This window comes from Oryza glaberrima, chromosome 11 (assembly GCF_000147395.1).
Source record: "Oryza glaberrima chromosome 11, OglaRS2, whole genome shotgun sequence".
Classification (NCBI taxonomy): Eukaryota; Viridiplantae; Streptophyta; class Magnoliopsida; order Poales; family Poaceae; genus Oryza; species Oryza glaberrima.
The window spans coordinates 19818188-19962366 of record NC_068336.1 but is presented as its reverse complement, the minus strand read 5'-3'; the positions used below and the strand labels follow the sequence as shown (position 1 = coordinate 19962366).

Below are 144179 nucleotides of genomic sequence, written 5' to 3'. Positions count from 1 at the left end.
CTCCAACTTTTTCGTCAGATCACTTACACCTTAATACTTATTTTGTACCCTAACTATTATAAGCTATGAAGATAGTCTGCGTATTTACGCGGATATGTATAGTAGGTTCTACTTCAGTCACTATAAAGACAAAATAGAAACCGGAGAACATTTACAACAATTCAAAAGTATGATTTCTCCACTTTTTTTCCGGGGGCATTGCAATTTAATTAATCCCTGTAAACAGCTAGTTATCATCACGATCTTCTTCATCATCATCTATAAATAACAAAATAGCCTTATTTTGTTTTTTTAAATAGCATTACCAATATAGGCTGCCATTGTTTATTATAAAATAAATCTGATGATCGAAAATAATGGGTCCATTAATTGGTCTAAATGATAAGGATGGTGAGATGTCCTTTAAATAATAGGTTTTTTTCCAAAATTTATAGGGTTTCCTCTAATTTATTATAGTGCCACGTATGAGCATTTGAGCATTTGCAAGAGTAACATGTGGTGGATTTATATAAAAAAGAATCATCATCTAAAGTCGATTAGATGGCACATAAGTGTGATTTAGAACTATTTAAAATAAAAACCTTAGTTTGAAAAAATTAGACTTTGAGTGTTATCTAGTAACGTAAGTGCCTAAGAACTCAATTAGATCCCTTCTTGCAATCTCGGAATGCGAATTCTCCAACCGAATCATTTATGTCTCCTTGTATCCAATTCAGAACCCTAAGCCAGATCTTCTTGTTTGAAATCCTTAGAATTTTTGAGTTCACCTCGTGGGCCAATGTTGGGCCGCTCACATGAGAGAAAAGGAGGAAAGGGAGTGTGTTCCTGATCGGGCCAGGAAAAGGGAAGGAAGGATGAGCGGCCCAACATTAGCCCGGCCGGGCACGTAGCAGATCCTCCTCCTCGTCATCTTCCGCGAGCTTGAAGGTAATGTGTGTATTGGAAGGGAAAGATAAGACAATGTTGTGGACGCTGAACACCACTCTCCGGCGCTCTTTCATCATCTCCTTGTTGAGTCACGTGGGCGCTCGACAATGGAGCTTGGCCCAGGCAGGAGACGGTGCACGCGGAGGAGGAGGCATACACGATAATGTCCGCCACCCACCTCCTTCGCTGCCATCGCCCTGCCACCACTAGCCATCGCCCGCCGACAAAAAGACAGGGGATCTCATCGGCCTCTTACCGCCGCAGAAAGAAAGGCTAGAAAAGAAAGAGAGAAGAGAGGAGGAGGAAGAGTAGGGGATGCTGACATCACTACTGGAGAAGTGCTCATCTCTCCCGGTTTACAACCCCCTTTACTCCCGGGTAGCGAACCGGGAGGGAGAATCCGGGACTAAAGATGGCGGTCTTTAGTCCCGGTTCAAATACCCGGGAGTAAATCTCCATCTTTAGTAACCGGGACTAAAGAATTTTCTTTTATTTTTTTTAATTTGGTTGTGCTGCCTGGTGTATATATATATATATATATATATATATATATATATATATATATATATATATATATATATATATATATGTATATATGAATATATATCATGTATATATATATATGTTTAAATACATATATAAATATGCATAATATAGAAATGTATATATTACACACATGCATATATGTGTGCACTATATGTATATCTATACATATATATAATACATTATATATATGTATAGATATACATATAGTGCACACATATATGCATGTGTGTAATATATACATTTCTATATTATGCATATATATATGTATATATGTATGTATGTATGTATATACAAATATGTGTGCACTTAAGTAATTAGAGGCCATATGCATATATATATATTAACAAAATATGAGTTTGCAAGTAAGTAAATATACACATATATTACCAAACCAAGTACACAAAAGTAAATGCATGTGTGCATATATGAATATATAGATATATATTACAATTCGTTCGGACGTTGTAATCTTTGATTCTGCTACTACGACTTGGTGGCATCGGAAGAAGAAGGACCGGCTTTATGAATAGTCGATCCATCGTAATAGAATTCTCCTGGGGGATGGAGAACATGCTCATTGATGAATCCCATTATCTGTTCTTGAACAGCTCTTATGAAATCATCGTGGGTGGTGTTCTCTATCAGGTAAATCATTTGTTATTTGGAAAAAAAAGGGATTATATATATGAAACCAGTAAGCAATAATTGACGGAAGAATAAATTTACGTACTTCAATGTCCTAGCTAGTCCTGATTTGGTGTGCTAAGCAGTGCATGTACTGGCATACGTAGTAGCCGCACAAGTTAGTCTCCTTTTCCTGCTTTGCACACTGAAAGAGAAACAACGAGAGATTTAGTATGCATATCTGATTTAGAACAAAGAAGTGATTTAATACAAAATTGGAGCTAGCATGTACTAACCGGAAAATTGAACCTCCGAGTGAGTTTTTCATTCCAAATCCCGCGGACCAATGTACGGAACCGAATCCATGCTCTATTTAGAGTTGTTAGGAAGGATTAATTTATTATCCGAGATCTAGTAGTTATACAATGATTCATAATGACAGTGCAATATATGACAATACCTATCTATCACTTCGAAAATCTTTGCGAAAGTTTTCTCCGGTTTATCCATTGAATCGTAGACATGAACTTTGGATTTCTCAAGGTCGAAAAGAAGAAGGACCCAATGGAATCTGCAATTTGCATTACATGATACATAGTATGATTGTAGGAACTTTGTAGGAACAAAATTGAAGTTAATTATGATTGTAGGAACTCACGATGTGTTGTAGGGAAGTAGTATGAACCTCTTATAATGCTGCTGCACCAGGAAATGGACGATATTGTCCTCGGTTTGTTTCTCGTATTGTTGTATCATCAGCGTGTTCACTTTGCGTGGGTCCATGAATCCAGTATTGAATTTGTTGTGTTGACGGCACAACTGAATCTCCATTCTACAACGGGGAAAAGGAATGTGTGTGAGCAACGTTCAAAAGAGGAACAAAATTGAACTATAAACAGTACTTACAAAGTCCACGCGCTGAGAATAGAGACGTCGAGGGCCTTCAGGTGGTATAAGTCGAAGACTTCTTTGTAGCGGATCCAAATAACATCTTCTCCTTGGTAATAATCTGAGTTTCGCACCCTAGCTCCGAACATCTCTCTACCCATTGCTGATTTGTCCATGTACCATTGATGGAACCGGTACATCTGTGTAGGTAGCTCTCTGATCTTATCAGGCATGACTAGCGGTTCACCGAGTTTAAACGTGTACATGACCGGAGCCGTTTCGATAGGTGCGTCCTCTAGCAACTGCTCCATACTCAGTCCCGTATCTTTCAAGAAGTTGCATATCTCTAGTTGTGCCGGTTCTACGACTAACGGTTCAACCTCTTGTCGTGGCTGTTGCCCTAGCTGAGGGACTTCCTTTCCGCACTTCACTGCTGAAGGCTTGGCTTTAAGAGCCTTCCTCAATGTTCGATCATAGTTAGAAACTTCGACCGGTTTGCCCGGTTCGGCCATCTTAATAAAGTGATCCCGAACCTCCGGGGCTATAGGGATCTTCTTTTCCGGACTACGTGGCTTCAACTGCTCCCTAACTTCCGCTCTAACGACTTCATCGAGCTCCTCCGGAGTCAAGTCGTACGCCCTTTTCTTGAGAGCGGGGAGCCGTGGCTCGTCAGATCTGGCTTTCTTCTTTGGCCTTGATGGTGCGAGTTCATATGGGCGGGACCTTGACGGTGTAGACTTGGCAGCAGGTGCACGCGGAGGAGTAGTTGCCCGCGGGCCCGACGGTGCAGACTTGGCAGCTGGTGCACGCGGAGGAGGTGGTGGTGCAGGGGAAGGAGCCGGAGGAGACTGACGAGGCGGTGATGGCGGAGGAGACTGTGCTTGCGGCGGGGAAGGAGGAGCGGGCGGCCGTTCTTGCCCGGGAAACACGATGTACTTCTTATGCCAGAGTATGATGGCGTGGGCTGTGTCCCCAAGTTTCTTCTCCCTGTCTCCTCCGGGGATGTCAAGCTCGAGATCCTCGTAGGTTCGTTCCACCAGCTCTATCTCGACCTTCGCATATCCATGTGGAATGGGCCTGCAATGGTATGTACTCGAAGGGTCCGTGGGTATGGCCATGCCCGACGCGACCTTCACAAGAAATATAGTTCATTAATTACTAATCAACATATATATGTAACAAATTTCGCATTTCACATACCTTGATAGACAAGTTCCTGAAGGGAGTATGCATATCGCAGGGTGTTCGCTGCGTGATATCATCAACGGGGAAGTGGGTTGTTTCGTGAGCTGCCACTGCCTCAATGCCCTCTAGGCCAACTTGGCCCGTTGATGCGCAGCTGCTGCGGTTGCCCGAGGGGCTCACCATGACGGGCGCTTGTGTTTCCATTCCGCGCTGCTCGGCCAGGCGTTGATCCACCTGTCTTGTCACCTCCTCTTGCATCCTTGCCTTATAGGTGGACACCCTGTACTCAAGATCGACGATCTTAGCCTCTGTATCCCTCTTGCTCCTCATCCGACTCCTATACGTGTGGATGTCCTCTTTGAATCCATATTTCCAAGGAAGGATGCCTTTTCCTCGCGTTCGTCCTGGATGCTCAGGATTCTGTAGTGCGAGGGTGAGCTCGTCCTTCTCTCTGTCGGGTCGGAAAGTCCCCTGCGTAGAGGCTTCAATTGCATCTGCAAGTCGGCATGCTGCATCTCGAATCTCATCGCCGAATATGAGGGAGCCATCACCTGGATTGAGCGATCCACCGTGTGCATAGAACCAATTCCTCGATCGCTCAGGCCTATTAGCCATGGCCGGCTCGATACCCCTTGCTATCAAGTCAGCTTCCAACTTGTCCCACCTGGGAATTGCCTTTCCATATCCGCCTGACCCAAGCCGGTGATGGTATTTCTTCTTAGCTGCATTGGCTTTGTTCTTTTCTATCTGTGCTTGCCCTTGCGCTCCAGTCTTGTATGCCACAAACGCATCCCAGTGATCCCTAAGCTTGTTATGCACGTTGAAATCAGGTGTCAAGCCCTTGAGGATGTATCTCTTGTACAGATCTGATTTGTAGCTCTGGAATAGTTCTGCCATTTTCTTCAAGGTCCATTCTTTGCATCTGGGACGATCTGCCTCAGGGATCGTGAATGTCTGCAGCATGGTGGTCCACAACATGTCCTTCTCTGTGTCAGGGAGAAAGCTATCTTCATCCCCGCGTGACCTAGTTCGACGCCAGTACACTATGCTGATGGGGACGTTGTCTCTCACGACCCAACCACAATGATTCACAAACATTCGTCCTATACCCGCCGGGGCTACTGGTTCGTCGTCTCGGGCAATCTCAGTAACGATGTGCCTTCCCTCAAGCTTCTTCGCGGGACCTCATTTCCCGCGTGGCCTTTTCTATCCGGCCGACGGTTGACTATCAGTCCCCTCCTCGGTCCCCTCCTGGTTAGCCTCCTGGTTACCCTCATTGTTGCCCTCCTCGTTCAGGTATTGGTTGGGATCCTTGTTCCCCTCATCATCCACCGAGTACTGACTGCTGCCCTCTGCGATCATGTCTAACAGGATTTGTTCGTCATCGCGGTCTACCATTTGCGCGTGCAAAGAAAAAAAGACAGTGAGGTCATGGACATCAACATGTACAGCTCATACGTCTAAACCCTACAAGTATACATGTATAATTCGCTAAGTCATCGTTCTCGTTAAGTCGCTAAGTTGCTAAGTCATCGTTCGTGAAAGTCACTAAGTCGCTAAGTCGTCGTTCTCGTTAAGTCGCTAAGTCACTAAGTCGTCCATCCATCTCATTAAGTCGCTAAGTCGCTAAGTCGTCGTTCGTGAAAGTCGCTAACTCGCTAAGTCGCTAAGTCGTTGTTCTCGTTAAGTCGCTAAGTCGCTAAGTCGTCCATCCATCTCGTTGAGTCGCTAAGTCGCTAAGTCATCGTTCGTGAAAGACGCTAAGTCGCTAAGTCGCTAAGTCGTCGTTCTCGCTAAGTCGCTAAGTCGTTGTTCTCGTTAAGTCGCTAAGTCGCTAAGTCGCTAAGTCGTTGTTCTCGTTAAGTCGTCGTTCTCGCTAAGTCGCTAAGTCACTAAGTCGTCCATCTCGTTAAGTCGCTAAGTCGCTAAGTCGTCGTTCGTCAAAGTCGCTAAGTCGCTAAGTCGTCCATCCATCTCGTTAAGTCGCTAAGTCGCTAAGTCATCCATCCATCTCGTTAAGTCGTTGTTCTCGTTAAAACGTTCTCGTTCGCTAAAACGTTCTCGTTCTCGTTCGCTAAAATGTTCTCGTTCAAACGTTCGACCGTTAATGTTTTCGCTCAAGCTGTGTCGGCGGTGGCAGTGGGCGGCGTCGGTGTCGGCGGCGGCGTGATCGGGCGGCAGCGGTGTTGTCAGCGTCGACGGCACGCGGCGGCGGCTATGCAGGCCGGCGTCGACGGCGGAAGTGGCGGCGGTGGCGGCGGCGGTGGAGTCGGCGCGAGGTGGTGGCGGTGGAGTCGGCGGTGCGAGGCGGCGGCGGAGGTGGCGGCGACGGCAATGGCCAAGGACGACGGTGCCGACGACGGCGATGGCTGCGAGGTCCGGCCGAGCTTGGCATGTGCAAGATCGAGAGAGAGAGAGAGAATGCGAGATCGGAGGCGCAAGATTTGCGCCCCTCACCTTGAGGGAGGCGACGCTGGCAGTGGCGTTGGCGACGGCGGCTGAGCGCGGCGAGCACGACGTCGACGACGGTGGTGGCGACGGCGGCGTCTCGGGCGGTGATGGCGTGCGAGGAAGAAGATCGTGGAGAAGTGGCTAAGTGTGGTGCGGGGAAGCCGATGCAGTGGCTATTTATAGCGGGCCATCTTTAGTCCTGGTTCGTGGCTCCACCGGGACTAAAGATATCCCACGAACCGGGACTAAAGATATTTTCCCGCTAATCCAAAATTTATTTTGGTCCCGGCTACTGTTAATAACCGGGACTAAAGATGTCTACACAAAATCAAGTTATGGCCTATTTAAATTGTTTACAAGTCCAAATAAATACCAATAAATCCAATGTAATTACCATATGGCCGATTTAAATGGTTTCAAAGTCCAAATAAATACCAAAAATTGTATGTAATTAACATATGGCCGAATTAAATGTTTTCAAAATTTTAATAAATTGAAATAAACATATGTAATTAACATAAGACCTATTTAAATGGTCTCAAGGTATAAATAAATAGAAATAATCATTTATAATTAACATAAGGCCAATTTAATTCTATTCAAATTGTAAATAAATAGAAATTATCATTTATAGTTAAGATATGGCCTACTTAATTGTTTTCAAAGTGTAAATAAATACCAAAATCATTTATAAATAACATATTGCCAAATTAGTTGTATTCAAAGTGTAAATAAATAGAAGTAATCATTTATAAATATCATATGACCTATTTAAATGGTTCAAAAATAGTAATACATTACAAATTAAGCAGTTGAGAATAATATATTGATCCAAATTATTCGACCTTCAATACAATACAAATAATTTACATCTTCCATCAAACAACCTAGGTCACTGTCTTCCTCACGTACTTTCTCCTCACTATTGTTCCTTCGCTATAATCGTTGTGTGAGTACGGCATGTCCTCCTTTGATAGTATGATGCTCAGGTCAACCGTCACTGCAAACGGAGGTTGCCCCTCAAACAGATCGTAATTTTCGTCAGTCTTATCCTCGACTCCAACGATTTTCCTCTTGCCTGGGAGAACAACATGGCGTCTTGGCTCATCGGGCCCTATCCCCTTCTTTGGTTTGCTATCCATGTCCTTCACGTAAAAAACTTGCGTTACATCATTGGCTAGAACGAATGGTTCATCTGAGTATCCAACCTTGTTTAGGTCAACCGTTGTCATCCCGCTGTCATCAATCATTACGCCTCCACCCGTCAGTCTAACCCATTGGCACCGAAACAGAGGGACCTTCAGGGGTCCATACTCTAGTTCCCAAATGTTGTCGATGACACCTTAATACGTGCTAGTTGGACCATCGTGTCCTATGGCATCGATACGAACTCCACTCTTCTGGTTCGTACTCTTTTTGTCTTGGGCTCTCGTGTAAAAAGTGTATCCATTGATTTCATAACCTTGGAATGTAGTTACCGAGCCGGAGGGTCCCCTAGCCAAGAAGGCTAGTTGTCGGTCAATCGTCTCGTTACCCAGGAGGTGTTCTCGCAGCCAAGCGGGGAAAGTATCAATATGATGGCGTGTAATCCAGGCATCGGACTTGCCACTGTTTTCTGAGTGAACAATCGCAAGGTGCTCATCGATGTAAGGAGCAACCAACGAAGATTGTTGCAAAACCGTGAAATGTGCTTTACGGAATAAATCGTTGTCTATAGTCATAATTGCTCTCCTACCAAGTGTGCCCTTTCCCCGTAGTCTCCCCTCATGGATTGATTCGGGTACCCCGATTGGCTCGACGTCTTCAATAAAATCTACGCAGAACTCAATGACCTCCTCTGTTCCATACCCATTCGCGATGCTTGCTTCCTGATGAGAACGGTTACGAATGTACTTCTTTAGAACGCCCATGTACCTCTCAAAAGGAAACATGTTGTGTAGGTACACAGGACCGAGAATACCGATCTCTTTTACAAGGTGGCATAGAAGATGCGTCATTATATTGAAGAATGACGGTGGAAAGATCAACTCAAAGCTGACAAGGCATTGCACCACGTCAAGCTGAAGGGAGGCTAAACTTTCTGGATCGATGACTTTCTGTGAAATTGCGTTCATGAAAGCACAAAGCTTCGTTATTGTTGCCCGCACGTTATCAGGAAGGATACCACGAATTATAACAGGAAGCAGCTGTGTCATAAGCACGTGACAGTCATGAGACTTTAGGTTTGTGAACTTCTTATCCTTCGTGCTTATTATTCTCTTTACATTCGAGGAGTATCCGGACGGTACCTTGATGCTCTCTAGGCATTGAAACATACTCTCCTTCTCTTCCTTGCTTAGGGTGTAGCTCGCCGGACTTAAGTAATGGCTTCCTTTCTCGTTCGGTTCCGGATGAAGGCCCTCGCGTTGTTCCATATGCTTGAGATCATTGCGTGCTTCGAGTGTATCTTTGGACTTCCCATATACACCTAAGAAGCCCACTAGGTTTACACAAAGGTTCTTAGTGAGGTGCATCACGTCGATTGTGTGGCGAACGTCCAAGACCTCCCAATAGGGTAGCTCCCAAAAAATAGAGTTTTTCTTCCACATCGTCGTGTGACCATCTTCGCTCTCTATAGGTTGGCTGCCAGGCCCCTTTCCAAATACTACTTTCAGATCCTTCACCATTTCGAACACTGCTTTCCCGTTGCGATGTTTAGGCTTAGTACGATGGTCTGCCTTCTGTTCGAAGTGCTTGCCTTTTTTCCGTACAGGGTGGTTTGCAGCAAGGAATCGACGATGGCCCATATACACAACCTTCCTGCAATGCTTCAGATAAGTACTTTTAGTTTCATCCAAACAGTGAGTGCAAGCGTTGTACCCCTTGTTTGATTGTCCGGATAGCTTACTAAGTGCAGGCCAATCGTTAATTGTAACGAATAGCAACGCTCGTAGGTTAAATTGCTCCTGCTTGTCCTCATCCCACACGGGGACGCCCTCTTTCCTCCACAGCACTTTCAGATCTTCAACCAATGGTCTTAGGTACACATCAATGTCGTTACCAGGTTGCTTCGGGCCTTGAATAATAATTGGCATCATGATGTACTTCCGCTTCATGCATAGCCAAGGGGGAAGATTGTAGATGCACATGGTGACTGGCCAGGTGCTATGGCCACTGCTCATCTCTCCAAACGGAATCATTCCATCCGTGCTTAAACCGAACCTCACGTTTCGTGCATCCTTGCCGAAGTCTTTAAATGTTCTGTCGATATTTCGCCACTGCGACCCGTCAGCGGGGTGTCTCAGCATCCCATCCTGTTTACGTTCTTCTGCGTGCCACCGCATCATTCTAGCATGTGATTTGTTCCTGAAAAACCGCTTCAGCCTTGGTATTATAGGGAAATACCACATCACCTTAGCAGGAATTCTCTTCTTCAAAGGCTGTCCGTCAACATCACCTGGATCATCTCGTCTTATCTTGTATCGTAGTGCTTTGCAAACAGGGCATGCTTCCAGGTTTTCGTACTCACCACGATACAGGATACAGTCGTTCGGACACGCGTGAATCTTCTGTACTTCCAGACCTAGAGGGCAGACTGTCATCTTAGCTTCGTACGTACTTTCGGGCAATTCGTTCCCCTCTGGAAGAATGTTCTTTACGAGTTTCAATAACTCGCCGAATGCCTTGTCACTCACACCATTTTTAGCCTTCCATTGCAAGAATTCTAGGATGGTACTCAACTTTTTGTAGCCCTTCTCGCAACCTGGGTACAACGCTGTTCTGTGGTCCGCTAACATGCGCTCCAGTTTCTGCACCTCCTTTTCACTTTCGCAGTCCTCCTGTAAGTCCCGCAATATTTGACCAAGTTCCTCAGCACCGTCATTCCCTTCAACATCCAGCTCCGCCTCGCCCATTGTGTTTTCTTCAAATCCGCCATACTGAGCCCAGTCCGGAATGTTCTCATCTTCTACTTCATCTTCTTCCATTGCAACCCCAACCTCTCTGTGCGAGGTCCAACAATTGTAGCTATGCATGAACCCCCACTGAAACAGGTGGGCATGAATAGTTCGTGTGGTGGAATACTCCTTCTGGTTTTTGCACTTGTCGCATGGACAGCGGACAGCTTATAAAACCGTTACGCTTGTTATCATTGGCCACACCCAAAAAATAATGCACGCCGTCAATAAACTCTTTCGACCGCCGATCCGCGTACATCCATTGCCGATCCATCTATATGAAATACATATAAATCGTAATTATACAAAATCCATGATTTACAAGGCAATTACATAATAATACAATAATTGAATATAATTATTCATACAATTAATCATTATTATTAAATTCATTGTACATATTTTTCATGTTTTAATTACATTATAAACAAATATTTAATATGTTTTTCTTATTTTAATATTAAATTAGCTTAGTTTTATAATTTCATACAAAATTATATGTAATTATTCAAACAAGTATTTATAATCTTCTTTATTCCCTACACACACTTTCTCTCTCATCATCTTCCATCACATTTTCTAGAGGGAAAAATATGTAAAAAAAATAGCTCCAAATGTAGATGCTAAGAAAAACAAAGAGTAGGATGAAGTTACTAACCTTTTGAAGACCTCAAATTTGTATATTACCACCAAAAAAATTTGCTTAAAATTTTTACAGCACCTCCCTCCCTCAAAGCTTAATTTTGAAGCAATGGCTCGGGTTGGAGGAGGAAGAAGGGGTATATAAAGCTGTGCAACTTTAGTCCCAGTTGGTAACACCAACCGGGACTAAAGATCTCAAATCACTTTAGTCCCGGTTTGTATTACCAACCGGGACTAAAGATATGATCTTTAGTCCCGGTTGGTAACACAAACCGGGACTAAAGATCCCAAGCCCCCCGACAGAGGTCTGACATGCCCTGTCAGGAGGCGAACAGGGACTAAAGGTGTTACTAACCGGGACTAAAGATCCCTTCGTCCCGTTGAAGTAATAAACCGGGACTAATAAGCCACTTTAGTCCCGGTTCGTTTTGGAACCGGGACTATTGTGGAAATCGGCCGACCCTCCAAAGACCTTTTCTCTAGTAGTGCATGTGAGGCCCACATGCCGACTCAGCTGGTTTGACTAGGCAACGAGCCTTGCCAACGAAAATCAATTAACCTCAAAATCACGGAGGAAGTGAATTTATACATGTTTTAATAGTTGGGGGAGGGGGATCAAGATATCTGGTATTGCGGTTGAGGGTTATGATTCAAATTAAATCTATATTTGAGGGAGTCGAAGTGGACTTATTCCTTTGCTTGGAAATGATGCTAATAAGCCTATAGTAAAATATTTGATAGATCGAAACCGATCATAGCAATCCAGACGTAGGTGGGCAGTGGGCTATAGTCCTTGTGGGGCTTGGTGCTTTGTCCGAGCGACTTACAGGAGCGGGCTGAATCTGGGCCACTCCAAGCGAACTAAACTGCTGTATCTCTTGAAGGGTGTTCTGTTTCACTCCATACGAACCAGACCGAGAAAGCAGCTTGAAGTGCTTGTTTCACAAATCGTTTTGTTTGATGCATATGCAGGTTAGATAATTGATCATGTTGGTTTTTTTCCATATATATTGCGGTTCATATCTTGCATCCCTGAACAACTCGGTAGATCGAAGGAAATGTTCTTAATGTCCGTTGCTTTGATTTGTTGCAAATACAAAAAAAAAAAAAAAACAAGTGTACAAGTAGAGGTGTAGGATGATACACATTTGTATGTTCATGTAGTGTTGGTCCAAATATACTCTCTTGAATAAAGGACATGTGCCCTTTTAATAATGGAATATATATCCTCTGCACTCAAGCTAGAGAGCAAGTGTCACATTGTTACAAACTTATAATGTTTTGGGATAATCTGTCTTATATTTATAAAGGAAACAATAACAAGCTAATACAAAAGAAACAAATTCAAATGATGTTATTAAAAATTCAAACGAGTATACACTACAGTAATGAAAAAAATATAGTACACACCATAATCTTATTAATAAATAACATGCAAAACTAAATAAGCATTAATCATGCAAAGAAAACATACCACCACACCGGTTTGCGGCAAATACACAAACCATGCATTCTAGTAAAGCTTTCTAATTATCTTATTATTGTGCACTCATCTTTTGGGATAAGCTTGCCCAAGCAACAACAATTAACACATATACTTTGTCGCAAACCTTGTCAAAAAGACGGAAATATGCAATCCTCCATGTCTTCTTGAAGAGTATGATGCAAAAGACCGCCCATAGACCAACAATGAATCCTGACACGAGCCCAAGATAAAAGAATATATATTGGTTCTGGCACATCTGCTGTTTCTTTGTGACCTACATAGCCTTGTTGCTTTGGTGCAATACCTCCTAAGCAGTCACTTTGAAGAGGGGGCCCACAGAGACCACTGTTGTTATTATACATATCAGGATGTTCCATGTACAAGGTGTCAAGTTGTGATCCTGATGGTATTCTTTCCTGAGATTATTGTGCGACAAATCCAAGTCGCCCAAATATGATAAATTCGACAGGCTAAGCGGAATTTCCCCAGAAAGCTTGTTCCTTGAGAGGTCAAGCCATTCTAGTGACTGTGAGGACCCAATCTTATCTGGAATTTTCCCACTCAAGTAATTCCTCGATAAATTCAGATTTTTTAGCTGTGTGAGCGAAGATATTTCTCCTGGAATTGCACCAACTAAGTAATTTGAGGAAAAATCAATGCTCGCAATGTCCTAAATTGTTGAGCCATAATAAAGTTCTTGCCTCTTTGTGACCACAGACAGACTACTATAATATTCTTAAGGTATGTAGATCTGAACAACAATGGATGATCCTTTCTTCATAGCCTCTAAATTTGACAAACCCCAAGGAATATTGCCCGATAAATTATTGCTTGCAAGGTCCAAATGACAGATTCTTATGATTTGTGAAATTGGCTGGAATAAACCCAGAGAAAGCATTGTAGCTTAGTCGCAAAAACAATAATTTCTCCTTGTCTCCAATCCACATCGGTAATTTACCGGAGAAATTGTTCCTTGATAGATCTATGACTAGTAGCTGTGTGCAGCGTTCTAGAAAAGCTGGGAAGGTGCCAGAGAAACGGTTATTACTTAAAAGAAGAACTTCTACATTTTTCAACCCAAAACATGGAAAATCTCCCCTAAAAATATTATTTGCTAAGTCCAAGGTGTTTAAGTATTCAATTCTGCAAAGAGACCTCGGAATACGGCCTGATAGTTTGTTGGAGGAAAGAATCAGCACTTCCATGTGATTTTGAGGTACTATTAGTTCAGATGGCAGAGGTCCCTGTAGAGAATTATTGGACACATCCAATAGTGTAATGTTTCTTGGCAACGGAGGTATTTGACCACTTATTTGATTTGAACCTAGCTGAAGATATTCCATTGGCATGTTTTCCATATTTGTTGGCAAGGCACCACTTATTCCGTTGTTAGAGAAATCCAAATATTTGACCTTTGAAAATGTTGTCCAAAATCGGTCCGGAAGCTTATCGGTTATACCAAAAATTGAAATATCGAAGTATGTGATATCCACTTGACCCTGGAGCCAAGAAGGAAATTGAGGACCGATCTGGCAGGATGCAAAACATGCATGCTGTAATCTAAATGGGGCTATCCATCCAGGATCTACAGCAATTCTCAAGGAATTATAGGACAAGTCCATGTATTTTAGTCTCTTTAGGCTAGCAAAATGTTCCTTTGTGATGACACCAGATAGGTTATTGTGACTCAAGTCCATGTAAGTCAAACTAGTGAGCATGCCAATCTCAGTGGACACATGCCCTGTGAGATTATTATTTCTGAAGTCGAGAATGTCCAAGTCAGCAAACTGTTGCAACATCCCAACAGGTAGGGTTCCACTAATATCGTTCATCGCCATCTTCAGTTGCCGCAATTTCTTGGAACCATGTGATGGCATCTCAAGCAACTCTGTCATGTTCGCGGACAAGTAGCACGACTCAATATTTAGTATTTCCAAGCTATATAGTCTTCTTAGCGAACCTGGTGCCACGATATCCGTGTAGTAGTTATGTGTGATGTTGAGGACTCTGAGGGACGTCATTTCTCCTAGCACGCTTGGAAGCTCGACGTTCAGATAGTTGAATGAGATGTCTAGGAACTGGAGGCTTGTCGAGTTCCAGAACCAGAGGCATACGAGTGGTTAATGTAGTTGGAGGACAGATCGAGCTCCTCAAGCTTTGTGAGGTTCAAGTGTGTGAGTGAATGGTCATCAGCACTTTGAATTTGGCAATCACATAAATAGAGGACTCTTATGGAAGGGATCATATTAATTGCATGGGCCCAATCAGATGCCATGCTGAGATCTACAGATGTCAGATCAAGGTATTCTAATGATCCTAGATGAGACAGCCATGACAAATCTGTTAGGTGCGTGCCTACCAAATAAGAGAGATCAAGATGCTCTAATCTTGAGAGGTTACCGAGCTGAGGAGGAACAACACCGGTGAATGGTATATTGGAGAGGCTCAGATATCTCAAGCTCTTCATAGAACCCAAGAACTCTGGGATACGACCACTTGGCCCTTGCAGTAAGTTAGTACCCAGATCAAGGTGTTCTATACGGTCAAGATTGAGTAGCTGAGGACTTATCTCACCAACCAAACCTTGGGTCTCTTGGCGCTCGTCCACATATGCGCCATTGAGTTGAAACTTGACGACATGGCCAGTGAGGTTGCTGCAGCTGATGCCTCTCCACCGGCAGCAGTCGTGGTCGCTGCCGTCTCGCCTCCATGACGTGAGAAGCTAGGCCTAAGGGGTCGCTCCTGATACCTCGCTTGAAGGCCAGCAGGGCATCCTGCTCCCTTGGCATGCAACCCACCACCATGTCAGTGGCACTGAAGCCGAGTTCTACCGGCGCTGCCCCATGGGTTGCGAGAGGAAAGGTGGTGGTGGCTGCTAGGAGGCTGACACTAGTACAGAACATTCCATTTCTGACGGCTTCTAACATGCTTTGGATTAGCGGACCGTCACAAGGAGGTTATCTCAATCGGACCGAAAAAGCGCCCGATTGAGATAACTACGGCCCGTCACTGATAGGTGTCATCCGTGACGGGCCTGACTTTTATGCCCACCTAACATGTCTGTGAAACCATATTTCAATCGGTAACAAGTAGACCCGTCACAGATGACTCATCCATGATAGGCTCTATACTAAAATGATCGATTGAGATGACTTAGTGTTTTTCTATTTTTCATATGAAATGTTTATATTTGTTAGTTGACCTGCAGCAAAATAATTAACTACAGTATAATAATTCATTTTATTAGTCAAAATAATTTTTCGGCTAGTAAATGATTTCAAATGAAAAAATTATCAACAACAAAGTTGTATAACTAATCAATATTTACAATTTTTATTTTAGTTATTTTTCTATATAAATTTTTTTTGAACAGTTTGAATTTGAATTTGAAAATATGACAATTTCAAAACAATATTTTTAAATACTAAATGATTTCAACTAAAAAAGTCATCAACAACAAAGTTGTATAACTCATCAAGATCAATAGCTTTTATTTTGGTCATTTTTCTATATAACTTTTTTTTGAACAATTTGAATTTGAATTTGAAAATATGACAACTTCAAACAACATTTTCAAATACTAAATGATTTCATCTAAAAAAATCATCAACAACAAAGTTGTATAAGTTATCAAGATCTATAACTTTTATTTTTATCATTTCTTCATTCGACAAAGTGTTAGTAACATTGTTCATAAAATTTACATATCTGTGTTATAGTTTATAAACCAGATGAGAGATATGTGAATTTTGTAAACAATATTACTATCACTTTATCGGATGAAGAAATGACCAAAATAAAATTTATAGATCTTGATAAGTTATACAACTTTGTTTTTGATGACTTTTTTAGTTGAAATCATTTATTATTTGAAAATATTGTTTGAAGTTATCATATTTTCAAATTTAAATTCAAACTGTTCAAAAAATGTTATATAGAAAAATGACCAAAATAAAAGTTGTAAATCTTGATAAGTTATACAACTTTGTTGTTGATAACTTTTCCATTTGAAATCATTTAGTATTTGAAAATGTTATTTGAAGTTGTCATATTTTCAAATTCAAATTCAAACTGTTCAAAAAATGTTATATATAGAAAAATGACCAAAATAAAAGTTATAGATCTTGATGAGTTATACAACTTTGTTGTTGACATTTTTCCGTTTGAAATCATTTACTACCTGAAAAATTATTTGAATTTCTTATATTTTAAAATTCAATATTTATATAGTTCAATCAAACCCGGATGGAGAGATGACCAAAATAAAATTGGTAGATCTCAATGAGTTCTATAACTTTGCTTTTGACAACTGTTTCATATGAGTTCATTTAGTATCATAAAATTCATTTCGAAATTTATTTTTTTCTAGAAGTCTGATTTACCTCCTCATCATGTTAAAACTTGCTAAATATATATTTGATCCAATTAACTTGGTTTTGCTGGTGAAATATGTGAATGGATGTGAAATAGGTGATCAAAATGGATGTTATGTGAACGTGGTTGTGTTAAATATATTGATGGTTGTATATATGAATGAATGTACAACTTCTCTTTCGGAAGTCGATCTCCAAAGAACTCTAAGGTTAAGTGTGCTTGGCCTGGGGCAATTTCGGGATGGGTGACTGACTAGAAAGAATTTCTCGGTTTCACTATCCCGACCGGGAAGAATTTCCCGGGTGCACACGAGTGAACGAGTGAGGACAAAGTGTGCAGTCCGGGTGCACACGAGTGAGCCCGCCCTGGGAGCATGGCTAGCCAAAAAACAAATTTTTTTTTGTGGATTATACTCATCCGTGGCGTGCTATAATTTAGGCCCGATTAAGATAAGAGTCGCCCGTGATGGGCTATAATTTAGGCCCGTTAGAGATGAGAGTCATTCGTGACAGGCTATAGTGTTGGCCCAATTGAGATGTGTGTCATCTGTGACGGCTGGATACCCGATTGAGATATTTTACCACATCAGTGACCTTTGCTCCGTGACGGGTGCTCTACCCGATAGAGATGAGGCTTATCGTCCGTTACAGATGACCGGGCCTGTGCTAGTGTTTGTGTGCCCACCCAACATAACTCATTTTAAATACTAGTTCTAACGATTAGTGGTCCAAGTCTCTAAGGGTCACACCGCCTATGAGGAGTAATAACAAAATGAGTAAACTTTACTTTGGACCACCTTTTACTACCGATGTTTCACTTTGGACCATCCTTTAACCGATGTTTTCACTTTGGACCGGGTAATCTTACCTTTGTTGCACTTTTGAGTTTGGACCACCCCTCTTCTGTAGCACCCGTATTTTATTTTTATTTAAAATCTTGTCATTTAAAAATTTGGAGTTAATTTGGTTCTTATTTGATTTTGTGCCAATGAGATCTCAAATCCTCTCTTATATTTGTCTTCAAATTTCTGTGAAACCCTAGGGCAAATTCAAATTCAAAAACCTCTCAAATATCTCCTCAAAAATTCAATTCTACAAATCCTTGAGAAATTGTGAAATATTACTGTTCATTTTGGGCCTCATTCCCTTCTTTTTCCTCGGCCCAACTCCCCTCCACCCCTTCCTCTCCTCTCCTCCCCGAACAGGCCGGCCCAACTCGGCCCAGTACTGTTCTTCTCCTACCTTGAGCTAGCCACGTGCACGCACACAAGGTGTTCGATGGAATGTTTCACCCGGACACCGAGTCGTGCCGAGCCGTGTGTTGCACCGAGCCGTTCTCCCGTGCGCCGCATGTCGCGCCAAGGCTGCGCCGTGCCAAACGCCTGTCACGCCGCGTCCAATCCCGCGAGAACCGCCCTCGTTCCCCTCCGGGAAACACGACGATGTCTCATCGCCGTCCATCCGTCGCCGTCCTGTCGCCCGTCGCGTCGACGCCAACGGATAACGGCCGCCACCTCGCCCTCCATCACCCCTAGCCCTAGGCCGAGTCATCCTCGGATTACCCTTATCCGTTCGCCATTGCTTCGTAAGGAAGGAGCTTATCCGATAAGCCCCGTCTCTCTCTCGCATCGATTCGCCACCGCCGCATGCGTCATCCTTAGTCCCATCGCCGTCCATCCGTTGCCGCAGGCATCACCTCGCGTCGCCTCGCCGTCCCATCCCGGACCTCCGCGGACGCGCATCACTTCGCCGTCTCCTCGCCGTCGCTTCACCATCTTGTCGCCCGTCTCCTTCCGAGAAGCCGCCGAGCTTGCGCCTCCCTCTCTCTCGCGTTCCATCGCCACGACCGTGTGACGTCGCTCGCGTCACATCGATCTGTGAACCCTACCGCCCAATTTCCGGCCGTAGCCGCCGTCAGCCGCGCGTCACCCACGTCTCGCCGCCAATGCCGCTCTCCGCGCGCGTCGCGTCGCGCCATCGCGTCGCCTCGCATCATCTCGCTCGTCCCATCGCTGTGACCCCGCTGACGCCGCGCCACCGCAGCGCCATCGTGTCGCCGTCCTCTCCGTCCGAGAATCCGGCCGAGCAAGCTAGCCAGCTACCCCGGCTTCCCCGCGTCTTAGCCGCCAGCTCGACGCCGCGTCGTCCGCCTATAAAAGGAGCTCGAGCTCTCCCGTTTTCCTCCACACCAATCACCATCTCTCTCCTCTTTCTTTCTCTCGTGCTCCTCTCTGTGCCGCCGTCTCAAGCCGCCGTACCGCGCCTCCTAGCGCTGCCGTCGCCGCCGGAGCACCGCCCGAGGTCGCCGCCGCCTCCCCGGCCGCCGGGCGCCGAGCCGGGCCTCGCCGCCGCGACGCGCCCTCAGGCCGAGCCGAGCCAAGCACGAGGAAGAGGAAGGAGGAAGACGAAGCCGAGCCGCGCCTTCTCTCCTAGTGCCGCCGGTCGCCTCGCCGCGCCCCATCGCCGCGACGCGTCGTCGTCCCGGGCCGAGCCTGGCAAGTAGCGAGAGGAGGAAGAAGAAGAAGGACCGAGCCGAGCCACTGACAGCCCGGCCCCGCACTCCTTTACTCCCTCCAGTAGCTGACAAGCCGGCCCCACGCCTTTCCCCCTCCAGTCAACCACCGACAGGTGGGCCCCAACTCTGCCGTCAACCATAGCGGAATATTCCAACAGAATATTCCCTTGCCGTTCAATAATAGATATTCCAGAAAAATCTCTCTACCTTTGAAAATTCATAGAAAATAAACCATAACTCCGATTGACCCCGTTCAAGTTCCTAAATTTTTCTAAAATTGAGATCTACACAGTGGCACTATTGTTTCTCTAGTTTGAGCTTGTTTTGTTGCCTTTTGGTTATTAGCTTTGTTTTCACGTTAAGAGCCCGAGTACGAGGAAGCTTCAGACGTCTCTTTCGAAGGAGAAGACCCGCATCCTGTGCAAGGCAAGCCTCTTTGATCACATTGCCCCTATATTTACAATGATATGTGTGTTTGAAAAATGCATTGCTTAGTTCACATGATTAACATGTTTAGGCCTCGGATTGTTTATACAACCGACGGACCAACCTAGTAGTCGCACTTATATTACATAGGTTGATGTTTCCATATCTTTGATAGCTCCACAAATATTTGCGCCGGAATCGTTATACGATTACCGAGGTAGTTTCGCTTAGCCATGCTTACGTTGTTGCCGTGTGGGAAACTTGGGTTATTCCAAATACATGTTTAAAAAACCGGTACGTTGTACCGAGGAGTTGTGAAATAAAATGTGTTGTGAAAGTGGTGATGCGGAGTCAAGCCTTTGTGGTTTGGCCACGTATTGTCGTTAAGGACCGATTCATTTGGGAAATCCATCCGAACACGTTACAGTGCGACCACACGGGTATTTATGGGATGCCTCTGGCTAAGTAAATTGTTATCACAAGGGAGTTGGTGTGCCAATGGTTGTGGAATGACGAGGATGAGGAGACGAAGTGTTACACATTTTTGCCCATCATGGGTGTCTTTTTTACTCTATTGTGTCGTGGTACCAGTAGGAGTAGGAGGTATCCTCGGTATTTCCTGAGTGGATGACGGTTGTCTTTGCCTGATACTTGGCTATGGATCTTAGCCCAACTAGGTGGCATGCGGTTTTCATGGGTTAGCTTTGGAAAGGCCTTATCACGAACTTCCGGTACCAGCCAGTACTGGTGTAAGTTTCGTGTCGTGTGGGTAAAACGTGCAACCTCTGCAGAGATTAATGAACTGTTCGAACAGCCGTGCCCACGGTCAAGGGCGAGTGTAAGGTGTTTCTCATAGCGTAGATTTATTTGACAAAGGTTTGTGGAAAAGTGTTCACTGAAAAGGGAACGTTACCAGAGTCCGCCTGTGTGGCAGACGGCTAACCTTTGTGGTTAGGAACGGGTCTGTGTGACCTGGGGTGTCGTCCGACACCGAGGTGTTGTTAGGGCCATGATGGCATTGATGTACTGGGATAACCAGGAGATTTGTGTGGATTAGTGTTGTTGTGAAAGTGAAAAGGAACTAATAGAGGAGACAAAATATTTGTTGTTCGTTAATTGTGACAAGTTGTTGCAAAGCAACTTGTGGAATGGGTCGAGGCGTGAGCCTCCTCCCTACAACTAAAACTTGACTCACTCACTAGGAGTTTTGTGAAATAAATCACTTTGCCAAAAAGGCAGCTTTCGCAAATAAAACCCTAGCCTCCTTGTTTAAACCCAACATGTCATTTTTTTCCCCGGCTTGCTGAGTACGTTAAGTACTCACCCTTTCCCCTTATAATAATCTATAGAGTTTGAAGATGAAGATGTCGACCCGACCGCCGAGGAGTATCTCCAGGAGCAAGTCGAGTATGAAGACTTCTAGATGTTTCGTGCCTAGCCCCAAGCCTCGCCTGTGGGATAAGTTAGTTGCCTAGGTTCTTTGCCTAGTGCGAGTCGCTTAGTTGCTTAGTTCTCCGCGCTGTTTGCTTCTACGCCGTCGCTTTTATGTTTTTCCTGTGCTGTTGTTGTTGCTCATCTGTGGGTCTGTCCATGATGGCAACGTTTGTAAGGACTACTACCCAGTGATGTAATAAAGCAGTTTACTTTGATTCCACATTTATTCTGTGTGTACCAGCTAGTGTATCCTGGGACTGGTACTATATCACAGGTAATGCATAACACCCCGGTATAAGTTAGCTGTGTTTACGGCTAACGAATGTCGGGGCGTTACATCTTCTCAAGCAAAAGAACGATTTCGAATATGCTTCTACTCATAAATGATCTATTATAGTTGTATGTAGACTATTTCTTCAACATATGACAAGTTGGAGATGTGTAGAAGAGTTAACGGTGGTCCAAAGTGCCATATATAAAGGTAAGATTAGCTGGTCCAAAGTGAAAACATCGGTTAAAGGTGGTCCAAAACGAAACATTGGTAATAAAAAAGATCTAAAATGAAATTTACTCTAAGAAAATTATAGGTAAAAGCGACTACTGCTAGAAAAATATTTTTTCTTCCTTTTTTCTTTCCTTTTCTGCCTATTGCATTTGGCATGTATACACATCATGCATGAACAGATGTTTTACATTTATGAGTTGATCTGCAAATGTGTAAGATTTGGACTGCATTTGAAATGTACAAGATATGTATTTGAGAATTATATATATGTTTGTGTTTGTGAGATTTTGTATAGGTATGAATGTTTAAATTTAATTTGGGTGTAGCTATGTGATTCTGCAATTTCTTTTTTTTTATTCACTACCGGTTCAAAAACCGGTTGTGATATCAGTTTTAAGCTGTCAGTGATGATTTTTTCTGAGGCAATGACCGGCCGGATCACATGTAAGGCCTGGCTAGCTTCTAGCATTAAAATTAAGTCACAAGAAGCTGGGTTGGATCTTGTTGTTTGCAATACATTAGCTCATGAGCTACAAGAAACTGGAGAGTGATCACTCTCCAGTTGGAGGGAAAAGATGATGAAAGTAAATAAATACTATCTATTTTCTTGTGGTTAACTTTAATAAGTGTTAGGTCTATGCAAGTAGATCCATTGTACATGACCTTTGAAGACACTCTATTTCTAGTTAGTACGTAGTACCATAATGCAGCAACTAATGGAGTACAATCGAAATAAGTACTATATATATATGCCAATAATGCAGCAACTAATGGACTACAATCGGAATAAGAAACACACCAACTTCGACTTGCCATTCAATTAGAAAAAAAATCCTATCAATTCTAATAAAAAAGAAAAATATCCCACCATCGATTTTCCTTTAAATATGGTGGACCCATTATTCTCTACTACTAGATTCATCTTGATAAAGAAAATAAATAAAAGAATTTCTACAGTGGACCCGGACTACATCGCGCTATACGGCGCGTTCGGTTACGAGCAGGTTTGGCCGCAGCGGCAAATTTATATACGTAGATTTGGATCGGAGGTATATACGTAGCAATGCCGATGTACAAGCTGAGATTAGATGCCATATTATAAGCTGAGATTAGATGCCATATTATGTGACTAGGAGTAAGTACTAATTCATACTCCTACACGGCAATATATATATGGAAGGAGATTAACAACAAGATTGCATAGCTAATTAAATTAGTTATACATGATTTGTCATAGAAGATTAATGACAATAAAATATAGATAATTAAATCAGTTTACATGATTTGTGGCAAGAGATTACATATATATATAGCTAATTCCAACGAATGCATTTGGCAGTCTCTAATAAAATCGTCCAGCTTAAATCTATGTATCTAAGATCTGCTTTGTAAGCGTCATGTGTCAGGTGGGCTTAAAAATTAAAAAAATGTTTTTCTTAAAAAACAAATACATGATAATCGGTTTTAACTTAAATATTTTAGAAAATTAGAAAAACAAAGTCCTCCTCGCCTCGCTCTCCACCGCCCTCCCATACACACATCACTTCCCACCCCCTTCACGCTCAGCTCGGGCTCTCTACTCTACACTTATATATCTTTTGGAGTAGCTATCATACAAGAAAAACAACCAATAATATTGAAACAAACCATAAAACTAAGTCTACCTCATTTTTAAACAATGAATAAGGCTGTAAATAATTAGATGTACGAATGAATTAAGTGTTATAAATATAAAGCTAAATAACAACTAAGAAATTTTTTAGCAATACCGATAAAGATATTTGTGAAAAAAAAAACACACTTATGAATCATGACATTGCCATCCATTTGATATTACACCTATATAAATTTCTCAAACACAGCATATAATACATACCCACGCGAATACGCGGGCTATCTTCCTAGTTATATACTAAAAGTCTATTAAACTTTATACAAACGCTCTCATACCGTCACATGGCGCTCTAAAAATGCTCTTAAGCTGCCACATGGCACTATAATAAAATAGAGAAAATCTTAGAAATTCTGAGAAAAAGAAAAAAAATCTAGCCCTCAATTTTCAATTAAGTTGGTGGACCCATTAGTTTACACCGTTAGATTAGATCTATTATAAATAGTAATATATCCCTCGTAATTTACCATGTAATACTTACCAAAAAATATTAGCCGAAATAAGCCAAGAAGGCATACGTACGTACGAGTTAACAACCACAAACAAGAAAAGAAGAAAAGATATACAGCAAAAAAGAAAGAAAAACATACTGCATATATATGTACGTACCACGTACTACTGGAAAAAAAAAGCATTGCTTTATTAACTGGATTTTTACTTCCTCTGCATTTTTTTATGACGGCCAACGTTAAATATTTAGTGAAACTACCAAAAGTAAACAACGATTTTAAACTAGATTTTCTATTATATACTTCCTCTGTTTTTTTTATTTTCTTTATGATGATCAATGTCAAATATTTAGTGAAGGTGGTAGTATAAGAAAAATATATTACTTCATAAAACATGCACACCCAAAAATAGACATGTAATATAATATAAAATATCAAATAAATGTATCATTTCACACTGGTTTCTCCTTATATGCCACTCAAAATTGGTTTCTCCATTTTATACCACTGATTTAAGTTTTCCCACCCTTTTATGCCACTCCCATCACTATACCGTTTGTTGACCGTTAGTCAAATGTTAGTTTTTCCATAAATGACCAATATGCCCTCTCAACTAAAAAATGTGTAAACTTCAAAAATTCATAACAACTTTATTTTAAATCCTTTTTGAGTGTACTTTTGTCAGAATCAGTGAAAAATGCTCTTTATATTAAAAATATTGTTGGAAAGCTGCATGTTTCATGTTTTTATTGAAAATATAAAAATTTATTTTTTGTGCTACCACCATCACAAATGAATTTTCAATAAAAGCATGAAACATGCAGCTTTCCAACAATATTTTTAATATAAAGAGCATTTTTCACTGATTCTGACAAAATTTTATTCACTCAAAGAGAATTTAAAATAAATTAGTTATGAATTTTTGAAATTTACATATTTTTTAGTTGAGAGGGCATATTGGTCATTTACGGAAAAACTAACATTTGACTAACGGTCAACAAACGGTATAGTGATGGGAGTGGCATAAAAGGATGGGAAAACTTGAACTAGTGGTATAAAAGGGAGAAGCCAATTTTGAGTGGCATATAACGGAACTGCCCAATTTCGAGTGGCATATAAGGAATTCTCCCTATAAAATATCAAATAAATGTATCATTCTGCACTAAGTTGAGTATAGATAGATTTTATTTGCATCAATGGGCCAACATTGATAGTTCAAGATGACATAATGAGTAATTAAAATATTACTCAGGACATATTGTCAGAAACACAAATAAAAAATGTATTGTTTAAAAATATATCATATTTGTTTCTCGCAAAATACAGTCAGGATTTTAGCCGTTAATGACTCAATCTACGCTATTGATTTGTACATATTTTTCAAGTACACACGTAATAAATTTAAAGTTATGTTCTAAAGTGCTTATCAGATTGGTTCTCCCTCATTTATCTTGAGCATGTTCTCCGAATTATTAAACTATGTGTTTTTTGTAAATACTTTATATTCATTTTTTTAAAAAAAATCTATTTTCATGTTTGTAATATTTAGTTCTTAATTAATCCTGCGCTGATGACCTACATTGTTTTTCATGCCCTGCATAAGCTCAACCAATGAGATCGAATGTAGCCTAAGTAGGAGATAAATTAGATTATTTACTATAAAATTTAAAATTAAAGAATCAAGTTAACTACATTATTAGAAAAAAAATCATTACTTTGGATTATATATATTCTACTAGCTATTGTTCACTAATCCATTCATTTTTAAGAAAAAGGAAAATAAGTTTTGTTGTCTCCTCGCTATTTCTTAGCTATTAAACTAAAATAGAAACAATAAATAATATAATATTGGATTTTTTTAGAAACACAGCACGCGCGCACCCTACCCCTTTGAGTACATCCAAAAGACTGAGCCGACACATTTTGAGATTGACGATGTCACCACAGTCGTCTCGCTGTCGACGGGTATATCACCTACCACTGAAGAATAATTAGCCGTTAATGCGAGCCCCCTGTGTCAAGTCTAGGACTTGAACCAGGTGGGTTTCCACCGAAAGAAACCTAACCAATTGAGCTGCGCTCACTTCGCAATAATATTGGATATTAAAACAACCAAAATGTTTAAGCTACATTACTTGAATATTTATATGCCTTTTAAACCGGTGAACTATTAGTTATCACCGTTAGATCTATCTTATATAAAAGTTAAGCATGTATATATTCATGGTACATGACATTTTCCAAAATATTACTGCACAATTATATTTCTTTATTATTGTTTTCATGTTAGGTTGCATGGAGCCCCTTACTCACCCTACATGGAATGTTCAAAGATGGATCACCTCTCAAACTACATCAATCGTATTAGACTATATAAACCCATACATTTAGTGGAGCTTCATGTGCCACCCAATCCATCCTTTAATGAACTATTATTATAATAGATATACAATTAAAAAAACACCTTACTTTACTTTCGTTGATATGTTTTCTAAAAAAAAAGTCTATTTTATTTTCAAATGATCAAGAACATTATAAATAATTGCTTACAAATATTACTTAAATATGATATAATATAAAACTAATAGGTTAGAAACTTATTAAGCAATTAATACTGATGAAAACAATTTATGGAAAAATCACGGTAGATGTTCTCCGTTTAATATTTCACTCGATACTTATCTCAAACTTAGCGTGCAACGCATGCCCGTGCGAATGCGCGGGCTACCTTCCTAGTTCTATAAAACGAATGATCAGTTCAAAGGTTAATGATGTCATATACTTTAAAAAAAAGGAGGGAGTATATTGCACCAAAAGGACACTAATACTGGGTTTGAATCAGCTTGGTTCGGCTAATGCATCGTTTTCATAAGGACGTTTTCCGAACTGCTACCGTACATTTCTTTTCAAAAAAAACTTTCAATTTAGAATTTTATTTAGAAGACCAAAATGAATCATTTTCGAAGTTTGTAATAGTTAGTACTGCTAATGATTCTTCTGGTTTTTGCATGCCGTGTGAAAAAGCCGAGCCATTCAGCTAGCTCTATCGATAGAAACCTAAAGTCCCTTTGTAATATATATCATGGCTTATATCTACAGTGTGCCTGATTTTTGGGACAGGCTTCAGGCTTCAGGCACGGGGCGGCGGTGGGGGAGGCGCCGGGCGTTGGCCGTGGCACACACCGGGCAGACCCCACCGCACCTGCACCCGTGCCGCCGCCACCGCCCGGCCCAGCCCACCCGCTCCTCCTCCTCGTGCTCCACCTCGCCGTCCTCCTGCTTCTGCTCCTCCACGACGAGCCGACGAACACGGTTGAGGGGGGTAGAAAAGTAATTTCACACAAATGGAATCTAAGGAAGCAACGTGGGCTGTTCCATGTCCACTGTGGACCGAGTAGCCCCAATCTTGTGTCTTCGGACTTTGTCACTGCAAATTTAGGTCACAATAATTGTGGATTGAGTGTCCTTTTGGTGTTCTTTAGCCAAGTTGGTAGCCCAGCACAGTATTTTTGATGGCGCACTGTGAGTGCCTTTATGAAATGACAACAACCACACATACACCCACACATACACTGTCACACGCATTGTCGAAGGGATGGAATTAAGCAAATCATTCATGCAAGTTTTCTTGAACAAAATGGTACAGAAAACCACCCACAATTTCCACAAATAATCCCTGAACCAAGTCCAAAACACAACACTAGCTAGACGGCTATCTAGTAGACCTTATTGGTACTTCCCGTGAATTTGGTAGGAGTAGCTCGTTCAGGCTGGTCGACTGCTGAGATCGATGCATGCTAGCAATTTTCTCCGGGCCTAACACTCTCGAGACTTGGAAACTGGAATACACCGCCAAATTTTTTTCCATCGAGACGACAGTGACACACACGTTTGGGACATTTCGTTCGTTGTACTGAAGTCACACACAGCTAGATATTCGTCAGAAAATGCAGCTCCTAGCAACTGGAAACTGGAATGTTGTTTCTCTTTCTAGGAGGTCGTCTCGCTACGTCAACGGCTCCTTTTTAAGCTGCTTGCTTTGTTCATCACAAACTTTGAAAATTTGTAATACCCATCGTTTACGTCAGGGCAAGTTCGATCAACAAATAGGACACAGCTGGCTACTGACTCTAAAATGTCCCACATCATCTACAGTCAACTTATAAGTATACCTTAGTAAAAAAAAATCAATTATACATATATATAAAATTACTTTGTCTCAGATTAAATCTTCAATATTCCTTATTTGCGTAAAAAAAATATTCCTTATATACGTAATTCTCTCTTCAGGTTGAAAATAATTACTGTTTAAGGTAAGACAAATGTCAAACTTTAAAAAGCTTTGACTATGAATAACCTATCTATCTATTATATTATTAAAACAACTTTGAAAGGAGGCGCCATATTCGCTGTGGGGGCTAGGAATTTCCAAATTAATTGGAGAAAAAGAAAAGGAGAGTCCAAGTAAAAATACAATTTAAAAATAGCTAAAATTCGAAATTAAAAATAAGCAATATTGAGAGAATAGTCGATATAAGAACCCAATACGAGATTAATCAAAATTCAGAATAAAAATAAAATAAAATCCAAAATTAGAAAATACAAGGAGAGTCCAAGCAGGAATACAATTTAAAAATAACTGAATTCGGAATTAAAAATAAGGAATATTGAGAGAAGAGTCTATATAAGAACCCAATACGACATTAATTATATTCAAAATAAAAATAAAAATAAAATCCTAAATTAGCAAAAAGAAAAGAACTGTTCAAGTAGGAATACAATTTAAAATTATCTGAAATTCGGAATTAAAAAGAAGCAATATTGAAAGAAGAATTATAAGCACCCAATACGAGATTAATTAAAATTCAGAATGAAAAATAAAATAATATCCAAAATTAGAAAAAATAAAAGAGAGTTCAAGTACGAATATAACTTTGAAACATCTTAAATTCAAAAATAAAAAATAAATTCTGAAATTAGAAAAATAAAAAAAGATTTCAATTAAGAATACAATTTATAAATAACTAAAATTGGTGATAAAAAAATAAAGACTATTGAAAAAAAAAGTCCATCTGAAACACATGACGAGATAAAATAAGTAACAGGCTTATAAAAGAGTAGAGTGGTGGTGGTTGATACGACATATAAAAACTGTTAATAAAACACCAAATAGAATCCTAATGATGATTAAAAGGAGGGACGACGTGCATGCCGTGAAGATAACGGGCAAAGTGGCTGATGGGACTTCTAGAAAGTAAAAAAATAAACCCCATTGATAATTATATTCGATTTTTAAAATCTCAATGACAATAAAAAGGAGAAGCAGCGGGCGGGGTGTATAGGAGTGTAGTTGCAGAGCCGCCGACGTTTGGTGGGACTTCTAGAAAATAAAAAATGAATTCTAACGATAGTTATGTTCGATTTTTAGAATCCCAATGATAATAAAGAGTAGGCGGTGGATGGGCCGTAGAGGAGTATAATGGCATCGTTTGACGGGACTTCTAAAAATAATAAAAAATGAAACCCAACAAGACAATAAACTCTAAAAATTGCAAGGACCAATTTTTAAAGGTTCGGAACTTCTAAAAGGTAAAAAAAAACCCAATGATAAATGTTTGATTTTATAATCTCAGTGGCAATAAAAAAGGGAGGCAGCGGGCGAGCCACAAAGGACTATAATGGCAAAGCTGCTGACGGTTTGGCGGGACTTCTATAAAGTAAAAAATGAACCCGAACGATAATTATGTTTGATTTTTAAAATCCCAATGAAGACAGTGGATGGGCCGTAGAGGAGTATAATAGCAGCGTTTGATAGGACTTCTAGAAATTATAAAAACGAAACTCAACGAAACAATAAACTCTAAAAACTACAAGATTCAATTTTTAAAGGTTTCAAGGAGAATGAATGGAAATAGTGGTAGATAGAGCAAGCAAATAAAGAAGGATACACAGATAAGTAAGGGGTAGCAGCTGTTGTGACTTTTAAAAACTATATAATTAGAAATATGGGGATGATAATGTTTGGTCTTTGAAAGTTTTAAGACAACAACATAGCTATTTAATAAATTTTAAGTAAAATCATACTGAAAAATATATGGTTTTGTTTGGGTGCTAGCCGCGCAATTGCACGGGCACCCAGCTAGTTTTTATAATATTTTCCTTATAACATGGAGATCATACATTTAGATATTAATCTTAGAATGTGTATATTTATAATAGTAGTAGTAATAGAAATTAGTGGTCACACTTATACTTTTAAGATGGTGATCTTGATCAAAACAATAATTATTTTTAACTCATATGGACTATATAAGTACGTATATATCACGGGATTGAACAGACATCCATCAGACATATCTCTTTTTGTCAGAAATTAAGCATCACTCATCTTTATTTCACTTTAATTAAGCATACACATCTTATCTGACAGGGACTAAGTTGTATCCATTTATTCAAAACGACAACACAAATAGTAGCAACATATATATTGTACTGTGTATTGCACCAAAAGGACTCTGGCCTCTTAATTTATAGCGATGGCTTAACGCGTGCCTGACTTTTGGCACACGTGTGCCCATGTAACAACAACAAACAAATACACTTTGTCATACACCTTGTCGAATAGGCGGAAGTAAGGCATCCTCCATGCTTTCTTGAACAAGATGGTACAGAAGACCACCCAAAGACCAGCCACAAATCCTGAACCTAGTCCAAAGTACAAGAACATTGTGTCTGAATATTTTTTGATTTCAACACCATGCTTCGATGGACAACTGTTGTCTGAGCAATTTCTCCGAAGAGGATAACCACAGAGACCATTATTGCCATCATCTGAGCAATTTCTCCGAAGAGGATAACCACAAAGACTATTATTGCCATCATCTGAGCAATTTCTCCGAAGAGGACACCCACAAAGACCATTGTTGCCATTGTACATAGATGGGTTCTCCGCATAGAGGGTGTCGAGTTGACCACCTGACGGTATTCTTCCTGTGAGATGGTTGTATGACAAGTCCAGACTACTTAGATATGTTAGGTTTGATATGCTTGATGGGATTTCTCCGGAAAGATTGTTTTCGGAGAGGTCTAGTGATTCCAATGACCACATGGCCCCGATGTTTTCTGGAATTCTTCCACTAAACTGATTCCATGATAAATTCAGATTTTTAATTCCATCAAGAGAAGCTATTTCCTCTGGAATTCCACCATTTGAAATATTACACCTTCTTGGTAGTAATGTTCATGGCTCTTGGTGTCTACAGACATATTCAAAATGGGAACATAGTGTCCAAAGGTGGTAGGATTAGAAAGACTTGTCAGACCAGTTAAATTTGACAAATGAAATGGTAAACTGCCGGATATACTATTACTTGACAAATCTAGATGAAGAAGTTTTGTAATATTGGTAATGGTTGTCGGAACACTTCCAGAGAAATTATTGTGGCCTAGTCGCAGTATTTCTAGTTTTGATAGCTCTCCAATCCACATGGGTAGCCTTCCATGGAAGTTATTGAATGTCAAATCTAGGATATATAGAGTTTGGCTACACTGCAAAAATGGTGGGAACTTTCCAGATAACATATTATTGCTGGCAAGTAGCATTCTCAACTCTTTTTGTTGAAAACACTGAGGAAATTCTCCCACCAAAAGGTTATCGGCTAAGTCTAAGATATCAAGGCTTTGTAGTTCACACATTGATTGTGGAATATGACCAGTGATACGATTGGAGAAGAGACGAAGATCAGATAAGTAACGAGCTCCAAAGTTCGATGGTAGAGATCCTGATAAGGAGTTCCTGGAGATGTCCATTATGTTGAGTCCTTCTGGCAACACTGGTATTTGACCGGTAAGCTTGTTGGAATTCAAATATAGTCTACTCAACGAAGTCATAACCTCCATGTTTGCTGGCAAACTACCATTGATTGCATTGTTGGAAATATCTAAACGACCGACGTTCGAAAATGTTGTAGAAAACCAGTCTGGAAGCTTGTCAGTAATATTTGCTGACGATATATCAAGATAAGTAATGTTAACCTGCCATTTCAGCCAACTAGGAAATGAAGGACCAATATGGCACGATTGAAACAATGCAACTTCAAGGCTAAATGGAGGTAAATATTCTGAATCCACCAAAATCCTAAAGGAATTACCAGATAAGCCCAATGTCTTCAAGTTTCTCAGACTAGCAAAGTGTTCATCTGTGATCACACCATCGAGGTTATTATTGCTAAGGTCCAAGTAAGTCAAATTACTGAACTTACCTATCTGAGAAGGCACATGGCCAGAGAGTTTGTTCTGAGAGATGTCAAGAATGACCAAGCCATTTAAGTGATCCAGACGATTTGGTAGCATTCCGGTTATATTATTATCTGACAAATAGACTTCATTCAAACCGGTGAACGAGCATTGAGGTAATCTATCCAGTAACTCTGCAATGTCCCCGTGAAGTTGACTCGATGTGAGCTGTAGGATTCTCAGGTTGCATAGATTTGTCATGTTTATTGTCCTGATGTCCATGTTACTTGGAGTAGATGACAAGTCAAGGATTTGGAGGGATCTCAAGTGTTCTAGAGCATTTGGAAATTGACCGTACAAGCCAGTGTTGAAGAAGTCAAGGTACTTTAGTCCTTTGCATTCCAGAACCAACAAGATGCAATTGAATGGTGGAAGTAATTGCCGGAGAGATCAAGCTCCTCAAGATTTGTTAGGTTAAAGTGTGGGAAAGTTTGGTTTGCATCAGCAAGTAGGCAATCAGCAAGATAAAGGGTCTTCAGGGAAGGAATGTTGTTCATCACATGAGCCCAATCATGTGCCATGCTAAGGTCCATAGAACCCAAGTTGAGATACGTCAGAGAACCTAGGCGTGCTAGCCATGAGAGATCCGTGGAGTTCATGGGTACAGAGAATTGTCTGGTTGATAGGTCGAGAAAACGCAGATTCGTGAGGTTACCAAGCTGAGGGGGCACTCTACCAGAAAACTCTATGCCTGAGAGGTTAAGATATCTCAAATTTTTCAGAGAACCCAAGAACTCCGGGACACGACCAGTCGGTCCGTGCAGTGCATTTAGGCTGAGATCGAGGTGTTTCAGACGGGGCAAATTGAGCAAAGATGGACTTATCTCGCCGACTAAGGCAGTTTCTTCGTAGTCGGTGTAGACGTCGTCCTCCTGTTGCGGAGGCGAAGCCCGACGACATGGCCTGTCCGATCGCTGCACCGGACGCCTCACCACCGGCAGCAGTCTTGGTGTTCATCGGCGTCGCCGTCGTGCCGCCATGAGGCGTGGACGCCCGCCGGATCGGCGGTGATGCCTCTCTTGAACGCCAGCAGCGCGTCCCGCTCCCGCGCCCGTCACGTTGGCACCGGCGGCCCAACGGCGTGGTGGCAGCAGGGACGCCGCACGGGTGGTCCACGATGGTGAGGAGCAGGAGCGCCACGGTGGTGGTGGTGGTGGGACGCATATGGTGGACCAATGGTTTGCTAGTCCAGCCGTTCGATCCTGATGAGTTGTGTGCAGACAGTGCAGTGCAGGTATCGAGTTGCTGTCTTAATATATATACTGTTGTCGACGCACGGGTACGTGCACTGCCATTGCCGTGGCAGGCTGGCAGCCGGGGCGAGCAAGGCAAGGCCGTGCATACTACTCCCTCCCTCCGTTTCTAAATATTTGACACCGTTAACTTTTTAGCACATGTTTGACCATTCGTCTTATTCAAAAACTTTTGTGAAATATGTAAAACTATATGTATGCATATAAGTATATTTCACAATGAATCAAATGATAGGAAAATAATTAATAATTACTTAAATTTTTTTAATAAGACAAACAGTCAAATATATTTAAAAAAATAAACAGTGTCAAATATTTAGAAACGAAGGTAGTACTATACTTGTGCTCGATGCAACGTTAAACAGCAAAGCTCTCTTGGCCCATACAGTACTATGTATGTAAAACCAAGTTTTTTTTTTTTAAACACAGTGCCCTATGAACACACGCAATACACTACTCGTATGAGCACCTCCGAAAGATTGGACCGGCATCTTGAGATTTACGAGTCTTGCTGTCGATGGGTACATCGCCTATCACTGAAAGAATAATTAGCCGTAAATGCGAGCACCCGTGTCAAGTCTAGGACTTACACCCGGGTGGACTGTTTTCACCACAAGGAACCTAACCAGTTGAGCTACACTCACTTCGTGTAAAACCAAGTTTTTGAACTGTGCAATGTGAACATGAAAAACTCACATGTAAAATTACCACCTGCTTGGCTGCCGTCCGTTAGCACCGGCTAACTGCAGTTGGCTATTTCATTAAAAACTAGCCTAGAGTCCGTGTGTTGCAATAGAAAACAAATTGAATTTCTAGCTTATTAAATTAATTAATAAGCACATAAGCGTTGTTTGGCACAGCGATGGATTTGAAGTTTGTATGTTAAATTGTATTGGTTTAAAATTTTATATTTCATCTAAAGAAAAAAAAGCAAAATGTTTAATTCAAATGCTATCAATATGATTACATATCAAAGTCCATGGATTTATGGGGCTAGAAATACCCAGCTCCAAAAAATCTTGGATGTGGAGTTGTGTCAAACACCTCCTTATTTAGTCTAAGTAATACTATATCTTTTCTTATTTTTTTGAGTGGAATTACTGTCGGGGCTTTGCCCAACAGTGTAATTTTCATTAGAAGGATATATACAGAGTTATTTACAAAGGAAACATTTAAAAGCTACAAAAGTTGTAACCAGTCGAAAATTATTTGTTTGATGGTATCTTTCATTCTACACATATGTAGAAGATTTTTTTTTTAACAAGGCTCTCCATGCTTTGAAAAGAAGGCTGCACATTCTAAAAAATTAATCCATTCCTTTGTTTCCAAATATGCCATGAAGCAATGAAGAAGATTTCTAGGAAGCCTTTCTGTCTAAAACTTAACCGAGCAAGCACAATCATTTGAAAGAAATTCAGATTAGTGTGCCAATCAATACCCAGATGCTGCCAGCACCTCCACTAAAGGGACGGGTGAAGAATAGGTGCTGTCTTGTTTCTCTATGCTCCCCTAAACAAAGAATAAGGTCATCATTCTCTCTTGCACAGTGATGTCGATCAAGCATATCCATTGTGTTAAGCCTGTCACTAATCATGAGCCAAGCAAAGACTTTAATTTTCATAAAACATTTCATTTTTCATAATCAAATGAAAGGTATTGGAGGTTGCATTGTCATGAAATTTAGTTTATAAAACCGCTAGCTTGGCAGTATAAACACTTGAATTCCAAATGAAACTCCAGTCATCGCAATTTCCCATTTGCAAATGGATGTGAGCCAACTTGTCCTCTAGCTGCACAAACTCTTCATATGTTTGTGTACCAAGTGAGAGAAGAAAAGAATCTTCCAGGAATTTTGAGCACAAACTTTTAACTGTTTCATCTTTGTCCAAAGCCAAGCTAAACATATTTGGGTATTTAGCACTTTTTATCACACCTTCCCAGGGATCTCCCCAGAAAATATGTCAAACAAAGCAATGATATCTCTCCACTAAAAAGACCCCTTATTCAGGATCATATGAGGTGCCTTCATGGTGTAATATGAATTCCAGATCAGATGCACCGGCAGATCTACGCCATTATAAAATTTCACCAAATGCTTGACCAACGGTGCAGTGTTTTGAATTCTGAGGTTAATAATACCTAGTTCCCTTTTTTCCTTTGGCCTACAAACCATTTCCTAAGAAGCAAGAGATTTCCTTGTAGAATTAGAATTATTTCCTCTTCAAAGTCTTTTCAAAGTCTAACTTTAAAAGGATGATTTCTCTTACCAATGAATATATTCAAAAAACCATGCTAAATAATCTTGGATTATACGACCTTTTCTTATTGATCAAGTAGGTGATTTTGAAGTTTGAAAAAACGAATAGTAAAAATGGGAGATGACTTGTTGAAAGATGGTGTAACAGTGTAAATAGTGGGACCTAGATATCAGTAGTAGGGGTGGTGTGGAATGGACACCACCAATAATAATATTTTTTTATCTCCCACCACTACTAACATATTAAGTAGTATAGAAAATGCTCTCTTAAACAGTGTTAAGAGTATAGATCTATACAACTCGAGGACAAAAATATAGTTATGAAAATATTTTTAAAAATAGAAATAAAAAGATTGGGACTGAATGGATAACAGGGCTGGGGGAGAGAGAGAGAGTGTGTGTTTAATTTATTCATTGACCTGGACATTGCCGATGTTGAGCTCTACTCCCTCCGTCCCGAAAAAGCGAATTTAGGATTGAATGTGACACATTCCAATACAATGAATTTGGACAAAGTTATATCCAGATTCTAGTACTAAGATGTGTCACATCCAATGCTAGGTTGGTTTTTTTGGATGGAGGGAGTAGCTCTCTTGTGCTCAATCTCCGTGCCTCCCTGTCACGCCGACGACACTGCGACATGCACCGAGCCGTACGCCGCCGGCAACTCTGCCAGCTACCGGCTGTTGACGGATGGCCAGCACTCGAATTTAGTTTCCCTGTATACACGCCGATGCATGGATGCCATCCTCTCCAGGTCAAAGACTCAAAGACTTGGAATGATTTCCATGCATCGAGGTGACACTGACAGTGAATTAACCTTTGGAAATTGGAACCTGTCGTTGATTCTCCTGGTCGCCAGAGCTATCTGTACATCAGAGATGCTCTGCTAACCTTACGTTAATTCTCACTATCAGCCATATCAGAATATATATATGCTTTGCTGAGTGGCTCTACTGTTTGTTATTCGACTAATGAGATTTGCTATTGTCCATCAGAACTCTTGGTACCTCATGGTATCTATACTTATAGCAATCCATTAAGCCAGATTTAACGTGTGACAATTCTTGGTACTATCAGGAACGAGAATCCCTCGGTAGTATCTCACCCTTCTTCTGTATGCGTAAAACAAGCAGATGGGAATAATTGGATTTTCACATGGTCCATTCTCGCTGAGTCCGTACCGGTCCCCTGATCCTCCCCGACGCCCACAAGCTGATTCTCCTAATTCCCTCCCCCTGAGACGCCTCCTCTGCAAGCCCACTGACCGGATCCAACCTACCTGGACACCTCCGCATCCCTCACTGCAACCTGTCGCCATTATTCCCGCCTTGTCCCAACATTTATCTCCCCCTTCCTGCTCCTGTGCCAGATCTAGCTGACGATGACGACCTCAAGTCTTCAACACAATGACAAAGAGGCGGCCACGGTGACGAGCTTAGTGTGGCGGTGATCTGGTGATCTTGGGGGGGGGGGGCCTGGATTGATGTGAGGATGTTGGCTCGACTACATCCCAGGATACTCCCTCCTCCACGGTGCTAGTATGACTGAGGCGGCGATAGGGCAACAGGGGTGACTTACGAGGAACCTCCTCGTCCCGTCCCCCACCCTAGCCCAAACTGTGTGGAATCTCTGGTTCCCTCCCAACGGCGCTGCTACTTCCTCCCTCCGTACCGATCGGCTCTCGACCCATCAAGAACAAAAGTTAAAAATACACTGTGCACTTTGCTCCTGTTCAAACTGGCATGCATTTATCGCCTGTTCATTTCTTATATTGCACTAAGCATTTTATTTCTAACATAGATATGCATCTTTGGGTAAACACTCAATAGTCTGGATTTACCAGAGGTACAAATTGACAGTATGGAAATAATAAAAGAAAAATATTTGTCAGACATATATCTATTTCACAGGCATTAAGTTACAACCATCTCTATTCACATTGAGCGATACTCATCTTTACTTCACAGAATTAAGCAACATTCAGCATGCTCTCTATTTCGCAGGAACTAATTAACCAACATTCTTTTTTATTCAAAGCAGCAGTACTATTAAGTAGAACCATAATTTTAATATACGAGATACCGTTGACTTTTCGAGATACGTTTAACACAACAATAATTAACCATCTAGACCTCATTGGTATTTCTCGTGAATTATTGGTAGCCTGTTCAAGCTGGTCGACCACTACGTACCGATCGATCGATGCCTAGCTTCTTCGGGCCCCGCCTAACACTCTGAGACATGGAAATTTGAATCCACCACCAAATTACCATCGAGACGATAGTGACACACACCTTTGGTACCTTCCGTTAGTTCTCCTGATAGTCACGGAGAAAAAATTTCTGTTCTTCAGCAAAGTGCTCTGGAACCTTTCGTTGTAGATCATCTTCTGAGGAGCTGATCACAAGTTCACAACAACAGGATTCCATCGCTACGTCAATTAATGGTCATGTTCCTTTTCTAGCTAGCAGGTCGTCGCTACGTCAACGATACCTTTTTAAGCTGCTTGTTTTGTTCATCCACTACTACAAAATATCAAATAGGTGTTGACATAATATATACCAAAAGTAGTAAAACCAATACCTATAGATCTTTTCCCACCTCCACGGTTTAAAAGTACAAAGAACCTGCACCTTTAAATGATTATAGGTGTCGGTTCTGTTAAAAAAACCAACACTTATGATGTAAAGAGTGGAAATGTGTAGATCTAACCGCTATAAAAAAATCACTCGAAAATTTGGAGTTCAAAATCTCCCTCCTATATTTTGCTTGTTCTCGGAGAGAGAAACCTCGGATGAAATGAATAGAGCGGGAAAGAAGAAGAGTATATACCAATATTTTTGAAGGCGGACCACATAAGGGCGCCTGCGAAAATGCATCTTCGCAAGCGGCGCACATAAGGCGCCCGCCTGCAATATTCGTAGTTAGCGCCATATGTGCGCTGCCTACGAAGATGATTTTCGCAGGCGGACGGCCAACTCCTCCCCAGTATATATTTTCGTAGGCGGTGTTTTGGCTCCGACGACCGTACCTGCCTGTAGCACCCGCAATTTTATTTTGTATTTATTTAAAACCTTGTCCTTTTAAAAATTGGAGTTAATTTGGTTCTTAATTGATTTGGTGCCAATGAGATCTCAAATCCTCTCCTAGAAATTCCCTCCAATTTCTGTGAAACCATAGTTCATATTCAAATTTAAATTCCTCTCAAATATCCTCAAAATTCAACTCTATAAATCCTTGAGAAAAGGTGAAAGTTCACTGTTCGAATTGGGCCCTCTTATCTCTTTCCTCTCCTAGGCCCAACTCCCCTTCATGCCTCTTCTTTTCTCCTCCCTGAGCAGGCCGGCCCAGCCCAGCCCACTGCTGTACATCTTCCTCCTTGAGCCAAGGCAGCATGCACGCACACAACATGTTCGACGAAATGCCGACCCGGGCGCTGCACCGATCCACCCTCGTTCCCGTGCCGCGCCGCACCACACCATCCTCCCGTGTGCCCCGCATCGTGCCAGGCCACGTCGCGCCACCCCTGCATCGAGCCAAGGCCGCGCCGCGCCAAAACCGCGACGCGCCAAGCCGCCTTCGCCCGGTTTCCCCTCCGGGAAACATGGAGGAGTCCCGTCGCTGTCCATCCATCAAGTCCCGTTGCCCGTCGCATTGACGCCGATGGATAACGGCCGCCACCTCACCCGTCGTCACCCCTAAACCACTAGGCCGAGTCATCCCCTTATCCGATTATCTCCCTTATCCGATCTTCTCTCTTATCCGTTTCCCTTTGCTTCGTGAGGAAGGTGCTTAGCCGCTAAGCCTTGCCTCTCTCTCTCTCTCTCCACCGCGTCATTCGCCTACACAAAAAGGGAGAAAAACCGAGCTCCTTCACCCCATCACCATTGCCATCTCTCTCCTCTCCCATTCTCTCTCGTTCTCCTCTATGTACTGCCGCCTAGAGCCTCTGCACCGCGCCTCCTAGCGCCACCGTCGCTGCCGGCGCACCGCCTGAGGTCGCCGCCGCCTCCCCGGCCGCCGGGCGCCGAGCTGCGCCCCGTTGCCGCGGCGCCTTGCCGCCCCGGGCCGAGCAGCGCGTGGAGGAGGAAGAAGAAGCCGAGCCGCGCCCTCTCTCCAAGCGCCGCCGCCGGCGGCGGAGCGTCGCCGGAGGTCGCCGCCGCCTCCCCTGGCCGCCGGATGCCGAGCCGCGCCGAGCCATCGCGGCGCGTCGCCGCCCTTGTCCCAGGCCGAGCGAGAGGAAGACGAAGGAGACCGCCCAGTCGTTGACGGCCGGGTCCCACGTCCCCTTCCCTCCTCAAGCCGCTGACAACCCGGGCCCGCGCCCCTTTTCCTTCTATCAGCCGCCGACAGGTGGGCCCTCCCCTTGCCGTCCGCATTAGCGGAATATTCCAACGGAATATTCCTTTCCCGTTTAATAAGTCAAATATTCCAGAAAATCATTTATTGTTTGAAAATCCGTAGAAAATCAACCGTAACTCCGATTGACCCCATTCAAGTTCCTAAATTTTTGTAAAATTGAGGTCTACACAGTGACACTGTTTTTTCTCTGATTTGAGTTAGTTTTATTGCCTTTTCTTATTTAGCTTTGTTTTCGCGTTTAGAGCCCGAGTTCGAGGAAGCTCTGGACGCCGCTTTCGAGGGAGAAGACCCCAATCCAGTGCAAGGAAAGCCTCTTTGATCACATTGCCCCTATATTTTCAATGATATGTTGTTTGCAAAGATGCATTGTTTAGTTCACACGATTAACATGTTTAGGCCTCGGATTGTTTAAACAACCGACGGACCAACCTAGTAGTCGCACTTATAATACATAGGTTGATGTTTCCATACCTTTGGTTGCCCCACAAATATTTGTGCTGGTATCATTATACGATTACCGAGGTAGTTACGCTTAGCCATGCTACGTTATTGCCGTGTGGGAAACTTGGGTCATTCCAAATTACATGTTTCAAAATCCGGTACGTTGTACCGAGGTGTTGTGAAATAAAATGTGTTGTGAAAATGGTGATGATGCGGAGTCATGCCTTTGTGGTTTGGCTATGTATTGTCGTTAAGGACCGATTCCTTTGGGAAGTCCATCCAAACACGTTACAGTATGACCACATGGGTATTTATGGGATGTCTCTGGCTAAGTAAATTGTTATCACATGGGGGTTGGTGTGCCAATGGTTGTGGAATGCCGAGGATGAGGAGACGAAGTGTTACACATTTTTGCCCATCATGGGTGTCTTTTTTTGCCTCTATTGTGGCGTGGTACCAGTAGGAGTAGGAGGCATCCTCGGTATTTCCTGAGTGGATGACGGCTGTCTTTGCCTGATACTCGGCTATGGATCTTAGCCCAACTAGGTGGCATGCGATTTTCATGGGTTAGCTTTGGAAAGGCCTTATCACGAACTTTCTTTGCCGACGGGTAAACGATGTTAGTTTCGTGTCGTGTGGGTAAAGCGTGCAACCTCTGCAGAGATTAATGAACTGTTCGAACAGCCGTGCCCACGGTTAAGGGCGAGTGTAAGGTGTTTCTCATAGCGTAGATTTGTTTGACAAATGTTTGTGAAGAAGTGATTATTGGGGAGGGTAACGTTTCCAGAGTCCGCCTGTGTGGCAGACGGCTAACCTGGGTGGTTAGGAACGGGTCTGTGTGACCTGGGGTGTCGTCCGACACCGAGATGTTGTTAGGGCCATGATGATGGCGTTGTTGTGCTGAGATAACTGTGTGGACTATGTGTTGTTGTGAAAGTGAGAAGAAGCTAACAAAGGAAACAAATTACTTGTTGTTCGTTAATCATGACAAGTTGTTGCAAAGAAACTTGTGGAATGGGTCGAGGCGTGACCCTCCTCCCGACAACTAAAACTTGATTCACTCACTAGGAGTTTTGTGAAATAAATCATTTTGCCAAAAAGGCAGCTTTCGCAAATAAAACCTTAGCCTCCTTGTTTAAGCCAAACATGTCATTCTTTCCCCTGGCTTGCTGAGTACATTAAGTACTCACCCTTGCCCCTTATAATAATATATAGAGTATGAAGATGAAGACATCGACCCGACCGACGAGGAGTATCTCCAGGAGCAAGCCGAGTATGAAGACTTCTAGATGTTTCGTGCCTAGCCCCAAGCCTCGCCTGTGGAATAAGTTAGTTGCCTAGGTTCTTTGCCTAGTGCGTAGTTGCTTTGTCACTTAGTTTCTCCGCGCTGTTCGCTTTTGCACCGTCGCTTTTATGGTTTTCTGTAATGTTGTGTTGCTCATCTATGGGCCTGTCCATGATGGCAACTTATGTAAGGACTACTACCTAGTGATGTAATAAAGCAGTTTACTTTGATTCCACATTTATTCTGTGTGTACCAGCTAGTGTATCCTGGGACTGGTACTATATCACAAGTAATGCATAACACCCCGGTGTGAGTTAGCTGAGTTTATGGCTAATGAATGTCGGGGCGTTACACTGCCTGCGAAAAAAATAGCCTTACATCTACGAACATGCTTTTTCTAGTAGTGGGTGGAATTTCTACAAGAATTTAGTGAGGCTATGAATATTTCGTTGATCTCAGTCCTTTTGAGCGTAAGTGAACTTATGGAGTGCGTGCGTAGTGTTGTGTGCGTGTGTATATCCCATATAATAAAAAAGTTATTTTTTTCCATGTATATCTATATATACAAATTAATATATATTGTAGGGCCTTTATATTTTTTTCTCGTCCTAGGCCTCCAAAATTTCAGTACCATGCCTGTGTATTTGCATCTATTTCTTGGTTCCGATGTAGTGAGTAGGCAGCAGGATACATGTTTAATTTCTCCATTCGCACTCACAGGGACCTTGAGAGCAAGGTAGTTGGCGCTATAGATGGCCCAAAGGACACACGGTACGGGGTTTTAGCCTGACCCAGGTACTGCACGGGGTTTTGGCATGGCCCAGAAATGGCACGGTCCGATTGGTGCCAGGCTCGTGTCAGCCTGGCCCAACAGTTGGGTTGTGCCTAGGCCTCTGCCTCAGCACAGTGGGCTGGCTCAGCACGGCCCGGTCCAATGATCAGAGAGGTGAACAGTAGACTTATTTCAGCTATATGGAGGCACGGCCCAAAGAGCTGAGGGATGCCAAATAGACTTATTTCAACCATCTCAGATATGGCCGAAGAGTGAGGGCCGCAAAATAAACTTATTCCAAGAAGGAGACAATGAGCTTTCGTGCCTTTGGCTAGCCTGGCACAGCTCGAGTATTATTGGGCCGTGCTTGGACAATTGGTGCAGCCTATGGGTGGGTCCGACCTGGCCCAGCGTGTAGGTCGGACCGTGTCGGCCTGACTGATCTCAAGCTCGGGCTTGGCGCTAGTGGAGCTTGAGCATGTCCAACGTCTTTGGATCCTAGCTGGCCGGAGTTTGGGGTGAAATAAGAAGGGATGGAAGAGATGAATGGTTGAGGTGGTCTAAGGTGCAATAAAAGAAAATATTGTCTGGTTTAAAGTGAAACGATCCTGTGCAGTGGAACAAATCAATCCCATGATAGTAAAACTTCGACAATAAAATGCTTGAGTAGCACAATGTTTTCCCGAAACTGATTGATGCGACACCGACCGATCTTTTGACACGATTACAGAAACAACATCAAGAAACTGATGAGATGTTTTATTACACGATTATAGAAACATAGGGGGAGTTTATTTGCTTACATACATATGAACCAACTTATTGTACATATATAGATTTGTGCCCAAGTATGTATATATGCTTGCATCTTTAATTGGACATTCAGCTACTGCTTGTGTTCTTAACGAGTGGTAACATTACAGCAGGCACGTGCCGACCTGCACTGAACAATTAACATAGAACATAAACATGCAAACGTTTCTCTGGAGGCTGGCCTTCAATGAAATTCAAATCACATCACTCACAAACACTCCGTAAAGGAGAACCCAGATCCGTGGAACTTTTCAGCAAGAAACTTGTCCATTCTCTCAGCCATATCTGGTGTGACATAGTTTGCCCAATCTCCAACGACACCTTTCCTGAAGAATGACTCACTGGGTACCTCCTTCATCAACCTCTGATAATTACCCGTGCTGTTCGTGGCCAAAGCCTTGAGGTTCTCTAAACTGCATAGCTTCACGATGCTCTCGATAATCCCTGCCTCTTTCTCGGCATCTGAGAATGGTTGCCCTATGAACTCAGCAATTTTCTCGACATTCTTTATGGGATCTCGTAGGACATCCTCATACTTTAGGAATAACACTCTGTCTGACTGTATTTTGCTCATGTTCCAGTACCCAAGAATATGCTCCCGTATTGGGCTCTCAGGGTATGCATCATTGTAGATGGAATTCCAGATATCCGAAAATGGGATGATATTAGGCTTGCAACGTTTGTTGATGAAATGCCAAAGAGAGATTAACATATCCTTTGGCTCCCTGTGATGGACAAAAAATGCAATAATTATGAATGGGCTAAGAGATTTGACATATATCGGAGGTCATAGAAACGCATCGGAACATCTACTTGTGTATTGAGGCCGGAGTTTGGAGATAATTTTTCATGCGTTAAGGGATGTCTAGGCATTTTTTCCTTTTATCCAAATACTAAAGAACAAACTTGATAAGATAGATTAATATTGCCACTATCTTCAAATATTTGCCCCTAGAGTATTCATTTTCAACGACAACTCATCTTTGTTGAAGAAATCAGGAATGTAAGAAATACTTAAAGAAGTGCTGTACATTAATGAAATATGTTGTCATGAAACATTTGCACATCATGATGGAGCCATTTAAATTTATTTATTGTCAAAGTAAGATTAGTTTGTTCTGATCAACGGTGACAGTTATTCGAAACTAGAGGGAGAACATGATACGTACATCACACAATCCTAATCAACTATAACTTTCTCATGTCTTAGTTAAAACAAGATACAAATAAATGTTGGAATATTGAGTTGCATGCAATATATATAAAGCGAATATCCGTCTTTCTCCATCAACGTAAGCTCTTTTGAGTTAAACTGGTTAGGGCATGCAACTTAATATGATATCAGAGCCCTAACTAACATGCAATTAAATAAAAAATTGCAGCCCACTTTTATTTCACGTTAGAGGCTTAAGGTGGCAACGCACGAGGGAGAGTAGTGTTGAAATATAAAGTGAATTGTTCGTGTTTTCCCGTCAGCTTATTACTGGTGCATGCAAACTCAACAAAAACATCAAACATTAAACCAAATTGTTAGTATGTTGAATTCATTACTTTACCTAGAGATGTATATGATTTTGCAGGTGGAGCTCTGGGTGATAGACGCTGGCAGGAGAGAATACGGCGCGTGCGTGCTGATGATCCTCGGCGATGGCGCCGCGTCGAGCTTCGCCTCCTCCCCGGCGTTGTAGACGACCTCCACGAACGGCACGCACTCGTGCGGGTTGAGCCGCCGCAGCGGGTGCTGTCGATCGCCGCCGCCCGACGACGACGGGTCGTACCTGTCACGCGCGGCGGTGGCGAAGGCCAGGGCCTTGAGCCACGTGGTGCCGCACTTGGGCAGGCTCGCGAGGACCACGTCGCCGGCGCGCGCCTCGAAGCGGCGGCGGAACGCCATTCTCCCTGGGAGCCAGTCGTCCAGGATCCAGGTGCCCTGGTACTCGTGCATCGACGGTCTGCACGGGAGCGTGGCGATGATGTCGTGGTACTCCTCTGCCACGGGCTGCTGCACCTGCACGCCGCCGCCGGCGGCGGCGTCGTCATCGACGACGATGTCCTTAAACGGTACGGGGCCCGGGCCTGCAGATTGTCCTGCGCCAGTGGTGCTACTCATCGGCAGCATGTCTGAGACGGGGGGAGAAGTGTACTGCTGCGCCGGCGACGATTGAAGTAATCGTTCAGACATATATAGAGAGAGATGGTGTCTTGGCATGGATGGGTGAATGGAACATGGAAGGCGACTTCTCTCACATTGTTTTCTAAAATGCTATACGCTGTTCAAAAGGAATGATATCTTTGAGGCTCTGGGCTGTCGATATCTCAGACATATCAGTTTGATCGGGGTATCATTCATATCAGTTGATATCCGAACGTTTAGATATATATTAATGTACCATATATTCTGAACAGAAACCGTCCTATAGCATTTTCTGTTTTTTTACCCTTTCATTTGGTGTGCTCAATTCTCAGTGGATTTTGTAAGCACTAATTAACTTGATTGGCTGGAGCGTCGATTTCCATTTTCTTGGTGGCAGGTGATCGCATTAGATATGCATTTCATTGCCTCTATAGAACCTCTGCTTGGACTGTAGCTCGTGTATTGATTTTATTTTATTTTATTTTACGAGGAAGCGCGTGTATTGATTAGCGTCACATATAAGCAAAAGATAATAAGGCCAGCGCGCGCTCGTCTTACACATTTGCTGTTATATTCACGTTCTTAATAGAAATTTTACTCCTCCAACTTTTTTTCGTCATAGCACTTACCCCCTTAATATATTACTCCCTCCGTTCCATAATATAAGACACAACTACTTTTTTTTAATGTACCATAACATAAGGCATGCATGCATGCATATAATTAACTAGGATCTTTTCTCTATTAAATTATTACTCTTTTAAATTCTCCATCCTCAAGATCTCTAATTCTATTGGATGCATACATTATATTTATTAGGGTGATCCAAACTAGAAGATGATAATAATTGTTTCTTGGTCTTTGGGTTAAGGGTGGTTGTGTCTTATATTTTAGAACGGAGGGAGTACTTGACTTATTTTATATCCTAACTATTAAAAACTAAAAAGATAACCCGCGTATTCACATGAACATGTATTGTAGGCTGCGCTTCAAACACTATATAAAGGCAAAATATAAACCAGAGAACATTTGCATCAATTCAAAAGTCTGATTTCTCCACATTTTCTCCGGCGACATTGCTATTAAATTAATCCCGAGGACGGCGCCGCCGGATCCGCTGCCCTTGCCGCCTGTCGCTGCTACCCATCGACGCCGTCACCGCAGTCGCCCCTAGGGTGGCGGATCCGGCCCTCCCGAGGACGGCGCCGCCGGATCCGTCTCCCTTGCCGCCTGCCGCTGCCACCCACCAACGCCGTCGCTGTCGCCGCTCCCTAGGGCGGTGGATCCGGCCCTCCCGTGGACGGCGCCGCCGGATCCGCCGCTTGCCACCATGTCACGCCCGCAAAATACCTTTCCCGAACGCTCGTGTATTAATCTCCGTCCCAGGAAAAGTTAGGGTACACCACATAAACATGATACAAAAGACACATCTTTATTAATTATCACGATAATAATTATATTATTACAAAGGCACGTAAGGCTTGACAACCAAAGAAAAACTGCAACGGACTAGCGGGCCTACGGCTCCATCTTCACAGGTGCTCAACTGGGGTATAAGCCAGGACTCCACCCAAGACTTCTTCTTCAAGACGCTTCTCTGACTGAAGGGGAAAGATTGAGCAAGAATAAGTACAGCCATCGTACTCAGCAAGCCATATTGGAAAATGCACTTAATGTAAGAAAGTACAAGGAATCCATTTATGAGGGTTATTTTGCAGTAAACAAGCATTTCAAACATTTAACTATTTAAAGGTATTTTAATAAAACCACGGCCTATCTCTAGTCAAATTACTACCAAGTCGCGCTACGACATGAACTTGCATAAGTCGCGCTTCGACGTGACCTTACCTTATCCCAACCTACAGGCTCCAACCATGTGTTCCAACCTAGCAGAAAGAAATCTCTAACTTTGGGTCATTGCTCCACTTGCCCATAACCGAGAGCACGGCTATTCGAATAGATTAAACTCTGGCCAGAGGTGTACATCTTTACCCACAAGACGCAATCTTGACTACATGTTAGCCATGTATCGCGATATCGGAAAGGTACCCGAAGAGCCAAGATCGCAACATAACCCACCGTTTAGTACTGCCCTAAACAAAAAAGACCGACATAGACTTCCACGGCCAGTAGACTCTGGGATAGGTGGACAGTCTATGCCCCCGGGCGCGACTGCCAGGAATGTCAACCCAAGAGTTGGGCCTCATCCATCCCTATCCGTGTCTTCCTTGTTTATGACCGCACTAACCGCTGCGTTAAGCCTTACTCTCTAGACATTTGGCAGTACGGAATATGCTTTGCAATCGTGCCCCGAAGACCGGTCCTTATGTCAACTGAGGTGCGACTAACAAAACCATGCACCTCGAGCCTAGCCGAAAACAAGTTTGGGAATTTTGAAAGGAGATCCAACCTGTCCAGGCTAACAAGCCTCTAATCCATCATTAATAAGATTATAAAGTCATACCCAAAGTATAGATTATTATAAAACATCTATATGTTTCTAATTAAGCAGGGCTAAGCATAATCCTAAAATGTCTAGTAAGCACCACATCTAGAGTTCTTACTAGCGGGTTTTGTTACCTAGGGTTGTCAAAGGTAAATATACAATATTCAATAAATAAGGCCATAACATGGAAATGTAGGAATGGCTAAGTAAAACAGTTAACACAGAGTAAATTTAATAAAGCGAATGCAATAATTTAAATTAAAATACTTTCTGCAAATTGGGATTCAATATGCATCAGGAAAGTGTGATTTGCCTTGCTCATAGAAAAATGAGGGCTTCGAAAGCTTCTGCGACGAACTCGAACTGCACCGCAGGAACTCCGAAACAGTAGCAACTACACGAATAACACAACAAGGCTACAACGCTAAGAAAGAAATGAGAACAATACATAAAAGCAACAACCACAAGTTCTTTAGGTTATAACAAAAATTAGACAACTTGAACGGGGTCATTTGGAGATCGTATGGCTAAAAAAAAGACCATCTGAATTTTAGGTGAAGTTAAGGTGGATATTTCCGAGTTGTTTAATTATTATTAAATCATTAAATTATGTGTAGTTCAACATCGCTTGAGGAAAGAAAGGACCGAGCGACTAGCAGCCGAGACTCACGGGTCAGACGGGCTAGCTCACCGTGGAACAGGTACACAGAGACAATCCACGAGAAGGACGGAGTGGGACCTTACGCTTCAACCGAAACAAGTGGCCGACGAGCAGGGACTCACACGAATGCCATGTGGGCTGCACACGTGCGCAAGCACGAGGCGGCCAAATGGGCACACGAACATGACTACCACCCGTCCACGCAAAGACCGCATGAACGACGGCCGATGCCGGCGCACGAGACCGGGGCCGACAACGGCACGACGGACACGGGACGACACGGGAAGGATGAGGAGGGGGCAATGAGGAAGGGGTCCTTACCACCACGCAACGAGGCGAGGGAACGACGACGAACGGGACGACGACGAACGGGGCGACGACTCAGGGATGACGACTTCAACAGGGACTTCGGCGGCGACCCTTGTGCGAGGCGAGGACGAGCTTGGCGTGGCTACGACGATGACCGGCCGGACGACCTTGATGACGCAGGTGACCTTGACGACGGCGACGGCTTCGGCTGGAACGATGGCTGGAGGAAGACGACGACACGGAACAGCGGATCGACGACGAGGTGGCGGGGTTTTGGTGAAGACAAGGCTTGGCCGGGGAAGGAGACAACGCCGTGATGCCGGGGAAGGAAACGGCAACATCTGGCAGCACACCAGCGAGGCAACAGGGGCGGCAGGAAGCGGTGCAGAGGCGGCAGCGCCACTGGAAGTCGGCATTCACGATGCTTCGGCTTGCCTCGGGCGAAACAGAGGCGAGGCCAGGGAAGAGGGGACGGTTGCGAGCCCGAGGGCGGCGGCGGCAAGGTTCGGCGCAGCTCAGGTCGATGGGGAGGTGTGGTTGGAACTGGCACGACAAGGAGGAAAGAGGAGGCGGCACGGGGAAGACGGTGGGAAGGGCTTGGCTGCGGGGTGGAGGCAAAAGGGGAGGAAGGGGAGGGGCGGCGCCATTTTATAGGCCGGGAGGAGGGAGGGGAACGACCGGAGGGAGCTCGGCTGACCATCCATCGCGGCAGTTCGACGAATAATTTCGGCGAATTAATAGTGAATTAAGAGGGGAAGAGTCGGGGGAATTGATGAGGAGGAGGAGGAGAGGAACCGATTTTCGAACTCAGAAGGAAGAGGAATGAACTGGGGAGGGAGATGAAAGGGGAGGCAGCGCTTTTGTTCTTCGGCTGGGAGAAGAACAAGCGGCGGTCACACTAGTAGGAAATCACCCATCTATGACGTTTTTCTCGTGAAGTTGTATAATTTTGTCATTGAATACAGCATATTTATGACGAAATTTCATATTTCGTCATGGATCCGTCATGCTGGGGATAGGTACCAAAACTCTGTGATGAAATTAAAAATGACGTCAAGGAACAATAGAAAATTTCGTCATAAATAATGCACACCTTTCATTTATTAATACCTATTGGTCCCACCGCGCATACGTGGATATCCAAATTTCATTTATTAATACCTGTTGATCCCACCGCGCATATGTGGCACTCATTTATTAATACCAGATGGTCCCACCGTGCATATGTGGCACTGGTCCCACCGCCCGCCCAAATTACATGTGGCACTGGTCCTATATGTGGATATCCAAACTGTCGTGAATTTTATTTTATAAAAAAATTATATGCTGCAACTGGGAATCAAACCCACCCCGCAAGCATTTTTGTAAGAAGCTTTACCACTATGCTACGAAGATCTTTGTGTGGATGCATATCTTTTTTATTAATTGTCTGTGATGCAGTGAGCCTGGCGCAGGAGCTGAGGCGGCGGCCGTGTCGCCACCACGTGGCACACACCCACTCGGCGGTGTCGTGTTTCATCATCTCCCACGTTGAGCTGTTCCCCACCGGGTGGTATGGATCTGAATCCCCTCCAATAGTTGATTTACGATTGTGCCCTCATTTTATGTGTGTTGTACCGATATGAACGAGGGGTAAGTCAGTCCAAACCACAAGAAAATTCACAAGAATAGCAGCAGGTTTTTACTTTTAATGCGTGAATAAAATTTTAAAGTAGTTTATCTCACTCATATGAACTCAAAATTAGACGATTTCCTTTTCAATATCCGTATAAAAATATTGTCGACGATTTCGAGCACGTTTAGCATGTCGTCAAGTAAACAGTGAAGACTCATAAATTCAAATTCAAAATTTTGAATTGTAGAACAAGTGTGTGGTTTATTTTTTTAATCTCTGGCTAAAACTTGTAGGTAGTCTTACCTCCTCATACTAACTTCAAATTTGATTATTCTTTTTTCTAAAATTTTCTAAATTCATAATCTATCCATTTATTGTGTTATTACAACTATTATTTTTGTCATACTTTCATCTGACTTTTTTTTATCAATTGGAGATTTAAATTTCAGAAAGTGGCAACTTCAAACGACAATTTGAAGCAGTAAATAAATTCAGCTGAAAAAGTCATAAACACAAAAGTTGTAGCACTGATCGAGATATACAAATTTTATTTTGGTCATTTGTTCATTTGATAAAGTGATAGTAACGTTGTTCACAAAATTTACACATCTCTCTTATAATTTATGAAACCATATGGGAGATGTGTAAAATTTGTGAACAATATTACTATCACTTTGTCGGATGAACAAATGACCAAAATAAAAAATTGTAGATCTAGATGGATTGTACAACTTTGTTGTTGATGACTTTTTTCAATTGAAGTCGTTCACTAATAAAAAATTATATTTGAAGTTCTTAAACTTTGAATTTCAAATTTCAATTTGTTCAAATAAAGTCAGATGGAGAAATGACCAAAATTTTTTTTTGCATCTCGATGAGTTCTACAACTTTGGTTTTGGTGACTTTTCCATTTGAAATCATTTATTAACCCCAATTTTGTTCTAAGTTGTCAAATTTTGAAAATTCAAAACTTGAATTGATCAAATGAACTTATTTGTAAAAAGGACCAATACAACCGTTGTAGATCTAGATGAGTTCTACAATTTTGTTGTTTATGATTTTTGCATTTGAAACACAAAAATCGGACTAAAATTAAATTTAATGTTCTTATAAATTAAAATAAAAAAATACCACATATATTAGTAGGCTTAAACCTGAAATCGGCCCGTTACGGTACTCGGCCCATAAATTTCTGGCGATTGATTCTTGATCGAATGGCTATCGTTGCTCCAAGGAAGTATAAAATAGGGTTGCAAACCCTAACCCTCGTCCTCTCTCATTTCTTTCCCAGACCCGCGGTGGCGGCATCTCGCTTCCACCGCCCATCCGAAATATCACTCCACCCCCGCCATGGATCTCCTCCGCGACTGCCGCCTCGGCGCGCTGCTGGTGGTGGTGGTGGGCGGTGGCGCGGCAGTGGAGGCGTCGATCCACACATACGACAGGGAACCGTTCCGAGAGGTGGGGAACGCGTTCCTCCTCTCCGGGGGGAGCGAGGGCGTTGTCGTCGACAGGGCCGACCTCGCCACCCCTGCCTCCTCCTTCATCCCATCCCATCCCATCCCCCCGCGCCACACCCTCCGCGTCTCGGTGGTACGTTCTGGAAGCGGCTGCCAAGGCTGAGAGGCATGTTCCCGCTGCTGCTGGGGAATAGGAAGCGGCGGGCGCTAGAGGGGGAGGGGGAGGAGTCGTGTCCGGGAAGCGGCGAGCCCGACGAGCCACCGCCGCCATCATGAGCTCGGGCAGCGGCGAGCCTACGCGGGGAGTCCGTGGCGGCGTCGGTGGTGGCCGGCGGAACCTGCTGCAGGAAGTCGTCGCAAATGTATGTCTCGGTCTTGACGGTCGGTATGGGAGCGGTGGGAGGAGCAGCGTCAGCGACAGCGTCGTCGCAGGTTTGCTTGCTCCTTTTATTCCTTTGATCCGTTTCTCTGCTCTTAATTGGAGTATATCCTTTAGGGAAAAAATATATTAGCTTGATTGCTATTCTTCTACAAGTAGAATAATATAGGTTGATTTCCCTTGCTCTAGAACGATCTAGCATCTGCTGTTATGCATCTTGGGGTGCTGCATTTTAATGGGTGGCTAAAAGCCTTTATCTAGCTTTGTAGTGTTATGTTTACATTTTCCTTTGTCCAATTTCAGATTTTTTTAAGGAAACAATACACGGTGTACTCAATCTCTGAATGTTGAGGTTAGTGGCAACTGACAAGGTACCATGTCTATTGTTAATTTTGTGCCACGGTTTCAGGTTTCATACCGAACTGTGTCAATAGACCTGTAAACTCCTCACTGTCAAAAAATATCTTAAAGATAAGGGACTAAAACATATGCAAAATAGTTAATATGAACTTATATTTTTCCGCTGCTTAAGATTCTCTGAGTACACCAATCATCCAACTGATTTGCACTCCATATTGTCTAGTGTGCTTGAAAGATAGACAAATTTTTGGATGGCAATTTTTGCACTGACTTCCTGTTAGCAAATGGTAAGAATGGTCACTTGAACCATAGTGTCCAGCTGATCTACTTAGTGATGTTGCTGCCACATTGTGCCACTATGTAAATTCTCTTTTGATGCGTTTTGGGTTCCTGCCTGGCATTTGCACTCCATATTGTCGTGGAACTGCTGTTGTATGCCTGTACTATGTAGAAATGAAGCATGTTTAAATGGTGTCCATAACTTTACACCACACTTTACGGTCCTACATACAAATCTGTATGTTTAAATGCTATACGCCTATAGTCCGTAGAAATGAAGCATGCATAGGAAGTTACTCGTATTATAACTTTAGTGTCTAAATTTTAGTGCTATACTCCTATGCATTCTAGTCAGTTGCTTGTTTGCTTGGCCAGTGAAATGAGGTGGGTTGGGGATGGGGACATTGAGTTCTGTTAGTGCGATATATTATGGGGACATCAGATTAGTGTTGCAAAGTAGCCCTTTCATTCAAAAACTAATATCGTATCTGTCAATTGTTTCTTGTTGTTTCTCTAGCTCATAAAAAAATAATCTAACATATGGTATTGTACTATCAGGTTGCTGGGCTCCTCCCCATCACCCTCGGGCAGGTCAGAAAAATAATTGATCTTGAATTATCATTCAGCTGTATCTGATTTGGAGAATAAGAAATTTGGTGTTGATATAATCTGAAACTTGGTTTTATTTGATTGTCAGGTGTTGATATAAGCTGTCCTAGTCTCCTTTATTATCTTGTGCACTGTGATGAACTCCATCTACTTATTTTAGTTGTGTTGATGCTTCTATGAGCTTACTGTCGTGTGGTGGACTTGGTTATGTAAAATGATGTTTGGTGCTATGGTGGACTTAATTATCATCCTATGGTAAACTTTTGTGGACTTAAATGTGAAGTTATGTGTACTAGGTTCTGTGAACTTATTTGTAATATGGTGCTCTGTGAAGTTGGTATCTGTGTTCAATGTTGACATTGGGCCTATTTGTAATGTGCTGTGAAGTTCTAATTGTTGCTCCAAATGGGCCAATGCTAAAAATTTTCTAGACCTAATAGTGGGCTGGGCGACAACTAGATGTAAAATGTGTGGCCAAATGGGTTGGGCCGGGACAAATGAGTGGGCCTTCATCCCTAATGTGTTTAACACGTGTCTGTATCGGTAAAGACACGTGTCATTAATCAGATACAGACACGTGGCGCCTCAAAATGAGAACACGTGGTGCCACCACCTTCAGCCACGTGGCGTTAGCGTGCAGCGCCACATGTACATATGAAATGCCAACACGTGGGATTAAATATGACTGCCACGTGGCTCTAGTATACTGGAGATGCTGATCCAACATGGAGTACACGTCATCTGCCACGTCACATCCAACGTGGATTCCACGTATGGCAGCCACGTGGCTTGGACAACGCATGTCACTAGCTAGCTGGAAAGCAATTCTGTGACGAGCACCTTCGTCATGGATAGAAGCATTTCTATGACGAAATCTACCGTTTCGTCATAGAGAAACTTCTGTGACGCGAGTTCTATGATGAATCCTATTTCGTCATAAGTTTGTCATAGATGTTACTTTATGACGATTATCGCATCTTCCATGACAAAAGTAGATCGTCATAGATGTGCCGATCTCTACTAGTGGCAGTTGACAACAGGGTAGCCTTCCTCCTCGAATCCGCATCCGGCGAGATCAAAGACAGCGCTATGTCTCTCCTGACAGTATCTGTAGACACCATAGGGGACTAGCCATGCTTATCTCTGAAGTCGATATCCGGCGTCTTGTCTTGGCGTATGTTGGCTTCTATGTTGATCTTGTGTCTTGATCTATTGTTCCATGTCCCCTCTCCTCCTAGGGGACCTTGTATTTATACCCATAAGTATGCCCTTGTCCAAGTAAAACTAGGGAAACCAATTTGGATACAATTCGAGTAGCCCTTATCGTTTCCATGTAGAACTCTATTTGTCTTTCCTTATCCGGAAGTCCCTCCATATCCAAGGTCAGTTTCCGTATAAGACAAAGTATGTGGTGGATCCTGCCGAGATTTAGTTAACTACTATTAGGTATGTGGTATCCATAACCCTGACACAAACCACTTAACATCGTGAGATGATCAAAACCAACATGTCCAAGTCTACGATGCCAAAACATCACATCTTTACTAAACTTAGCAACCAAACATGTTATCACAGGTGAAACATGATTATCAAAATTAGCTTTAAACACTCTTCCGTAGCGAGAAATATTCAACACAGAATCACCACAAGAATCAAAAACTTTACTTCCAGTTTTCTTAAAGTGAACCTCAAAATTTTCATCAACAATTTGTGAAACTGAAAGCAAATTATACTTTAAGTCCTCAACCAAAGCTACATTATTTAATTCAAATTTATCATTTACTTTAACCAAACCTGTAGCGAGAACGGTACTAGTAGAAGCATCACCAAAGATAATCGATTTAGTCTTGGATGCCTGTTTGAGGGAGGAGAGCCAATTTTTATCACCGGTCATGTGCCGCGAACAACCGGAATCCACGATCCACATGTTGTCCTACCTTGCCACCAAAGCCTACACACAAGAAGATGTCGAAGCCTCAGTACTGGGGTTAGATGATAATAAAAATTTAGGAATCTAGTACTGAGACACACGACCAGAAGATCCAATAGGCATATATCCACGTGCAAAAACAGTTTGAGAATTTTTCGAAAAATTCTTCCGAGGCCGGTCTGACCGCAACACAGAAGCCAGTCTGACCGGGGGCCGGCCTGATCGCCACTGTGCCGTCGGTCTGACCGGTGTCCGGTTTGACCGAGACACTGCTGCCGGTCTGACCGGTCGCCGGTCCGACCGTGGAACCCACTACGGTCTGACCGGTTTTCCTCGAGGGAAAACCAGATTTTTGCCACTTCGATTTTGCAAAAGCAATTTCTCCCTCCTTTTTCTGTTTATGAGCTAACCTGAAACAAAAACCAACAATATGTCCATCTTTACCAAAAAAGAACAAGTATACTTTTCTTTAGAAAAAGATGGTTTCGAAATATTTGTTTTTGTTTCTTTTAGTGTTGCAGAAAGAGAGGGCAAAATTCCAGCAGACTTAAAAACTGTTTTCTTTTCACTAGGTTTTGTCAAAATTTCACCACGTTCAGTTATGCTAAAAACATTGGGTTGATTTTTGGTGAAATAGTCATGAACACTAAAACCTACACCCCTATTGTAACTAGTCACTTTAGACTGATCCAAAATCATGTTAAGTTGTTTCTTACCTTCAGAAAATCTATTCAAAGAACTTTTCAAATAAGAAACCTCTTTTTCCAAATTAGTACAATTTGCACAATCTACCATGACACCTTTGTTTTTGCGACATTTGGGGCAAGAAAGCACTTCATTGGTTTTCACAATATCTTCCATGTACTCAACACGACCTAAAGCATCTTTTAGTTTCATCTTGTTTAATGTGTATGTTGAGCAATCCAAAACACCATGTGATTGTTTTAACTTTTTAGCACAAATCATGTTAAACATCAAACTAGCATAAAAAGCAATTTGATATTTTTGCAACAACTTTTTAGTTAAACTACAAGCAAAGCAAAACTACAAGCAAAAGAAGATTTATTTTTCAAATCATGTGCAACATTGACATCTCTAATTTTTGAAATCTCATTCATCAAAACCTCATAATTTTTGCAATCATCATCATTAGGAATAAGAGATTTTAATCTAGCAATTTCAGAATTAAGAGATTCAATAACAAACTAATGTTTTCTATACATCTTCTCATACTTCTTATTTTTTGCACTTAAAATAAGAATAGCTTCCTCAAAAGCACGTACCTCATTATCTTCGCACTCTGAATCCGATTCACCATGTGCCATGAAGCAAACACCGGAGATGTTCTTTCCCTTATCTTCATCTCCACTCTCACCATCTATATCGCTTAGTGGCTCAAACGCGTCGTAGACTTGATCAAAAGCCTTCTTGAGAGTCTCCCTGATCTTCTTCCCTCCTTTAACTATACTCTTCGGCTTGTTGTCACTGGTCTTCTCATCACCCTTATCTTCCCTCCTATTTCTCCCAAGCTTAGGACAATGCGAACTGAAGTGATCCGTAGCACCACATTCAAAGCAACGATTTGGTCCACCTCTTTTCCTGTACCTAACATTAGTCACAGCTCGAGAAAGTCTGTTAGTTAACAAAACCAAGTCCTCCTCCTCAAACTGTTCGAGTTGATCATCGGACATAGCATTAAACAAAGCAAATGCAGAAGACTTCGATGAAGAAGAATCAACATCCAAAGAGGTTGAGGAAGAAACCAAAGCACTCGACTTAGAATCAACTTTACGAGAAAGAATATTCATCTCATGCGTTTTCAACAAACTCCTGAATAGATGTAACTTTCATCTCCCAAATAGACATATTGAGACCATTCAAAAAGTGGCGAGAAACCTCAGATTGTGTATAATTAACATCATAAGAAGAATCAACACATCTAAGATCACTCAAAATTTTGTTAAACCTAGAAAGATAGTCATCCAAAGCTTCTCCAGGTTTCATCTCAAATTTAATATACTCCTTTTTGAAAAGATCTCGACGAGGTTCTTTAATGTTATTAGTTCCTTGATGAAAGTTACTCAAAGCAATCCAAATTAATGGGCAGTTTGAAGATGAGAAACACGATCATAATCCAAACGAGAAATCCCACTCAAAAGAATATTGCGAGCTTTGCAATTTTATTAAAATTCAGTTTTTAAAGCAGCAGTATTAATTTGTTCAGGAATCTCATAAGGATGAGAAACTTTTCTCCAAATATCATAATCCTCAGCCATAATATAAGATTGCATTCTACTACACCAATGAGAAAAATCGGTTCCATCGAAAACATGAGGCTTAGTCGTAAACCTAGCAGCCATGGCAAAAACTCTAGATCGGTTAAAATCCAAAGAAGAAAACAAGTCTTTGATACCACTTGTAGGATCGAATCACAAGAACTAAGCCAACCAGAGGGGGTGAATGGTTGGTATGCCCAAAAACCCAAACTTTTAGCAGAAATAAAAGTAACCCTCAAATTCGACTGATCGCGGTCTGACCGGAGTAGATGCGCCGGTCTGACCGCCTGATAAACGTCGGTCTGACCGATGTAGATCAATCGGTCGCACCGCCAAAAACACCTGCCAGCTTCTGTCGTCGCCGCCGGTCTGACCGCCGTTGCTGAGCCGGTCGGACCGCAGCCTTGCCGCCGGTCGGACCGCCAAACCCGATGAAACACAAATCGAAAAACTCTTAAAGTGGATGACAACTTTATTGATTATCTCTGTGTTTACAAAGTGCACCAATAGCACTCCTTATAAAAATTTTGACTAAACTCGAATCCCTAACAAAACTATCAACTCAATTGTTCTCAAAAGCGATACCGGGAAGCCTCACGCTCCCCCTCTATTTATACCCGAGGTAGGCAGCCTAAAGCCACGAACCAAACTCATACTAGAAGTCCTAATCCCCTTAGGAAACCTTCTCATACAAGAAACAAACTTTACATAACCACTCATACCAAATTTGGACTCCTTCCAAATTCGACTCCGCATCCCATACGCACACAATACCTCCATCGTATGCCATATGGAATCTTCACCTTCCACGTGCATTGAACTCTAGCCTTAGTATCCCGCATGATCTCTGACGACCCTGGACGTCATCTTATCCCTAAGCCGACTTCCGGTCCATCACCGCAAATACTCTTCCGGCATCAATTCATCTACACATGAAAAAACAAAGAAACCATATTCCGAGACCAAGCTATCCCCAACTTGACTCATTAGTACCAAACAACAGTATTACATATGCATAGTATCCATCTAGAAGTCATATTCCTGAAACAATCACAGATATCCAAACAAACAACCCGAAACCGAAACCGAGACAGTGTCGGCCGGTCAGACCGCAGGCTGCGCCGGTCTGACCGCGCAATACACGCCGGTCTGACCGGCAACCCATGTCCGGTCTGACCCGACCCAAACCAGCAGTGCCTGTAGATCACCTGTGAAATCCAATCATCTCCAAAACCACTTCGCAAATAAATTCCAAATATCAAAACCAATAATCTCCAATGCTAATTGTTCATCACAGAATAATAATCAAAAACACCTTTGATTTTACAGTATAAGCTACTCACTACATATGGTGTGTCACAATAAATACTAAGGAACAAATATTTGGGGTCACATGCTTTGTCTCAAGCTCACTGGAAAGCAGGAGTCTCACACTTTTGGGCTAGTCCAATGAAGGCTAAGCCTAATTTTCATAGGTTTGGCTCTTTCAACATCAAAGATGACTTTGAAATACGGTTTTAGAAAGATAAATGGTTGGGAATTGCATGTTTAAGAGAACAATACACTTGTCTTTATAACGTTGTTAGGAATAAACATACAACAATTTCGGATATTTTCCAAACCAGTCCTCTAAGCTTTTCTTGGCGCAGGGACTTATTGGATCTACGTTAGTGGCATGGAATCACCTTCTCTCACCCATTGCTAATATCACATCATCTCAAGACCATTACAAGTTTAAATAGAATTCTCGGTTAAACCTCTTTATCTTGCGTTGGTGCAGACCGGTATTCCCAATATAAACAAAAGAATCTGAAAGATCAAAGCCCACCTAACGATTAAGATCTTCTTATGGTACTTACAAGGATTAGTTTTAAGAAAAGATAATATGATTATAAGGAATTGGAGAGGAAACAAGACTTGTTCTTTCTATCACAAAGATGCAACTACTATTAATCATTTGTTCTTTGATTGCCGTTTTACCGTCTCGGTTTGGTCTTTAATCCAATTTGCTTCGAATATTAGTTTACCTAATAGTACAACTCATATGGTTGGACATTGAATAAGAAGACAAACACACAATTTGAGGCCTTTGGTCTTATTAGGGGCAACTACCACTATTGGGTCTCTTTGGCTTTGTAAAAATAATGTGATTTTTGAAAGGAAAAACATATCTTCTACTTTGTAGTTTATGTTTTTTACTACGCATTGGTTTCACTCATGGGGTATCCTCCAGAAGGTCAATTTACAGGATATTATCACTGCGGCTTGTGAACAATTAGAGCTATAGTGGCCAGGGAGTTCTCTACCCCAGCACATGGGGTGGCATTCCAGGCTATGGTTAGAGGGCTCCAGAAGCGTAAACTTTTTCTGCTGTCTTAGATGATAAGTTTATCTTTTATTTGTTTCTTTCTTGTTGGATATGTACACTCTTTGGGTGCAGAGGCTGGATGTGTTCTCAAAATAATTATATCTCTAGATTGATGTAATTTACTGAGATTAATTAAAGTTTGTATTATCTTGAAATAAAGTAAGTAGAGTCGTCCTTACAATACGAATGAGGTTACTAATTGTGCCGGCTGAAATAAAATTGGTACGTATTACGAAGAACCATCTCAAATGGTATTTAGAATCTCGCCGGCGAGATGCCCCGATCGTACCCACACAGCCATGCATGTTAGAGGCATTATTAATTTCCTCGGCTTTTGGAGCGCAGAAAGATCGTAGAAGAAGTATATGCATTATTATATATACCAGCTATATTATACCTTCTGTCCCATTAAAAAGTAACAGCATATCATATACAGTTTTATGATAATTTTGCACGTTATTATTGTAACAAACTGAAATAGAGCACTAATATTACAGCAAACTGTTAGTTTTGTCACTATAGTTCTATAGTTTTCTGAAATTTACTCTAAAAGAATATTTCTGGTGCGTAAGGACCCGCAGTTTGAAAGTAATGAAGATTTTGGATTGATGGATTATTTGATTTTTGATATAGCAATTCGAAGGTACAAACGACTAATATAAAATTAATATTTTTCTTTACAAAGGTTAGATGAACAAAATGTGTAGAGGAAAAGAACAGGGACTAAGGTTGTCTTCGTAAGCACAGTTGGGCTAAGAGTAACGACCGCATGCGAAACAAGACATATGTTTGGGTATGATTGATTAGATATTAACTATTATAAATTTAAAAATATTTCTTTTTTTATTTTTAAAAAACTTATATGTACAAAGCTTTTGCACAAAATATACTTTTTAGAAATATAAAAAGTGTGCCTGCAATAAGCTAGTAGCCGGTAGCTGGAAAAAAAAACCAAGGCTGTGTGTGGCAGCCATGGTTCGGAATAGGAAGCACGGAAAACGGTGCGGTCCATTAGCATATTATTAATTAAGTATTAACTAATTTTTTTTTAAAATAGATTAATTTGATTTTTTATGTAACTTTTGTATAGAATTTTTTTAAAAAAAACACACCTTTAACAGTTTAAAAAACGTACACGTGAAAAACGAGGAAGATGGGTTGGATAAAAAAGTGCCGAACAAGTAAGTCTCAGCACCTACCTGCATTACAACCTGCTCATGCTGCTCTGAAGGCTCACCCAAGGTCGAGTTTAGTTCCAAACTTTTTCTTTAAACTTTTAACTTTTTCATCACATTAAAACTTTTCTACACACATAAACTTCCAACTTTTCCCTCACATCGTTTCAATTTTAATCAAACTTCTAATTTTGGCGTGAACTAAACACACCCTTGAGGTGTGTTTAGATATCCTAATTCCTTATCATTTATCAATTATAGGCTTTGTGTTTTTGCTGATTCTAAATTTTGAATGTTTATTTGCACGTTTTCCAACCTTAGATGGTACGTTTCATGTAAAAATTTTACAATTCTTTTGGAATATGTAAAGCAAATTTTTAATTTTGTACTTAGTTAATTCATCCATTTATACCCCGGAAATAGCTATAAAAATATGAGATTCACACCGTGTTTAGATCCAAAGTTTTTCTTCAAACTTCTAACTTTTTCATCACATCAAAACTTTTCTACACACATAAATTTCAAACTTTTCCGTCACATCGTTTCAATTCCAACCAAACTTCCAATTTTGGCGTTAACTAAATATAGCCTCTGTCCAACGGGGCCTATAGCCTATAAATAATCGAAGATGAAGATGAGACCAGGGCAGTTGAGAGACACCGCAGTGTACAGAGAGAGAGAGCGCGCGCGCGACAGAGAGGGGGAATGGAGTGTGGCAAGAAGCAAGTTGCTGCTATTGTGATGGTGCTGATGATGGTGATTCTACAGCTAATTTTAGCTCCATCAACCATGGCAGATGAGGGGATATTTTCCTGTGCTACTCTTTCTTCCTATTGCGTCTTCAATGACGGTTGCTGCGACCCAGAAAATACATTTTGTAACTATGCATGTGGTTACGGTCCTTTTTATGGGATTTGCTCGACCAGAGATAATCCTTCTTGTGGATGAAGATTGGAACAGTAAACAGTCATTCTCGTCTGCTTGTTTATTTATTCAGTTCTAACGTGTATTTGTTCCCTGGGTTGAATCGACTTACTTTTTACTGTAATGTACTCCAGTATTGTTTGGTGGTTGAATAAAGGTGCGTTGGTTTTTGCTATACATCGGTGTGTTTTCTCTTTGGTAATACGTACTCAATTTTCCGTCTATCTGATTCGCTTCAAGATGCATGCGTGGTTTTCTATCGGGCCAGCAAGCTAGTTTCTTGGTTTTGGACTGTTTGATTTCTCTGTAGAAACAGTCCCGTTTCCGCTGCAAGGCACAAGCCGATCGACCGGAGAAGGCAACGCCGGCGATTCTTACCATGTACTACTCCATCTGTTTAGAAAAATGCGGCAAATGCTACTTGATTGGGTGGACATTTTTTTTTTTATCTGTGTTGCTTGGTGGTTGATTTCCTGATCTAGGATGTACTGCTACGATAGGGTGTTGTGATAGATTTCAGTTATGTTATGGGACTATCTAAAAAAAATTGTCGCAAGTTTTTTAAGGAAAAAAACTTTCAAATCTAAATATAATATAATTGTAATATAATTTGGCTATTTAATGGTATAATTTTTTCTATTTTTATCTGCAATATGTGTGTATGTATATATGTGTGAAATTTCTGAATCTGATACTATACAGTAGAGTTTAGTCCAACTCGAATCGCCGACTCTGTTCTTAATACAGCTTATGCCTACCTTTCATCAATTGTTGCATCTTGAATTTTAATAATCTACATGGACATGGTTTAATCAACCTTTCTTCTTATCTTTCCTTCCTTCCCCTTTACCATGGGGCTCGATCCGACGCCAAGGTAGCCAGTGATGGAACTCCACCATCAATCGGCATTGCCGGAGATTCCTAGTCGGTGATGACGGAATCCATCGAAGACTAAAAAAACAACATCGAGAAGATGTAAGGAATTCATATTTGCGACTCAATTTACAAAATGCAAAACGGATCTTCAAGTTTCTTACCCTTCTTCTACCTCTATCTCTGGTAGAGCTTCGTGTTGATAACTTGTCACAAAACCATCTTGCTATAATGACTAAAGTAAAAGGAGACACATGATGTTGGAAGGACAGGGATTTCTCATTCACCTGATTTCTCTTCTGTACAAAAATGTTCCCTCTTTACATAGGCAAATAACATATATGAAAACTTTGGTGGTGGGCCCAATAAATGCATTGGGCCAGGCCCAAAACTTTCTCAACATTACTTTCTGAAAAGGAATAAGTTCACCAGCCGTCCCTCAACTTTATATCGAGTTTGAAACGAAGTCCCGGAACGAGGAACACACCCAAGTTCCATGTTCCATGTGACATAGGCAGGGACGTCGGCGCTGCGTTTGCTGGCCTCCGTGAGAAAACCACCCGATTCAACCGGTTTACACCGGATTGATTACGTGAATGATCCTTGGAGTGAACCGAGCCAGTCAAGGAGCTCCCACTTGTTGAACTATCAGTTCGGTCCGGTTTTTTCTACTATGAGGGGCACGCTCTTCGCTCCCACTTGTTGCACAGCTCCGTCTTCACCGTGCCTTGACCTCCACCTCCACCTCTCTGCCGCCCTATCTTCCTCCTCATCCCCTGCTGCCGCCTCCTGCAGTGGTCAACAATTCCCCATCACAAAAAATCAAACTGATGGGTGTGAAAACTGAAAGAATTTTCTGCAGATTCAGTAATTAGAATTGTCAAAAAAAATAAAGGATTTACAGACTGACAGCTACTGCAAATGCAACATAAATTGTGCCTATTCAATTCAACATACTTTTATGCTTCCTATCATTCCTAAATCACAAATAAAGTTGCAGGTTACCAAAGCACATGTAGTTTTGCAAGTTTAAACTGAGTTTGCTGACATTGTCACTATCCAATCACATCATGAACCGATTTGCATGAATTAGAACACTGAATTATCTGTGAGGGATCATGCGCAAATATCCGACGAGATTCAGTAATTAGATTATCATAAACAAGAGATTGACTGCAAATTTAGAATTGAGCCTATCCAATTCAAAATATACTCTGATGCTTCCTGTCATTGCTGAAACACAAACAAGGCATCAAATTACCAAATCACATAATGAACCAACTCTGAATTATCTGTGAAGATTCGTGTGCAAATATCTGACGAGATTAACAAGCAAGGAATTGGGGCTCCCAGTCGAGAATGTTAATTGGCGACCAGTCGCGCGCGTCCTTCCACGCGTGACTGAACACGTGTCGCGTGCGGAGAGGGGGCGCGGGCGGCACGTAGTATTTTTTGGCGCACAGTTTTCATTTTTTTTTTGGGACGGTTTCCTTTCTTTTTGTTTTTTTTGTTTTTTTCTTTCTGTATCTTTGCAATGCGGTTCTTTTTTTTTTTGCGCACTGCTTCTTTTTTTCTGTTTTTTTCTTTCCGTATCTTTTTTTTTTAGTTTTTTCGGTTTTTTAATACGTACGTATACCAATTTTATATACACGTAACAAAGTTTATATTTGCGTCTATATTTTTTATGCATTAAAATTGTATACATATACTATATATATAGATACGTATAAACTTTGTATATATGTATACAAAATTTATACGTATGTATATATATCGTATATACATCTATATAGGAGGAGAGAGAGACTATAGGGGGGCAGCTGATCTCGCGCGCGAGGCCGCGCGGCTAGCTGCGGATCAGCGCCCCCGCTCCCAGTGAGCTGCCAACTCTCGGTGACAGTGTGTTTGTTTATTTTTATTTTTCCTGATTACGACCTCCAAGTGTTATAATCTTGTAATGTTTTCTGCTATACAAATATGAACTTCGCACTGTCTAGTACGAGTCGTTAAAAAAGAGAAATTGGGGGCTCACCTCCATTGCCTGAGAAGGCACGAACACGGAGGCGTTGTGACCGCCTGCCCCTGCGGCTGATTCTGAGAGAGGTAGCCCGTCAAACAAACGGAGATGCTCTTCGGTTCAACCCCCCTCCCTGTGTTGCTTCCTCTTCCATTGGCCTCGGCGGAGCCACCGCGGATGCCTGCTTCCGCTGCTCAGCCACCACAACCACCGGCGTCGGTGGCCCCAAACACTGTCATGGCACAAGAGGATGATACAACAATGACGGTGGGGAAGACTAGGAGGTAGAACGAGAGGCTGACAAGGGAGCTGGACGAGCTCTGGGCAGCAGGAAGGGGGAATAGAAAGGAGAGACGAGGGAGGAAGAGAAGGCTAAAGCATATTTTTTGGTTTTATTCTAATGCCACATAAGCATCACATGGGGTGAAGAGCAGGTTAATACCATCATGTAGGCGTCACGTCAGCCAAAACTGCTTTCCAAACCATCCAAGACATAATTTGCACCGGTTTTGATAGTGGAGACATAATTTGCACCAGTTTTGATGGTGGAGAAGTCGATTTAGCCGGTTCTGTGTTTGGAGGCCACGAATCTGTTAACGACCCAATTTGGTAATTTCAGTATCGGAGATGAAGATAAAACTGAAGCGGAATCCAAGAGATAGATCATTCGGAAACAGAGCAAGAATCGGCTGAAGTCCGAATCGGCTGCGACCAGAATCGGCAGAGTTCGAGTCGGACATGGTTAGCCGATTGAGCCGATTCCAACAATACAACTCAGTATACGTCATCAGGGTTGGGTTGAAATACTTCAAATGGATTGCCATGCACGGATTGAGTCCTGAGAAGGCAATTGTATCTATTAATTAGGATATTTGATATAATTTCCTTAGAGATAAACTTGGGCAAAAGTCTGCCGCAAAGACTTATGGTATCTTAGAGTTTGTTAGAGATAAGAGTCGTGTCCGACATGGACATATTTTGTAATCTCGGGTATAAATAGACCCCGAGCCTCATGTAATAATTTAACACACGTTCAATAACAATCTCAGCGCATCGCCACCCTTTTCTTTCGTTTTGTTTTCGACGAGTTCTTGCTTTCGGGTGGAACTGCATCGGTTTCGATCTTCAACTAGAGGTAAAACTTGTTATGGCGGATTGCGTTCTCGGGATTAGTGCTTCCATCTTTATGACACTCTAATCTTGTGTATGTAAGTTGTCGAGTTATCATATATCCGTGTTGACGAAAAAATCGAACACGGCGGCCTGGGAGATCTGCTTAGCTCCTGCGCAGGTCCAAAGATTGTTGAGATGCGGGCGTGCCAGTCAGTTTGATCCTGCAACTGACAAGATATGTAAACAGTAGAAGGTAGCCGATCACTAGAAGGCAATATTGTTAACAATCCTATATAATCTCTGACAATATTGTTATTTAACCTTCAGTCGGCTAACATCTATCACTAGAAGGCAGCCGATCAGGTTAAATACCAACATTGACTTAGATTATATCGGGTATCCACCACCCTATGAAACATCCAACGACTTGATTGTCTAGATATTGTCTTTCTTTTCATACTTATAGCTGCATCAGTTATAAGTCGTGATTAGAATATAAATCTCTAGCCTGTCTTTGGTTGCCGATTAGGGTAGTATCAAGGTTTCAGCCGATCTTACCTGATTTAGCCTTATATTTTATGTGCTTAATTGATATGCTAGATCCGCCCTTTATATTGAGATCTTCTTGCTTTCAGGTATATTAAGCTTCTCGTTTGATATATTTTACTTTCTTTAATATCTTAACATAGAGTGGTATCGGAGTATTAGCCGATACATGCTAAATCTATCTAATCGGCTATGCTATGAGCGCTTATAATCTCATTGTTAATATATATTTCGATCTAAGTGATTTATACTGTCTCGACATGGCGATCTATCTATCCCAATCACTTGACTTAAATATATATCGACTTAGGGATTATGTACCGTTAATATCTACAGCCGATTGAATAGATTTAGTTCTTTCTTGTTTATTCATGATTGCCAATCAATGCAAAGATGACATCGGCTCAAGGATAAATGATATGTCATCGGCGACTAGCCGATCGGCTATCGTTTATGGATTTAACTGCTATTTTCCTGTCTTTGTTTCTTGTTGATTGCAGGATCAAATCAACTGGCACGCTCACGAACCTCAAAGGCAAGATTTTTAGACCTGCACTGGAGTTAAGCAGATCTCCCAGGCCTCGTGTTTTTCGCATCAACACGCTTTTGGCACGCCCAGTGGGACCAAGTTACGACAATTTTCTCTCATGGCTGAAAAACCACCACAGTCACCATCATCAGCAACAAAGACTGTGGTCCCTCCTCAGACCAAGATTCCAAAGCATACGGGAACCAATGAGGCTGAGGTTAATACTGGGAATATTATTCCAGTCACTGTAGACAAGCTATCACCAGAGCAAAAGAAGGAATTTGCACTAATGATGCAGAACGCACAACAACAATTCATGAATTCATTCACAGAGACTCGGCAAGGGAGAGTTGTTCAAAAATACAAGTTGAAGCTAGTTGCCGATGTCCCTAGAACAGGTCCTTCTAAAGATGGTGAGGTGCAAAAAACTCAAGTCAGCACAGATGATTCAGGCAGCAAAGGTACTGCAGATGGATCGGGCGACAAAGGTGATGGGCTCCAGGATGGCTTGGTTGAGGATCTTGGTGAAGATAGCAACAGAGAACAATTGCAGTTCAACAACTTCCAAGATTGGATAGACTACACTGTGCAACATGCTTTGATCAACCAATCGGGAGTGCTGGTTAATACCTTAACAAACATGGTGAAATCTTTGGTCGATGGAACAATAGCTGAGCATCAAGCTACAGGACCAGTTTATCTTCCAGGAGGTGTCTTCCCAAATTACAGATATTTGATAACTGGTAACCAACAGCCTGCTACCAACGTAATACCAGTTCAACCGACGGCACCAGTTTCGGCTCCTGCACCAGCCGCACCATCGTCAGCACCAAGGCAAACGACCAATCCTCGATTGTTGACCAGAGAACAGCCACAGCATATTGGACAAAATATCAATCGGTTGACCCAGGAGCAGGTTGCTGCGATGTTTCTACCAAACCCACTGGTGGCCAACCCAGCACAGTCAATGCCGATTTAGCAAACACCACCAAGACAGCAGACGGTTCTGCCGATTCAACAGCAGAATTTGCAGCATACATCGGCTGGGCTAGGAACACCTGACAATCGATAGAGGCAACATGTTGTGAATCAAGTTATCCCTGAACACTTGGTCCATAATGTTCAACCGGATCAATCGGTGTTGCCCCAAGTTATTCCTGAGCATTTAGTGCGTAATATTCAGCCGAATTTCCAGAATTATTATGGAGGTAATTTGAACTATCAGTACCAGCCTCCATTGCCTCATGTTCAGTATCAGCAAAGAGGATCACCTCAGCCCCAATTTGCTCCTCAATTTAATCAGTTCGAGCCGATTCCACAGCAGATGCAAGGAGTACCCCAGCAGAGACCTTGGGCCGACATGATTGCAGATGTGATGAGGAAGCAGTTTGGGCTCAAGCCAAAGGACAATGGAAACCTGTATCGGCATCCATACCCTGAGTGGTTTGAAAGGGTTCCATTGCCTGGCTGATACAAGGTACCAGACTTCTCAAAGTTTTCAGGGCAAGACAATGTTTCAACTTATGAACATGTCAGCCGATTCTTGGCTAAATGTGGTGAGGCATCAGCTGTTGACGCCTTGAGAGTTAGGTTGTTTCCTTTATCTTTGTCCGGATCGGTGTTTACATGGTTTTCTTCTCTACCATATAACTCTGTCAATAGTTGGGCCGATTTGGAGAAATAGTTTCACAGCTATTTTTACAGTGGAATTCATGAAATGAAGCTATCGGACTTGATAGCAATTAGGCAAAGGCATGATGAGTCTGTGCAGCATTACATTCAGAGGTTCAGGGAGATGAGGAATAAGTGCTACAGTTTGGCTCTAACTGATTCTCAGTTAGCCGATCTGGCTTTTCAAAGTTTAATAGCTCCGATCAAGGAGAAATTTTCATCTCAGGAGTTTGAGAGCTTATCACATCTTGCACAGAAGGTGACTTTACATGAGCAAAGATTTGCCGAAGCCAAGAAGAATTTCAAGAAGATCAATCATGTCTATCCTTACATGTATGATTTTGATGAAGAAAATGATTCCGAAGTAGCAGCAGCCGAGTGGGTCAGGAGCAAGAAGGTTGTGCCATGCCAATGGGTGAGGAGTTCTGGAAAAGAAGAAAGAATTGACTTTGATATCACCAAGGCTGACAAGATTTTCGATCTGTTGCTTCGGGAGAAACAGATTCAACTTCCTGCTGGTCATATAATCCCATCGGCCGAAGAGCTAGGCAAAAGGAGGTATTGCAAATGGCATAACTCTGGTTCTCATTCTACTAATGACTACAAAGTTTTCAGACAACAAATCCAGGTAGCTATTGAAGGGGGAAAGATCAAATTTGATGACTCAAAGAAGCCGATGAAGGTTGATTCTAATCCTTTCTCTGTTAACATGGTACATACATCTAGAAGGACAGCCGATGGGGGGAAGAATTGAAACTTTCAGATAAATTCGGCTAGAATTATCAACAAATACTAGAGAAAGTATGACAAGTAGCAGGAAAGGTATTATGAAGAAGATGATGGTGGTTTTGATCCTCATTGGGACTGTGAGTTTTTCAAATTCTGCTGGAATGAAGGTATGAGGCTGCCATCGATCGAGAATTGTCCTGGATGCAGTGACACTGCAGGGAGTTCAAGCCGATCCTGTAATAGAGGTAATCGGCTGATTCAAAAGAGGATACCTGTTCATCAGAGATTGGGACCAGTAAATCAAGATTATCACCATGATGAAGATGAAGATAGGAAAACACAATGGTGTCCTACAAGCATTTTCACCAAGAATCAGAAGAGAAGGGTTCAAAGAATAAGGAACATGGAGCGCTTTCAAGAAGTAGAACAAGAAATCAATCATCGGCTGAGGAAAACAAAGACCAAGCAGGTGTGGCGTGTTAAGAGCTCGGTCACAACAGCCGATGAAGTTGAAGCTGATAAAGCAAAAGGGTTGCTCAAGGGCAAGGCTACTGCGTCTGCATCGGTGAATATGGTTTTTATGCTAGCAGCAGAGTTTGAAGCTAGGCAAGCCGATGTTGATGATGTTGATGAAGCCTCTGCTAGATTGGTTTTGTCACCGGAGCAGGCGATTTTTGAGAAGCCAGAGGGGACAAAAAATTGGCATCTCAAGCCCTTGTATATCAATGGATTTGTTAATGGGAAGCCGATGTCCAAGATGATAGTTGATGGAGGAGCTACTGTGAATTTGATGCCATACGCTACATTTAGAAAGCTGGGCAGAAGCGCAGATGATCTCATCAAGACGAACATGGTTCTCAAGGATTTTGGTGGCAATCCATCGGAGACCAAGGGAGTTTTGAACGTGGAACTGACAGTCGGCAACAAAACTGTGCCTACAACATTTTTTGTCATCGATGGGAAGGGTTCCTATAGCCTGTTGCTCGGAAGAGATTGGATTCATGCCAATTGTTGTATTCCTTCAACTATGTATCAATGCTTGATTCAATGGCAAGGTGACAAGATTGAGATTGTGCTAGCCGATAGGTCAGTTAATGTTGCTAGTGCCGATTTAGCTCTTTGGGAGATGGATGGTATTGATTGCCTATTTGGAAAAGTTTCAGATGGAGATTTTCTAAAAGTGTCCGATTGTGATATACAGCCAATTGAAGATGGAGAGCCCAAATTATTATTTTAAGGGCGTCGTGGAGGGTTCAAACGTCTACACCAAGGATACAGTAGATGATCTCGATGACAAGCAAGGAAAGGGTTTCATGTCGGCTGATGATTTGGAGGAAATTGACATAGGTCTAGGAGATAGACCAAGGCCGACATTCATCAGTAAGAACTTATCCCTAGAATTCAGAACCAAGTTGATAGAGCTTCTAAAAGAATACAGAGATTGCTTTGCTTAGGAGTATTATGAGATGCCAGGACTCAGCCGATCGATTGTTTAACATCGGCTTCCTATTAAACTAGGGGTTAGGCCATACTAGCAGCCACCAAGGAGATGTAAAGCCGATATGCTTGATGCTGTCAAGGCTGAGGTTGCATGTTTATATGATGCTGGTTTCATTCGTCCATACCGATATGCTGAGTGGGTTTCTAATATAGTTCCAGTTATCAAGAAAAATGGCAAAGTTAGGGTGTGCATTTATTTTCGAGATCTGAACAAGGCTACTCCGAAGGATGAGTACCCAATGCCGGTGGCCGATCAGTTGGTTGATGCTGCTTCAGGGCATAAGATATTAAGTTTTATGGATGGCAATGCGGGTTACAATCAAATCTTTATGGCAGAAGAGGATATTCATAAGACAGCTTTCAGATGTCCTGGTGCAATTGGTTTGTTTGAATGGGTTGTGATGACTTTCGGCTTGAAGAGCGCTGGAGCTACATATCAAAGGGCCATGAATTACATATTCCATGATCTGATCGGCTGGTTGGTTGAAGTTTATATTGATGATGTGATTGTTAAGTCAAAGGAAGTAGAAAACCACATAGCCGATCTCAGGAAGGTTTTTGAGAGAACTAGGAAATATGGTTTGAAGATGAACCCGACAAAATGTGCTTTTGGCGTATCGGTTGTTAGTTTTTGGGATTTCTTGTTCATGAGAGGGGGATTGAGGTGACTCAAAGGAGTATTAATGCAATTAAGAAGATCCATCCTCTAGAGGACAAGAAGAAGTTGCAGGAGTTGATCGGCAAGATAAATTTTGTTAGGAGGTTTATCTCTAATTTATCTGGAAGATTAGAACCTTTTACACCTTTGTTGAGATTGAAAGCCGATCAAGAATTCACCTGGGGGGCAGAGCAACAGAGGGCTTTGGATAATATCAAAGAATATCTTAGTTCCTCACCAGTTTTGATTCCTCCACAGAAGGGGATACCGTTCAGATTATATCTATCTGCTGGTGAGAAGTCAATTGGCTCGGTTTTGATTCAGGAGCTTGAAGGGAAAGAGAGGGTTGTATTCTATTTAAGTCGCAGGCTCTTGGATGCAGAAACAAGGTATTCTCCTGTGGAGAAGTTGTGTTTGTGTTTATATTTCTCTTGCACGAAGTTAAGGCATTATCTATTGTCCAATGAATGCACTGTGATATGTAAAGCCGATGTGGTTAAGTACATGCTATCGGCTCCAATTTTGAAAGGAAGAGTCGGGAAGTGGATATTTGCTTTAACGGAGTTTGATCTTCGGTATGAGTCACTGAAGGCGATTAAGGGGTAAGCTATAGCCGATTTTATTGTGGATCATCGTGATGATTCAATCGGCTCAGTTGACATTGTGCCTTGGACTTTATTTTTTGATGGATCAATGTGCACTCATGGTTGTAGTATCGGCTTGGTTATAATTTCTCCTCGGGGGGCAAGTTTCGAGTTTGCCTATACTATTAAGCCCTATGCAATTAACAATCAGGCTGAATATGAAGCGGTTCTCAAGGGATTGCAATTGCTTAAGGAAGTTGAAGCCGATGCTATTAAAATTATGGGTGACTCCTTGTTGGTGATAAGTCAATTGGCAAGAGAATATGAATGTAAGAATGATACATTGATGGTTTACAATGAGAAGTGCAGAGAGTTGATGGATGGATTTCGGCTGGTAACTTTGAAGCATGTATCTCGGGAGCAAAATGTCGAAGCTAATGATTTGGCTCAGGGGGCATCAGGGTACAAGCCGATGATGAGAGATATCAAGATAGAAGTTGCTACAATATCAGCCGATGATTGGAGGTATGATGTGTATCAATATTTGCAGAATCCATCTCAATCGGCTTCTCGGAAATTGCGCTATAAGGCTTTAAAATACACCTTGTTCGATGATGAGTTATATTATCGGACGATTGATGGGGTATTGCTTAAGTGTTTGAGTACTGATAAAGCTAAGGTTGCGATAAGCGAGGTACATGAGGGAATTTGTGGTACTCATCAATCGGCTCACAAGATGAAGTGGTTGCTTCGGCATGTAGGGTATTTTTGGCCGACAATATTTGAAGATTGCTTCAGATACTACAAGGGATGTCAAGATTGTCAGAAGTTTGGAGCAATTCAGAGAGCACCAGCATCGGCTATGAATCCTATTATCAAGCCATGGCCATTTAGAGGATGGGGCATGGATATGATCGGCCAAATTAATCCATCTTCCAGCAAGGGGCATAAATTCATATTGGTTGCGACTGATTATTTCACCAAGTAGGTAGAAGTTATTCCTTTGAAGAAGGTTGATTCAGGAGATGCTATACAATTTGTTCAGGAGCATATTATCTACCGCTTTGGTATTCCCCAGACCATTACAACCGATCAAGGCTCGATCTTTGTGTCCGATGAGTTTGTTCAGTTTGCTGATAGCATGGGGATCAAGTTATTAAATTCTTCCCCATACTATGCACAAGCCAACGGATAAGCCGAGGCATCTAACAAGAGTTTGATCAAGTTGGTTAAGAGAAAGATTTCTGATTATCCTCGGCAATGACATACTAGGTTGGCCTTATAAGCTTGTTTATGGGCATGAAGCAGTTTTACCATGGGAAGTTAGAATCGGCTCCAGGAGGACAAATTTACAGCCGATGAATATTATAATCTCATGGCCGACGAAAAGGAAGATTTGGTTCAATCAAGATTGCAAGCTCTTGCTAAAGTTTTCAAAGATAAGGAAAGGGTTGCACGGCATTATAACAAGAAGGTGGTGTCTAAGTCTTTTTCTGAGGGAGAGCTTGTTTGGAAGTTAATCTTGCCGATAGGAACTCGAGATAACAAATTCGGCAAGTGGTAGCTGAATTGGGAAGGACCGTTTCAAATCCATAAGGTTGTGTCCAAAGGAGCTTATATGTTGCAAGGACATGATGGAGAAGTTTATAGACGAGCACTTAATGGAAAATACTTGAAGAAATATTACCCAAGTGTTTGGGTCAATTCATGATCGGCTGAGTTTGCCGATACATGTTAAGCCGATGTATTTACATCGCCTTTAGATGGCCGATATAGTTATATCGCCCTTAGCAGTTTTATTATCATAATCGGTTGTGTTTTGCCGATGTATGACGGCCGATATGGTTATATTGCCCTTAGTGGTTTTTGTTGTTTTCTCATAATCGGTTGTGTTCTGCCGATGTATGATGGCCGATATTTAATATATCGCCGTTAGTCCAAATTATAATTTTATCAATGCCTTCATCGTTGTAAAATTAGGCAGGCACATACATATATACGAAAATTGAGAAGTTTCAAGCAAATTGAGATGTTATATTAATTGGCACGAAGGATTAGCCAATCAGAAGAAGTACAAAGGTTTCTTAGCCGATTACAAAAAAAATGTTTTTTTTCTAAGTCCTATTACAAAGATAATCATCCAGACAAGTAACGCTAGATAGCCGATACAGCCTGTTGTCTGATTTGGTCTACTTCTTCGATAGCTTGGATATCTTGGGCGTCGGTTCCAGAGATGACCTTGAGAGACTTGGTCATATCAACCACATTCCTGATGGCCGATCTCAGTCTGGACTTCTATTCTTCGACAGCCTTTGGGAGATCGGCTAACTTTTTCTGCTCAAGAGCCAATTCGGCGTTGCATTCCTCCAATTGAGCTATGAGATCAATCTTCCGAGCTTCAAGCCGATCTATGTTGGACTGAATCGGCCCAATCGAGAGTTGATCTAACTTAGCCTTCTCTTCATGAACGGTTTGCCGGTTGGTTTGAATAGTGGCTTCAATATCCCTTCGCTCTCGCCGATCGGCTATCCTTTGCTTGGCCTTTTCCAGCTTGAATTGATGTTGCTCAAGGTATACAGCTGGAGAAATGGTGTTCGCTAGATCATTCGGGATTAGGGCTTGAATCTCTGCAAATCTTGTCCGGATTGAACCGCAGTCAACCTCCAAGTTGTCTAATGATGTCTCTAGCCGATGAGAAATGTCTTCAAGAGTTCTTTTCACATCATCGGTCAGAGGGGCTAAAGCTTTATTGGTTGTTTCTTCTTCTGCCTCTTCATCAAAGTAATCCTTTATATCGAAAGAGAACAGATCGGCTAAGACCTGCAAGAGAGAAAATTGAAGACAGTTAAATATCGAAACAAATTATATAGCCAATCTAAGATTTATGACAATGAAATGCTTACTGGAATGATAGGAGCTGCTGGTTGTTCTTCTTCTTTGATGTTATGGCTGCCTGCGGCCGATGGAGTACGATCACTTGGTGTCGGCTGCACAGGAGGTGAAGGACGACGAGGAGGCTGAAAAAGATAAGTGTTAATTAACACCGGTTACGATCAGATTTAAAGGATTTTACAGAGGGAACTTTACCGGTGGAGCTAGCTTAGATGGTGCCGGTGCCGATTTCTTCTTCACGATAGTTTTCTTTTTCTGCAAATACAAGGCTAATAAGTAATCGGCTATGCAAGTTGTTTCGAGAAATGATCAAGATGAGTTGTTTACCCTTGAAAAATGAGCTGGGGCAGCAGGAGTTGGAGGAGTCTGTTTGGGTGAAGCCGATGGTGTTTTTTCTCCTAAGTCACTCAGTTCGGCTGCCGCTTGGTTGACATCTTCCTTAATTTCCTCTTCATCGAAGGATTGTTCGATGGATGGATCTAAGGCAGGCAAGTCGTCGGTTGGCTTGGATTTCTTCTTTTCGGCCTTCTTCTTCAGAGCCAGAACTGATGGATCAACAGCCGATGCCTTAGTCTTCATCTTCCTGCCAGCATCGGCTAGTTCTCCTATTTGCCCTTGGAGCAGACTTGAGGTCCTGGGGCATGATAGCCGATGACAGGGGGAGCTAGACCACCTCCGTTTGGTAAAAGGCCTGGAGCATATTTTATGTCTTTGCGAGGAGAGGATTCTGTTGTCTGCAAAATAGAAGAAGAGATTAGTCAAGATACAAGTCAGCTAACAGTTGTTTTAGCAGAATTGACAAAGTAAAATTTACCTGAGGGATGACATCCAGGAATAGATCTATCATATACATGGAAGCCGATCGATGGAACAAGTGTAGCTTCCATTCACCCCACCACCTAACAAAGGCCCTTCTCCTGAACCTTGCCAGCTCTATGTTCTCAATACTGCCAAGGGAGGTCCTGGGATGTTGAGCAGCCGATCCATCATCAAGGTCGATGAGATCTCTCCTCTACACTGAACTTTATCGGCAAAATACAAGCCGATTGGCAGCTGTCCCATCCCAAATTGCCTGGCCGAGCTCATTGGGTGATAGAACTCGTAAGACACTTGTATGTTTCTTCCTTGATGGATGCCAACAGGAAGAATGCATGGACTGATAGCAGCCGAGAAAACCTCTCTAGACTTGTCATATTTTTCAGAGTTGATCTCTTCAAATCTAAAGTCCGATGGTAGCTCAAAGTCCATTGAATCTCCGTATACAAGCCAGACTCGAGCATCTTTCCGGAAGCCATCATAAAAACTGAAGAACCAGTCCTTCAGTAGCTCAGCCGATAACTTTGCTCTAGAATCGGCTGGTGTTGAAGCAGCTTCTCCATATGACATGCATCTCCGATGGGTCTTTTCTTCCCCATCTTCATCTGTAATCGGCTCTAGTCTTGGAAACTGAGATTCTGATAGAGCCGGCCGATTCACAGCTTTCATGGCGACTAAGTTGAGCCATGTTTGTAGGAACCACTAGGGTCCACCTGCAGCTACTGTTGAGCCTGTGGCTATCCTGGCCGATGCGTTGATCAACGTCTGATATAGGTAGTCGAGAAGGATTTTGCCCAAAGGGATTTGCTTTTTGGTTTCAAGGGCTTCGGCTAGGAACTGCCAATTGGTACTAGGGCCACAACTTGATCCACAGAAGAGGAATTTCTCAAGCCACATCAGCAGAAAGGCAGTATGTTCTCGAGGGGTGACAGATCCTTTGCCCATATATGCAGCAATGTAGCCAGACCAGCCACCTATGGTTTTAGTTTTGAACTCAAACTGGTTCTTGGAATTCAAATTCATGGGGTTGGCCGATGCGGTGATATCTAGGCCAGTGATCATGGTGATGTCTAGCAGGGTAGGAGTCATCGGCCCTTGATTGAACAGGAAGGCATTGAGGGTGTTTGACCAGAAATACGTTGCAGAAGCCATTAGGGGTTCGTCCTTAGCCGAATTTGCTAAAGTAAGAGCAAGGGCTTGGCCGATTCCTAGTTCATCCCAGTGAACCTGCTTGCTAGCCGATACACGCTTGTACCATACGAGCCAACTTCTCTCAGGAGAACTTTTCTCAAGGGAAGGCCAAGACTTGAAAGTATTCTTCCAATGACCTAGATTTGGGTTGGCCAATCTAAAGGGTATCCTATTAGTTTCGGCGCTAATGAACTCAGTGGGGTTAGAATTGCCGATTGGGCCAAGAAAGTACTGATGCTCGTGTGACAAACTGGGAATTGTAATCAGATTAGAGAGATGCTATAGATGCAAAAGAGAATAAAGAAGAAGAAAACAAGATGAGATAGAGGAAAACCGATCTACTGCACAAAATAGAGATCTAGCCGATGGGTGCTCACCTCTGCATACTCTGCCGATGGCGCGGCGGACGGGCTGGCGGAAGTCGACATTGCTGCGGGCGGAAGCTTGGCCGGAGTTGGGATCGCCTTGAGGTCGCCTTTTTGCGCCAAGGAGATCGCCGGAGAGAGAGAAGACGGAGTTTGTTTAAGCGGTGAGAACGGAAGTAACGGTGTGAAATTTCTCGGGGGTGACGGTTAGTATTTAAAGCGCTGTGGTAACGGTCGGAAAAACGGCAATGAGCGATATTCTTGGAGATGCAAATATGGCAAATCCGAAACATCACCAAATATTCCAGACTTGGGGGGCATGTGTTAACGACCAAATTTGGTAATTTCAGTATCGGAGATGAAGATAAAATTGAAGCGGAATCCAAGAGATAGATCGTTCCGGAAACAGAGCAAGAATCGGCAGAAGTTCGAATCGGCTGCGACCAGAATCGGCAGAGTTCGAGTCGGACAAGGTTAGCCGATTGAGCCGATTCCGACAATACGACTCGGTATACGTCATCAGGGTTGGGTTGAAGTACTTCATATGGATTGCCATGCACGGATTGAGTTCTGAGAAGACAATTGTATCTATTAATTAGGATATTTGATGTAATTTCCTTAGAGATAAGCTTGGGCAAAAGTCTGCCGCAAAGACTTATGGTATCTTAGAGTTTGTTAGAGATAAGAGTCGTGTCCGACATGGACATATTTTGTAATCTCGGGTATAAATAGACCCCGAACCTCATGTAATAATTTAACACACATTCAATAACAATCTCAGCGCTTCGCCACCCTTTTCTTTCGTTTTGTTTTCGACGAGTTCTTGCTTTCGGGTTGAGCTGCATCGGTTTCGATCTTCAACTAGAGGTAAAACTTGTTATGGCGGCTTGCGTTCTCGGGATTAGTGCTTCCATCTTTATGACACTCTAATCTTGTGTATGTAAGTTGTCGAGTTATCATATATCCTATATAATCTCTGACAATATTGTTATTTAACCTTCAGTTGGCTAACATCTATCACTAGAAGGCAGCCTAACATCTATCACTAGAAGGCAGCCGATCAGGTTAAATACCAACGTTGACTTAGATTATATAGGGTATCCACCACCCTATGAAACATCCAACGACTTGATTGTCTAAATATTGTCTTTCTTTTCATACTTATAGCTGCATTAGTTGAGTTTGACCCTATAAGTCGTGATTAGAATATCAATCTCTAGCCTGTCTTTGGTTGCCGATTAGGGTAGTATCGGGGTTTCAGCCGATCTTACCTGATTTAGCCTTATATTTTATGTGCTTAATTGATATGCTAGGTCCGCCCTTTATATTGATATCTTCTTGCTTTCAGGTATATTAAGCTTCTCGTTTGATATATTTTGCTTGCTTTAATATCTTAACATAGAGTGGTATCGGAGCATTAGCCGATACATGCTAGATCTATGTAATCGGCTATGCTATGAGCGCTTATAATCTCATTGTTAATATATATTTCGATCTAAGTGATTTATACTGTCTCGGCATAACGATCGATCTATCCCAATCACTTGACTTAAATATATATCAACATAGGGATTATGTACCGTTAATATCTACAGCCGATTGAATAGATTTAGTTCTTTCTTATTTATTCATGACTGCCGATCGATGCAAAGATGACATCGGCTCAAGGATAAATGATATGTCATCGGCGACTGACCGATCGGCTATCGTTTATGGATTTAAGTGCTATTTTCCTGTATTTGTTTCTTGTTGATTGCAGGATCAAATCAACCGGCACGCTCACGAACCTCAAAGACAAGATTTTTGGACCTGCACTAAAGTTAAGCTAATCTCTCAGGCCTCGTGTTTTTCGCATCAACAGAATCACATGAGGGAGTCAAAGTATACTTTTTCCTACAAAACAATCTCCCCGGTTTAATTCAGCCGGATCAGGATAGCCGAGCACGTGAGGCCCATGTAGATTTGGGCCGATATTGATTTTGATTGCGGATAGTACGTACACGACCGGGCTGACTTTCGTGGTGGGCTGCGACTGCCAGAAAAGAACTGATATTGCCAACGTCGAGCTCTTGGGCAGTTGTGCCGAATGTGATGCCGAAGACTTGCACCGAGCGGTACGTCGCCGGCAACTCCTGCTAGCTACTGGTTGATCACCGATGGCCACTAGTAGCTGCTTCAGTTGGTTTCTCTATTATACACGCCTGCTTTCCTCTAGCTCCGCGTTCAGATCTACTTCAAGACTCTCGAGACTTGGGAGAGAGATCATCATTTCCTTGTATTGGAGGTGGCAGTGACACTCAGAGTGAATCCTTTGTAAATTGGAACCTCACATTAGTTATTCTTATCTTCAGTGCTACCTGTTCAGGCTTGCAAATATTTCCACGCGTTGCGGTGACACTGAGAGTGAAACCTTTGGAAATTGAAACCTCTTTTATCAGTTTGGAAATTAGAACCTCTTTATCAGTTGTACTGATCGTCAGCGCTAGTACTAGCTTCGTGTTGAATCCAGCAATGCCCTTTACTGAAGGTGCCCTCTTAGGAGTTTTTCACTTACTAGCTACTCCCCGAATTTTTTTTATCTAAACACATGCAAACCACCAATTACAAATGTGAGCACGCAATAATCACATTTAATTATTTAGACAAGATGCTCATATGCAGCGATATGTTTCCATCGAACGAGTAGCCCAACAAACTATTGGGCCGTATTGGGCTGCTGAATTGATCACGTTAGCCCAACAACCCACCTCTAAAATTGGTTAGTTGCATTATTATGGGGAGTTTTCTCCATTGTTCAAATCATTCATCCGGTAGTACATCAAAATCATAGGGTTTAGGGTTGCATACGGCGAGTTTTATTCATTGTTCAAATCACAAAGAAAATACAAACAATGTGGTATTGTACTACTAAATTCTCAATACTAGCGATTCATATTAGTGGATCAATTGTTTGCTGCATGCTAGTTGCTCAATCCCATGTGCTCAGAATTGATGAATTTTAGTTACACTATATCCACGCTAACACTGTTATTGCCAAAGGTTATCCTAGATAGTTTATATATACGCACACCATCATCGTGTTAAGGCTACCGTCATGGCACTGACGTAAGAAATGAGTTCAAATAGAATAAGAAATGAGGGAGGTGTAATAGACTACCAGGCCAACCGGATTTACGGTGGTGACATGGGCAGGTTGATTAGAAGTAGAATTCTAACTTTTGCGTGCCTCAGATTTGTAATTAGTGGTTTGTATGTGTTCAGATAAAAAAAATTCGGAGCTACCCCTCTGTTCCACTTCTAAAATTTAAATTTTATCCTAAGTATCTACTGTTATAAAAATTGAAGATGTTTTTGCCAGTATTTTGGTACGTCATCCGTATTTGAGTCGGTTTTTAAGGTCGTTCCCTTTTGCAAATACAGCTCCGTGTTTGAGTTGGATTTTAAGCTTCTTTCCTTTTAAAAGTATAAAAGGAGCTGTATAAGAAATCTTTTGAAAAAAAAAATTCGCATGCTAACATGAGATGAAAAGCTCATGATTTACTTAAAAAAAATATCCAAGCGAATTTCCACAATGACTTTTACCCTAGCTAAACCGTATAACAATAATAAAATTAAAATATTTACATGTTGCAACGCACAAACATTTTTTTCTAGCTAAACAGTATAACAATAATAAAATTAAAATAGCATAGGGCATTTTTTCTAGTAACTTGTAAAATATGACTTTAACACTACATCTTATTATTGTTTATCTTATAAATTGGCATGAACTCCATGTCCTTTGGGAAGGTTCTTCGAAAACAAAATTATCTTGATCAACAATATCAGAATTTACAAGCTTTTCGAGAGCCTGCCCTGTTATTGGACAAAATTAAAAGTCTGCACGTTTCTTCGATTCAAACTGTCATGGATTGGTCCTGTTCATATCTTATACTATGTCACTTTACATTATATTTCAAGCGCAAATATGCATGTTTGGAGAAGCATTCAATATTCTGGATTCACAACACGAACACGAGAGGCAACACCGCTGCCGACTCCCTCCTCCCCCTCCTTTCTCTGGCTCGCCGCCGCCTGAGCAGGCACTGGCAAAGCCGCGCGGCCGCAAGGACGGCGGTGGCGGGGCTTTGCCCAGCATGCACCCGGACGGCCGGGGGAGCTGCCCGGGCAGCGGCAGTGGCAACCATCTAGATCTGCGTCGTTCCGGCCGGATCTGACGGGGTGGCGGCTGACGGTGGGGCTGAGTGATGGAGGTGGCGACTGGCGGTCGGTTGCGGTGGCGACGGCGCCCGTTGGTGGCGGCGGAGCACACACCCAGATCGGCGCCGCTTCGGCTGGATCTAGAGGGGTTGGCGGCTGGCGATGGCGATGGGGTTTGAGTGGGTGGTGATGGCGACGACGGCTGCTGGTAGCGGTGGGAGCGAGGTCGGCTGGAGTTACGCCAACGTACGGGAGGAGATGGGATGTGGCCGGTGCACGGAAGAAGATGGGACGCGGTGGACCGGCGCGTCGACGACGGTGACAACTAGAGAGGAGGCGGGGAACGAGACTGGCAACGGGGAAGGAGGATAGCGGCGGCCGCGTGCGGGCGTGGCATCGGTGGTGGTGGGTTGTGGGCAACAACGACGGCGTGAGCAGTCGTTGTTGGACTGCGGCTGGAGACGTGGCTGGCCGGTCGGTATGAGATGTGGGTGGCGGCTACGAAGCGTGGTCAGAGGCCGGCACAGCTCGTTGAGGCACGACCAATAGGAACGGAGGCCAGCGCGGCGCGATGAGGCGCGGTCAGCGGGCGGCGGAGGCTAGTGTGGCATGCAGAGGCTGACCGACAGGGGGCGCTGATGCAGCAGTGCCCATGCGTCGGCGGAAGCTTGATGGTGGTGGAGCATCGAGGTGTCATCTATAGACTTGCAGGCAGCGGGCGAAAACCTAGCCCGGCCTTGGCCGTGCCGGCAACGACGGTGTTTTCGAATGTCTCTACCCCTCTTGAGGGCAATGTCGTGCCGCCCCTTCACCTCCAGTGGGGCTGCCGGGTGAAAACTCAGCCTCGACTTTATTTGAGACCTTGACGGACGACGGTGGCCGTGTATCCGCCGCTCCTCTCCTTGGAGACACCGTCTAGGTAGCCCCTTGCCGAATCCTTCCAGACAACTGGTGCAAGCTTGCTCTAGATGCATGTCCCCTTTGTCGGCGCTCTAGCTTATGCAAGGTAGCCACGTCGGAGGGCCTAGGGGGGAGAACGGTTCCATCCTTCTCTCTCACAATCCCAAAGAGGTGGCTAGAGTGGGGCCTGGTGTCGGTTATTAGGGTTAAGTTTTGAGCGTTCTCGGATATAGTTCCTTTGTTGGCCTAGCGGTGACCGGTCACGCATAGCGGCGGTCGGTTCGGTGCTAGCTTTCTCCTAGGTATGTTGAGTTGGAGCTATCGGTGCGTGGGTGGGGGTTATTTTTTATTTTTTTTCCTGGTTACGACTTCCCAGGGTTATAATCTTGGATTTTTTTTCCTGCTCAATCAAAAAAAACTTCGCACTGTCTGGTGCAAGTCATTAAAAAAAAATACTCTGGATTCACCAGTGCGGCAGTGCTACAAACTGATCAATAACATTCGTCAGACATATCTCTGTTTTACATAAATTAAGCAACATTAATCTCTGCACAACATTGAGAAACAGCCATCTTTAATTTATTTCACATAAATAGAACAACATTAACTTCTCTCTTTTTTTTTCATACATTAAGCATGCTCATCTTTATCAAGAACTAAGCTGTATCGATTTATTCAAAGCGACAGTAGTACTAGTAGTAGTAGCAACGTACAATATATTCCACCAAAAGAACGCTGCTACTACGCAATGGCCTAACGTGTGCCTGACTTCTGAGACAAGGTTGCCCATGTAACAACAACAAACACATACACTTTGTCATACACCTTGTCGAAGAGGCGGAAGTAAGCAATCCTCCATGTTTTCTTGAACAAGATGGTACAGAAAACCACCCAAAGACCAGCCACAAATCCTGAACCAAGTCCACAGTACAAGAACATTGGCTCAGAATCTCTTTCCCTTCTCTGTTCAACACCATGCTTTGATGCACTGCTGTTGTCTGAGCAATTTCTCCGAAGAGGATACCCACAAAGACCATTGTTTCCATTGTACATAGACGGGTTTTCCGCATAGAGGGTGTCGAGTTGACCCCCTGATGGTATTCTTCCTGTGAGATGGTTGTATGACAAGTCTAGCCTGCTTAGAGATGTTATGTTTGATAGGTTTGATGGGATTTCTCCAGAAAGATTGTTTTTTTGAGAGATCTAGTGATTCCAATGATTGCATGACACTAATGTTGCTTGGAATTCTTCCACTAAGCTGATTCCATGATAAATTCAAATTTTTAATGCCATCGAGAAGAGTTAGCTCCTCGGGAATTTCACCAGTTAAGTAGTTCAAAGACAAATCAATGGTCACGATATCTAATACTATGGGTAGTTTGTAGTAAAGTTTTTGGCCCTTGGTGTCCACAGACATATTTGCAATGCCAACATTGCGACCATAACGACCAGAAATTGAGTAACGATCGAAGACCATTACGATATCACAATGACCACTTTTCTTCATACATATTAAATTGGACAAATGCAAAGGTAAAACACCCGAAATAGAATTATTTGATAGATCTAGTTGAACAAGCCTTGTAAGGTTGGTAATGCTTGTTGGAATATTTCCAGAGAAATTGTTATTGCTTAGTCGTACTATTGCTAGATTCGACAGCTCTCCAATCCAGATGGGCAATCCTCCATAGAAGTCATTTGATGCCAAATCCAGCATCTCTAGATTATGTCTACTACGCAAAAATGGCGGGAACTTTCCGGACAAAATATTGTTGCTGACAAATAGCTTACTCAAAAACACTGGCTGGAAACATCGAGGAAATTCCCCCTCCAAAAGATTGTCCGCTAAATCTAAGTAAACAAGGTGATGCAAATCACACATAGAGTTTGGAATATGGCCAGTGATACGATTGGAGAAGAGATGCAGATAAGATAAGACAAGGTCATCTCCAAAGTTCGATGGCAGAGGTCCTGATAAAGAGTTCCTTGAGATGTCCATTATTTCAAGTGCTTTTGGCAACAAAGGTATTTGACCGGTAAGCTTGTTTGATCCCATATATAGTCTAGATAATGTAGTCATAACCTCCATGTTCGCTGGCAAGCTACCATTGATTTCGTTGTTGGAAACATCTAAAAGTTGAGCATTCAAAAATGTTGTAGAAAACCAGTTTGGAAGCCTGTCAGTAATACCCGCAAATGACATATTAAGATAAGTAATATTAACCTGTCGTTTCAGCCAACTGGGAAAACGAGGGCCCATATGGCAAGGTGAAAACAATGCAACCTCAAGACTAAATAGAGGTAACCATTCTGAATCCACCAAAAACTTCAAGGAATTACCGGATAAGTCCAATGTCTTCAAACTTCTCATACTAGTAAAGTGTTCATCTGTGATCACTCCGTTGAGGTTGTTACTGCTAAGGTCCAAGTAAGTTAAATTACTGAACATGCCTATCTGAGGAGGCAAGGGTCCAGAGAGTTTGTTATGAGAGATGTCAAGAATGACCAAGCTAGTTAAGTGATCCAGACGATTTGGTAGAATTCCTGATATATTATTGTCTGACAAATATAGTTCATTCAATCTGTTGTACGAGCACCGCGGTAATCTCTGTAGCAACTTTGCAATGTCCCCATGAATTCGACTCCGTTCGAGATGTATGATTCTCAAGTTGCATAGATTTGAGAGGTTTGTTGTCACGATGTCTATGTTACATGTGGATGACAAGTCAAGAAATCGTAGGGATCCAAATTGTCCTGGAACGTTTGGAAACTGGCCATAGAGTTTGGTCGACCCAAGGTTAAGGTACTTGAGTCCTTGTGCATTCCAGAACCAACAGGATGCAATTGGATGGTTGAAATAGTTGACAGAGAGATCAAGCTCCTCAAGATTGGTCAGGTTAAAGTGTGAAAAAGATTGATCCGCATAAACAAGGTTGCAGTAAGCAAGATGAAGGACCTTGAGAGAAGGAATGTTGTTCATCACATCGGCCCAATCATGTACCGTGCTGAGGCTCGTATGGCTCATGTCGAGGTGCGTTAGAGAATGCAGGCGCGCTAACCATTGGTATCCGTGAAGTTGATGCCTGTATCTGACAGGCCAAGATAGTGTAGATTTGTGAGGTTACCCAGCTGAGGAGGCACCTCACCGGAAAATGGTATGCCGGAGAGGTTAAGATATCTCAAGTTTTGCAGAGAGCCCAAGAACTCCGGAACACGGCCGGTCTGTCCCTGGAGCTGGTTCTTGCTGAGATCGATGTGCTCCAGATACGTCAAGTTGAGCAGAGAGGGACTTATCTCGCCGGCCAGGTCGTACCCGGAGGTGATGAAGTCGTAGTCGTTGCTCTGGTCGGCATACACGTTGCGGAGGTGAAGCCCGACGACATGGCCGCCGGCGCCGCACCGGACGCCTCGCCACCGGCAGCAATCGGCCTCCTCCGCCGCCTGCCCAGGCCCAGCGCCGTCGTACTTCCATGAGTCGAGAAGACCCATTATATCTTCGGTGATGCCTGCCTTGAACGTCAGCAGCGCGTCCCGCTCCCGCGGCGAGCAGCCGGCCGCCGTCGCCACGTTGCCGTGGGCGGGCGCCGGACGGCGTGTGGCGCCGCGTGGCAGCGCCGCCACCGCCGCCTCCACTTCATGGTTGGTCGTGGCCAAGGCGGCGACGGCGAGGAGGCTGAGGATCAGGAGAGCGGCGGTGGTAGTGGGACGCATGGTGGATTGGTGGACGAGTAAGAACCGGGGGGGGTCTGTATCTGAGTGTGCGAGTGTATCGTATACGTATCGTTGTTGTTTTTACTGTAGTCGACGGGTGCGTGTGTGCCGTGCCGTGGCCGCCGGGACGCGCGTGGGCGTGGCCATGTATACGCTGCAAACAACAGTAGCGACGGGCCGTACAGGGACAGCTTCCGTTGGCCCATTGTAGTGAGGGCAGAACGTCACTGCCTGGATCGTGCGGCCCATTAGTATGGCCCACCAGAATCTGGATCTCCACCAATTAGAACCAGCCACGGAAGTCGCGCATTCGCGCGACCAGTAGCTATCCGTATGACTGACACTTTTTTTTTTTTAAGAATTACACAGTACAACACAGACACTCAGAACGCACGCGCACTCATCTCTATGAATACACGCACGCAAACTTTACCCCTATGAGCATCTTCGAAGACTGAGCCAGCAAATCCTGAAGAGATTGACGGAGTCACCACAGGCGCCTCGCTGTCGACGGATACGTCGCCTACCACTGAAAGCACAACGCCGATAAATCCTGGAAAATTCGCTTCCATGGGGAGTCGAACCGAGGATCTCAGATGCTACTGAGGCTCTTATATGACTGACTTTTTTTTTCTCGTGATATAAATTGTTTCAATTTGCAAAGTTTGGAGGATTATAAAAAAATAGTAATAAACTTTAAATCTACTTTAACAATATGATATATGCAAAACTGGTTGGAAGGCTAAAACAATCTGTTATGAGTATAAACATGATAGGACTACTAACATACAATCTTCTCTTGTTTGTAACAATTTCTCATTTGACAATGCCTGTAGCTAGCTCAAGGATTCTGTCAGGGTTATGGATACCACATACCTAATAGTAGTTGACTAAATCTCGGCAGGACCCACCACATACCATGTCCTATACGGAAACAACCTGCGGATATAGGAGGAGTTCCGCATAAGGAAGGATAACTAGAGTTCTACATGGAAACGACAAGAACTACTCGGATTGTCTCCATATTGATTTCCCTAGTTCTACTTGGACAAGGGGACACCTATGGGTAAAAATACAAGGCCCCCTAGGAGGAGAGTGGATACGGACAATCGACACCCACCACAATCAACATAGACGCCACAAAGCCAATACAAGCCAACATACGCCAAGACAAGACGCCGGATATCGACTTCAGGGATAAGCACGGCTAGTCCCCTACGGTGTCTCCGGATACTGTCAGGAGAGACGAAAACGTTATCTCTGATCTCGCCGGGCACGGATTCAAGGAGGAAGACTACTCTGTCGTCGACTACGAGTCAGACCTTCAGACCGCCATGACGACAATAGTTAGATAGGCTACCCCAAGTATTGTACTGGTGTGATTATGGAGAATAAGAGCAATACCGGCTTCGGCCAACAGGATGTAGGGTTATTACCTGATAATTCAGGGGTCCGAACCTGTATAAAAATCCTTGTCTCTGTCTCTTTTACCTCAGTCTCGCGTATACCCTAGTACCAACGATCCCCATACCATGCAAATACCGGAATCGCGACATCAAACGTCGATAAATCCATTTGATAAGCTCTTGGCCTGAAGGAACATAAAATTTAATAGCTCGTCGGACAACAAACTAAAATTGAAACCTACAAAAATTAAGAACACATTGGAGCTTCTCATTTCATATGTTTTTTTTTCTACTGCACCTCCAGTTTACTATATTGACAACATACTCCTTCTGTCTCTCTTGTGTAGCAATGTGTCTACTGGGCTAGACTGTACCGAGTCAAACTGTATTGCTCATTCCCTGCCAATGGCAATATAATAAAGTTTCGGTTGTCAAGAAAAAGATGCTAAACTGGAATATGAAAAAATAAACTACTGTATATATATACAACGTTACTTCTTTGCTGTCATTATGTAACAGACAGTTGTATTTTGGCTGCAGCAACGGCATTAGTTGGTTTGCAGAACCAAATGGAAGTTACCCATTAGCTAACCTGCCCTAGGTATGAACAATAAACACTACAAAAACTCTCTAGGATTCTTTTGATTTAACGGCAGAGTGCAGGACACCACTCAGAGGCCAACCACAAACTCTTACAAAAGTCCGAAGTAGAGGATAATTAAGTCTATGAATAGTTTCCAATTCTCTGTTCACTGTATGCTCAATATTGTTTTTATTGCCTGATCAATTCTTCTGAAGCGGAGTTCCACAAAGATTGATATTTCCGTCAAACATCGATGTTTTGTGTGCGTTTCAGTTATGCTAGCCTTCAATCAGTAAACCAAAAAAAAAAAAAGGACTTGACTCAATGACTTACTCACCAGCTATAAATTTCTGGATTTGTTGATTATTCCCATCAAATTTACTAACGCAAACTTTACTATTAAGAAGTATGCATCTGGATGAGAAACAATGTAAATATATGTATTAATACGAAGGATTAGGATTCATTGTAAGCCTGATCTACAAAAGAGATATTTAGGTGCATGGCTTAAAAGTTCCTCAAAATTATATGATGGTATAATTTGAAAAGGTTTCAGAGCATGCAAATCTTCAGGACCTTAAATTTATAATTAGAAAATTTTTATGTTTATTTAATTCATAAATGTCAATTCAGGTAAAGACCAAGATGCAAAACCTTGTTGTCGGATGGTATCAGTTTTAATTATGCTATATATATATTTTTTTAATTTCTTCCTTTCTGTGTTGCTAGAAAAATCTCAATTTCTATATCCTCTATCAATATGATTTGCAATGATAAACCTTTAGTTTTTCCAATTGGCCATCTGTGCATTGCAACATCACTCATATTATCGATTATATGAGTATATTACAATCACCAAAAAAAAGGAAATTTATGCACATTGTCTTCCCTTTTCTCACACACTCATATTATCTAATTCATGAACTGTGACATGCTAAAATACAAATTTTCCTTATTATGACCTGAAATGAAATCGATTATCAATATTGATAATGGAAAGTCAAGCTGAGAAAAATAAAGGAAATGTGAAGTAAAGTGCAAAAGTTCTTTCCTAGCTTGTAGGGAATTAATTAAACATGCGAAGTAAGAAACTAGAATACTGTGAGCTGATCGCTGGATTTTCTTTTCATCCGTAATCAAGCTTAATCAGCAGTGAGATGTTAAAATGTGTGCATATTTTGGTGCTTGATTTATTAGCTACAAAAGTTGTACACGTAGAGCACACTTCCATTAGTACAATAAGAAGGGGTACCTTGCCTCATGTCCATGCAAGCAATTTATCGAGCATCTGATGGTCACGAGGGCAGTCGGGATGGGGGAGAGAGGAGTGATGCCGATGAGAGGTAGGAAGAGGTGATCGCGTCAGCTTTAAGCCTTTTAAGGCTCTGTTTCTTTCTTTTAGCTTGGGATTGTTATAATCCGGATTATTGAGAGTAAGCTGAAAGAAACAGACAACTTATTAAAGTAGCTTATTATAATCTGGAGCCCAGCTTATTATAATTTGATAAGCTTATTTAGGTGAGCTTTTTCCAGATTATTGGGTGAAAAATTACCCACTATGCCACCCACTCCCTTTTTAGACTTGCGAACCCAATAATCTAGGCTCTAATAATCTAGAAAAGAAACAACTAACCGTTTATTCTACTACTGATTATAACAATCTAGCTTATAGTAATCTGACTCAATAATCTAGGTTATAATAATCCTAAGCTGAAAGAAACAGGGCCCTAAGTCAGTGCTCGTCGATTTGGGCTTTCATACCTTGATGGAGGAGGACGAAGATGGGATTCTCCACTCCAATCGCCCCGGCAGTGAATCAGGGAAGATGGCATTGGTGGCGAAAGGGGCGTGGGCTTGTTGGTACGAAGAGGAGGCGGCACCACATGGCGCAGGTTATGCTGCCCGTGTGTATAGTGAGAGGAAGGAGACGTCTTCTCCTCATCATCCGTGTCTCCTTTCCTCAACAAGGCAGAGCCGGTGTGCTCGATGAGACAGCTGACACGTTTGGCGACTCCCCCAACACCATCCATCACGCCGGTGAGGACGAAGCGATGGCGGTGGGGAGGGTTTAGGAAGCGGTGGCCGTGGGGAAGGGGGAGGAGGCGGCGATGGATGGGGGCGGTCTACTGGGACTTGGGATGTGGGAGGACTTGTTTGCAAACAAGTTTCTAGAAGGACCGAAAAGAGCTTTCACCAATTGTAGGATCCAACCGCTCACAATGCTCGGAGGAAAAATTGGACGGCCTATGTTTTCAGCATGACGTGGCTATTGTAGTTTGAATCATGTCCTTAAACCCGCAATACTAAGATATAACGTCTCTTAACTCATAGAACCTGTATAATCAATGCTGTCCCATGACGGTTTGGATGGCGGTTTCGACTTACGTGAATGATTTGTCTTGCTTCTTGTCCCACGTAACATTGACGTGCCACTGAAAACTAAATTAAAAAAAGAAGAAGAAAGAAATGAAAACAAAACATATGGGTTCCATATGTCAGTAGTTCTTACCTTATCTCGCCTCCTTTCTTTCTCCTCCCCTACTCCTTATCTCCTCTCCCTCCCCAAACGGGTCCCTGCGTAGTACGCCGGTGTTGCCAGCGTTCACCAAGAGCCTGGCCGGACCGCTGCCCCTCGCCATGTGCGCAAAGCCGGCGCGTGCGGTTCACCAATGTCATCTGCCAGGGGAAGTTGACATACATCCATGGCATGCCGAATGGCCACTACAGACCGGTGAGGGAGACGATGGAGTTATAGTGATGCGGAGGAGATCGGAGGAGGCGAGGTGAGGCGAGGACGACGACCCCGGTGTACCGTTGGTCACCGGCGATGATCGATCATCAGTGGCAGCGGCGAGTTGAGGCGACGGCTACGCTCCGGGAAAGAGGGAGCAGAGATTGCGCGTGAGGGGATGGATGGACAGGCGATCCGTACGGGACGGGGTTTGCAGGGGAGAGAGTATGGGGGAGGTGGGAGTAACGTGAGGCGTTGGATTTGATTGGGGCGATCCTGACCGATCAATGAGGAATGAGGATGTAACATACAATTGGTGAATTATAGGGTAGATAGAAGAAGACTAGTAATATACCCGTGCTAACGCTACGATCCTTAAATATTTTTTTAATAAATGACTAAAATTTTGTGTTAGTAAAAGTAATCAGTTTAATGGTAGCTTTAATTCAAATTATGCCATATATTTAAGGCAAATTATAAAGTAGGTACTTCACTGCACCTATATTTTCAATAATTATCAATTAAACATATACCGTGGCAGTGTATAAGCAGCCGAATAACACGTGACTTAGCGTGAAGACTGGTATCTCTACTATTATAAAAATTAAAGATGTTTTTGACAGAATTTTAATACGCAGTCCGTATCCGAGATTGATTCCCATCTGCTTGCGTCATCGTGGCGTCCTACGATCTCCGCATTTTCTCTCCGCTGCGGTATGCTACATTATTGTTACGGAAACGCGTGTGTTCACAACAATTGTTTCCAAAGCATGTACATCCGTGAGAATTGATTCTTTACTTAATCCGTTTCATTTGTCGTGTCCGACCATGCTTCGTTGGAAGCTTTGATGCTAACCAGAAACATGCGATAGTTGTGCTCATCGTGAACTTGGATTGGCTGCTTGAGTGTATAGATGAGATATCAGTATTGTTCTAATGAATACGTATTAAAGATTTTGCGCTTTGTTACATGTATATGTAAATATATGTTTGCATTCGATCACCAAGGGGATCAAAGTAGGATTAATTGCATAACTAATACTTTAATTAAAACATAATATTAATAATGATTAGTTATATCAAATTATAAAAAATAATTTAGGAATATCTTCGCTATCTACCCATAGAAAAATCTTTGTGTTTTCTTTTATCATCCATCATCCTGCGGATCATAAGGATTTTTCTTATCTTGGGGTGGATTTTGATATATGAGAATCTGAACAAATTGTAAATGAGGAAAGACTGATTAAAAAATTAATTTGAAAGGTAAAAGTTGAATTCACTTTCAAATTTCTGAATTGAGTTTGAGGAATTTTCGGAAAATGTCAAAGTACAGATCTAATGTTTATTGAAATTTTAGTTTGTCCCGTTGCAATGCACGGGCACTTTTTCTAGTAAGAAGAAAAAACTGAAAAGACATGATTGTCGTTACATCCTTTTCTTTTATTAACTAAAATCACTGTGTACATTGGCTTTTGCTGTACTGATTAAAGAGACTTCAACCCATTTGAGATAAACAACAGGGCACCCAAGGTAAAAATAACGGAATAACCGAATAGCCGATTTACGAATCTCTCGGTTTCAAGAGAGAGAATCAGGAAGGATACCTAATCACACATGTCAGGAGTTTAAAGGACAGAAAATTGTTCTCATAAATGCCAGGAAGCATCAACAGAAACTGCCCAGGGAAGAGAAGAATCTACACATAAAAATGTACTTGCTCTGTAAAAAATTCTATTATCCTGTTAATATCGTGTTTGTCTATTATGCACCAAAATTTGCCAAATGTATCACCTATGTTCCCAATGTATCAGTAATACAAGAAAAAAAATGATAAGGCAAACCTCTGAATCGTGATCCATATAATCTCTTGTACACCTCTTTAATCATGGAACTGAAAAAACACATTATTCGTTTGAAATACCACCAAAATACACACAATTTCTCACCAATAGCAATTTACTTTGGGAGGTGTTTGGTTGTCACGCTCAGAAATTCGCTAACCCGAATTCCAAGCAGAATGTATATTGAATCTCTGTCCAGGACCAGCCAGAGTACACAGACGATAATTTGATATAGTTCCACAACTTACAAAAATATAAAATAAACTCAGAAAAGCAGCGGAAAAACTAAAGACCATCTAAACTTAATCTTTTTAGCAAAGCGTAGCTTCCTCCAAATCCACAGGCAAAACCTCGATGTCTGGCACAAGCCTAATCTTCATAGAACTCACCATTCAAAACATTCTCTGCCTCTTGGGAGGAGGGGTGAGAAATAAAGCAAGACTGAGTACCAACCACCGTACTCAACAAGTCATACTGAGGCAGAGATATTCAAAGGAGTGGCTCATAGGATATTTGTAGTAAAAGCAGCATTTATAAATCATAAGATGAAAGCAGTAAAACATTATATATTTAATTGAGCAATATTAAACATCACTGTACAACGCTAAATCCACGTTGAAACAGGCACAACCAAATCACCTGAACTATACCAGTTCATTAAGTCAAATTATTAATAAAGTGAGACTAATCAAGGCGAGCTAGTCGAATAATTTTACTTTGATCAGAGGTGTACAATTTTACTCACAAGACACAGCCTCAACATCGTGTCTACCATGAGTCGCGATACCGAAGTACCCGTATAGAGGTCGTGACAGAACCCATCATATAACTCTCCCTAATGAATACACCCACCTTAGGTTTCACCCCCTCTCCTATATAGGCAGCGGGCAGTCCCCTCTCGTGCCTAGGTAAATCCGGAAGCAGCAGAGACCAAAAATCCAGGTCTGTCCTGCATCATCGCCTCTACCCTTGCCATGATATGTTGACTAGTTCGAGTTATACTCTAAACTCAGCCTGGACCACACGCTGGCTTGTGATTAGTATGGGTATATCTTCCAGGGATTCCCAAGAACCGGTCCTTAATTGTTATGGGCACAACTTGCAAAACCATGCACACACAACCCACCATTATTGTGTATTTTAGTTTATTTAAATATACACCAAGGTGGCATATAATCATTAAACAATTAAGGACTAAATTAACATGAATCTCATTCTGAGCTAATTGATCTAAGAATGGCTAAACATTCCTAAACCAATCATTTAGTCAAATTATAACCCAAGTTATCAAAGGTACAGGGTAATCAAAAGGCTGAGTACGGTTTATCCAATCCCACATGATATTCGAAAACAATGCAATTTAATAGAAAAGCAGGGATTTTGCAAAATAGGCTCAATATGATCAATGATATATGTGTGACTTGGCTTACTCTTCAACTGATGGAACCTCGGCGACCACTTCGAAATAAACAAGGGCTTCGAAACTGCCTAATTCTAATCGACAAACAAAGCACACAATAAATACAAGCTATAAACCTACTGAAACAAATAAAGAAACCAATTTTGTTGGATTCTTGACATTTTAACGAATTTACTGCAATTTGAATGGATTAAAACGGAGCTCGGATTATTTAGATATGAATTTTACAATATGAGCTACGTAATTACTATTAACGGGAAAACGTTAGTCATTTATCATAGATTAATGACCATAGATAAATAGGAACAAAGGAATTAGATCATTGGTAAGCAAGCCTCACGAGTTAGTGACTCAACGTGTCACGGGACCATCCAAACCTAAAGAACGACTCTGACGACTGAACGAACTAAAGCTTCGACAACAAACTTACCAAGCTACTAACAAAGGCTAAACAGCAACTAAAACTCTATTTTAACGAGACCACGGTCGCTAAACGACATGGCAAACAACTAGGGCGGCGGCGGCGGCTCGGCACATGGCAGCGGCAGCTACGAGCATGGCAGCGGTGGCGCAAGGCGGCGGCGGCGCGGCAACAGAAGGTGGTGGCGGCGGCACAACCGGCGGCGGCAGCGGCAACTGGGCGTCGGCGGTGGCACAGAGCGGCTAGGTGTTGATGCGAAAAATACCAAATTTGGTCGTTAACACTAGGGTTAGGGGTTAGGAAACTAAAACGATCACTAAACAAAGACAGGACAGGGGCATCTCACCGGAAAACGACGACGGCGGCGAGGAAAACGATGGAGGCGACGGCGGCAACCTCCGGGATGACGACGATGACGACTAGATTAAACCTAGAACCGAGTAGATTAGATGATCGAAAAAATATGTATGGTTAAAATCATACCAAAAGAATTGAAGAGGAGCTCACCGGCGACGCGAGGGCGATGACAGCAGCGACTGCAACCGGCGGCGACGACGATAGGAGCGGCGGCGGCTAGGGCGGTGGCGGCGCAAGGTGGTGGTTAAGGTTTTGGCTAGGACTCCAATAAATTTATGTGGGAAAAAAGAGAGCATATGATGGCTTATACAGGAGAGGGGAAAATGAGGTGGGGCCGGTTAGGGGGGAGAGGGGGGAGAGGGGGAGTCAGACTCGGTCAGGGAGGGAGGGGACCGAATTGGTGGGGGGAGGGGGAGGCTGGCGCAAGGGGGAAAAGGAGGAGAGGGAATCGGAGTAGGAATAGGATTGGAGGGAATTTCCAAAATAGAAAAGGAAAAGCGGTGTCGTTTTAGGAAGAGAACATGAACGGTACCGGAAACAAAAGAGATTCGGTTTGTCATGCAAAACAAAACTGAGAACGGACAAAGGGGAATGAACCGGGCATGGTTCATGACCAAAACCGGCCGAGGGGAAAACTATTAATTCAACTCTTGCCACTTTTAAACTTACTGATTATTATTTCCTTTGCTCTGATCGTTCTGCTTTAAATCCTGTTAATGATTTAAACGCAAAGAGAATTCGGAAAAAATTCTCTCTGACTTTTTCAGTTATTAGATGCATTGATAATTAAGGTTTCCTCCTGATTAACGAAGTAATTTCCATTAATAATTTATTGGTGATTTTGAAACCTAAGGAAAGGAAAACTCCGGACCTGACATCGGTGTTCCTCATAACTTGTCAGCATGAGCTGAATCAGAGGAACGTAAAGTATCCCTTATCCTAAAGTTGCATCAATATAGAACATTATGCTATACCTCACCTATATACATGGCAAGGTCTTCTTAAAAAAATACTCCCTCCTTCCCTAAATGTTTGACACCGTTGACTTTTTTAAATATGTTAGACCGTTCGTCTTATTTAAAAACTTTTATGAAATGTGTAAAACTATATGTATAAATGAAAGTATATTTAACAATAAATCAAATGATACGAAAAGAATTAATAATTACTTAAAATTTTTAAATAAGACGAACAGTCAAACATTTTTTAAAAAGTCAACGGCGTCAAATATTTTGGAATGGAGGGAGTATATGGCAAGGTCTCCTACCATGGCCTCTTGATTTCTCTGCAACGCACATTCTTCTAGGTTTGAAATAAAGCAAATTCTAACATTATTGGTTCCATTCTTAAAACATTGGAACTCATGAAAAATCATGCTCCAATTGAGAAATTAAGGCAGAAACTTGATCTTTAATCATCTCATCACAGCACACCAAGGAAAGTACTTCTCGGAAAAAAAAAAGAAGAAATTTTGACCTCTGCTTGTGCCTCAGCCCCAGTCTTGCGGGGATCAATCTCGCAGACCCGATGCCATGCCCCATATCCTTCAAATCCAACTCAAAAAAAAATCATGCCTTGATTGAAGAAGACCAGTTAAACACAGAATCTTTAATTCATTCCTCTCACGCACAAAGGGAAGGACTATAGCAAAAGGAAAAAGAAGGGGCTATTTAGTTGGTGAAATAAAAATTTTTGGTGTCACATCGGATATTTGATCGGATGTCGGAAGGGGTTTTTGGACACGAATGGAAAAAACTAATTTCATAACTTGACTGGAAACCGTGAGATGAATCTTTTGAGCCTAATTAATCCATCATTAGTACATATGGGTTACTGTAGCACTTATGGCTAATCATGGACTAATTACGCTTGAAAGATTCATCTCACGATTTACATGCAAACTGTGTAATTAGTTTTTCTTTTTACCTATATTTAATGCTCTATACATATGTTTAAAGATTCGATGTGATGTTTTTGGAAAAAGTTTTGAGGAACTGAACAGCCCTGAAGAAATTCTCACGGTTGCTCGTGCTTGCGTTGGCGATTGGTGGAGTGCGAGTTGAGGGTGCCCGCGTTAGTGCCAGGCAGCTTCTGAGTTGGGTGTCAGTCATGGCCCAATAGCAGATCGAAGCGTAGCCTCCTTCTGCTGTACACCTCGCGCAACTACTCCCTCCGTCATAAAAAAAGACAAACCCTGGGTTTGAATCTGGACATGGCATGTCCAGATTCAAACCCAGGGTTTGTCTTTTTTTGACGGAGGGAGTACGTCGAAAGCAACGGCAGACATGACAGCATATGGCCTCGGGCTAGGGGCCATTATGACCTGACCTCGAACTCACCCTCACCCTCACCCTCGCACGGCGGCGTCGGTGGCGGCAAAGGTGGGAGAGGGTGCAAAGAGACGGGAGGCTGATGGGGGTGGCCTAGGAAGGCCATGGCGAGCGGCGAACTAGGCGAACTCGGTGGAAGGTTGCAAAGGAAGGCGTGTGAAGGAAAATGGGCGGCGACTGATTTGCTGGCATGCGTAATTTTTGGCCGGTGACCCCGCGTGCATGATCTCGTATTGGGTAATTAAGGATCTCATGCTTTGGGTGATTTTCGATCGTCAGACGTATCACATGATGAATGAGTAAAAGAATAGATGATGAATGACTCAAACAACTTACGGTAGATTATTTAACTATATGGTAGATTATACAGTAGTTCGATGGGCACGTGTACCAGAACCTGGATCCAAACCAATGTGGACTGACTTCGGCCACGCGTCCGTACGAGATGGCCGGAAATGGGCCGGCCCAAAGGCCCAACTCCCACGCCGTCATCACGCGGTTTCCTTAGCCACTTCTGTCTCTTGAAACGTAAAAAGAAGAAAAAAAAAAGAAAAAGGAAAAAGAAAAAGGGAAAATCTTCACCGAAGGCAATGGCGGCGGCGGCGGAGGCGGAGGAGGAGGTGCGGCAGGAGGTGGAGGCGGTGGCGTCGGTGTACGGCGACGACTGCCGCGTGGTGCGCGGCTTCCCTCCCCACCTCGTCGTCCACGTCCGCCCCCGCACCGCCGACGACTCCTCGCAGCAGGTTAGTGCTCGCCGTCCTAGCTCCACGGGCGAGCCGCTTCGCAGCATCCGGATCCCTCCCGATTTCGGTGTTCCGTTCGTGGATTCGGTCGATCGGTCGGTCGGAGACGGTGGCGGCGGTGCTCTGCTGCCTCCTAACCCTAGCTCCCAGATAGGAGGAGGAGGAAGGAGGGGATTAGTGTGGTTACCTGAGCCTTTGTGTTTCGTGGTTGATGTAGTTTATTACTCCCTCTATCCACAAAAGTTAGATATATTTCACATTTGACTTTTTCGAAATAAGTTGTTCCTATTCGTAGTCTTTATGCATCTAAGACTTAAATGAAGAGATAAATTAAATGTTTGATGAGAACCCAAGGAGTCATCTAAATACTCATTGGTTGCATGCTTGCATTCACTCCTTGATTTTGTAACATCCAAGATGATTTAATTTCTTCTTGGTCTTGGTGACAAAAGTAATATGTGCAACTTTTGTGGATGGAGGGAGTAGTATGGCTAGTACCAATTGCGTTACTGATTGATTATCCCATGATGAAGGCATCAATTCTGGGCCTTGAAGGAATCAATTGTGGGGGGCTTTTCCTTGGAGCCCATCGGGGCGGAGCGGCGCTTCAGTTCAGTAGTAGAGGAATCAATTTGGTAACATACCTTTTCATTTATGAGTACAGGTATTTTTTTGGGGATGGAGACCACTGTTAAGGTGATCAGTGAAGGGGATATTAGATAAGGAGGCAGAATGGGAGAGATAAGGGTAAGTGGGATATTAAAGATGTGAGAGGAGGATGGGTACTTCGGGGAGGCAGTGGGCATTGTGTGGTGGTGAAGGGAATAAGAAGGTGGGAATGTGGTGTAAGGAATGGCAACTTCAAAGGACGGAACATAAATTGGTGGTAACCAAGACTGTTTCTTTTCTGTTCCATCCGATCAAGAGTGAGGCATTCCACATTGCCTCCCAACATATAGGTATCCCTTGGTCTGTCCATAATAAAATGGCAGCTAGTAACTGCCGACATGACCATGAGCAAGATTGAGCATGTTAGTTAAAAGGTCCTTGGGTGGTATGCTCTCTCAGTGACCCTTGAGGTGGTTGTAATTGTCGCATTTCCTGAGTGTGTTTCATGTGACCAGAAGTGTGGAAAAGAAGATATAATTGTCCTTTATTATCAACTTTTCCATGTTTTACGTATGATTACATTATTCAAGGGATCCATGTATTTTTGTAAGCCAATATTGCTCTTAATTTCAGTTGCTTATGTTGAAGGAGTTTTATCATCATGCATTTAGATTTGCTAATGACCATTTTCACTTTTGCAGTTCGTGGAGCTATTTCTTGGAATTAAAGCATCTTCTCAGGTATGAATTACAAACTTCTACCTCCTTTCTAGATTCAGTTCTATGCATTTATTTTTCATGGTGACTTGTTGTTGGAAACAATTTATTTAACTGATCGGCTTGAAATATCTTTTTACCTGGTTCTTACATATGGTTATTTATTTTGTTTGTGTCTTTTAGAACTCCTGTCGGTTTTTATCTCACTGTTGATCATGAGTTCCTATATTGTTATTCATTATGAACATGGAAATACTTTTACATATACCTGACCATCATGTTAAAGAACATGACAGGTTAATCATAAGACATAACTGTCTTTGTAGTTTGTACACTTAGGCTCACTCTTTATTCATTTACACAACTGCAGTTCTTCATGGTACATGCCTATAAGTTGTATTGAAAACTTACTTTGTTTTGGGATGATGTAAATTATAGCTCTTTGTTGGGCTGGCTCTCAATTGTAATGTCTTCGAAGCAGTAATGCAGTTTCACTGCATTGAGGCAACTCTCTAATATCTGTGATATCATAAATTCGGAACAACACAAATTTATTGTGGAGGACAAGAGGCACCTCTTTTTGCAGCAACCCAGCAGACAACTTGTGAATCATTTTTTTTTAATTCATGGCCAGCCTAAATTTCACAACCAACTCTATGCTGTAACTTACAAACCTTTCCAATTTCAATATTTGTATTAGGACTGGTGCTGGTTTGTAACTTTACTATCCTTCACCATTCTGTATGCTTCTGTCATTCACCTTTGCTTACACACCTTGATTAGAGCACTTTATAGCTGGTTATGTTCTAGCTCAGTGTTAATGCATTAGATTTTTTATTCTTCGAATTGCAGTATCCAAAAGCACCTCCTCATGTTTATGCCGTGGAAAGTAAGGGCCTTGATGAGAATCGACAGGTGTATCTTATTAGCAGCATCCAGAACAAGGCAAGAGAACTTTCCTGCTACCCGATGCTTGTGACGCTGTGTGAGGTACTATTCCATTCATTGTCTTCTTATAGAGTACAGAGCAAAACTTGCTTCGTATAGTAATGTCTTGAGGATTATGCATACTTACTACATGTAAATTGAAACTATCTGTGAATTGCATAGTCTATGGCAGTTTTTAGAAGCGGTACTCAATTTACATTATTGTCTAATTGGCATTCATTTGGGAGTGAAGGGAAATTGGATAGTGCCAACAATTGACACTGACTGCTGCTATTCGAACTATAACAGTGTCTTTTGGAAGTATTAGATGGTTTTTTTCTCTGTTTAAGAAATTCTTATAGATGACTCCAGAAATTCAAAATTTTGTAAGACACTACTATGGATTTATTGCATACCACGATCAGATCCACTTTATCTGTAGGTGTTATGGAATTCTGTAACAAAAAAAATGCTCATATGCATTAAGAGGGTGGATTTTGATTTACATGAAACCTATCTGACTTCTCATGCAGGAAGCTGTGGAGATGCTCTCAAATATGAATCATCCAGCTGGGGATTGCCCACTTTGTCTATATCCTTTAGTCAAAGAGAATGATGGTTCTGCTTTGCCATTTATGAAGTTGATGTCGTGCTACCACTGCTTCCACAGGTTGACTTCTGCCACATACTGATATGTGAAATTGCAAGAAATACTCTGTAGTAGTGTCTTATTATTTTGGAATTTCAGTGACTGCATTATGAGATGGTGGGAATGGCTACAGAATGATGATACTGACTCGAAGAAGAGTAGTACAGCAGCAACTACTGAAGGTGCTAGAAATATTTCATTTTGCCTTTTTTTTTCACTTCTGTAAAATGTGTTTTTTAATCCTTTTCAACTGCCTACAATTATTTCATGCACTTTTGGGTCAAAGATGCTTACAAATACAAACATAATTTAGGTTGATTGACAGTTATTTATGTTAAAGATGCTTGTATGCTGTCCCTTTTTAATTTCCCCAAGGTTCCAGTCTGTGCGAAGGAAACAAGGATAGTCACATTCTGGTAGAATCATGTATAAACTTGCTGTCGTAATGAAGCTAGTAAAATAGCAGCTTACCTGTTTAAAACTTCTGGTGTCAATTTACTTTCTTAATAGCCTCATGTTGGCAACATGATTACCATTGTTTCACATAGATATTGCCTTATGTTCTTTGATGACTTTCACATCTAAATTTCCATCCTAACAAATGAAAGCGTCTGAAGTCCTTATCGACCAGCCTCTGCCCTTAAGAGTAATGAGCTTCAATCTTGTATCTTGTTTTTTGAACCTTAAGAGTATGAATTTAAGCTTTTGTGTGCATCAGTGCTTGACATTATGCTGATTTTATTTTTTTTCATTAAACATATATTTTAAAGGACGCAAGTGCAGTTTATATCATCAGTATACCAATTATCGACAATGTAAATATGATCGATTATGTAGTTAACATTTTTGTTGGTTGGTGTGTTAATCAGTGTTAATCTTGACTACTGCTACTAGTTATTCATGCTTCTGAAGGATTGGATTTGTCCAGCTCAGCTAAGCATCACAATGTAAGTCAGCACAAAGGACTATGTCCAGTTTGCCGCAAAGTGTTTGATGAGAAGGATATTGAGCATGTTCGTGATCTGCTAGGTGCAAATACTTCTCAACTGGTATGTATCAGTACAAGTTAACAGCTTTCAACTTTTTCATGCACTGTCAGTTTTGATATGCCTGTACCGTATCCATTGGTTCACAATTATCTTCTATCATCACTGGTGTTCGGTTTTCCTCACAAACTTTTATAGAGTTATTTAAAGTACAATTACATCCTTGTACGTTTTTCAGTTCAGATTATATATTTCAAGTAAAGCCTGTCAGAGATATTGTACTCTGAAAACAGCTATAATTGATATTTATCCTTCCACCTATAGGCATCTTTATCGATTGATCTGGACGAAGATGAAAAAGAAGTACTTCATTCTGAGTCAGAGAAGATCCGTCAAGAAAAGTTCGCATCGCTGTTCAATCTACAACAAGAACGAAATGGCCTGATTGAACCAAAGAAAGACCTTTCCATACAGCCTGGAATGTACATCCCTCGTCCTCCCAGCGCGCCTACTGCTTCCGAAGGAGACACCGTTGATGATTCTTGTGAAGACACCACAACTTCAACCTCAGGAACGGAGCCACTCAACCAGACAAACAGCACTGGTGGTACCACCAAGCACAACAGCAGTTCAGGTCATCGAAGGAGACATCGATCTCATGCTTCAAGAAGACAACCACATGGGCAAGGGCAACCTGCTAGGCAACAATGGCAGAGGAAAGGCGGAGACACTTCACACCAATAGCAGGAAAGGTTGTGGGAGGTTTGTTTTTTGTCGGTTATAATCACAAGCCTGGTACCAATTCTATGTTTCATGCCTCACCATCAGACGGCTCATAACATGGCAGAATTATCCAATGCTGTTGTTATGACTAAGAGTAGATTATAGTTTTAAACTCGGTTCATGTCACTGCTGCGAAACTGAAGCTACTAGCCACTGTATATCCTCCAATTCGACTTTGCATATCACTGTTGTGAGAGATCTAGCTCGCACTATGTTTATACAATTTCTTCAAACTGGGTGCAGTCGAAGCACCTGAAGCTACTAGCCACTGTATACACATCAATTTGACTTTGCATATCACTGTTGTGACTCGTGAGAGATCTGGTTAGCACGTACTTATGTTCAGCCAAATTCTTCAAACTGGATGCAATTGAAGCACCTGGTGTTTATAAGAAACTTTTTGTGCTATTAGCATCAATACCCTCTTATTCTTTACTTTAAAATTTATTATCACAAAATATTCGTTGGCAGGCACGGTGCTTCCTCAACTTAACAACCTCACAAAGCTGCAGTTCCTTGACCCCTCTGGCTGTCATCTGATGAAATCCGAATCAGGAATGGCATGGCTGTTCATCTTCTGATTTCTCTCTTTATGAATAGTTAATCTAAAAGTTAATTTCTCACATTCATATATAGCTTTAGTTTATGCTATGTGGTGGAGGCTTAAAGCTCAAGAGCTAGTACAGAAATTGTTGGGCAGGTTCATGGGTTTACCCAAACCCCAATATTATTTGATATATACGCGGGCAGGAGTGTGGTCTGGCGGGCAACAACTAATGTGCTATCACCTTGGGTTTGTTCCAAGTCAAATTTCTTTGTGCTTGACCGACGCATTTAAAACCAGTGTATACCAAAACAAATTAGTATACTACGGAAATATGTTAATGGTCCATTTAATAAAACTAATTTTGTGTCATAGACATTATGTTTTTTTCACGAACTTGATCAAATTTAAAAGAACAACGTGCATTAGACTTAGGACAAATCCAAAAACGACCAATGGAACGGAGTAGCACGCAGCGCGGATAGCCACGACCCATCCTATTTGCACCCTTAAGTGCAGTACAGTACATATAATTTACTATATACTCTCTCCGTACTTATAAAGGAAGTCGTTTTGGACAGCGACACGGTCTCCAAAACACAACTTTGACTTTTTGTTTCTTTAAAAATATTTATTGAAAAGTGATATATGTATACTTTTATGAAAGTATTTTTCAAGACAAATCTATTCGTATAATTTTTATATTTTCAAACTTAACAACTTGAGAGTTATTCATGATTTATATTCCTAAGATTTGACTTAAACATTGTCCTAAACGACTTTCTTTACGAGTACGGAGGGAGTATGCATTGACGGGGATGCCGCTCACGCCCATATACCTGCTGAGTACGAAGCTCTAAAAGTCTCTGTGTGTGTGCCGAATTGTCAATTAAGTTCACAGTCACGTACGTTGGTCCGACTAATCGTGTCCATATACGTACGTAACACAAGATCAGCATTAACAATCCTCGCCGAATTAACGTCTCGACTCTGGAGTACGTAGCGACACGATCCCCGTCCATCGTCCACACACAAGACGCCCGGGCGCAGTGAAATGGTGATGTGTTGCTGCTGATGAATTCCATGGAAGACACGGCACATACGAAATTAATTAGAGGCTGCAATATATATATTAGCGGATCGATCAGCACACACTGAGCAGTGAAATTAATTAGGTCGACTTGCCCAACGAGACAAATATAATCCAGAAACAACCGGTAGCTTTGCTAGAATCTACATAACCTTGCCGAGTAGCTAGCGCTCCCCACGGAGGTCTCGGAGACGGCAAAATCCAACGAATCGCATATCCGGCGCATATGATATGGCTTGCCCACTACTTACAGGTATCGTTTTCTTTGTCTATTTTCACTTGTACAGGCAACATTTTAGAGAACAAACACAAACGCACAAACATTTACTACTAGGTCATATTAAGAATGTTGTCTTGTCCAATTAGCAGTATACCCTCGCCATATTTATACCCGGCCTAGAAATATTCTGACTAGGAGCTGCTCGAGCCTGCTTCTCATGCAGTCCTGCCTCTGACCCTAGTACCAAATCTCAATTTCTATCCTCATATAGTTTTTTTGCAGATTGATGCATGCTTTCAACTCAATTTACTTGCAATTAGGGAGAGAATATATAAGAAGATGACCAACTTAGGACATTCATAGGATTTTATGGTTGATTAAAATTTGGATATCTGATGTGGGAGTGGATCCACATTTCCAAATGAACTTCTTGCGATGAATATGTTCAGAACTATAGTGTTGATGGGTCGTTAACATATAGACACGGTAATCGAAAGATGAAACTACCTTTTGTAATTGCAATTTTATCTTCTTGTTATGAAATTTACTTAGTATTAACTTTGTTTTCTTATCAACATATTTAATATATGATTATGTAAATATCTTTTCCTATAGGCTTGAAAGGAGCAAACCCAATTTTAAAATGTATTTTACTTCTATGTCATAGTGTGATTAGTTTTATGTCTTACTTTTAGTCCTGCCTATTGTGATCTGGGGTAGACAAGCTTGGATATCGGATAAATCCTGGGTCTGCCACAGTTTGTTATCCTGAGGTAGCCTAAACCATTTTCGCAGGCGTTTACTTTTTTTTTTCCCTTTTGGTCGATTGTGGAAAAGAAAGCCAAAATTCTACGAAAATCATTTTTGTAGTAGTGTTCTTTTTCTCAGAAAATAGTATGTACCACTGCTTCTTGTGTTAATTACGACCTTGCAGGAAAGAAGTTACTATTATCATCACTGCTAGTTGTGGCATCGACCACCCTCACCCTGACCTTGAAGCATACCGCTGCCAGCACCAGCAGCCTAGCTTTCGCGGCGTTGCCCGGCTGCCCAGACAAGTGCGGCAATGTCAGCATCCCGTATCCTTTTGGCACCATAGATGGCTGCTTCCGGGAACCACCCTTCCGCGTCTACTGCGAAGACGACCATGCGGTTTATCTCCAGGACCACAAGAAGTTGAAGGTCTTGCAATTCGAGCTGGCCCAGGGCGAGGTTCTCATCCAGAAGCGCATAGCAACAAGCTGCGGCGTCAACCTCACCGGCAAAGCCGTCGGCATTCCATGGGTAGTGCACGATGGTGGCTTAGCAGATGACTATCCCTATCTGACAATCTCTACCAAGAACCAGTTTGCAGTAGTCGGGTGTGGTATCACAGCGATCATCGTTGGTCAGGGAGAGAACCAGCCTGATTACACGGTCGGATGCCGATCATTCTGTGATGATGTCGATAGCAATATTGTCGAAGATAATAGCACGCAATGCAATGGCAACACGGGCTGCTGCCAGGCTTCCATCCCAGGTAATCTCAAGGCTTTCCAGCCCTCATTCTTAAAAATAAGCGGTGTGAACTACTCCGGCGTCCCGTGTGTCTACGCTTTCGTCGTGGAGCAGAACTGGTTCAAATTCAAGACCTCATATGCCAAATCAATGGAACTTTATTCAAAGTATCGAAATAAGGGCACCGGGGTTCCTCTAGTGCTCGACTTGGTTGTTGGTAACGAAACGTGTGACGAAGCCAAAAGGAACGCATTATCCTATGCGTGCAAGGCTACGAACAGCTCTTGCATCGACAGACCTAGCCGCTCAGGGTACCTTTGCAACTGCTCTCAAGGTTATGAAGGAAATCCCTACCTACATGGAGGCTGCCAAGGTGAGAATGCTCTCCAAAAATTTCCATGCCCCCTTTTCTTGCAACTAGAAACATACAAATTGACACCACTTCTTTTTAATTCCCTGGCCCAACATCGTTTGATGGACAGACATCAATGAGTGCGATTATCCATGGTTGTATCCTTGCAAAGGTAACTGTCGTAACATGATTGGAAACTATGCGTGTTCGTGCCCATCTGGAACTCAGAGCAAAGATCCCAAGATCATACCCTGCACTCCAACCATAGGTATATATATAATATTCACTAGCTTTTTTGAAAAATATTTTTGCACAAGTCATGTTTGGGGAAGTAACAAACTATTTTCATGGGAAACTTTTTTTTATTAAAAGTGGTAAACAAATATCTATATATATATACTTTCAGGTTTAAGCATTGGTATAGGAGTTGGTAGCGCAACAGGCTTTATTTGCATTGTTCTCATTGCAATGTTCCTTACCAGACGGATAAAGCACAGGAGGAAAATAAAGCTAAGACAAAAGTTCTTCATTCTGAATCGTGGACAACTGCTTAAACAATTGGTATCCCAAAGGGCAGATATTGCTGAAAGAATGATCATCACATTAGATGAGCTTGAAAAGGCAACTAACAACTTTGACAAAGCTCGTGAGCTTGGAGGTGGAGGGCATGGCACTGTTTATAAAGGGATTCTATCAGACCTACATGTGGTAGCCATCAAGATATCAAATATAGTGGTCCAGAAAGAAATAGATGATTTCATAAATGAGGTTGCCATCCTCTCACAAATCAACCATAAAAATGTAGTAAAACTAATTGGCTGTTGTCTAGAGACTGAAGTCCCATTGTTGGTTTATGAATTTATTTCCAATGGAACCCTGTATCACCATCTTCATGGTGAGGGTCCAAGGTCGCTATCATGGAGCAATAGGTTGAGGATCGCAGCCGAAATTGCAAATGCTCTTTCCTATCTTCACTCATCAGTTACAATCCCAATAATCCATAGAGATATAAAGTCCAGTAACATACTTCTTGATGATAATCTGACATCAAAGGTATCGGACTTTGGAGCTTCAAGGTATATCCCAATCGAGAAAACAGCACTAACAACAGCAGTTCAAGGTACTGTAGGATATTTGGATCCTATGTACTTTTACACGGGTCGTCTCAATGATAAAAGCGATGTCTATAGCTTTGGTGTTATGCTAGTGGAATTGCTCACCAAGAGAAAACTATTTCCATATTTGTCCTCTGAAGGTGATGGCCTTGTTGCAGATTTTGTCAACTTACACAGTGTAGGTAATTTGGTCCAAATGCTAGATTCTCAAGTTATAGAAGAAGGGGGCACTGAAATCCAAGAGGTTTCCCAACTAGCCATATCATGTATAGAATTAAGAGGTGAGGATCGACCTACCATGAGACAAGTGAACTGTTCACTCGAAGGCATCCTCTCACAAATCAACCAAAAATGAATTATGTCATCTGAGAAGGATGCGGAGGATAGTTCACTGGTTGGTGGAGAAATTTGATCTTCGAGAATAAGGTTTGATGGTTATTAATCAGTTGTATGTAAACTATTGAAGCGCAAAGCACGGGGAAATAAGCATCGTACTTGTAACATGATCAGGTTTTGATGTTTGTATTGGCCATAGATATGCAATATATATTTAATGTTAATACCTAAACATTTAAAAAAGTTTTATACTCATTTGAATTGGGTATATACTCAATTTCAACCATGGTGCCCAGGCACCATGGAGCACTAAACAATTTTGAGTGGTGCCAGTTGATTTTGTGGTGCTGTGCATTTATGTTGTGACTGGCGATTGCAACTTTGATGCCCGTAGGTGTTGTCTTCCTCCTCAGAGGCATCGATATGTGGGTTGCACTTCTTTCAGGTGAAACCCTAGTTCAGTGATCCGGATGGGCGTTGGCAGTATCCTTGATGTTTGTTTCCTCCTTGGAGGCTTTGCATGGAAGTTTGTGTTCCATGGTTGGGCTGTTTGGCAGTTCAAGTCATATGCCCGTCACAGGAAGTCGGAGCTGCCTATATGGTGGGGCTAGCTTGGCAACAAAAAAGTCAGATGCCCATTCAAAATTTTTCATTTTTTTCTTTTTTTCCCTTTCCATTTGCTTTTTTGTTCTTCTTCTTTTAGACGCCGAAGCTCCGTTTGTCAATGTAGAGTTATTGATGATACCACGTTGGCGCTTATGTGGCATGACACATCAGTGCCACATAGGATCTTGGAAGGGCTGTGACAGTTTGGGATCGGAATGACACATTTTGTCGAGTTCTGGTATCTAAATATATATTTTGATAGTTTGGGGATCTAGATGACATGGCCGTATAAGTTTAGGAACTGTTCGTGCACTTTACTCTTTCCTTTAATTTACAATGCGATTATGTTGTTTTCAGGCCTGGTTTTCCTCAAACAAGGCCAACTCTTTTTTCTTCTTAATAATTAGAAACCTTATCCTCCTTCTTGATGTTTACCTCAAAAAAAATCCATAAGGGTTTACTCCCTTCGGTTCCATAATTCTTGACATTTTAGACAATGTTAAGGTTAAACTTTTGTAACTTTGACTATCAGTAACTTTAAAATTATTTTGTTTAAAGGAACTAGAACAACATATATAGATTTGTGTTTCGAAGTACTATAATAAAAGTAAACATGCATTTATTTATTGTATGTGTTACAATAAAAAAACCAAGGTCAAAGATATATTTTGGAGACCATGCCATTGTCTAAAACGTAAGGAATTATGAAACTGGATAGAGTAACTAGCTAGAAGCTTAATAACAAACATCTCCCAGTTTCATCGGCGAACTAAAAGAATTTAATTTAGAAACAAGTTTTGACATATTAATTCCATTGAAATCATTATCATGATTAATATTTCGTGATGAACAATTGGCTTTGCAAATGACTTATTTAATAAAAATTGGTTCGTAAATATATGTGGATGTTGGTGTGGGTACGTGTGACTAATGTTGGTTAGGTCATGATATTTATGCCTAAATACATTTGCTTTTCCTTTTTGTCTCTTCAAATCAAGCTATCAATCTTTGCAAATTGCGTAATCTAAATTTGATCGAACATAGTCTTTGCGTCAACGAACCATGAACCAGACCTTTCAATAAGAATGGTTACATCAGAGACATTGCAAAGTAAGTAAACGTAGTTTATCTACTTTGCAAAATTGGTGTCTTCAGATCAGAACTTAGCCTAGGAAACTATTTGAGTTTACGTTTGCAACAAACCAACGTACTAGTCACATTGCTGCAGTTTTCTATCTCTACATGACACATTAATCTGTTTTAGATTTGTCACGAAAATAGAAGATCTTTTTTGGACCATGAATCTAGGTATTCTATTGTTCTTATTGAGGTCAAAGTTTGTCAGTACTACTGGGGAAAGTGAACGGCTGCACTATGACAACTCGAGTTCTGATCTTGTATGTACTAAATTTATTTCGCTCCGATTTAGTAGCATGTTCGCATGTACTTAGTTGCTAAAACTCATAGGCCTGACGAAGTTGCGATAAACCAACATACTAGTTACTTCTTGCATGTACTTAGTTTGCTTATTTTGCACATTAATTAAGGGAGAATATAAGCCCAGAAAAGCTGATGAAGTTTGCACCGCAAAACCTGTAGCTTTAGCTCAGAAAAGCTGATGAATATACCTATTTTGTTTTCATCCCTCGTTAGGTTACTGTAGCTGTTTGACAAAATTCAGAACAGAGCTAAACTGAGTTCAGTATGAAGGGTCATTTCTGAGACACTACACAACTCTTCTAGTACAAACAGATACAATAATATATACATCAATGTGGATCAATGCATCATATGCATTTAGGATACTTGTTCTAATAAGTTCCATCTATGACAAAATATACAACCCAACTAAGAGTGTTGTAGACCTGCTCCAGCTTCTTTGTCTTCGTCTATTCATAGTATTCGTCAGAGTCGATGGATGACCATGCGACCTGCGACATTCGCAATCTTTCATCTGTTCTTCCTGTCAACTTTGCCCAGACAACAATCACCTTCACATAAACCTCATCATACATATTGTCCAAGAAGCAAAAGTAAGCAATCCTCCAGGATTTCTTGAACAAAAGAATATAGAAAACCACCCATAGGCCTGCCATAAATCCCACTGTAACTCCAATGGAAAATGACCCTATGTGAAAACCTTGTTTGCTTCTGATCTGGTAACCTTGCTTTGAGGCATCATACTTATAACAACTTTTTTGGAGAGGTGGCCCACAAAGACCATCATTGCCGTCATACAGATGATGGTTTTGGTCATAGAGGCTACAAAGTTGTGTCCCTGATGGTACTCTTCCAGTAAGATTGTTATAAGATAGGTTCAAATAACTTAAATATGTTAAATCAGATAGGCTTTGTGGGATTTCACCATAGAGATTGTTCTTCGAGAGGTCGAGTGATTCCAATGACTTGATGGCCCCAATCATGTATGGAATTTTTCCATTCAAATTGTTCCATGACAAATTCAAATTTATAATTCCGTCAAGAGAAACTATGCCTTCAGGAATTACACCAGTCAAAAAATTTGAAGACAAGTCAATTGTCACAACTGTTACTTTTTCTTGGTTGTATTGTAGTTCCTGTCCCTTCATGTTCACAAAAGATTTGTAGTCACATCCAGATAGTCTCTCTTCATATTTTGTGGTATCATGGTTTATCATCATTCCTGTTAAATTTGACAAATGCTGAGGCAGGGGACCTGATAAACCATTGCTGGCTAGATCCAAATGAGAAAGCTTTCCAAGGTTGGTGATGCTGTCAGGAATACTTCCAGAGAACATATTGTGCTTAAGCTGCAGAAATTCTAGCTTGTTAAAGTTTCCAATCCATGTAGGCAAAGTCCCAGAGAATTTATTCCATGACAGATCAAGGAAACTTAACTCTGTCCAACCCTGTAAAAAAGATGGGAAGTTGCCAGAAAAACAATTGTTACTTGCACGAAAAAATGATACCCTGCTCATTAGAGAACCTTGAGGGAACTCGCCCTCGAGTAGATTGTTGGACAAGTCAAGGCCATTTAATTTCTGCAATTCACAAATAGACTGTGGAACATCACCACTGATAAGGTTATATGATATATCTAGTAGCATAAGGTTTCTCGGCATCCGAGGAATTCGATCAGCTATGTGGTTGCAGTCCAAATATAATTTTTCCAATGACATGTTTTCCATATTTGTTGGCAAGCCTCCAGCAATTTGATTCTGCGACATCTCCAAAAACGTGGCCTTCGAAAATGTTGTAGAGAACCAGTCTGGAAATGTATCATTTATTCCAGCATCGCTCATAGCAAGTTCAAGAATATCGACTTGTGATTGAAGCCATGAGGGAAATGAGGGACCCATCGAAGTAGATGCAAAGTATGCCTTCTCTAATCTGAAGGGAGGTAACCATTCAGGATCTACTACAATCTCCAAGTAATTATAACACAAATATATCGACTTCAAGCTCGTTAGATTGGCAAAGTGCTCCTCTGTGATGACACCATCCAGGCAATTGTAATGGAGGTACAAGTTTGTCAAATTTGTGAGCATACCTATCTCAGAAGGCACTTGTCCAGTGATGTTATTATTAAAGAGGTCAAGAGTGACTAAGCTTGTTAGCCTCCCTACCAATTTTGGTAAATTCCCAGTCAAATTGTTATTAGCCAAATGAAGTTCCTTCAGTTTGTTGGGTGAACACTGTGGTAAACTCTCAAATATTTCTGAAATCTCTCCATATGCCAGTCTATAATCAAGGTCAAGAACTTCCAAATTGCACAGATTCTTCAAGTTTGCCTTCATGATGCACATGTTACCTTTCTTCGAAACACTCATGCCCGTGCTATCCTCCTCGCCGTTGTACGAGAAATCAAGAACTTGGAGGGACAGCATGTTTCCTAGTGCTTGTGGGATCTCACCATACAAACTAGTAGAACTAAGATTGAGATACTTGAGGGATGTCAAGCTCCAAATCCAACTAGATTCAGCTTGGTCACTAAGTTCATAATTGTTGGAAAGATCAAGTATCTCAAGTTGCCTGAGGTTAATCTGTGTGGGATACTGATTTGCACTCTGAAGTGAGCAAGAAGAAAGGCTAAGGAACTTCAGAGAAGGGATCATATTCAGAACATGAGGCCAATCGAGTACTGTGCTAAGGTTTACCCCGTTAAGGTTCAGATATTGCAAATTGGACAAGTGTGCTAACCATGAAGCATCACTAATGTACAGAAATGGAGCCATGCTGGAGGGCAACATCCCGGAGAAGTCGAGAAATTTCAGATTTGAAAGATTACCGAGCTGAGGTGGCACCATGCCGGAGAACACTATACCAGATAGATTCAGATATCTCAAGCTTCTGAATGAGCCCAAGAACTCAGGGACATGTCCAGTTGGACCTGCCAGGTTGTTCATGCTGAGATCAAGGTACCTGAGATGCTCCAGCGAGATCAGAGAATGGCCTATCTCGCCAACCAGACCTGTTCCAACGTCGGCGTAATCGTTTCGGAGGTTGAGCTTGACGACATGGCCGGTGAGGTTGCTGCACCGGACGCCTCTCCATTGGCAACAATCCTCTTCCAGCAGCTGATCATCATCATCATCATAGTGGCCTCCTCTTTGCCAGGAGGAGAGGAGGCCTGCAGGATCCTTGACGATGCCTTCCTTGAACGCCAGCAGAGCGTCTCTCTCCCGCGGTTTGCAGCCGCCGCCGGTAGTGATCATGAGGAGGAGGAAGAAGAAGAAGGAGGAGGAGGAGGTGGTGGTGGAGACGATGATAATGGCCGTACTCATGGTCGGCCGGCCAAGTGATTAGCTGCTGTGTCTGTGCGATACTGTGATGTTACTTCACACTACTGTTAGCTTAGCTACTGGGGCTTTGATGCAAGCATGTGTTGTTGCTCGGCATTAATAAGCGTTTCAGACTTTCAGTGTAGAAGCTAGGTCAAGTCGTCGGTGGTTTGGCTGGCCTTCTCCCCTCCTACAGGATCAGCTGATGTTAATAGATGGCTCCATTAATCAATTGTGTATTAAAAGCCGAAGGGGCTTGATGAGAATCAATGCCGAGCATTATCCACTACTGGAGAAACCATCTTTACTGGGTTAACCAAAAACCACATTAGTACCGGTTTGAAACAGGACTAAACATTTTTTTTCCCGGTTAAAAAGCCTAACTGATTTTTTTATCTTTAGTAAATATCACTTTTAGTCCCGGTTCCAAAATCGTCAGGGACCTCACTATCTTTAGTCCCGGTTGTTTATACCAACCGGGAAAAAAAAAATCTCGCGCATCCCCGATCCTTATCTCCTCGATTGGCACGGCAGCCACGCGCCGGCCTCAGCTCCTCATCTTATCTCTGGAACTAAACCGCGCAAACTCCACGTCTCCTCTTCCTCACTCCATATGCACGCCTCCCTCCCATCTCCTCTCCTCATCCCCTTCCCTTCTCATTCCCTTCTCCCCTTCCCCTCTCCGGCGGGAGGCGGGAAATGAGGCGACGGCGGCCCAGTGGAAGGCATTGCACGAGGCGGCGGCGGCCCGGCAGCGGCGGTTGGCGGCCTCCCCTCCACTAGATATGGGAGGGGAGGCGGCGGCTGCAGCGGTGTTGGGGGCAGTGTCGGCAACGGCCGTCCGGAGGCGCACGGCTATGGTTTTTTTTAAGATTTTGTGAATGATCTGTAGATTTTTTTAGATTTGTGGATGATTTTGTGAATGATTTGTGGATTGGCCTATGAATTTGTAGATGATTTTGCTGTGGATGACTTGTGGGGATTTGGGGGGTGACGTCGTTGGTGCTCAAAACACAAAACAACGGAAAAAAAAACTTTAATAGTTGGTAGCGCTACATGGCGTTACCATTTTTAGGTTACCAACCGGGGCTAAAAATGGATCTTTAGTCCTGTTATTTTAACTGGGACTAAAGATACCTATTTAATTTAGTCTCGGATTCGGGGTCCCGATTTACTACTCAGGAGTAAAGGGAGTTGCAAACCGGGATAAAAAGGCTTCCCCCGTAGCGATGGTGGATAATAATTTTTAAAGTCGAAATTTTTGAAAGTTGAATAACCAAGTTAATAGAAATAAACAGTAATATTTATGGTATAAAATTAGTTTTATTAGATCTAATATTAAACATATTTTGATAGTTTTTTTGTTTTACGTTTAAAATATTACTATATTTTTCTATAAAGTTGGTCAAAACTTAAGAAATTTGAAAAGAAAAAGACAAAAATGACTTATAATATAAAATGAAGGTAGTAACTTCTATATAGTTCGGTGTTTTGCAAACTGCTTGGTTTTAATATATATGTTGCATACTATATTTATTTCCAAAATTTTGTACAATTGAGATATTCTATATAGTAAGACATTTTTAACTTTTTCCATCCTTAATTTAATCCATATAATAAGCATAATATATGATATACTCCTCCCTCCATTTATATATGTTGTTCTGAACTAGCCAACGTCGTAAATAAATAAATTAAAGGAGGGACCGATTAAGTTTTAATATTTACAATAACTAAAAAGATAAGCACATCAAAGAACAAACACAAGTAATTAATAAACGGCGTGTACATATTCAAGCTGTCCATTTGTTATAAGACGGTTAAAGTTTATAATACTAAATTAGTTTCATTAAATCAATAATTAAATATATTTTCATATTAAATTTGTCTTGGGTTGAAAATATTACTACTTTTTTTAAACTTGATTAAAATTAAAATAGTTTGACTTTGACAAAAATCAAAATATCTTATAATCTGAAACGGAGTGAGTAGGAGAAAATCTCGTTAGTCTAGCTATAGTTGCATTTCATATCATGTGTATGTGTGAATTTAAATACCACACGTACTGGTGCTGGTAGGCTAAGAGTTAGAGAAGAACTTTGAGAGACAAACTTTACATAATAGTTTCATGTATTTAATATAAATAATTAAAAAGAAGATAAATATATATCCACTCTCGAAGTCCAGATATCATCCACCTACACTGCCACTTTATGCTCGTGATTAGTATAGACCACCAGATCAACGGCGAGTTCCGTGGGCATGTTGCTTGTTTTGCAGTTGATCGAGTCGCTTCAAATTACTATCTATACTATCATCTTTTGACAGTCACAGTCAGTCTCTATAAATCACCATCACAACCTCCTCCAATTAATTATTTTTGCATATTTTCTTAGTACTCATGTCCACTTTAAAAATTAATTATATTTTAAGATGGGGTAGCAGTAAGACATGTTCTAGGAGATAGGCAGTACTCCTTGGCAGTCGGAATGACACAAGTGATTGCAACTTGGAAGAAATATATCCTATACACACAAGTATTTTTACCAGCTAACAAAATTCTACCAATAATTCAAGAAAAAATTGTGTTACATCTATGGATTACGTTTATGGATGGATAAGGATAACGTCTGATCTTATAATTAATTTAACCAAAACGACAAAATTCTAACAAATTAAGAGGTCTTAAAACTGTCAGAATTTTTTATCTCTTTTATTACGGCTAAAATAGAGTGAATTTAATTAAGGTTAAGAATTTACACACAAGTATAGTACTATTGAAGTACATGTACATTTTTTTCTAAAGGTTTAGTAAAAATTTGTTCGTTGATGTGCATGGTGTGTTCATATAAAGCTTTTGTGTTCGCAACTAAGATGTTGGGGTAAGATTTCTGCTACATATAGTAAAATTCTATAGCAGAATTTTAAAAAAAATGATAACTAAAGTGAAAAACAATCTTTCCACATAAGTTTAATATTTGCAACAACATAAAAATCATTATATATACATCAGCAGTACAGCAACAACGAGCACTAACATAATAACTACTCCATTCAATTTTGCTGTTACATTATTGCTCCCACCAATTTAAACATTCTATACAGTTTGACTTTACAAGACAGGAAGCTTAATCGAGCGCTAAAAACAGCTCTGAAATCGTCACTTAATAAAAAGATGCAAGGTAAAAACAGCTGTGAAGCCGCGCAAAGATTGAGATTTTTTTATATAGGCCCTTGGTTTATCTCATACTCCTATTACCGTTACGGAGAAAAGGGAAGGAGGGAAGGAGGGGGCAACGGCGGTGGCGGCGGCGCTCGCGGTGTTGACTTAGGAGGAACTCATCTCTTCCCGCGTGGTTGCCTTCGATTCGGCGAGGAGAATCGTGGAGCGCATGGCGCCGCCACCCTACCCCGGATGCGGAGCGGGATCAAATCCGCTCCTGCATGCAGGCGGCGACGGCGAAGAACTGAAGAAGCCTTGTCCTCTTGGAGCAAACTGGTGTTACCTCCCCTCCTTTCCTCTTATCCCCTGTTTTGTCCTCTGTTTTGCTCTGCTTTTGTGGTGAGATTGGTCAGTTCAAGAAAACAAAATTAGTTTCCGGTAAGATTAATCTATTATATGCATATGCGTGCAGTAAAGCAATGAGATGATACTAGACAGCTAAATTGAAGAATGGGTGAATGAACCGGACCCAAATCATGATTGAGATAAATTTTGGTGAGTGGGGGTGCTTTCTCTGAAAATATTGATCCCGGGTATAAACTACTATGGCTGAGAATCCCCTTACAGTTCAGGGAATCTCTGAAAGTAAGAACGATTAACACAAACACAATGAATCTGACAAAGAACTAACCAAGCTCATCCACAACTGATGATACAAATTATAACATGGTGGAGTACATTACATATGGCTAGTGGTGGGCAGAAAATTAATCAACTATCAGACAACATTGACTGTCACACCACTAACACAGGAAACAAAAGTATACAGAATGACATTTTATTTTGAGTGCCTCTCCACCTTCATTTATTCATTCATACCAGTAAACCTATCAGTTGTAGGCAGCGGAACGAGCATTATGATTTGGCGTACTTAATTTGCAGTTGCCTGTCTAGTTAACCTGGCCCAAGTAACAAGTGCAAAAACATATGCTTTGTCGTATAACTTGTCGGCTTGGTGGAAATAAGTAACTCTCCATGATCTCTTGAACAGTATGGCGCAGAACACCATCCAGAGACCAATCACAAGCCCTGACACAAGCCCAAAATAAAAGAACATCACTGCCTCAGTACCCTCCACACTTATGTTTTGTTTCCCATGCTTTGGTGCTTTAACGCTTGAACAATTCCTTTGAAGAGGTGGTCCACATAGACCATAGTTGCCATCATACATGGATGGGTTGTTTGCATATAGGGTGTCAAGTTGACTTCCCCGTGGTATTCTTCCAACAAAATTGTTATGTGACAAGTCCAAGGAGCTTAAATATGTCAAGTCAGACAAGCTCTGTGGGATTTCGCCAGAAAGATTGTTTCTTGAGAAATCAAGTGATTCTACTGAGTTCATGTCCCCGACATTGTCTGGAATTTTCCCTTTCAAGTGATTCGATGATAAATTTAAATTCACCAATCGATCGAGACAAGTTACTTGATCTGGAATTCCACCGGTTAATTGGTTTTGTGACAACTCAATGCCCACCAGAACAAAACTTCCTTCTGCATGATAGTTAAGTTCTTGATGTTTCATCACTAGCGACAGAATATCTGTGAGTAGGACATAATACGTTAAAGATTCGTACCAACCAACATCAATTCTCGTCGGATGTTTAAGTGTCATTGCTTTTAAGTTTACCAAAGTCCGAGGAATTGATCCTGATATGTTATTTGCTGCTAAATTCAAGTATTGAAGACTGCCAAGATTTGCTATATTTACTGGAATATTTCCATGGAACATGTTGTGACTTAGCTGAAGAAATCGCAAATTCTCCAAGTCTCCAATCCACACAGGTAATGCTCCATAGAACTTGTTCCGTGAAAGATCTATGAAAGCCAATGACCATGTGTATTGGATGCATAATGGAAACTCTCCAGAAAATCTGTTGTTACTTAGGAGTAAGAAAAATAAGTTTGGCATCGTAAAACAGCGGGGAAGTTCTCCCTGAAGAAAATTATTTGATAAATCCAACATAAAAATGTTTTGCAACATGCAAATAGATCCCGGAATTTGACCCGTAATGCGATTGTACGATAGGATAATTACTCTAAGAAATGGAGCGCCAAATTGTGACGGCAAATTTCCTGACAAGAAGTTCATGGCGACGTCCAAATTTGTGAGGCTTGTTGGTAGCACTGGTATGTGTCCAGTGAGTTGGTTAGAACTAAGAGTAAGTGAAATCAGCTGAGTCAGATTTTGTATCCCCCTTGGTATAGATCCACTAATGCTGTTGTTAGAAAGATCAAGGATGGATAAGTTGTTTATATGCCCCATCACATCCGGCAGCATTCCAGTCATGTTATTGCCTTGCAAACTCAATATATTCAATGGACTAGAAGAACATCGCGGTAACTTTTCCACAAACTCTGTTATGTTCCCAGACGATAGACTCCCATCAAGCCGTAGTGCTGCCAACTCGCAAAGATTTTTCAAGTCTATTGTCATTGTGGCTGCATTACCATTATTGGTAAAATCTAGCTGTTGGAGGGATGTCATTCCCCCTAGTGCATCAGGAAATGGACCATGAAGATAGGTTTCACTAAGACCAAGTTCCTTTAAGGTTCTTACTTTCCAAAACCAACTTGAAGCAATTGGATGGCCAAAGTAGTTCCTTGATAGACCAAGGTGCTCAAGTTTTGTGAGGTTTATGTGTGTGAGTGTCTGGTTTGCGCTTGATAGTGAGCAATTGTAAAGGCTGAGAACCTTAAGGGATGGAATCATGTTTACCACAAGAGGCCAATCAGTTATTGTGCTGAGATTTATAAAGCTCATGTCAATGTACTCCAGCTTATGCAGACGGGTTAACCATGAGATATCTGTTGTGCACATATTCGATATGAAACCGAGGTCAAGGTGTTTGAGATTTGAAAGGTTTCCGAGCTGAGGAAGCTAATTAATATCTCCCAAAAGGAAGCTAATTAATAAATCTATGGGCATACATGTGAAATGTTGAAGTATTTGAAATTAGCAAAAAGTGCCTGAATCTTTGAAATCCCTTTCTCCATCAGCAGCTAAAGCTACTATTAATCATTGGCTGTCCAACTTGATAATTTCCCCCAAAAGATGACAACATATATAAGTTAACTATATAAGTCTTATGTAGGCAAGTACTCAAGATTTTAACCATGCTTGTGGAACATGTTACAGTGGGAAAAATTAGGAAAGCAATTTACAAATGCTACAAAGGCTCATGTGTTCGAAGAAGACCAATGGTTGACATCTCTCTGCAAAACATAATAAAGACATCGGCATCTTAGAATTCTTCGTTTTCTCCCCTCTCGTAGAGATACAAACTGAAATAATACTTATAGTATCTCATTCAGAAAAGAAATGCCATGCGCCGTGCAAGATGTTATAACCACATCAGCTTCTTGGTAGTAACCTCAAATTGTTGCAGTCTTTCTGGTCAGCCTTGCCCAACCAACGACCACAAGCACGTATGCTTTATCGTACATCTTATCGAAGAAGCGGAAGTAGGCAACCCTCCATGATTTCTTGAACAATAGTGTACAGAAAACCAACCATAAACCAACTATGAGTCCCATTACAAGTCCAAAGAAGAACGGTTCTATGTGGAAACCTTGTCCAGTTCTTTCCATATGACCTTGCTTTGGTACATTATTACTGGAACAATTCTTTTGAAGCGGCGGCCCGCAGAGACCACTGTTGCCATTGTATATGTCAGGGTGTTGATTGTAGATGGTCTCAAGTTGTGACCCTGATGGTATACTTCCTGTGAGATTGTTATATGACAAGTTTAAATAACTTAAAAATGTTAAAGTGGATAGGCTTGGCGGGATATCGCCATAAAGCTTGTTGTCCGAGAGGTCAAGTGATGCCAACGATCTCATGGCCCCAATCCCATATGGAATTTTCCCACTCAAGTGATTCCTTGATAGATTCAGATTTACTAATCCTCTTAGAGAAACTATGTCTTCAGGAATTCGACCAGTCAAGAAATTTGAAGATAAGTCAATGTTCACAACTTCCACGTTTCTCTCATTGTATTGACGTTCTTGTCCTTTTGTGGCCACGGGGGAAGTATAATTAGCTCCCATTGCTGCAGGAATTTCATAATTTAGATCATAACGTTTTCCTGTCATTGCTATTATTTTCGACAAATTATTAGGTATGGCACCTGAAATATTGTTGCCCGAAAGATCTAAATGATGAAGCTCTGAAAGTAGCGTGATGCTTGTTGGAATATCCCCAGAGAATATATTATGGCTCAATCGTAAAATTAGTAAATTGCCTAAGTCCCCAATCCATGTAGGCAGCGTTCCCGATAATTTGTTCCATGATAGATCGATGAAATGTATGCATGTGCAATTGCGCAAAAAAGATGGGAAGTTGCCAGAGAAGCTATTGTTACTTAAGCGAAGAAATTCTAGGCTTCCTACTCCCATCTCAAGACATGGGGGAAGTTCTCCCTCCAAAAGATTATTGCCTAGGTCTAAGACATCCAAAGTTCCCAACTCGCACAAATATCGTGGAATATGTCCACTAATTTTATTGGAGTAGAGATTCAGTACAACAAGGTTTGGAGCTCCAAGGTTTGATGGCAGATGTTGAGTTATGTATGTGTTGGCCCATGAGGCCCATATACTACTCATATGTACATGTATATAGCAGAGTTACAGAAATAAAAAAAGTAGTGAAGCTTCTAGAGAAAAATTCCCCAAACTTCATGGTATCAGAGCCAACCGGCTGGTGGCTGGCGACGGGCGACGGCTAAACCCTAGCCTCGCCGGAGCTTGTCGAGGCGTGCAGAGAGGTGCTGAGGGAGCTGCGCTGGCAGAGCTGCGCGTGTACGCGGCGCAGGAGCGCGTGGAGCTCCAGGTGAGGAGGGAAACGCTGGTGCTGGAGCTCCCGGCGAGGACGCAGCGGCGTCGACGGCGGCAGGCAGAGCCAACGGCGGCCGCGCGCGGAGGGAGCTGCTGGTTGTGAGGACGGCACTACTGGTGCTGGTGTGAGGATTTGGTGAGCTGCTATTGCTGTTCTGTTGCTGAGGCAGAGAAGATCGAGCTGAGGATTTGGTAGTGTGCTGTTGCTGCTGAAAGGAAAAGGGGAACACAAATTTGGTAAGTGTGTTGTTGCTGTTGCTGTTGAGCGAGCAGAGGAATTGTTTGCCGGTTGTGCTATTGGTGTGGCTTGTGTGTGCTGCGGCAAGGAGGTGAGCTTGTGAGTATTGTACTGCTGTGTGTGGTTGAGAAAGGAAGAAAAAGAAGGGAGTATTGCTGCTGGATCTGTTGGTGGTGTCGTGTGTGCTGAAGATTACAGGTGCAGAGAGCAATAGCAGGTGAGGAAAGCTGTAGCTAGCTTCATCTAGAAGGGAAGAAGCGGCTGTGGTGTTGGAAATTAATTATTGTCAAGAAGTAAGGCAACAGGTTGTGCAAGGTGAATGTGAAGTTAGTGCTTCAGATTGGCAGGCAACCAACCAAAATTCGTGTGTGCGAGAACACAGTCCAAGCCTCGGCAGTCACAGAGAGGGAGAGGGGTGCTGCTGTGTCGAGTTCCCTGATCAGGAGGAAAGAAAACCAGGGGACGTTGTCTTCAAGGTGTTAGAATAGAGTGAGTTTGTAAAAAAAAAAAGAATGGAGGGAAGTCAAGGAATTGAACAACTGCTTGAGAAAATGGCTGTAGAAATACAAGAAATAAGGGAAAGAATACGGAAAGAGAGGGAGAAAACAACAGTTCTTGGCAACCTTGTCAACCTCGCACATCGCATGCAGATGCAGGTACCTCACTCAACCTGGATATTAGACTCTGGAGCATCTAGACATGTAACAGGTATGCCAAGTGAGTTTGTGTCATTTACTCCATATCCACCCACATATAAAGAAACTGTTCAGACCGCCGATGGTACTTCACAGCCTATCAAAGGTGTGGGAAGAGTACAGTGCACTCCATCCATTACATTATCATCAGTGTTATATGCTCCCTCCTTTCCAGTTAATTTGGTATCAATAAGTTCTTTGGTTGACCATATGGATTGTCGGGTTACTCTTGATCGAGAAAATTGTCTAATAGAAGAGAGAAGAACAGGAAGGAAGCTTGGGATTGGCATTAGGCAGAACGGATTGTGGTACTTAGATAAAAGCGGAACAAATAAAGCACTATGTAGTGCATTGGCAGTTGGTACAAGTGAAGAGGAAGCTAGATTGATTCTCCAGCATTGTCGATTGGGCCATATGTGTTTTGAAACTATGAGGAAGATATATCCTGATGAGATGAGTAAGGTGGACAGAAGCAAACTAGTATGTGATGCATGTGAATATGGAAAGCATACAAGAGCTACATATATAAGCAGAGGACTTCGGAGCATATCACCCTTTATGTTAATCCACTCTGATGTGTGGACTTCCCCTATTGTCTCGGTGAGTGGAATGAAGTACTTTGTGACTTTTATTGATTGTTACTCCCGAATGACCTGGATATATCTTATGAAACATAAAAATGAAGTACTAAAATGCTTCAAGGACTTCTACGCATTTGTTAGAAACCAATTCAACACATGTGTCAAAATTATCAGAACTGATAATGGGAAAGAGTATGTGAACAACGAATTTGGTAGTTTCCTTTCGATAGAAGGGATACGACATCAAACTTCTTGTCCTGACACACCACCGCAGAATGGGGTGGCTGAAAGAAAGAATCGCCATATCTTGGAGGTGGCACGTTCACTCATGTATACTATGAATGTACCAAAGTTCCTCTGGAGTGAGGCGGTCATGACAGCTACATATCTTATCAATCGTACACCATCAAGAATACTTGGGATGAAGGCTCCATATGAGATGGTATTTGGATGTAATGAATTTATTGTTCCACCAAAGGTGTTTGGATGCGTATGCTTTGTTCGAGATTATAGACCTTCTGTGGGAAAATTGGATCCCAGAGCTATCAAGTGCATATTTATAGGTTACTCATCTGGTCAGAAAGGATACAAATGTTGGAGTCCATCTGAGAGGCGAACATTTGTAAGTATGGATGTCACCTTCAGAGAGTCTATTCCTTTCTATGGAGAAATGACAGATTTGAGTTATTTGTTTTCTGATCTTGACAATCCAATCATGAGTGAAGATAGGTATGAAGGGGTGAATGAATCACTAGGAATGGAAGAAGGGGATGAATCAAAGAGGACGAAGGTTATTATTGGGTCAATCCCATGCCCTATGGGCAAACTCCCACATGAGCAGAATTGGAGGAAACCACATGAAGAAGAAAATCTACAGGTTTACACAAGGAGAAAGCCAAGGTCCTTGGAGACACAACAGGTAGAACAACCTCTAACAATTGATAGGAATGAGATGGTGGAACAACATCAACAACCTCTAGTCATTGATGAAATAAATGATCAATCTTCTTATCAGTCAGATCCTATACAAGAGAATACCGAGACAGGGGGAGAGGAGAGTGAAATATCAGGAGAGGAATCTAACTTGCCTATTGCTAATAGGAAAGGGATAAGAAGCACAGCAGGAAAGCCCCCTATAAGATATGGCTTTGAGGAGGTTGAGGAGGAAAATGGGAATGACATAGCTAATTATGTGTCATATTCATCTTTATCTCCTGCCTATAGGGCTTTTATTGCATCATTACAATCCATAGTAATCCCAAAGGATTGGAGAGAAGCGAAGAATGATCCAAAGTGGCATGAGGCAATGATGGAGGAGATGTCAGCACTTGAGAAGAACAAGACCTGGGAGCTTGTACCTTTTCCAACAGGTAAGAAGGTGGTTAGTTGCAAGTGGGTGTATGCTGTAAAACAAGATCCACTTGGGAAAGTAGAAAGGTACAAGGCAAGGCTTGTGGCAAAAGGGTACAGTCAAACATATGGAATCGATTATGATGAAACCTTTGCACCTGTTGCAAAGATGAGCACAGTGAGAACCTTGATATCATGTGCAGCTAACTTTGATTGGTCACTATACCAACTAGATGTTAAGAATGCATTTTTGCATGGAGATCTTCAAGAGGAAGTTTATATGGAGATTCCACCGGGTTTTTTCCACCTCTCAAACTAAAGGAAAGGTATTGAGATTGAAGAAATCCTTGTATGGCCTTAAGCAGTCACCAAGGGCTTGGTTTGATAGATTTAGACGTGCAATGTGTGGCATGGGCTACAAACAGTGCAATGGAGACCATACATTGTTTTATCGTCACCGTGGAAAGAAGATTGCCATCCTGGCTGTATATGTGGATGACATAATTATTACAGGAGATGACACTCAAGAAATAGCTCAGTTAAAAGAGAATATAAGCAAAGAATTTGAAGTCAAAGATCTTGGTCAGCTCAAATATTTTTTGGGCATTGAGATTGCAAGATCCCCTAGAGGGATAGTTCTTTCACAACGAAAGTATGTATTGGATCTACTTTGTGACACAGGTATGCTCGGTTGCCGACCTGCCTCTACACCAATTGAGCAAAATCATAAGTTATGTGCTGAATTAGGAGATCCAGTGAATAAAGAAAGATATCAAAGACTTGTGGGACGACTAATATATTTGTGTCATACCAGGCCTGACATAACTTATGCTGTGAGTGTTGTTAGTCGATACATGCATGACCCTCGAAGTGGTCACATGGACGCAGTATATAGAATCCTGAGATATTTAAAAGGGAGCCCAGGAAAAGGCTTATGGTTCAAGAAAAATGGACATCTAGGTGTGGAGGGCTACTGTGATGCGGACTGGGCTAGCAGCCTTGATGATAGGAGGTCAACCTCTGGTTACTGCGTATTTGTTGGTGGCAATTTGGTCTCTTGGAGGAGCAAGAAACAACCGGTAGTGTCTCGCCCAACTGCTGAGGCAGAATACAGGGCAATGTCAGTGAGTTTAAGTGAGCTGTTATGGTTGAGAAATCTTCTTTCTGAGTTAAAGTTGCTAATGAATATTCCCATGAAGTTGTGGTGTGACAATAAGTCGGCTATTAGCATCGCTAACAATCCAGTTCAGCATGATCGAACAAAACATGTGGAGATAGATCTTTTTTTATCAAGGAAAAACTAGATGAAGGGATTTTGAAGCTAGGTTTTGTTATGTCGGGGGAACAAGTAGCTGACTGTTTAACAAAAGCTTTAAGTGTTGGGGAGTGTACTTCATCGTGTAACAAGATGGGCATGATAGATATCTATCGCCCATCTTGAGTGGGAGTGTTGAGTTATGTATGTGTTGGCCCATGAGGCCCATATACTACTCATATGTACATGTATATAGCAGAGTTAGAGAAATAAAAAAAGTAGTGAAGCTTCTAGAGAAAAATTCCCCAAACTTCAGCAGATGTCCTGATAGTAAATTGTTGGAGATGTCCAATATTTCAAGGTTTCTCGGCAATTGAGGAATTTCACCAGTTATTAGGTTCAAATCCAGATAAAATCTCTCCAACGACATGAATTTCATATTTGTGGGTAATTTTCCGCTGATTTGATTGTTGGACATGTCCAAATATATGGCCTTTGATACTGTTGTCCAGAACCAGTCTGGGAGGGTATCCTTTATACTTGTATTTGCTATATCAAGTTTAATAATATCCACTTGTGATTTCATCCATATAGGGAACATGGGGACTATCCGACAAGAGTAAAAATTTGCATAATTAAGTCTGAAGGGAGGTAACCATTCAGGATAAACCATAATCTCCAAAGAATTATATTGTAAAAATATCTTCTTCAAGCTTGCTAGGCGTGCAAAGTGCTTTTCTGTCATGAATCCATCCAGGGAGTTGAATCCTAGGTCCAATTGTTCCAGATTTGAGAGCATACCTATCTCAGAAGGCAAACGGGATAGGCTGTTATAGCTTAGGTCAATGTATACCAAATTTGTGAGCATAGCTATCTCAGAAGGCACTTGTCCAGTAAGATAGTTTAGTGAGATGTCAAGGTATGTTAATCTGGAAAACATCCCCATTGATTTTGGTAGGATCCCAGAGATATTGTTGTCCCTCAACCTCAATTCCTGTAGTTTGCTGGATGGGCATTTCGCGAGACTTTCAATTAACTCAGTTATGTTTCCAGATGAGAGACCCCATTCGAGGTCTAAGATTTCTAAACTACATAGATTTCTCAAGTTTGCACCCGTGATAGTGACGCCTTCCGTAGTGCTGGACGGAAGCACATAAACTAGATCTTGTGAAAGAGTTGAACAACGATTGAATGTAAAATAAAGGACTTGGAGGGACGTCATATTTGCCAGTGCATCAGGAACCTGGCCATATAAACGGTTATCAGAAAGTACGAGGTTCTTGAGGCTAGTCAAGTTCCAGATCCAACATGAAGCAATTGGATGGTTTAGATTGTTGTTGGAGAGATCAAGGTTCTCGAGTCGGGTAAGGTTGCCAAGTTGAGGGAGTGTTTGGTTTGCCCTCTGAAGTGAACAGCCAGAAAGAGAAAGAACTGTTAGGAATGGAAGAGTGTTCATCACATAAGGCCAGTCATCAACAACACTGAGGTTTACCAATCTAAGGTCAAGATATTGTAGCAAAGGTAGGTTCCTTAACCATGCTATTCCTGATCCGGACTGCATTCGTAGCGAATGGCAGTCTGAGAGGTCAAGAAACTGCAGCTTTGAGAGGTTACCAAGCTGAGGCGGCACCATGCCAATGAATGGCATGCCAGAGAGGTTCAGATATCTCAAGTTCCTAAAATATCCTATGAACCCTGGAATGTGGCCATCTGAACCACTTAGGTTGTTCCAGCTGAGATCAAGATGTTGCAGATGCTCCAAAGAAAGCAGAGAGGGACCTATCAGTCCTACCATACCGTTTCCGACGAGACTCATGCCATCATCATCAAACTTGGGCTTCCAAAGTTGAAGCTTGATGACATGGCCGGTCCTGTTGCTGCACCGGATGCCTTGCCACAGGAAACAGTCGTCTTCTCGCCGCCAAAACTTGAGCTGGCCCATCGGGTCATCCGTAATGCCGTTCTTGAACTCTAGCAGCGCGTCCCTCTCGCGCGGAACGCAGCCAATGGGAGCTTGTGCTTGGCCATGGGCAGTGGCCACAAGGAAGACGATGGAAGTAAGTATGATGAGGAAGACGAACACGGAGGGCGAATGATGCATGGCCAAGTGATATGATTGGGGTTGCTTCATCGCGATTGCTAAGATTTGGTGCTTGGTGTGTTGTCAAGTGCAGTTGATTCAGTTGTGTTTTATAACCAGTTTCAGGGCATCATTGCCATGGAACTTCTCATCTGCGACCGGTGCAAAACATCGATCGGTTCCAGGGCATGCAAGCATACGGTGATATGAGATGATCATCAAGTCAAGGAGCAAGTCGTCGGTGTAGATGTACACTTTCGCGTCAACTGGAATTAATTCTGCGTGCTAGTTAATGAACAAGACTTCTCAACAAACAGGCAAGTTGTCCACTAGTTACCACTGTAACGGCCACAGGACATCCTTAATTATGCCCGAAATCCACGTACGTCTTACTGGTCTTAGGTCATGCAATAAGCAGATATGGAGTAAAGCAATATACTTAGGCCCTGTTTAGTTGATGAAATGAAAATTTTTAGATGTCACATCGGATGTTTGACCTGATGTTGGAAGAGGTTTTGGACACGAATGAAAAAACTAATTCCATAACTCGCCTGGAAACCGTAAGACGAATCTTTTAAGCCTAATTAATCCGTCATTAGCACATGTGGATTACTGTAACACTTATGGCTAATCATGGACTAATTAGGCTCAAAAGATTCATCTCGCGATTTTTCTCCTAACTGTGCAATTAGTTTTTCATTTTATCTATATTTAATGCCATATGTATGTGTCCAAAGATTCGTTGTGATATTTTTGAGAAAAAAAAATTTGGGAACTAAACAAGGCCTTAATGGGAAAAATGCAGGGGTGAAGCCCAATGGGCTGGAGGGGGTTCTTAGGCACCCGACCCATTTTTGAAATTTAGTACTTACCCCCTAAGTTTCAGCATATATGGGAACCCCCTTGGCCCAACTCGGTGCACCACCCTTTGACCCATATGCAACACAAGAAAAGAGAAGGCCTAGAGACCGGACACAACTGCTCGTCTTCGATCGCCAAGGAGGCGACGCCTTGATCGCCTCGCTGGCTGCTATGCCTCATCGCACGTCCGCAGAGTTTTTTTTTTGTTCTTTTCCCCTAATCTTGGATTCTAATTCACACATTTAATTATTTGCCACTTTAAGATGTGCCAATTAATGATTTGCCACTCGCTGTCTATGATATGTGGGCCCTCATGTGTCTATGACATATATTTTCAGTGACAAATTATTTAGAACCATTCATAAGAGTGGCAAATAGTTAAGTATTCCATTCGACTGCCGCACCGCTCGCCGCCTCACCCTGACGCCCTCGGGCACCATCGTCCCATTGCGGTCGATGTCGTCTTACCGTCGAGCCAGAAGAATCGATCAGCACGGCAAGATGCAGTTCAGTTCTGTTCTATTCTATTCTGTGCTAGATTGCTTCTGCTTCTGGTCTAAATAGGGAAAGAGGAAAGGTATCGATCTTTCTTTTCTCATTTCTAATCAAGTTTGTTTGATTTGTTCAAATCTCTAAAGTTAAAAGGTGTTTTCTGAATTATGTGAAGTTGATTAATGTTTTTTTTTCATTTTTCCATATTAGGGTTTAAGAAATTGAACTAGTAACAGTTAGTTTACAGTTATTTTTTTTAATAACTTCACTCTGAGGCCCCTTTAAATTGGAGGGAAAATGGAGGAAAAACAAAGAAATTAAAATCCTATACTATTCATACTTTTGATTCGTAGGAATGAGAAAAGGAAAAACGTAGAAAGCTTTCCTATTCCTACAATTCTAGAGCAAAAACGTAGGAAATTTAACATCCACTCTAACCTCTTGGAAAACTTTCACTGAGTCTATCTCTCTCATCTAATTCCTTTATTTTTCTTGCGGTCTAATCAAACGGTCATTCCTATATTTTTTCTGTGTTTTGCAATCCTCTGTTTTACACTTGCATTCGTACCAAAATCTTGTATTTTTCCTATTCCTCCGTTTTTTCAATCCTGCGATTTAAAGGGGCCTTGAATGTATGAAACTATCTAATTGATAGGTTATGGACAAATTTCTGTAAAGGAAATCACTGGATGGTATCAATAATGCAACTGCAGGGAAATCGATCATGTCCAGAAAAAGATGATAGTTGGGAACATAAGACTGAATATGAGAAAACTTTTCTTATTATGCACACAAAGTTAATTTTAAGCATAAGAAATGTATTCAGCTGATTCAGTATCGTTACCCTATATATTTAAGTGCAGGTGCTATGGAAAATAACCTCACATATCCTGAGTGCTAGTAAGAAGATAGTTTTATTTCGACATGGACCTCTCATATCGGACTGGATTTTTTTGTCCGTTATACTATATATGAATGCATGTGTGACTGATGCTGACGTGCCAATTGTCCTGGACATAGTTAAGAGGACTTTCATAGTACGTAGCATATGATCAACTCTCATGTCCTCCCATTGTCAATTATAACGGTGTTCTTCCACCACTAGTGGAGAAACCATCTTTGATCGGTCGATCCAAATCCACAATAGTCCCGGTTCCATTAAAAACCGGGACTAAAAACGATTTTTAGTCCCGATTTATAAGCGTAACAAGACTAGATGATCTTTATTCCCGGTTGAGGTTACCAACCGAGACTAAAGATAATCTTTACTTCCGGTTGTCTATATGTCAGACCGTGTCAGGTGGCTAGGAAATACCAACTGGGACTAAAGATCTAACTTTATTCCCGGTTGGTGTTACTAACCGGGAATAAAAATCAACACGTACTATATAATCCCTATTACTTATCCTCTTTTCCCGTCCACATAATGAACTCTTTCTCTGTCTCCTTTTTCCTCTCTAACTCCCTATCCTTATCCTTTCTTCTTCCTTCTTCCTTAGTTCTTCTTCCTTAGCCCGCTTGGATCGGGGCGAGAGAGGCCAGCCGCTTGGAGCGAGAGCGGGCCGAGCGGCAGCCGGCGGCTGGCGCGGCGGCGCAGAGGGACAGGCGGCGGTGGCCAGCCGGCGTGGAGGGGAAGCCGGCGCGGGGGCCCGCCGGCGCTAAGGGGAGACAGCGCGGCGGGCCGCGGCGGCGGCGCGGCGCCGGGCAGCGCCGGGCAGCGCCGCGGGGGCCGGCCGGCGCAGAGGGAAGGCGGCGCGGCGGGGCCGCGTGGCGGTGGCCGGCCGGCCGGCGTGGAGGCTAGGCGGCATCGGCCGGCCGGCTCCTCCGTTTTTTTTAAGAATTTGTGATTTATTGCAGGATCATGTGATGAATTTGATTTGTGTATGATGTGAACTTGTGATGTATTTGTGATGAATTTTGTAAGAAACTTGTGATGTAATTTGATTTGTGTGTAATTTTTTTTAGTATTTGTGATGTATTTGGTTTGTGATGTAATTTTTTAGAACTTTAAAATTTGTGATGTGGACTTGGGATCTTACTTTGATTTGGGATATGCATACCATCCATATTCAGGAGAAAATAAAAAAGGATATGCATACCACCCAGATTCGAGAGAAAATAAAAAAAGGAAAAAAAACCTGGCTTATCTTTAGTCCCGGTTGGTGTTTTGAAAACCCTGGACTAAAGGGGATTCCCAACCGGGAGTAAAAAGGTTTCTCTACCAGTGCACTAAGCTGGGGATACAGGAAATTTTTAGCGCCGAATAAAACTACCTACCTTGAATATTTGCTTTAAAAATTGTCTTCAAATCGCTGCACTAGCATCAAAATTTTAGTCTGTGTTTGCCTACCAGCTTAGGCAGCTGCCGGAGTTGTCAGGTGTATTAGAATAGGTATCAAAAGTACGAATTACCCCTCTAAACTATAGCGGTCGACTGAATTACACCTCCGAACTACAAAACCAGATATTACTCACCCTGAACTTTCAAAACTGGATGAATTACCCCCTTTACCCCTTCTAAAGCGGTTTTGTCCTACGTGGCGCACACGTGGCAATCTAGTCAGCATTCTCTTTAAAAAAAATGGTGGGGCCCACCTGTCATACCACCTCTTCACCTATTCCTAATCTCTCTCTCGCATGCGTGGGCGCTGTGCGGACGGTGCCGCGGAGGGTTGGGCGGTAGATGGCGGCGCGCAGGGGAGGGCGGTGGACGACGCCGGCGACCGTGAGGCGAGGGTTGAGGTAGGCGTTGGCGCGGGGGAGTGGGGATGGCGACGGGGAAAGCGGGCCAGGCACGACCGTCGGGATGGAGGCCGTGGCGGCGACGGCGGAGGGGGACAGTGCGGAGAGCGACTACTCGATGATGGGCTTGATGGCCGCGGAGGAGAAGGACTGCTGATGGCGGTGGAGGAGAAGGACGCCTCCCACTCCGCTCGTCGGCACTCCGGCCGCTCCCGCCCGGCCGCCTGCTGCCGCTACTGCGCCAGCGCCCGCTTGAGCGTCGCGACGAGCGCGTTCGGCACGGGCGGCGCCGCCCTTGCCCCATGCACCGCCGCAGCAGCCTCATCCATGGCGGCGGCGTCGTCTGGCCATGGCGGAGGGCGACGGCGCGACGACCTGGCGAGGGTGAAGGGCGACGGCGACCTGGCGAAGGTGGAGGCGGAGGGCGTCGTGGCGGGAGCGGAGGGTGGCGAAGTGGCACTCGAAATGCTTCGTCTTCCCCCTGCTGCCCCACCACCCTCCTGTCTCGCCGCCCTCGTCTCCGGCTGCTCCTCTCTTCCCGCGGTGAAGGCCCGCCGCCGCCTAGCTGGCTCCGCCTCCATGCGCCGCCGTCCTCGACCCCCCTCCGCCGCCACCAGCAGGCTCCGCACCCCGTGCTCCTCGGCTTGCCGCCGCCTAGCTGGCTCCGTCCCCCTACGCCGCCGTCCTCGACCCCCCTCCGCCCCTGCGCCACCGTCCTCGGCCCCCCTCCGCCGCCACCAGCCTCGGCTCGCCGCCGCCTAGCTGGCTCCGCCCCCCTGTGCTCCTCGGCTCGCCGCCGCCTAGCTGGCTCCGCCCCCATGCGTCGGCTCGCCGCCGCCGGTGGATGATGGAAGGGAAGGGAGGGGAGAGAGAGAGAGGGATTGAGGAAAGAGAGTGAAGGGAGGGAGAGAGAGAGGATGAAAAACTGACTAGTGGGGCCCACCAATTTTTTTATTAAAAAATGCTGACTAGACTGCCACGTGGGACAAAAACCACCGCGGATTGAGCCAGGGGGTAATCCGTCCGGTTTTGAAAGTTCAAGGTGAGCAATATCTGGTTTTGTAGTTCGGGGGTGTAATTCGGTCGACCGCTATAGTTCAAGGGGGGTAATTCGTACTTTTTCCTTAGAGTTATTAGGCTGTGTGTGAGGAGAAGGAGATAGAGAAGATTGGGAAGATACGCAAAACGAGGTAAGCCATTAGCGCATGATTAATTAAGTTTTAACTATTTTAAACTTTAAAAATGGATTAATATGATTTTTTAAAGCAACTTTCCTATAGAAAATTTTTTTAAAAAAACAAACCGTTTAGTAGTTTGGGAAGCGTGCGCGCGGAAAACGAAACAATCAAACTCACTATCAATGGTACAGGTTGGGTTAGAGTTGCACTATCACCTGGAACGAACTCAGCCTTATAGATGGTACAGGTTGGGTTAGAGTTGACCTCCGTAGCGCGGTAACCCTTTAAATCAAGAGAGAGTTGTCATAATGTAACCATGACACCATCAAGAGGTCTATACATGTAGTTGATGGTCATGAGGCCAACGACTTAGATTAAATTGCATGGCGTGTGCTATAAGGTTCAACATTGAAGACTTGGAGTCACCTCAACAGAGCTTCATAAGAAAGTGTTCTTGCTAGTCTCTCCCAGAAAAAAAGAAACTCTAGGACTTCCTAGCGTAAAAAAATGGTGCACCAATAATATTTCTTTTGGCAGGGGTGAGAGTAAACTTTTTACGTCAGTAGAAGAGTGGAGCGGACAAGATTAATTATTTTTACTCTCTCATGCTGTGTTTAGTTCTACATCAAAATTGGAAGTTTGACTAAAATTGAAAGTTTGAAGAAAAAAGTTGAAAGTTTATGTGTGTAGGAAAGTTTTGATGTAATGGAAAAGTTGAAAGTTTGAAGAAAAAGTTGGGAACTAAACAAAGCCTCAGCTCTAAAATATAGCTACCTTTAGAATTCAAATTTATCTCAAATATAGCTACCTAGGTGTGAAATTGTGACTCTGTGCACTAAGGGCCTGTTTAGATCCCATGGCAAAATTTTACACCGTGTCACATCTTGCGCGCAGTTAGGCTTAAAAGATTCGTCTCGCAATTTACACGCAATCAGTGTAATTAGTTATTTTTTCGTTTCTATTTAATACTCCATCCATGTGTCCAAACATTCATTTATATTTAATAATTCCGTATATCCGATGTGATACGCCAAAATTTTACACCCATAGATCTAAACACCGCCTAATTAACTTTCTCTTGCTACCCGTGATAGTCCACATCATCCCAACAAAAAGCATGGGGCTCTGCAACTTCACCCAACACCCAGACTACAGTTTACAATTAGATTTCCCTCAAAAAAAAACAGTTTACAATTAGAGATTTTTTTCGACCAAGCAGCTAATCTTTTAGTCCCTCCAAAACCTCCCCTAGCTGCTATAGTTTAGGATGGATGAAGTACGCATATGAAGGAGAGTGGAGGGAATAGAAGGAACTGGGTAGGGGAGAGGATAGAGGGGACGAGTGCAGGGCCAAACGACAGAACCAATGTTCGCGGAAGAGGTGACAATTATTATTTTTACGTCAGGAGGGGAGTGGGAGGATTTAGATTGGGTGACATAGGGTAGGCATGTCACGTGGTGATATAGGGTGGATCTCGGCCCTCAAAAAAAAATTCAACGGCTGAGATTCAAACTCATAGTAAAATTTTTACTCCAGCGAGTTAAATTTTAAGTCGTGATGACGTGGACGAATCTCAGCCGTTGGATTTGTTTTGGAGGACCGAGATTCAGTCTATGTCACCACGTGACATGCCTACCTTATGTCACCCAATCTGAATCCGGAGTGGGAGCCGGTGAGCGGCTAACTATCCCGTTGTGCGCTGTATAATAATAGTTCTCGTAAGCTATTTATCAAATCCATTTTAAGAAATACTCCTATATAATTTCTATATGCAATCGAAAATAGATAATCTGATGTAATAATTATTAAATAATATGTTTTAAACTACTTCCTCCGTCCCAAAATTTTAGGGATTTTGGATGAATGTGATATATTCTAGTACAATTAATCTGGACAAATCCTTATCAAGATTCACTACACCTCCATCCAAAATTCTTTATATTTTAGGATAGAGGGAGTAGGTGATAGGGTTATAACTTAAAACTAGGTCATCGTCACGTACTCACGCCGTCACATTCCATGAAGATATATAGACCTCATCGCCTTTGCCAGGTTATATATAGCCTTCGTGGTCCATTGGCAAGGATACGGACCTTGTTTTTACTCAGTCCCGCTTGCAACTTGGCCAATCAATGCACCATATATTAGGGAGAAGCACACACGTACTCCCTCCATTTTTAATAGATGACGCCGTTGATTTTTTCTCACAAGTTTGACCATTCGTCTTATTAAAAAAATTTATGTAAATGTATAAGATATAAATCACACTTAAAGTACTATGAGTGATAAAACAACTCATAACAAAATAAATTATAATTACGTAAAATTTTTGAATAAGATGAATGGTTAAACATGTGAGAAAAAGTCAATGGCGTCATCTATTTAAAAAACGGAGGTAGTATTCAGTTTCTAATGACCACAAAAATATGAACTAGCTGGGCGCGGTCACTAGAGAGGGTATGGATAACCCATAAGCAAAGCAAATTGTTACCTAAACTCATTTTTTTCTTAAAATTGGCATCCATAGCATCGAACACATGTATGGGTAACCCGTACATGGTCTCGAATATATACCTACAAAAATTCAATTAAATTTGATAAGTTCTTACAGTGTGAACATGAGTTCTTATAGAGCAATTACTATGGTGGTAATTTCTTTGCATGATTTAGGGCGTTAGTGAAAATTTTAAAGTACAATGGATTCAGTCTAAGGATGCAGGAAACGCGGATGTTGGATTTTTATTAGCTTGGTTGATAAGACAGAAGGAAGAAAGGGTTCTCTTCATGTTTGGTGAGTTTTATTTGTCTATTTGGTGGTGCCATCTGTAATCCGGCCATGAATTATAGATTAAATCAAATTTAAGATGGTAGATGGAGGTAAATATGTTCTTCAGGTAGTCTGTGATGTGCTAGTTAGGAAGGGGTCTAATTCGGCTTGACAAGACGATTCAGGTGATAGGTGATGGTGGAGCACAGGTGTAGCTGTAGCTAAGAGGAAGAAATTATGGGATAGTGGATTCTTATGATTACGGTGAGCCTGGTGAAGGCTTATCGGCGTGGCTCAACATGAGCAGTGAACGGACCAACTCAAGTCCAAGTACATAGATGTTTGTATAGGATCGAATAGTAAGAATTAAGCCAACCAGAGGAGGGGGTGAATGGTTGGAGTACACAAAAACCTAAACTTTTAGCGGAATTAAAAGTTACCCTTGAATCGATGAAGATCGGTCTGACCAGAGCTGATGCACCGGTCTGACCGCCTAAAACTTCGGTCTAACCGGTGTTAGTGCTCCAGTTTGACTGGCTGAAATCGTTGCTGTCGCCTGTCGCTGCCGCTAGTGTGACTGCCTTGTAGCCACTGGTTTAACCGAGTCGATACCGTCGATGTCCCGTCGATTGAACCGCTGAACCTAAGCAAACACAAATTCAAAATCTCGCAAAGTAGATTGAAACATTATTACTTCTACTCGTTTTTACATAGTACAACAATAGCTCAGAAATCTCGACTAAACTCGAAATCCTAACATTTCTCTTATCACAATTCACTAAAAAAAATACTGGGAGGCCTCAACACCCCTCTCTATTTATACCCGAGGTAGGCAGCCTAAAGCCCCGAATCTAACTTGTATAGGAAGTTCTAATCTCCTAGGAAACCTTCCTATACAAGAAACAAGCTTTACAAACTCTAATTTTACCAAATTTAGACTCCTTCCAAATTTAATTCCCTATCCCACACTAATACAATATCTCCATCATATGCCATATAGTATCTCTATTAACCATGTGCATTTAATTCCCTAGTCCACTAACATTGTTGTTTTGTTGCCATTTTTTCTGAAGGAAAGACATCGGAGGGATGTCATAAGTTCTAGTTCTTGGGGGAATGGACCATATAGGCAAGTTTCATCAAGGTAAAGGTTATAGATGGCCATATGGCCTAAGGCCGGTGGCCCAGCCCAAGGCATGCCATTTTGGCTTGGCCCAAGCACGGCACGGCCCGGCCTGACAGCCGGGACGTGCCTAGGCTGCACCCTCGGCACGGTGGGCCAGCCCGGCATGGCACGATCGAAGAAAAGTAGTATAGGGATGCAAAATAGACTTAAATAACCATAGAAGGAAAGGCCCAAAGAGAAGAGGAATACAAAATAGACTTATTTTCCAGCCATAGGAACACAACCCACAGAGTTGAGGGATGAAAAAATAGACTTATTCTGTGGAGAAGCACGATGGGCTGTCATCTTTGGGCCGGCCCGAGTCGTATTGGGCCATGTATGCAGCCTGTGGGCTAGCATGGCACTGCCCGGCGTGTCGGTCGGGCCGTGCCGGCCCGACTATCTTCGGCCCAAGCACGACTGGACCTGGGCTGTGCCCTTGCCGGGCGGCCCATTTGGCCAACTATATATAGTTAAGGTAATTAATATTTTTCAAGTTCCAAAACCAACCGACTGCAATCAGATGGTCAAAGTAGTTATGAGAGAGATCAATATCCTCCAGGTTTGTGAGGTTTATGTGTGTGAACAAATGGTTAAAACTTTGAAGCGAGCAATAAGAAAGTTGGAGTCCCTCCAAGAATGGAAGCATGTTCACAACACAAGGCAAATCAAGTACCATGCTGAGATTGTTATCGCTCATACCAAGGTACACAGTAGCGAAGGTAGATGAGTTAACCATGAAAGATCTGTTGATCGCCTGCCATTGTAGGAGAGATCAAGGTACTCTAACTTTGAAACGTTGCCAAGCTGAGAAGGCACTGAGCCAACAAAAGACATATATGAGAGGCTGAGAGTTGTCAGGTTCTTGAAAGAGCCCAAGAACTCCGGGTGACATCCATTATGCTAAATGCAAAGAGTTTCCATTAAGATAGAGAGACTCCAGATGCTCAAGAGAAAGAAAAGAAGGCCATGCCAATCAGAAATGAATAGGTAAGGTCAAGCTCGAGGACGTGGCCGGTTTGGTTGCTGCAGATGCCTTTCCACCGGCAGCTGTCTGATTGCCCGGCTGCAGGTTGCCATGAAGCGAGAGAGTTATAAGTGTCATTGGTGATGCCTTGTTTGAATGCCAGCAGTGCATCCCCTCTGATGCGGCCAGCAGCCGATGCTACCGCCAGCTTGATTTTTCCGGCGTTCCAGCAGTGCACCAGTGGCGACGACAGAGAAGCAGCTGCAGGCAGCAGCCAGGGCCTGCCATGAGCAGCAAGAATTTGGCAGCTGAGCTATGCATGATGGCAGTGAGTTAGCAACAGTTTTGAGTTAACCTCGCGCCTAATCACAGTCTTAATGCTTACGAGCCGTTGGATTCGACTTTAGGTGAATTCGGTGAACTGATATGACGCTGGTGCCACCAACCCCGCTCTGAATAATAATTTCTCCATTTCTGAACTTCCTTCAGTCGCTTCAGCTCCTTATACATCTGGACTCTGTGCCAAGCCCAAGAGGAAGTATCTTTAGAGAATCGAGTCATTTCGATCGAGCCGCGTCACGATGAATGTCAAGAGTGAACCGTCAAGAACTTGGCCTTGCCATGAATGGGCAGGCATGCTTCTACGCCTCAAATTGATTTATAGCAGTGGAATGGACCAAGTCCATGAATTGTGCAACTGTGCGATGTCAACTGCGGATATCTCGGGAACAATGCAGAAAAGAATTAGTAAAAACAGCTGTGGAAACAGCTTTGTGTCATCCATGTATTGAAAACAGTTGATACGAAACTAGAGAACTGAATTGAACAACAGACGAGTGAAATTAAGCTCAAATCATGCATGATTCTGATTTCAGAAACCATGGGAAGCATGGGAAATGGAGTGCTTTCACTGAACGCACTGATTCTGGATTGTCGCACACTACTTACTATTGCAGAAGGACCCCTTCCTTGTAGTTTAGGGAATCTGACAAAACACTCACAACTGACTGCACAAATTAACAAGTTACATGTATTACACCCAATGTACTGAATGTCTTCGGTTGAAAAATCAACTAAGCAATACAATTTAGAGAACATTTATTTTCACATCACCAACACGAAAACAAACAATTATACAAACTACCAGAGTATTGCAATGCTTCTCCTCCTTCATTTATTCATATATATTGGCATACCACTCATCAGTTGTGTGACAGTAGAACCGCCATATGACTAGGATAATTTAATTTATGGTTGCCTGTCCAGCGAACCTAGTCCATGTAACAGCAGCAAACACATATATTTTATCATATAACTTGTCAGACTTACCGAAATAAGCAACTCTCCATGATCTTTTGAACAATATAGCACAGAAAACCACCCAGAGGCCAACCACAAATCCTGACACAAGTCCAAAATAAAGGAACATCCTTGGCTCCAAATCCTTCACACTTCTCTTTTGATTGTCATGCTCTGCTGCATTATTGCCTGAACAATTCCTTTGAACTGGAGGTCCGCATAGACCACAGTTCCCATCATACATGGATGGGTTGTTTGCATATAGGGTGTCAAGTTGGCTTCCCTGTGGTATTCTTCCTTCAAGATTGTTATATGACAGGTCCAAGGAGCTTAAAAATGTTACGTTTGACAAGCTTGGTGGCATTTCACCAGAAATATTGTTCCTTGACAGGTCAAGTGATTCTAATGATTTCATGGCTCCAATATTCTCTGGAATTTTCCCACTTAAGTGATTCCATGATAAATTTAAGTTCACTAATCCATCGAGACAAGTTATTTCATTGGGAATTTCACCAGTCAAGTGCTTGAGTGACAAGTCAATGAAAACCATATAAACATCAGAACGATACTTGAGTTCTTGATGCTTCATCACCATAGAAAAATCATATGTGAACACATTACCTAGGAAAAAAGCACCTGGGTCAAAATTGTTCGGCGCCATAACAAGTCTTTTCGGATGTTTTGAGGTCATTCCAATTATATTTGACAAAGACTGAGGAATTGATCCTGAAAAGTTGTTGCCTGCTAAATCATCAACTGAAGTTGTATAAGATTTGTGATAGTGACTGGAATATCTCCATAGAACATGTTCTGGTTTAGCTGTAGTAATCTCAAACCAGCTAAATCTCCAATCCATGTTGGTAATGTTCCATCCAAGTTGTTGCATGAAAGATCTAGGACAGCCAATGTTGAGGAGCTTTGGAGCCATGATGGGAACTTCCCCGAAAATCTGTTGTTACTTAACTGCAGGGAGAATAAGTTTGGCATTCTGGGAAGTTCTCCATAAAAAGAATTATTTGACAAACTCACGATAAATAAGTTTTGCAACTTGGAAATAGATCTAGGAAGATGACCAGTCATGCGATTCGAGTCTAGAGCTAGTACTTGGAGGTCTGGAGCCCCAAATTCGACTGGCAAATATCCCGACAAGTTGTTCATGGCGATGTCCAATGTCCGAAGATTTTTCGGTAGCAATGGTATCTGCCCATTTAGTCGATTGCAAGTTAGATAGAGTACCTGCAAACTAGTTAGATTCAAAATCTCTGGCGATATAGTTCCACTTATGCTGTTGTTACAAAGTTCAAGACTTTCTAGGCTAGTCAAGTGCTCCATCATAGTCGGCAGCACTCCAGTCATATTATTGTTGTCCAAAAACAAGACTGTCAAACTGCTAGAAGAACATTTTGGCAATTTGTCTATAAACTCTGTTATGTTTCCATCAGAGAGACTGCCCACAAGTGCTAGTACTTCCAAATCACAAAGGTTTTTCATGTCCACAGTCATCCTGGCTAAGTTGTCGTTTTCACCAAAATATAGCAATTGTAGGGACGTCAATTCTCCTTAATGCATCCGGGAATGGACCATCAAGATAGGTTTCATCAAGCGAAAGGCGCTTGATGCCTTTTACCTTCCAAAACCAGCAAGATGCAATCGAATGACCAAAATGGTTCCGCGACAGATTGATCTCTTCAAGTTTGGTTAAGTTTAAGGAGCAATTGTACGGTCCTTGAGGAGGTACTATGAGGTACCACTTTTTCTATTGTAAATTTGGTACCTCATCATACCTAGGTACTATGAGGTACCAAATTTTACACTAGGATTTTGGTACCTCATGGTACCTCCTCAAGACCGTAAAATTGCTCAAGTTTAACTGTTCAAGCGATTGGTTTGTACTTTGAAGTGAACACTCTATAAGGTGGAAGACCTTCAGAGATGGAATCATGTTCACCACAAGAGGCCAATCTGTTATTGTGCTGAGATTTACATTGCCCATGTGAAGGTACTCAAGCTGTTGAAGATGGGTTAACCACGAGATATCAATTGAGTACATAGTATTTAGCAAGAAACCAAGGCTAAGGTGTCTATTGTGCTGTGAAGACACCCGCGTCGCCCCCCGCGTCGGGCGACTCGGGCGGCGGAACCCTAGCCGCCGCCGCCGCCCTTCCGCCCCTTCCTCTTCCTCGCCGCCGCCTGAGCGAGCGGCCGGCAAAGCTGGCGGCTCGCGAGGACGGCGGCGGCGGGGCTCGCGGCGGCCATCTCCTGAGCTCCTGGCGCGGGCGGACGCAAAGGTGGTGGCCGACCGGAGCGGCGCCGGCGTCGGCGTCGAGGCGCATGGTGGCGGATCCGGCGGATCTGGCGCGCCCGCAGTTGGATACGGTCGCAGAGGAGTGGGCACGGCGTCGGCGAGGCGTGGGCGCAGGCAGCCGCGTCAGGCGGCAGCGGCGCGACGACGGCGCAGGCGCGGGCGGCCGCGGCAGGGTCGGAGGCGTGGCTGCTGGGGCCGGCGGCGACGGCAACGGTGCCCCCCAGATCCGCGCCTCTCGGCCGGATCTGGAGGGTGGGAGCAGTTGGTGACGGCGGCGGCGGCAGTTGGCCGGCGGCAGTTGGCGATGGCGGTCTCGGCCCGATCTGGACGCCGGCGGCAGTTGGCGACAACGGCGGCGGTATGGTGATGGCGGTGGCAGCGGCCGTGCGCCGGTGGCAGCTGGCGACGGTGGTGGCGGTCGCGGCTGTGGTGGCTGTCGTGTCAACTGGCGACGGTGCAACGGCGGTTTGCGGAGGCGGTGGTTGGCGTCGGTGGCAGCGGTGACGGCGGCTGTGACTCTGGAGGCGGTGGCGACGTCGGCGGCGGGGAAGGAGTCGGGGGCGAGGTGGCTGGGTGTTCGGCAGCCAAGGCTGTGGTGGTGGTGACCGTGTTTGCAGTCACCGGAGGCATGGCGGCCTCAGTTGACTAGCCGAGGGCGTGGGAGACGGCTATATCTGGCCGGCGCGGCATCGTTCGGTGGAGGGGTCGGAGACCGGCTTGGCGCAGAGAAGCGCAGCCGATGACAACGGAGGCCGGCTCGGCACGAGAGGCGCGGGCGGCGGAGATGGAGGCCGGCTTGGCGCGTGAGGCGCGGCCGATGGAGGGAGGCTGGATTGGCACGAGAGGCGCGTCCGGTGGAGGAGGCCGGCTTGGCGCAGAGAGGCGCGGTCGGTGGAGGAGGCGACCTAGGTGTGAGGAGAAGCTGCCGGTGGGTGTGGCGCGGTCTTCGGCGCATGAAGGCTGGCTGGCGGGGGACGCCGGTGCAGGGGTGCCACATGTCGGCAGAGCTTGTGTGGTGGTGGAGCATCGGTGCGCCAGCCGAGCCTTTGTTGGTCTAGTGGCGGTCGGCCACGCTTAGCGGCGGCCGATCCGGTGCTAGCCTTCTCCTGGACGTGTGTGTTGGCGGTGTCGGCGTGTGGGTGGTGGTTTTTTTTTCCCTTTCCTGGTTACGACTCTCCAGGGTTGTAAGCTTGTACTTTTTTTCTGCTCTATCAATAGAACTTCGCACTGTCTCGTGCGAGTCCTTCAAAAAAAAAAAGGCTAAGGTGTCTCAACTTTGAAAGATTACCAAGCTGAGGTGGCACTCCACCTGACATTAAGGATGTCCCACTGAGGTCAAGATATCTTATGTTCTGATTCATTGAACCGAAGAACTCTAGGGCATTACTTTTACCAAGTGGATTGCCAAAGTCGTTATCTGAAACATCAAGCTCCACAAGTCTTGTGAGGTTTAGTTGTGTCATCGTTTGGCTTGTGCCTGGAAGCGAGCAGCCTGAAAGATGGAGGGACTCCATAGATGGAATAGTGTTGATGACAGTAGGCCAATCTACCTATAATTTGTGTGGCATGGTTCAAATTTTCTGTAGAAAATAATGGTTCAATTGATTTAAAAGGCATAGGAGTATTCCATATATGTAGCTTATGGTTGTTTTAATTATGTGGTTGGTGACTTGCGAACACTGTGGAGGGCGTTTAATTGATTTTTGTTACGTACAATGATTTAGTATAATACAATACATATTTTCAATTATTTGTCATGTTTATTTAGTGATCTACCTTCAAATGATATATTTTAACTTTTATATAGAAAAATATAGCTAATGAATATTTAATTATAAATAAAACAATAGTTATGACTGTTTTTATATTATGTTAGTTAGAAAAAAAATAGAAGAGGTGATAATTGCATTGGAGAGGAGAGAATGCGATAGCCAGAGTGGAAGGATAGTGGTATTACGAAAGACAGGATGATGAGAGGAGATTATTGTTTTTAAGATAGATCGAATGTATCCTATAATTTTGCGTATTTAATCTTAGATCTAATTTAAAATACTTTTGGTGTTGTATTTTCTAATTAAACTACTTAAAATATTTTAATTTTAGTGCATTTTATTAATCAGAAGGTTTAAAAACTATTTGATATAATAATAATAATTTAATATTTTATTGGTTAAAAATATTCGGTCTAGTTTGAATTTAAATAATATATAAAAAAGGAGGGTGGACACCGGCCTTAGAACACTAAGGATGTCCGTTTCTACAAAAGTGTATAGGACGGTGATTTAGTTTTTTTTAAATATTATTATAAATTGTGATTTCCATCTAACTAAAATAGCATAAAAATCATGAAAATAGGAGAGAAA

General features: G+C 42.4%; 8 protein-coding genes, 1 long non-coding RNA gene and 5 pseudogenes across 11 annotated transcripts; 4 read left to right on the top strand and 10 right to left on the bottom strand.

The window, feature by feature from the left end:
- Positions 1 to 2325: 2325 nt before the first annotated feature.
- On the bottom strand, positions 2326 to 10830 carry LOC127755783 (uncharacterized; annotated as a pseudogene).
- Positions 10831 to 12736: 1906 nt separating this feature from the next.
- On the bottom strand, positions 12737 to 13889 carry LOC127754866 (receptor-like protein EIX2; annotated as a pseudogene).
- A 16548-nt stretch (positions 13890 to 30437) lies between these two features.
- On the bottom strand, positions 30438 to 33562 carry LOC127754865 (receptor-like protein EIX2; annotated as a pseudogene).
- A 6081-nt stretch (positions 33563 to 39643) lies between these two features.
- Positions 39644 to 42187, top strand: LOC127754868 (uncharacterized). Its single transcript, XR_008012908.1, has 2 exons — positions 39644 to 40219; positions 40471 to 42187. It is a non-coding gene; the product is annotated as an uncharacterized LOC127754868 (long non-coding RNA).
- Positions 42188 to 43471: 1284 nt separating this feature from the next.
- On the bottom strand, positions 43472 to 45658 carry LOC127755782 (flavonol 3-sulfotransferase-like). The gene is made up of 2 exons (XM_052281433.1): positions 45096 to 45658; positions 43472 to 44264 (listed from the first exon to the last, which is right to left on the bottom strand). The coding sequence occupies exons 1-2, from the start codon at positions 45656 to 45658 to the stop codon at positions 43748 to 43750; spliced, it is 1080 nt and encodes a 359-aa protein (XP_052137393.1). The 3' UTR covers positions 43472 to 43747.
- A 38138-nt stretch (positions 45659 to 83796) lies between these two features.
- LOC127755346 (probable leucine-rich repeat receptor-like protein kinase At1g35710) lies at positions 83797 to 86073 on the bottom strand (annotated as a pseudogene).
- Positions 86074 to 86102: 29 nt separating this feature from the next.
- On the bottom strand, positions 86103 to 86759 carry LOC127755781 (receptor-like protein EIX2). Its single transcript, XM_052281432.1, has one exon. It carries the CDS (start codon positions 86757 to 86759, stop codon positions 86103 to 86105), a length of 657 nt encoding a protein of 218 aa, XP_052137392.1.
- Positions 86760 to 98389: 11630 nt separating this feature from the next.
- On the top strand, positions 98390 to 103609 carry LOC127755183 (uncharacterized). Of its 2 annotated transcripts, none has more exons than XM_052280843.1 (7): positions 98390 to 98594; positions 99905 to 99943; positions 100772 to 100909; positions 101380 to 101516; positions 101595 to 101677; positions 102429 to 102544; positions 102806 to 103609. In XM_052280843.1, exons 1-7 carry the CDS (start codon positions 98442 to 98444, stop codon positions 103223 to 103225), a joined length of 1086 nt encoding a protein of 361 aa, XP_052136803.1. In that variant the 5' UTR covers positions 98390 to 98441; the 3' UTR covers positions 103226 to 103609. The 2 variants fall into 2 exon arrangements, with proteins under 2 accessions (XP_052136803.1, XP_052136802.1); XM_052280842.1 differs by having other exon boundaries at positions 102390 to 102544.
- Positions 103610 to 104979: 1370 nt separating this feature from the next.
- Positions 104980 to 108611, top strand: LOC127754132 (wall-associated receptor kinase 5-like). Of its 2 annotated transcripts, none has more exons than XM_052279599.1 (4): positions 104980 to 105151; positions 106053 to 106988; positions 107098 to 107235; positions 107374 to 108611. In XM_052279599.1, exons 1-4 carry the CDS (start codon positions 105130 to 105132, stop codon positions 108435 to 108437), a joined length of 2160 nt encoding a protein of 719 aa, XP_052135559.1. In that variant the 5' UTR covers positions 104980 to 105129; the 3' UTR covers positions 108438 to 108611. The 2 variants fall into 2 exon arrangements, with proteins under 2 accessions (XP_052135559.1, XP_052135560.1); XM_052279600.1 differs by having other exon boundaries at positions 107450 to 107539.
- Positions 108612 to 110806: 2195 nt separating this feature from the next.
- LOC127755780 (receptor-like protein EIX1) lies at positions 110807 to 113718 on the bottom strand. Its single transcript, XM_052281431.1, has 2 exons — positions 113254 to 113718; positions 110807 to 111804 (listed from the first exon to the last, which is right to left on the bottom strand). The coding sequence occupies exons 1-2, from the start codon at positions 113716 to 113718 to the stop codon at positions 110914 to 110916; spliced, it is 1356 nt and encodes a 451-aa protein (XP_052137391.1). The 3' UTR covers positions 110807 to 110913.
- A 4160-nt stretch (positions 113719 to 117878) lies between these two features.
- Positions 117879 to 120001, bottom strand: LOC127755779 (LRR receptor-like serine/threonine-protein kinase SIK1). Its single transcript, XM_052281429.1, has 4 exons — positions 119975 to 120001; positions 119803 to 119885; positions 119495 to 119748; positions 117879 to 119170 (listed from the first exon to the last, which is right to left on the bottom strand). Exons 1-4 carry the CDS (start codon positions 119999 to 120001, stop codon positions 117879 to 117881), a joined length of 1656 nt encoding a protein of 551 aa, XP_052137389.1.
- A 378-nt stretch (positions 120002 to 120379) lies between these two features.
- On the bottom strand, positions 120380 to 121099 carry LOC127755778 (receptor-like protein EIX2). Its single transcript, XM_052281428.1, has one exon. The coding sequence runs from the start codon at positions 121097 to 121099 to the stop codon at positions 120380 to 120382; it is 720 nt and encodes a 239-aa protein (XP_052137388.1).
- Positions 121100 to 132029: 10930 nt separating this feature from the next.
- Positions 132030 to 132896, top strand: LOC127755776 (uncharacterized). Its single transcript, XM_052281427.1, has one exon. The coding sequence runs from the start codon at positions 132030 to 132032 to the stop codon at positions 132894 to 132896; it is 867 nt and encodes a 288-aa protein (XP_052137387.1).
- Positions 132897 to 138192: 5296 nt separating this feature from the next.
- Positions 138193 to 141561, bottom strand: LOC127755775 (receptor-like protein 36; annotated as a pseudogene).
- Between the last annotated feature and the right edge of the window lie 2618 nt (positions 141562 to 144179).

Bases quoted from the DNA above. Each gene is read 5' to 3' on its own strand.
- LOC127755779 (XM_052281429.1), bottom strand. From the start codon at position 120,001: ATGGAGAAAGGGATTTCAAAGATTCAG. The intron at 119,886-119,974 runs GCACTTTTTGCT...GATATTAATTAG, and splicing joins AAGGGATTTCAAAGATTCAG to CTTCCTCAGCTCGGAAACCT. The intron at 119,171-119,494 runs GAATGACATCCC...AGCTGATTTCAC, and splicing joins ATTTCCTGATGCACTAGGGG to TTACTCTTAGTTCTAACCAA.
- LOC127754132 (XM_052279599.1), top strand. From the start codon at position 105,130: ATGGCTTGCCCACTACTTACAG. The intron at 105,152-106,052 runs GTATCGTTTTCT...ACGACCTTGCAG, and splicing joins GGCTTGCCCACTACTTACAG to GAAAGAAGTTACTATTATCA. The intron at 106,989-107,097 runs GTGAGAATGCTC...TTTGATGGACAG, and splicing joins CCTACATGGAGGCTGCCAAG to ACATCAATGAGTGCGATTAT.
- LOC127755780 (XM_052281431.1), bottom strand. From the start codon at position 113,718: ATGATCACTACCGGCGGCGGCTGCAAACCGCGGGAGAGAGACGCTCTG. The intron at 111,805-113,253 runs ATGTTGCCCTCC...CAGCTTAAGCAC, and splicing joins AATTTCTCGACTTCTCCGGG to AATATGTTCTCTGGAAGTAT.
- LOC127755776 (XM_052281427.1), top strand. From the start codon at position 132,030: ATGCGTGGGCGCTGTGCGGACGGTGCCGCGGAGGGTTGGGCGGTAGAT.
- LOC127755781 (XM_052281432.1), bottom strand. From the start codon at position 86,759: ATGCGTCCCACTACCACCGCCGCTCTCCTGATCCTCAGCCTCCTCGCC.
- LOC127755778 (XM_052281428.1), bottom strand. From the start codon at position 121,099: ATGACAGGAAAACGTTATGATCTAAATTATGAAATTCCTGCAGCAATG.
- LOC127755183 (XM_052280842.1), top strand. From the start codon at position 98,442: ATGGCGGCGGCGGCGGAGGCGGAGGAGGAGGTGCGGCAGGAGGTGGAG. The intron at 98,595-99,904 runs GTTAGTGCTCGC...TCACTTTTGCAG, and splicing joins CCGACGACTCCTCGCAGCAG to TTCGTGGAGCTATTTCTTGG. The intron at 102,545-102,805 runs GTATGTATCAGT...TTCCACCTATAG, and splicing joins GTGCAAATACTTCTCAACTG to GCATCTTTATCGATTGATCT.
- LOC127755782 (XM_052281433.1), bottom strand. From the start codon at position 45,658: ATGCTGCCGATGAGTAGCACCACTGGCGCAGGACAATCTGCAGGCCCG. The intron at 44,265-45,095 runs GTAAAGTAATGA...TGTCCATCACAG, and splicing joins AAAATCATATACATCTCTAG to GGAGCCAAAGGATATGTTAA.